Source organism: Scophthalmus maximus, chromosome 10, assembly GCF_022379125.1.
Source record: "Scophthalmus maximus strain ysfricsl-2021 chromosome 10, ASM2237912v1, whole genome shotgun sequence".
In the NCBI taxonomy this organism is placed as follows: Eukaryota; Metazoa; Chordata; class Actinopteri; order Pleuronectiformes; family Scophthalmidae; genus Scophthalmus; species Scophthalmus maximus.
Window position 1 is genome coordinate 18,929,713 of NC_061524.1, and position 109,648 is coordinate 19,039,360.

The following is a 109,648-nucleotide window of genomic DNA, read 5'->3' on the forward strand; positions in this document are numbered from 1 at the left end:
CTATATGTGCTATGGCAAGTTGCAATTTTTGTTAAAGGTGGTCTCTCACCCAGTGATATGTCTGCAGTGGGCTGATCTGTTCCTGGGGTCCGCTCCGCTGCCTGCTGCTGCTCTCAGTCAGAAGTCTGCCTTCTGGCCTCTTATTTGGGCAGTTGTCATGCCAGTGTCCTTTTTGGCCACATTTGTAACACACAGTAGGATCATACAGACCCCTCGCACTGCCAAAGCCCCCTCGTCCACGTCCTTTTCCATCTCTGCCCCGTTTTCCTCTATCACGGCCTGTCGCTACTGCCATTGCTGGGTACATGGTCAGCTGAGCATCGTCCAATTTCTTTTGACGGTCTTCTCTCGTCACTAGCACTTGTTCAAGGTGCAAATCTTCTGTGTGTTCTGCATGTTGCAGGATGGCCTGTTTTCCAGGTTATGCAAATTTTCTTCAGGTCTGTTAACACCCCAGGTCACAAACTCCCCATGAAGTGTTTCGTCAAATGCACCTCAAAGGATGTGAGGGGTTTCCACCCATGTCACGTGGTGTCGAAGGCCTGTACGAGTCTCACAAGAAACTGGCTGCATGTCTCCCCTTTTCCCTGAGTCAAAGTGGAGATTTTTGTCAAGTCTCTTATAGGTGGAAACCCGTGTTCGCATGCGGTAAGCAGACCTTCCAAACAGCTGGTACAGATGATTTCCTGCTTTATCCCAGTCCACAGGCACAAGGCGTTTTGTCATAACCTTGTGTGTGAAAAAGGCACTGACCTTGTGGAAATCGTGTTTTTATTACTTCTCATAAACAGTCTTTCTCACGTAAAAGAAACACAATTTAAATAGAATATATGTTAATACATGATTATATGAGAAAATGACACCACACACTGCAGTTCCACTGGAATCAACGTTAATGTCCCAGCTGGACAGGTACACTCCAAAGCTCCGTTGAGCTATTGCAAAGGAAGGAGCAGTTGGTCAGCGCATCAAAGATGACTGATGGAACTGATGCAGGTGAAGCAAAAGTGGTAAAATGTTTCTTGTACATATTAATACAATGAGTTCTGTTGTCTTGCCTCAATTGATCCTTCACTAAGCCCTGTCTCTTTGTTGTTAGCTGCCGCTACTACATCAAGTTGTGGGAGATAGCCCACACTGTCAATAACTGCACTCCTTGATGAATATTATCACATTTTTGGCAAAACAAAAAAGCAATGTCAGAGAGAAGTGGACAGAATGTTCTACAATATAGACATGTATACAAAGTGTTTGATATAAGCAGACCAGAGTACCACTAGTTTGTGTTAAAAGTCTGTCTGTTGACAAGGTCAAATTAAGTAATTATTCTAAATTCGTACTCTTAAACTGATTTTGATTTGTTTAGGTGTGCCTGTTTTTCGATGGTTAAGGCAGTGCATTGCTTTAAGTGGGAATGTGGGCATCCACATATATAGCCAACACTTTTCAGGGTTTGATTTTGGTTTTAGTATGGGGAAGATCTCCTTCAACCTCTGAAGGTAATGAGTATCAAAACTCTCAAACGGTTGCATGGCGGTCTACAAAGCACAGTGATAGGCTATAGTTTTCGCAGCTCCTACTCAGAGCTAACTGATGCTACTCCTATTGGCCATTCTGCGTTTTAGGGGCAGGACTTAGCGAATGATATTTCAATTAACATTCTTGTTTATAAATAGTTGGCAGTAATTTTCAGTGCTTAACTGATTGAAAAAGTTTTAAGGTTGAAAGGGTGAAAAAAAAAAGCCTCAATGAAAAGGTAATACAGACCCACAGCGATAATGGTATTCTAGTTTTGGAGTGATATAGCCAGCAAAATCTATTTTTTCATTTTCTCGCATTAGGACCCAAGTGCCTCTGTGTTAAAGAAAAGAAACATGACTCTGAGAGGCCTCATTGAGTATATGGGGGAGAGTCGAGAAGAGCTCATCTCAGACTATTGTGTAAGTATGAATGACGTCATGAGATCGATACCGATCTTCTCATCTAACTAGCATATTCTCCACCTTGTACTGTACTACAATCCCCAGCAATATCACACATTCTAAACAAACCAGATCTCCTGTTCAACATATCAAAAGGTTACAAAACAGAAGAACAAGCAGTGCTGTACAGAAAATTTAGCATGGTTACCAGTTAAAATAAAAGGTATTCTGACAAGTCGGCACTTGTTAGGAGTGCAAGCAGAAAAGAAATAGTGTAAACTCTCAAATCATGGCTAGGGCCTATATAAGGCTACGGGCCTCCATTGTAAACAGGATGTGGTGTACTCGAAAAATTAACAAGGTCTGAAATAAGGCTCGTTTTGAAGTTTTCAAGGTGGTCTCTACAGATTGTCATGTTGCATGATAATATGAATTGCAATTGCTAACAACTATTTATTTTCTTTCATCAACAAGTGAGAAGGCTTGTATTCATTATTGTGTTCTGTTCATGTCATGCAGGAAACAACAGAGAGCAGTGTGCATGAAGACCTGAAAATGTGTATGAAGATCTGCTTGCCATGATCCAGATGCAGTGGGCATCATCATTGAGGGAATCCCAGTGCTTACTGATCGTGACAATCTGGCCAGACTATCCATCGAAATTATCCAAAACATTTGAGGTCTTTCAAATACTTTTTATGGGACTCAATACACTGTGCCCAAAAACAACCTCCAGGTTCAATAGCCTTAAAAACAAACTCCTAACCTAGACAGTCAAACAACAGACTTGTCTGCCTTGCACGTATGACTGGCTGTTATGTTGATTGTGGTGTTCTACAAGCCTGCACTTTTAACCCGTGGTCAGACGGTCCATTTGTTTTTTAACTTTAAAAAATATATATACAGTATATTGAAATGTTTTAATATATACAATTAAATACACCACCTTGAAGGTGTTCTGCAAAACTGCACTTTTAATCTGTGGTCAGACGGTCCTTTTATTTAATTTTTTTTATTTTGAAATGTTTTATTTTATACAATTAAATACATTGTACCTTGAAGGAGTTCTGCAAAACTGTAATTTTAACGAAGACCTCTCTATTTTGTTTAATCAGTGTGAAGTTATAATTTGAAGCAGATTGCATTTTCAAATCAGAAAGGAAGCATTAGTAAAAGTTAATAAAATTGAGTACACTAATTCATTAAAACCAAATTCTGAAATTTTCTTTTAAAATGTATTCAATTTAATTAGGTTGTATGTGTTAATATGCAGACATCTTTGTTTCTCATAGACTATACTTAATTTTTAACATACCGTAAAAGGCATATTACTGAGTTTTCCCAAATTTAAAATAACAAGAAATTCCCTAAACTTCCAAAAAGTGGTTGGAAAATGTTGTCTAAATTTTTTAAAGTAACATCTAAGCAACAGTTTTTTACAGTGTTGCAGGTTGAACAGATCCACGTCAAAATTGCCCCAAAAAAGCTAAAGAACTTTGATGATGTGATGTACAAAAATCTGAGACCCTGTGTCTGACGCCCTCCCGTGGCAGCCAAGTTAAATATGCCGCCATGAAACATCAGACTGTCCTAACTCCACTCCACATGGTCATATATTTCCAAAATATTGCAGGAATGATAACAGTCCTGCCCCTCAATACATTTGCATATCAATGTAGAACACAGGTCATAGCGCCACCTACTGGCAACAGGAAGTAAGACTTATGTGAGAAACTTCATCCGATTTACATGGTTCACTCAACACATCATGTATGCAGACACAGGGTTTGAAATCCGCAACACATCCCGACTTGCATGTGAGCGAGGTCCCGCTTGAGTTTGAATAACTCCACACGACGACATGCTCTAATTTCAATTTAATTAAATTTTGAATGTGCCAAATCTCAACATGTATCGTTTCAATGCACTTTACATACAGTATACATACATGTATGTCTGTTATCAAGTAGTGTTTTTGTACAAGCCATGCAAAGATTTCTAGTGTCTGACACATCTGTCTCCACACGTCCATCATGCCCAGTCACATAAAGCTTCAGATAAATTGAAAATGTGACAATCTAGTGTCAGATTCGGGCATGTAGGAAGGACAGGGGTTAATCCTCACTTTGAATTACAAACTGCCATGGCCCTAATATACACTCAAGTTCTTAACCTTAAACTTGCACTGTGCAATTGTATATACTGTACTCTCCCTCTCTATCATCTCTCTGTGTATCCCAAACATGTCCACGGCCTTTGAGGTTATTTTATAGCTGACTTCTGTTCCCCTCGTTCTTTGCTACTAAATATAGGCTTCAGAGCCATCTGTGAGAATGATTTCGTTCACTTAATATCACCATCAGCACTTTCAGCTGGTCAACAGAGACTTCTCCCCCCTTTGACCCCCCACTCCCCAATTCCCTATTCATACTCCCAACCTCAACCACTGCCTCCTCCTCCCGTCTTGACATCAACACTGCTGCCACCCACAACCCACAGCCTCTGGAGGATCTGCCATCTGAGTGCACGGTGGGTTTTGCACTTCTCTGCACATGGATCCAGCCATACGTGGGGTCAGAGGCACTGGGGATTTATACATCTGTGATTGAGAGCAACAGAATTGAGGCCTGGGTCTCCTCTTGTCTGTTTGGTATTTATAGGTCTGTCTCCTCCAAGGATTACAACAAAATACTGGTGAGTGGATCTGCATCCATTCAATGTGCTTTGTTCTATTAAACAAACAAGAGCTTGGACTTTAAGAATGGCTACTAGAAAAATAGGATGAGGGAATAAAAATGTGCAACGTATTCCCCAGTCCTGATTTTGTGGGATTTACAGCTAAAAAAATGAGTTCAACAACTCAACAGATCAGATTATTTACTTAAATTGAGAAAGAAATGGCTATGTGAGTTATTCTGCTGCTTGTAGATTGTCTTACATCTTAAAATGACCAAAGGAGTGGGTGAATGTGCTGACCATCCTTCTCTATGGTTGTTGCAGAGATGTTACCAAACCGTAACAGGAGAGGAGTGAACCTAATACCTAAGATTATTATTTAAGGAAATAAAACAGTGTCCCAAACCCCCCTTGTTATCATCCACAACTACTAGATTGAAAGAGTTTCAAATGTGCAGTCAGAAAAGTTTTCTAGAGGTGTGTAGTATGCCCTTAAGGGTTGTGTTAAGTCTATTTGATAGTTGAATGACGCCATTTAAATGTCTTGGCAGGAAATGGATTTTAAAAATAGCTGAAGAGGGTTGAGTTTCAGCTAGTCGATGTGATGTGATGTTTTGTCACTTGACTGTGAATTAAAGAAACAGTTTTGAGATGACCGGCCTTATATAAAATTGTGTTATTAACCCTAACCGCACATGAAATAAAATGAGGACAGGATGAATATCCCAGACAATAGGTTTTAAGAGATTTGTGTGTTAATGCTAATATGCTTACACATTGATTAATATCTCGACAGATGACACAAAGGACGGCATTACTCCCATTTTATCCATCAACCTGTTCCCATGCAGGCTGCAGAGTGGGAAATATGATCAGATGATATAAATAGTGGAAAATGCAATTTTATGATCCTGAGACCTTCACATTTGCTGCAGTAAAAATAGCACCAGTGTGCATTGATCAACAATGATCTATCTAAACCCAGAGAGCCTCTGTTTATGTTCACTCTGTGTAAAGATTGTAACCCCAGACAAAACTGAAACATACATTAAGCTATATGTTTCCTTTCTGGGAATCTGATGGCTCTGACATCACCCTTGAACTTGAAAAATAGGCAGGGCCCGAACTGTCTGTCACAGATCAACAGACATACTGGGCCTCTTGCAAGAACATTTTCGTCTATTTTTATCCTGAATTTTTACATTTGTACTAACCGTGAGGTCGTATGAACAGACCACGTCAGATTCATCAAACGCTTCTCTCTTCAGAAAAGTGTGTAAATTACATAAACATAATGAATGCCACCTGTGCATATTTGAGCAACATGTACGAGGATAGAAAATTAACAAATCAACACCCCCAAAATACCATATAAGGCTTCCCTTCCTGGCCCATATCAGGAAGTGTTCCTTCATGGAAATGACATTAAAGAGCAAAAAGAAGAATTCCTGCTCTCAGACATCCAGAAATTATAGTCTATATTTTAGTAGCTGGAGTTAAAATTTCATGCTGTGTCACCTATGAGTTGCACTCTCATTAAAATGAAGTGCTTTGATATGAAAGAGGCTTTAAAAAAAACATTTGCATCAGCAAGACATTCTGAGGAGACATCTGTGATTTTTCTGTGTCGTAGCCTGTCCTATACCTGCCAAACACGTAGACCTCCAAGTGGAGATGGTGCAGAGAGTGAACTGGTCAAAAGTCTGGTTGTAAAATCAATGGTACAATGCTTGTCGCCACGAGTGTAATAAATGTTTTGCAAGTAAAGGCGGTAACACGAGCACTCTGTCAAAACATTTAGTGAAAGTGAAAGTACACTGTACTTTTGCTTGCCAAAGCACTGCCAAAGCAGTGAGGAGTCAGAAATGATAATAAAATTTAAACACTGCTTATAACATGATCCTCATGAAAAAGCACCTTTATTCCTGTTTTCAGTCATTTCAAAAATGTGTTTATAAGTTACAAATGTATGTGAGAAGTGTCAAGAAAAGGTGCCAAAAGGTGCGTTGAAAAATTTGGATGCACATAAATTATGTGCTGCTGCACTTAAATGAAAAGTTAGGCCCCCTTAGTGCAACCAAGGTAAAACGTTAGTCTGGAGCCCTGTGTGCGCTTTACCACAGCACAGTGTGCATATGATGCTTGTTATATGAACACTCCTGTCTTGTGCAGGAGACATGACATCTCATGAGATGTCTCATGACATCTCATGATGTCATGAGATAATTTTAGTGAATTTTAGGTAAATGATCTGTAAAAGGGTGCATGGCGACATTTAACAACTGACAGGTCAAGGCAGCAAATTGCATGCCAACTGCCAAAGATTTTGGCCATTGCATAACAATGGAGAATTATAATTCAAATTGCAGAATTAACCAGCATAATGCCAACATGATGAGATGAATTGTTTATATTTCTTTATAAATTGAACTTAATTTATATATGTATAACTGCTTCAAAGTTATGAGAAAATTATCTATAAGTTGAAAAAAACTTGATTTGATTAACAGCAGTCTAAGTTACGTGTCTCCTACAACAGGTCTGGACCCCTCGTAAATTATGTTCGTACTTGGCAAGTAGCACGACAGTATTCGACAGAAATACTAGAAAATTGGTGAATTTGGCAAAGTTCTCCTTAATCACTCGTGAGCTTGATTTAAGAACAAGTCTTGTTCATACAAACAGTTCTTGCATGAGGCCTAATGTTATGTGTATACAACACATGACATCATGCAAAACTACCTGAAGTTGCTGAATTTGAAATACCATTTGCTTTAGTCTTTTCTTTTTGTTTGCTTTTAAATTTCACTTGATTTTAGTGAAAGAGAAAACGTTAACTTTCAATATCTTTATGTTATGACTATGTTTAAATAGTAAATGTTCTGTTTTAAATTAGGTTTTCTCTGTTTGTTTGTTAACTTTTTTTGCTACTGTTAACACCTCATTTTTTTCTGGCTTTTCAGTCATGCCTTTGGGAACACCTGCCCCACTAAACAAGCGGAAAAAGCCCTCCAAGATCATAACTGACTTATCACATATTACTCAGGATGGTAAGGCCAATGGAAAATGACATGAATATGAAACAAGATTTTTCATATGGTTGGGAGACCTTGCTTAGTACAGCTCTTTGATAGTAAACATACATACATACATATTTGTTTGTGCATATGCACCAAACAGGAGTTCAGAGTATTCGGCCTTTTTGGAGACCCTGAATGGAGTCCTGCAAAGGACCCCAGTAGGGGACTCCGTTGTTCTGCTGGGAGACTTCAAAGCCCACGTGGGCAATGATGGAGACACCTGGAGAGGCGTGATTGGGAAGAACGGCCTCCCTGATCGGAACCCAAGTGGTTGTTTGTTATTAGACTTCTGTGCTAGCCATGGTTTGTCTATAATGAACACCATGTTCGAACATAAGGATGCTCATAAGTGTACATGGTACCACAGCACCCTAGGCCAAAGGTCAATGATCGATTTTGTGATCGTTTCATCTGATCTGAGGCCGCATGTTTTGGACACTCGGGTGAAGAGAGGGGCGGAGCTGTCAACTGATCACCATCTGGTGGTGAGTTGGATCCGGGGGTGGGGGAAGACTCTGGATAGACCTGGTAAGCCCAAACGTGTAGTCCCGGTGAACTGGGAACGTCTGGAGGAGGCCCCCATCCAGGAGATTTTCAACTCACACCTACGGCGGAGCTTTTCTGGCAGTCCTGTGGAGGTTGGGGGCATTGAACCCGAGTGGGAAATGTTCAAAGCTTCCATTGCTGAAGCTGCGGCGGTGAGCTGTGGTCTCAAGGTCTTAGGTGCCTCAAGGGGTGGTAACCCTCGAACTCTGTGGTGGACACCGGTGGTCAGGGAAGCTGTCCAACTGAAGAAGGAGTCCTTTAGGGATATGTTATCCCAGAGGACTCCGGAAGCAGTTGCAAGGTACCGAAGGGCTGCAGCCTCTGCCGTGTCAGAGGCAAAACAGCGGATGTGGGAGAAGTTCAGAGAAGTCATGGAGAAGGACTTTAGGTCGGCACCAAGATGCTTCTGGAAAACCATTCGACGTCTCAGGAGGGGGAAACGAGGAACCATCCACGCTGTGTACAGTAAGGATGGGACACTGTTGACCTCAACTGAGGAGATAATCGGGCGGTGGAAGGAGCATTTTGAGGAAATCCTGAATCCGACTAACACGCCCTCTATGGTAGAGGCAGAGCTGGAGGCTGATGGAGGATCATCGTCAATTTCCCTGGCGGAGGTCACTGTGGTAGTCAAACAGCTTCACAGTGGCAAAGCCCCAGGGGTTGATGAGATCCGCCCAGAAATGTTGAAAGCTTTGGGTGTGGAGGGGCTGTCTTGGTTGACACATCTCTGAAACATTGCGTGGAGGTCGGGTACAGTGCCAAACGAGTGGCAGACCGGGTTCGGTGGTTCCCCTGTTCAAAAAGGGGGACCAGAGAGTGTGTGCCAATTACAGGGGTATCACACTTCTCAGCCTCCCGGGTAAAGTCTACTCCAAGGTCCTGGCACCATTGGTCTGTGATCTTAGCACTCACTGGATCAGTTCGCAGCCGAGTGTGGAGCGGTTGGGATGAGAATCAGCACCTCAAAATCTGAGGCCATGGTTCTCAGCAGGAAACCGGTGGATTGTCTACTCCGGGTAGGGAATGAGCCCTTACCTCAAGTAAAGGAGTTTAAGTACCTCGGGGTCTTGTTTGCGAGTGAGGGGACAATGGAGCGTGAGATTGGCCGTAGAATTGGAGCAGCGGGGGCGGTATTGCACTTGCTTTGCCGCACCATTGTGACAAAAAGGGAGCTGAGCCGGAAGGCAAAGCTCTCAATCTACCGGTCAATCTTTGTTCCTACCCTCACCTATGGTCATGAAGGATGGGTCGTGACCGAAAAAACGAGATCGCGAGTACAAGCGGCCGAAATGGGTTTCCTTAGAAAGGTGGCTGGTGTCTCCCTTAGAGATAGGGTGAGGAGCTCAGTCATCCGTGAGGAACTCGGAGTAGAGCCGCTGCTCCTTTGCGTAGAAAGGAGCCAGTTGAGGTGGTTCGGGCATCTGGTAAGGATGCCCCCTGGGCGCCTCCCCTGGGAGGTTTTCCAGGCACGTCCAGCTGGGAAGAGACCTCGGGGTAGACCCAGGACTAGGTGGAGAGATTATATCTCCACACTCGCCTGGGAACGCCTCGGGATCCCCCAGTCAGACCTGGTTAATGTGGCCCAGGAAAGGGAAGTTTGGGGCCCTCTACTGAAGCTGCTGCCCCCGCGACCCGACCACGGATAAGCGGTTGAAGATGAGATGAGATGATGAGAAGGTCATGGTACTGGGTGATGGATGTCTGTCTGGGAAGACTAGATTCAACCTTGTATGGTATAGTCTAAATTTGTGAGTTCATGGTGTGGTATATAAAATCTCTTGTGTTGCTCTGTTCATTATCGAACCCCCTCGAAGCATGAAGAGAGGGTATCGATCCAGGCCTGCAATAAACAGTGTCTGAACTGTGAACCATCTGATCCAAGTGTCCAAATTCAATCTTCCTCCTTAAGACGAAACTCGTCTATCATCTCAAGAATCTACTCTGACCATCAATTGGCGTCAACGAACAGACCAGCATCGGCTGAAAAGGTAAGCAGATTTCCTTTCGTTTTAATTTGTAAAGTCATCTGCTTATCCTCCTGATTGCCCTTGCTGTTAAGAACTTACATTGGCCGAGTTGAGGGATAATCCTAATTGGGCATGATTTTCTGAAGTACGATTAGAAAATACTTCTATTGAGGTTTATGAAAATTTAACAAATATTTAAACTTGTCAGCAATACCAAAGCACCATAATTCGTCTTTTAATAATGATGATATTGACTGAAATAAGTCTGAAAATAAATTAATAAAGACAAAATACCATTGACTGAAAGATGTCTGAAAATAAATGAATGAAAAAATACCATTATATATATATGACAACTTCGGCCTACATGTTATCTCAGAAGCCTGACCGCATGGTCTTCCGAATAAAGGGACGCCAAGACCCCTGGAACCCCGCATGATCTGCGGCGACCCTGCATCTCCCACCTGAGGGCGTGGTTTGGACACAGCCCAACTCGCATTCCTCATTGGCAGAGACCCGCACGGCACCGCGAGGGGTCGCCCGACGTAACAGACTCTATAAAACAATGCGATGCTCATCGCTCTCCGGGAAAGAAACCCGCTTTGATCAGGTGGGTTCCTCTGACCTACAAAGGAGGCAACCACTTCTAACTTAGACTTCGTCCACTGCGACAATTACTCTTGAAACCAGAAGAAGTGACCGTGCACGCAGCTGAACCAGGCCCCGAGATTCCCGACTTCGCCGGACGAATCGGAATCCGACTGCTTTTCCTCTTCCTTGTGCGCGTTTGGAAACGCACACAGTGCCGGTACCGAGACAAGAGCCGCCGAGATGGAACACTCTGTCTATTGATCCCTGCAAAAGGAAAGATCTGAACCCACAGTCTCAACTGAGTCGACCCCCGGTTCGATCCGAACCCCGGAGGACCGCGCACCCTGCTGCCAGTCGCTAGGAAGCGCCGCAGCGTCCAGCCTCGCCGCATCCGAGGACGGACCACACATGCTTGTTCCCCCGCAAAGGAGTACAGTAAGAGGCTTTAGCTCTGGGCAGAACGTATGCTATTTATGTGTGTTTCAGTAAGTTAACTTACTGTGTATTGTTGTGAAGTTTGTACCGGACCGCCATGTCCCGTTTATTGCTGCTATAATAACAGTGTTATTATCAGTGTTGCTTGATTGTGATTTGTGTCCGACCACGTTGGACTATTGTGTGTTGCTCTGCCATTATGTCTGAACTCAGCACGCTGTTGTCTGTTTAAAGACCAGAGACGCGCCGGCTCACCAGCTGAGCCGCTGCGCCCCTGCGTCACAGACCAGGTGCTGAACCTCAGTCATGATCGCATGAGCCTTACTTCTGCTTTGATCGCTTTCCCTTTGCTTTCCTACTAACAAACATTTACACACATTCGTCGGTCCTGGAGAGATTCTGGTCCGAAGTTATCTTCGTCCCCAATCTCTCCTTTGTTAGAGTCACATGTTTAAAGGTAGCTGCCATTTAACTTGAGGTCTCACTCCCCACCTTTCTCAGGCGCCACGTGACTTCCCAGGTCACGTCCGCCATCTTGTTCCTCCTCCCCTTTTCACGGGCACACGCCTGTGCACACACTCGCTCACAAACACGCCTCTGCATTCACTCGCTCACACACACACACACACACACACACTTGCTTGTTGTTGTCTTTTCATATAATGATCATATGATATATGATTGGTAGCTTAGCTTATTTGACATTTGTTGATAAAAAGTAGTAGTAGTATTGATTGTAAATTGATATTGCTAAAGCTAATAAATGCTGTTATACTTTAAAGAGAAGTTGTTTTGTGTTATTTGCATGTACATTGTGATATTGGCTGGTTGACAGAGTCAGTGCTCGAATTCACACCTTCAGTTCACTCCATAAATGCTCATATCTATCAGATTTGAACATTTTGAGTGAACACCTTTAATTCTTGAGACTGAATTAACGATTTGGTTATTGGTTCCGGTTTCCGGGTGGTGCCCCGTTGCTATTAACATTGATTAATAAGCTCTATTGATTTTCATAATTCATAACTATCTTCAATAATTATAAATTATTGTTATTAACCAAATTAGCCCAAACCGATACACAACATAATGATCACCGCGTTAGGCCGGATGTCGTTTTGTTCTGACAAAAGGAACCACCGTCTGAGAACAGACATCATTTGCATGAACGACAACCAGTGCGAAGCTCTGAAAAGATCATCTTTATTGCCATATGTACATGTATAATAACCTGGTGTTAATAATTTAGAATTATTAATTTTCCCTCAATTTAAGAATTGATTTTTTTATAGGCTTCTCGTGCTACTTGCCAAGCAGGCGCGTAGTGTGTTTTTTAGGTTCACTTTCAGTGTGTAATTTGTAGTTAGTAGATTCATGGTGAATTGTTCAAGTTTGCAAACGCACATCACTAATTTGTTTGGAACTGGGGTTCATGACACTATAGTCGCAGGTTCGATCCCCTGCCGGCTCACCTAATAACCATTCCAACAGAATAGGTTTTTAGAGCAAATAACCAGCATAGGACAGCAGCTTGTAAGCCACAGGTTGAAGCCTTCACCTGTGCACTTGTGTCAGCACCACTGCTGTCACTGCTTACAACAAACCCACTGGGCAGGGTGAACTCATTAAGCAGTGAGATGATTCCCCAAACACCCCAGGTGGGCGAAGCTGAGGCTCCTCTGAGACCAAGCGACACAGACCTAGAGAATGTTGTCACCGTTCTCCTCCTCCTCTCACTAAGATGACCAGATAACCTCCACAGGTTTGAGGTTAGCACCTGCTTAAGCACGTTGCAGGAACCAGTTGGGCAGGCCAACAACCCGGTCGGGAAGCCAGAGAGCTCCGACCCGTACCCGGTGAGTGAAGCAGCTCACCCAGGTACAGCACAGCAACCAAGCTGTGCACAAACATCTCAACCTGCGACGAGAAGTCCAGCTAGAGACTTTGGTGCAAGAGCCACACAAACCACACAAATCTGCATGAGCAGATCCAGGCACCTCAGCCAAGAGCTGAGGGTGACCCTGAAGAAGGCCACACTAGCCAGGTAAGCATCGCTGCCTGCACGGCCATCCAGGAACCACACAGTGTTCCTGATCTTGAAGAGATCTCCTCTTTCGGCCTAACCAGCCGACACCTGCCCCATGATGCCCTCCAGCCGATGGAGCAGATGAACCCAAGTTATCAGGAGACACGCTAGTAGCCTAGCGACCCCTACCCGGGCAGTCTCCAATTTCGGGAGTTCAGACGACCACCAAGCATCTCCACCAGCCTGCTTGATGGACATTGGTTGCGACTCCTTAACATGTCCCCCCATGTTAAGGAGACCCCCCTTAATGTGTCCCCTTAACATGCAAAACATATTAAGGGGACGTCTCCTCCTAAGACGTCTGACGGAGACAGCAAAGTAGCTTGACATGTCCCGTCCTCCCCCAGGTCCGCCGGACCCCTTAACAACACTTGATGCTGGCCCCTCGCCAGCATAACCAGGCTGGGTACTTGCCCCTTCCAATGCCAAAGCTCACTTTGTTGGTTGGGGGTGAAACCAAGAGAACCCAGGACACTCCTTGAACTGTCACACACAAGACCCGTCCCTTCTCTTTCCTGTCCTTCTTGAGTGGCCAAGCCGCCAACTCCACTACACCCAAGAGGTGGTAGTGAGGTGTATCCACACCTCTATCTTCTTCCATAACCTGATCCTTGTTCTGACTTCTTGCCGCCTGTGAATCCACAGCCGCCGCAGCATGACAATTGTCATATTTTCTTGACCACAAGCCTTTCTCTCCTTCGCTGAGAAACACACTCGGCCCTCTACTGGCCCATGTGGTCGGAGGCATACACATAGCTGTGAAACAGCTTGCTTGAACGTGGTGCTAAAACCACCACAGTTGCAGGTTCAATCCCTGCCCGTTCACCTCACTAAATTTCTGGTAAGAGGGGATTTAGCAACTCTTCAGCACTACACTGCTGCCTTGTAAGCCACAGGTCTTAGCTACACCTGTGCACCTTTCACCCTTTCTTACAAACTACTACCAGAGGTCAGCGTAGCCCTAGGTAGCGCATTTACAGACAGGTAAAATAGGTCGCCAGACACCCCTAGTGGCCGGAGCTGTAGCTCCTTCAAGGTTTTCTCACACAGACCTGCAGGCTGTGATCTTTCTCTCTTTTCTCTCCTTTCCCAAGAGAATAACCGTTGTAACTAAGTTCTTTGCCTGCAATGAGGAATTGCAGTCAGTGGTGAACCAAAGTCAACCACCTGGTCAGGAAGCCAGGGCTCCCTCGCCCTGACGCAGCTACTAACGGATTTGAAATCCCTTGTATTTTTACAGCTGTGACCGGAAAGTCACCTTGCACTGCAAACCAAGAATCCTCAACAGGCAGGTAAGTAAGAGATGTGCAGCTGACATGCAAGAAACGCATGCAGCATGCTAGCAAGCATGTAGGTGGTGCTAGAAGCGACCAACACCTCACAAGCAGAGGGACCTACAGAACAAACGGGGTCAAGGCCATGCCTTCCCCTAGGAGCATTCTCTCCTCCACCAGGAAGAAGCAGCCTCCAGCCTTGAAAGGGAAGAACTCCCAGCACCTTCCCCTTTCACACAGGAGTCAAACTATGGTCCGTCACTGAAAGCCACAGAGACTCCTCCTCCAGCAAGAACAATTGCATGACCTGGATAAGACCGTCCAGAGTACCAGAGTCACTGTAAATGTTACTTCCTGTTTTCTGTATTTTGCATGATTAGACTTTGCCAGCAGCTTCCAGACAGCTTGAACTAGTGTTTAGTTAGTAATATAGGAACAATTATTACATAACTCCCACAGTTACATCTGGCATAGTATGGTACTACACCCTTATACATGTAAAATTAAGTAGGACAAGCTTGGCACGTTAGCAGACCTGCCACCAAAGCTCATGTCCTACAACCGCCATGATCCATCCACTAAACTAACCCTTGAAAACTAGACAGTGTTCTTAACGGCTCCCCAAGTAGACCCGTACATTTTGTCCTCCATCACCTCAACCTCGACTGTCAACACGGAGATTGAGAAAATGGACGCATTGAGAGGTCAAAACCTCAGCATGACGACACCCTTCAAAGACCGCTTCCAGCTGAAGGGACCAAATGTTAAACTCAGTCTCAAAGCGACTAGACTAACCATTAAGTTACTAGTAAGTCGTCATTTTTCCAAAACACCAAGTCAGTTTGTCTTTTTAGTGGTTGAATCATCACGGCATTTGCTGCACACATCACATGCAGACACGCAAAACACCACAGGCCAGACTGGACTCCTCGTTCAGACACAACTTCACACACCAGTCTGTGCCATTCCACTGGCTAACTCCACAGAGCTAGCGTATTAACCATTAACAACCTTTCCTGTTTCTTTTTCCTTTTCGCCATCACCGATGACCAAACAGCAGCAAGGGAATGGTTATGGTTATTATTTTGTTTGTGTGTTTTGACTTGTGTGATGTTTGAATGCAACTAGGCTTAGTTAGTAAACTCTGCCCAGACTTTGCCTCAGGTAACAGCACAGACTTTCTCCATTAACTGCCCAGACGCAAAGCCTTTCTGAACTGTATGAACTGCATAGACTGTTTGACTTTTTCCCATTCTCAGGAATACATGGACTGTGACCCTCAGGTTACCCCTTCTTTCCCACAGATGCTCAGCCCTTGAGTTGCTCTGAACACTGCAAACTGTATCCCACTCTTCAGAGCAAAAGGGGGATTGTGGTGCACGAGTAACATGGGTATATGACAACTTCGGCCTACATGTTATCTCAGAAGCCTGACCGCATGGTCTTCTGAAGAAAGGGACGCCAAGACCCCTGGAACCCCGCAGCGACCCCGCATCTCCCACCTGAGGGCGTGGTTTGGACACACCCCAACTCGCATCCCTCATTGGCAGAGACTCGCACGGCACCGCTAGGGGTCGGGCGACGTCACAGACTCTATAAAACAATGCGATGCCCACCGCTCATCGCTCTCCGGGAAGGAAACCCGCTTTGATCAGGTGGGTTCCTCTGACCTACAAAGGAGGCAACCACTTCTAACTAAGACTTCGTCCACTGCGACGATTACTCTCAAAACCAGGAGAAGTGACCGTGCACGCAGCAGACCCAGGCCCCAGGATTCCCGACATCGCCGGACGAATCGGAATCCGACTTTTTTTCCTCTTCCTTGTGTGCGTTTGGAAACGCACACAGTGCCAGTACCGAGACCAAAGCCGCCTAGAGGGAACACTCTGTCTTTTGATCCCTGCAAGAGGAAAGATCTGAACCCACAGTCTTTTAACCGATTCGACCGCGGTTCGATCCGAACCCCGGAGGACCACGCACCCCGCCGCCAGTCGCTAGGAAGCGACGCGGCGTCCTGCCTCGCCGCATCCCAGGACGGACCACACATGCTTGGTCCCCCGCAAAGGAGTACAGTAAGAGGCTTTAGCTCTGGGTAGAACATAGGCTATTTATGTGTTTTTCAGTAAGTTAACTTACTGTGTATTGTTGAAGTTTGTACCGGACCGCCGTGTCCCGTTTATCTGCTATAATAACCGCGTTATTATCAGTGTTGCTTGACTGTGATTTGTGTCCGACCACGTTGGACTATTGTGTGTTGCTCTGCCATCGTGTCTGAACTCAGCACGCTGTTGTCTGTTTAAAGACCAGAGACGCGCTGGCTCACCAGCTGAGCCGCTGCACCCCTGCGTCACAGACCAGGTGCTGAACCTCAGTCATGATCGCATGAGCCTTACTGCTGCTTTGATCGCTTTCCCTTTGCTTTCCTACTAACAAACATTTACACACATTTGTGGGTGCTGGAGAGATTCTGGTCCGAAGTTAACTTCATCCCCAATCTCTCCTTTGTTAGAGTCACATGTTTAAAGGTAGCCGCCGTTTAACTTGAGGTCTCACTCCCCACCTTTCTCAGGCACAACGGTACTTCCCAGGTCACGTCCGCCATCTTGTTCCTCCTCCCCCTTTCACGGGCACACGCCTGTGCACACACTCGCTCACACACACACCTGTGCACACACTCGCTCACACACACACACACACACACACACACACTTGACTGTTGTTGTCTTTTCATATGATGATCATATGATATATGATTGGTAGCTTATCTTATAATAGACATTTGTTAATAAAAAGTAGTATTGATTGTAAATTGTTATTGCTAAAGTTAATAAATGCTGTTATGCTTTAAAGAGAAGTTGTTTTGTGTTATTTGCATGTATATTGTCATATTGGCTGGTTGACAGAGGCAATGCTCAAATTCACACCTTCAGTTCACTGCATAAATGCTCAAAATGTGAACATTTTGAGTGAACATACGACTAGACAAGAGCAGATACCAACTAAATGTGAGTCTATGTAAGACGTAGATGAGAGCAGATACCAATTCATTGGGAGTCTATGCTGATAAGACATTACCTTGCACACCGCTGCTACAGGCCTGTAGCAGCGGTGTGCAAGGTAATGTAGACTAGCACTCAAATTGGAAGAAGACATGGAAATAGACCTCGTTTCAGGCACTGTCATATAGTGTGTAAGAATATATTTAAATTGACACCATAAGCGCACAAACTAGTAGACTTAAATCTCAAAAATGTAAACCAGTTACCATTAAGAATTAAAATCTTTAAAAGATTTACCAAAGACAGAACGCAAAGCTATGAAAGAACTGTTAAAGGCAAATCCTCATTTAAAGAATGTCCCAATTAAATCAACCAGTGAAATGACACATAAAGAATGGATCATGAGTAAAGTAGGTTTCTATCATCCAGAACCACTTGACTGACATGTGACTGGACTGACGACAGATATCCAAAAGAAGGAAGCTTCGATAAAGATAAACTTGCTTCGATCTTAAAGTTCAAATTACTCCCATAGATGAAAAAGGTATTGTTTCCAATATCTCCATCGTAGAAGTAAAAGACATATTTAAATGAATTAAACAAATTATTGACGAAGAAACTGGGAGAGAAAGTGAAACATTTAAAAGAGAACAGATAAGTACACCTTAGTCGTAATTGACGATAAGTAATAGATAGACCCCTAACATTAGCTGAAATTTCACGGATCGCGCAGGAAGCAACACGGCCATTGCCAAATCTGATTGGCTTTATCAACTGGTATGAAGCTGTTTTAACACATGGTGCATGGTTCGGCAAATACATAGTTATATTTTGACGACACTGATATCCGATGTACAACTAGAAATGTTGATCGGAAAATGCGATACCATAAATTATGACAATGATCGCCCTGTAATAGGTCAAACTGAACTGGAAAAAAAAAATTCCATGGCTGAGTAAGAGGCATAACGATACTGAAATTACTGACTTCTTAAAGCACAATTCAGCACAAGATAAAGACATCACGAAAATATTGACGTGAACAAATCTCAGAGTATGTGACAAGATTCCAAAAATGCTGGCAAGAACAAGTTAAATTACCAATTTCTGATGCAAATGATCGCTTTTTCATCTCAATGTTATACTTTAAAACTCTGTGCACCAGATGTTTATTATATGAGTTCAATAGACTAACAAAATAAAATCTGACAATTAGATGCCCTTAGATTATTAATAAACCTACAATTCAGGCTGTCCAAATGCCTCCTGAAATTGAAGGAGAATTTATGGCTTTCCAGGAATTTTCACAGAGAGGCGAAGGAAGACGTCTCCATATGTCCAACACAGGTTTCAGTCAGACGCCTAGAATAGCAAGGATGAGGTATGCAGCCAGGGGATGGAGAGCAAACGTGTGTTGTTACTGTCTACAGACAGGTCCCTGAGCCATAGACTGTCTAGAAGGCTTCACTTGCTAAGCTCCAGTTTTGTCAAGTGTCCGTGAACTAATTGGGATATGTACTGATAGACGACTGTGGATACTTATCCCCTGGGAGAGTCAAAGCTATCAAGGACATTAAAAGACCAAAAATGAAGACAGGCCTACAATTTTCTTGGGTCTAGCAAACTACTGCAGAGCATGGCTTGCTGAATATGCTGTGTATGACTCGACCTTGCACAAAGCTACGTTAAAGGATGCGACGGACAACATCTCGTGGACTGAGGAAATGAAACGTGCTTTTCGTCACATAAAATACCTCCTGTGCACTGCTCCTGCACTGGGCTTACCAGATTACAAGCTGACATTTCATTTTGACGTTGCAGAATATGGACTTGTTGCCTCAGCTGTATTGCCTCAGACACATGGTGACGGACTGAACCAGTTGCATATTACCCTTAATTACCCTTAATTGTTCAAAGTATTGGTCCCATGTCTAAGAGCTGTAGCTGCAGCTGCTATAATGGTTGAAAAAGCACAAACCATCCTTTTAGGACACTCAATGGTAATACATACATCCCATTCAGTTAATATAATCTTACTTAACATTACTACCCAACATATGACAAGCAAGCCAACATCGAAGTAATGATGAACATATTTGACAGGTACTCAAAATCTCACGATCTCAACAGTGACACATATCAACCCAGCTTTATAGCTTTAAAGCACTATTACATGGAAATTATGGTAGCGAAGTTACGCATGGTTGTAGGGAACTGATCAACTCCGCCTCAAGTGTTAGGCCAATCTGCAACAAACTCCGCTCAGACAAATTATCTCATCTTATTTTGTGATGGTTCATCTATGCACCCTGATGATAAAACAATTTTATCAGGATATGCAATTGTTGATGTTCAGGACCGTTGTATTAAAGCATATAGGTTACTGATACAACACACTGACTTAGTTAAAGACCCATTAGCAGCAATGATGTTACCATCTCAAATAGCCATAATACAATGTGCAGGACATTAAAGAGCAGAATCAGAAGTAGCGAGAGGAAATAATTTAGCAGACAAACATGCTAAAGATCGGCAATGAATGGTCATTTAACATCTTGGATAAATACTACTCTTAACTGTAATATCCACCCCTGATCCTCCTTTCACACTTGATGACTTAATTGCTTTCTAAACTTAAGCATCAGATACTGAACTCAGGTTATGGGAAAAGAAAGGTTGTTTTAAGGATGTTGATGGATTATGGTAATTTACAGATAATAGAATAAAATTACCCAAACTAGTTAATGCTCCACTTATTGCATATGTGCATGGTATAACGCATGTTAATTATAGAGGAATAACAGATTAGATTTCAAAATTGTTCTTCACAATAGGACTGGAAAAGTATGTACTCGATTTCGTACAACGTTGTCTTATATGTGCGGGATGTAGTCCAAACAGAAACCCTCCAAAGCTTGAACATTTGCCTAAACCTGATGGTCCATTCCAACAATTACAGATTGATTTTGATTTTACTAACCTTCTGACCCCCATCGCCAGGACCAAGCACAGCACAGTGGGGGACAGGGCCTTTGCCATTGCTGCCCCAACCCTCTGGAACTCCCTCCCTCCCTCCAAACATGCAGCACTCAGACTCGCTTACCTCTCCAAGAAACCAACTCAAAATCCACCTTTTCAAGAAAGCATACACTACATGACTGCCACTTCAAACTTTGTTTTTTTGTTCTGAGCCATGTATTTCATCTTTTTTTCCTGTATTTTAAAGCGTCTTTGAGTATCTAAAAAAGTGCTAAAAGTGTTTCCTGCAAGGAAAGAAAATGCACAAACCGAGGTCAAATGCTTATTGTAACTCCTAGATCTGGTATTGACTCAGACAATGGAAGTTCATATACTTCTTGAGTAGCTAAACATTTGGCGGTAGCTCTTGGAATTGAATGGACATTTCATATTCCATATCATCCTCAAAGTTCAGGACAAGTATAACGAACGAATAGAATAATCAAGGATAAACTATTAAAGGTACACCAGTCTAGACAAATGAATTGGCTCGAGACGTTACCATTGCCACTCTAATATGCCGAACAAGACTGTTGGTTTGTCACCTCATGAAGTTTTAATGGGTCGTCTTCTCCCTTTAGTCGCAGTGATGTCGCAGAAACCAATAGATTTAACACAATTACAGGAATTGCAACAGAATTATGTTCAACATTTGTTTACTTTCCTTTCTGAGTATTCTCAACAAGTTATCGATGCGCTACCTTCACCAGGACAGAATCCCTTACACAGTTTTCAACCAGGTTTCTACGTTCTGGTTAGAAGTCTGAAACCTAGCCAAAGTGAACCACGTTACGGACCGCCGAACCCAGTGTTGTTGGTGACCAGGACCGCTGTCAAGGTTAAAAGACAACCACAATGGATCCATGCAAGTCGGATCAAGGCAGCCCCAATGCAACTGCCTGCTCCAAAATGACGATTTTACCTTTCTAATTACACTTTTCCAAGTGTTCACAAAATACATGACAAGTCATGACAATGGAACACCAAGTAAACATTCTTTGGGAACATGGGATATCATAAGCTATCTGGGTGTGACATAATAATGCTCGTCCCAGGTAGTGAAGATGGACAACAGAAGACTTAGACTTTATATAATTATTTTTCTGGTTGTTATCATCGGTTTCAATCATTATGTTAATTAATCAACGATTTTAATGTACCGTGAGTCATTAGATTCTGTTAGGTTGTGTTACATGTAATGCATGATACGCTTAGGATCATGCATTATGATCCTAAGCGTGTCATAATGCTTGAAAACGTATGCCCTGAGGTTTTGCCTTTTTAATAGTATAGATTACTCAAATCATCTTTTACCTGTCTCTCACTTTATTCGAGATACGACGAATCGAGGACTGTACGCCTGGAACCTCTATCCATTCCTTTGTGTATGAATTCTTAAAATGTAGAAAAATCATAGTGGCCCAGATTGAGGCATGAAATGGCTGGAACTTCTCTTTTCACCCTCAAAACAAGAAAGGCAGAATTGTTAAAAAGATTTTGTATTTGACTATGTATAGCATGTTCCAAGTTTGGACATGTTAGGTGAACATGTGTCATGCATGGAATGCCTTCACTTCCTGGGAAGAAGATTCAAGTGTACAGGTCAAGGTTGTGGTACTGATATCGCCATGCTAGGAGAAAGTAATATCTTCTGGGTGATGGACATCTGTCTGTGCGAGTTCATGGTGTGGTATCGATCCAGGCCTGCAATAAACAGTGTCTGAACTCCTGAACTGTTCTTGCTAAACTATCTGATCCAAGTGTCTGATATTCCTCCTAAAGATGAAACTTGTCTATCATCACAAGAATCTACTCTGACCACCCTGGACTTGTTGCCAGCCTATCACAGGTCCACATACAGAGATGGACAACCATTCCCTCTCATACCTATGGTCAATTTAGAGTCTTCAATTTACCTAACCCCATTCTGCATGTCTTTGGACTGTGGGGGGAAGCCAGAGAACGCGGAGAGAACCCACGCATACACGGGGAGAACATGCAAACTCCACACAGAAAGGCCCTGGTTGGTTCGAACTGGGACTCAAACCCAGAACCTTCTTGCTGTGAGGTGACAGCGCTAACCACTACACCACCTTGCAGCCAGGGGAAACATATTTTTAGCAAGATATTTCTTGATGCAAATGCATAGAAAGAGTGGATGAAGAATTACTGTAACCAGAGTAAAATTTTGAGATATTACATCCATTTGTTTGAATGTCTCTTCCCTAGAGTATGAGTCGGAGCCAGAGGCATCAGAATTTGACCTTGGAACAAAGATCAGGACTCCCCAAGACATCATGCTGGAGGAGCTCTCCCTCTTAAAGAACCGAGGCTCCAAGATGTTTAAGATGAGACAGCAGAGAGTGGAAAAGTTCATCTATGAAAACAGCCCTGACATCTTCAGCAGTGAGTTGATGGTGAGAGCCAAGTTTATGGAGAAACAAAAGTCCACTCACTTTTCTGTAAATTTCAAGGGAAATATTACTCAAAAGTCAATGATAAAATGTTTATAATACCCTCGAAGATCAACAGAGAATTCTGAAACAATGGTGAAACTTGGACAAATGTGGTAATATTTGAAGAAACTTATTTATTTTGTCACCTTACAATCTGCACTGACAAGTGAAGTGTATAACATTGACTTTATCAAGGGCCTAACTGGTTCGATGAATGGCTCAGAGCATCACCAAAAAGACATGTCTTGTCTGTAGCTCCTGGTATACATTGGTCTGTACCTATCAACGTGGTCCAAGAAAATACAACCAGCAAACTGGAAACAGAGTCACGGGTGCCCAAGCCCCCTTAAGGTGGATAAGTAGCAGAGACTTGTGCATGTGGTCCAATCCCAAAGAGGAGCTACTATGGCACAATATCAGAACCCATACTGACTCAAACACTGTGTAAAGCACCAACGATGGCCCATGTAACAATAGAACAGGGTAGAGTGGTCATGTGGACAGTAGGGAGGGCATGAGTAGTAAATTCCAAGATCGTGGGATTGGATCAATTCCTCGAGGGTCAATCGAGTACTCGTTTTTCTAAATCTATTTTTAGAACGCAACGCATCTTTATGCAGGAATAATGATGCACAGCAATACAGCCTGCACAACACGTAATGCTTATTCTCAATCAAAACAGTCACAGTTACCATTTAAGGATACATTTTTCACAACCACAACTTACAAAAATGCAATTAAATTTGCGGGTCACACTTTACTTGACTAAACGTCAACAAAGACTCCAGGCCTGTAACGGTAAAAAAACCCCCACTGTTTTTTTTGCTCAGGACAACGAACATGTCTACGTGTTCGAGAGAAAGGCGAGAATGATCAGCGGGACTCACTTTCACAGTAACCCCGTCGTGTAGGACATACAACTTTTCTCGGATGGTTTGCGAAGTGCTGGTTCCAAAAATCTATGGTGTTTGTTAGGGGTGTGAATCTTCACACCCCTAACAAACACCACTGATTCAATTCAATTACGATTATCCTGTCAATGATTCAATTCGATTCAATATCACGATGCATCCTCCATTTTCGATATTACTGCACAACATGGCTACGTTTTCATCAATGAATCAAATCAGTCGGATATGAACTCCCTTTTTTATTTTAACTGCTCTAAAAAAGGACACTTAGCAAAAAGCAACGTAGTGTAAGCTATTTTATGTAGTGTATACATTACATTTGATGTGATTTTAAGTTTGGCTTTCGTCTTGGATCACGCTGGTTTCATACTATGGTCTCTTTGTTGTTTCATTTCGTATAAATGATACAGTATAGGCGTAACAATAAACGCTCGGTTACAGCATCAACGCTTGGCTGAGCTGGGTCCGCTATTTCCTTGGCAGGCATTTCTACTACCAGGAAGTAATTTTGAACTCTAAAACTTTATTATCCAGCCGCGGTCAGAAAATCAACAAGTAACAGCAGTAGGCTATAATAGATTATGGTCCGTCACTGCATCGATGCAGAATCTTCCACATCCACATTGAGTGCCATTGTTTACCAATCAAGTTAATTTCAAACAAGGACCCCTCGAGGAATCGATCACTCACGCACATCCCTAGTGGACAGCCAGGTACATGTGTGTCGTTTACCTGGGGGAAGAATGCAGTATGGGAAGAAGGCAAGCCGGAAGAAAAAGAACAATGTTCTGCTGGGAAACCTTGGGTCCTGGCATTCATGTCGATGTTACATTGACAAGTACCATCTACCTAAACATTGTTGCAGAATGTACACCCCATCATAGCAGATTGTTTTGTGAAGGCAGGGGGCTCTTTCAGCAGGATAGTGGCCCCTTTCTAACCTTGAAAAATTTTCAGGTATGGTCAAAATGACATAGAATTCATGGTGTTGACAAGGCCTCCAAATTCATCAGATATCATCCGATCAGGCAACTGTGCAATGTGCTGGAAAAATAAATCTGATCTATTGCGGCCCCACCTCGCAACTTACAGGACTTAAATGATCTAACATCTTAATATCTAAAACCACAGGACAACCCCAGAGGTCTTGTGGATGAATATATTTTTGTTGAGAATTGAGGGGAATATACATAATATTAGGCGGGATGTTTTAATTTTGTTGCCGATCAGCCGATTAGTATTGAATCTATTGAAAATAAATGGGGTCCTTTGCAAATGGACCACTTTTTCAATCTTTAAAATGTTACATGGCCTGTATAAATCATGGTTATATCCTTGACCTTAGATCATGACTGAAAAATCAGCCATGCAAGATTAGAGTTTAAAAATTTTCTGGAGGTAGAGGAGATATATAAATACTTCCCATATACAGAAATGGGCACTCAAGTCATACATTTCAGGTATACTATCTAGATTGTCAAACAAGGTTAATAAGCAGATACAAATGAATGTGTTGTGTGGCATATGGTTGGTTATTAATCATATTTCTTTCAGGACAACCTCCAGAAGTTTGTTCCATCTGTGGGTGGTCAGATTGGAGCTCAGATGATAAACATTGGTGGGCATTTTGTTAGCAAGCAGGCTGAACAACTGCACTTTGGAGGGATACATGCTGGTGGGGGAGCCCCTGTTCCTCCTCCAAAGCCTGGAAACAAAGGTGTAGGAGCTGGAGTAGTACTGGGTGGTGTTGACCATGGGAAAGGTGGAAAGGGAGAAGGCGCAAGTGAGTGGTCTCCACTGAAAGGTTTGTTCAATCAATGATGAATTAATAAATGCATTGGACTAGTCTGACATTTTTGAAAAAATGCTTATTCACTTTCTTGCCAAGAGATAAGACTGGAAGATTGATACAGTTCTTATGTTTGTAAAGTAAACATGAAACCACCAGCTGCCAAATAGGTTTGCTTAGCTAAAAATACTGGAAAGAGGGGAACCAGCTTCGCTGGCTCAGTCTGATTGTAACACATTTTTGTCTATTAGCATCTCCAAAAAATTGGAACGTGACATCTTGTTTGTTTAATTCATGCAAAACGTTGAAAACAACAACATGTTAAAAGCAATTTTGTTGTCACTACGCAACCAGTAGAGAGACCACAAACTCCATTAATCCAGTCCTGAAATTAACACAAACTCTACAACACTACAGAGTTCTATGTGAATGTGTCGGGTATAAGATATGTTAATTTGGAAATTTTAAAAAGGTACTGGTAGGCAGATGTTTTTTTTTGGACAGGGCCAAGCTAACTTTTCCCCATGTTTCTAGTATTTTTGCTAAGCTAAGACAACTTAAACTATCCAACAAACCCCCTCAAAATCAAGAATTTTTACTCAAATGATGAACCCTTAACTACACAGGTGTTAAACATTACATCAAATGCTCTAGCCTAGGATTTTTCGTCCACAGGAGGTGGAGGAGATGATGCAACCAAGAAGAGGATTCATGTGACGACGTATGTGTCGCCATGGGAGAAGGCCATGAAGGGTGATGAAACTCTGATAGCCACTCTGAAAACGGCAATGCTTGGTCCCACAGAGCGAAAGGATCTGACAAAGTATAAATGCTTCAACAGGTACTTCCATCCACACCTAACTTTGAAGCAGCTTTGTGAAAAAAGAAAGGCTTTTTATAATCCTCTCACCTTAATATGCTAGGTCTGCCATGCCCTTTGGCGGCTTCGAGAAGGCCAACCAGTTACTGAAATTCCAGCTGCCAGACACGGAGGTGAACAAACAGGAGCCTGAACCCGCTGTGGTGTACCAACATGACGGCTGTCGTCCTTCCTTCAACCGCACTCCTATTGGCTGGGTGGGCAGCAGGGAACCCAGCAGCATTCATATGGAGAATGATGCTGTGCCCTTTGATGGGGAGACTGATGAGCTGTAAAAAAGAAATTCATACTGTGTTTACACTCACTGTGTCTGTGCGCACACACAAATGAATGCATGCATACGTTAGCATGCACACATATGATAGATGAGAACATGTTGTTGATTTGTCAATGAGGAAAGAATGAATCATGTATGAAGGATGTATTTAGACTTGAGACTTTAGACTTTAGATGTTCTGTTACGTGTGTTGTCTTAATCTCAACTTGTTACGATATTTGCTTTTACCAAGATGCTTTTTTGTTCGTTCAGATTCTCATATATTTTGTCGAGCTATGAAAACGCTATAAACCTGTCAAATTCAGAATGCAATTTGTCAATGAGAGGTTCCTCATTTCTCCACAATAAACCATTTAAAATTAACCATGCAACGATTTAGAAATAAACAATGTAATAATTGTATTAATGAGATTTTAATTTCAATGGAAATCATTTTGTGTGTCTGAGAAAACCCCATCAATGAATTCCCCTATGTTTGTGTTGACTAGTTTAGTCGATCAATTCTACATATCTTATTTGGTGATCATAAGTTTTGTTTGATATATTTGCTCCTCAAAGCAACTAAAACTGTAAAAAAAAAAGTCATTAAAATATAGTTATAAAGAAGCACAAATTTTAAATTCGTGATTACAGACTATGAATAAATTGCTTATTACTCTCCACCTCTGGCTTAAACCGAGAGCAAATACAATAGATTTCCCTGACAGAAACCACTGAGCCACACTGTTGATGGTGATCTTTTGACTGCTTTGTACTGCTCGTGTTGGAGAGAGTTGTTCCTCTGCACATTACGCGACGTGGGGGATATTCCTGCACTTTTTGGTGCTTATTTAGGATATGTGTAAACACGTGGTGGTAAGTGTGGTTCTAGCCCACAGCTGTAGCGCAATGCGAAGCCGGGTCAGCGAGATCAGTGCAAGCTGAGCATGATTTGGTACAGCTGCAGTGAGTCGGCTAATCATGCTCTCCGGAGTAGCTGGTGTTGGTCTTTTCTTGCTAGGCATCCAGATCGTAGTCTGGAAATGCCGTTTTGCTCCGGCACAAAAAGGCATTTTCTTTAAACTTAAGGCACTGCAGCATTTATTCGATTGTGACTGTAACTGGCACTGCACAAGTGCACATTAGCTAGCCAAAATCACGGCACATTCGCTCCTCTCTCTGACACCAGGCAGCACAGCGCACTGGAATTAAATACATTATTTTTGAGTAAAGTGTGTAAGAGAATAAAGTGCTCATCCTGAGGTCATAGTAAATCGCAGATCTCTATGAGAATAGATATTTCAACTTGGGGGGGCATACCATCGGGACTGTATGGCCGGAATTATTAGTGGTTTGGGGACCTTAACTTTCTTTTTTTTAACTTTCTTTTTTATTGTTTTTTAACAGTAAACAGATCATACAAACATACCAAGGGACAACACACAGTGTCCATGGATTAACAGGAATGCTTAACATCATGTAAAACAGAAAAAGAAAAGAGAACATAAAACAAAGAAAAAATGCAGGTTACATGGTAGTAACCCTAACCCTCTGAGCTGATTACTGACCTAATCTCCGTCACCACTTCTACCCAATAAAAGGAAATAATAAGACACTCCCAGAAAATATGAAAGTGACCAGCAGACATATTTCCCCACATTCTTCAACACAAAAGGGGTTATTGGTTTGTGACTGTTTCATTTTGGGGGTTATAAATAACCTTAACCCTCCCGCTTGCCACGCGTGTAATTTTCAGAGGCCCTCTGGGTCTCTCGGACCCCCGGACACCCCCCGGAGCCTCCAGGCTTCTCTGACCCCAACCCCGGGGTCGGACAAACCGCCCCGGAGCCTCGGGGTCGGGGCTTCTCTGACCCCACGAGTCGGACAAACCTCCCCGGAGCCTCGGGGTCGGGGCTTCTCTGACCCCACGAGTCGGACAAACCGCCCTGGAGCCTCGGGGTCGGGTCGGGGCTTCTCTGACCCCAACTCCCCCCCCCCAAGAGAGAGAGAGAGAGAGAGAGACACACACACACACACACACAGAGAAAGAAAGAAAGACAGAAACAGCGGCGACCCCTGGACACGGGTGATAGAGGGTGCCCCAACTCCAAAAAAAATTCACAAAAGGGACACAGGCGGGCGCTCTCGCCTTTGTGTGTGTTGCGACTCCCCACAAGTGTCCCTTGACAGGTCCGCGGCCCTGGACGCAAGGCTTCTCGATGTGCCCGAGTCTACCTAAAGATGATCTGACCCCCCCCCCCCCCTGAGGTTGATCCTCGAGCGCTACACCGATCTGTACGTACGGTACATGGAGGTGTGGCGAGAGATGTGCACCAAGATAACCAGAGATATCTCGACGATGGAGTTTATGGAGCGCACGCGGGACAGGCCAGGCGTGAGCAACGGGGAGCCTTGGTCTGAAGCTAAGGCCTACGTGGCTCGTATGCTGGCCAAGGTGGATTCGCTCGTCCCGAGGTCCGTGGGAGAAGCCTGCGCCCGTGCGCTGAGGACCCTGAACGCAAACCTCTCGCATGTACCCGTGAATTTCGAGGACCGCAAGCGGCTGCTCTTCGGCTCCATCGAGGACGTGCGCGATCGTCTCGACGCCGCAAGCTCTCGTATGTGGAGCTGGGATTCTAGTATGAACGACCTGTACTACGATCTACACAGCGACCTCGCGGTCCTCGAAACTCTGATCGGCGTCAGGGAGATCTCGGTCAAGAGCCTGCTGTACGACAGATCCGTACTGGTATCGCAGCTGAGAAAGATCACGCGGAACGAGAGCACGCTGGAGCTGAGGTTGACGCAAACGCGCTCTAAGCTCGCGGAATCAAACGCTCTCAGGCGACGTGCGGACGCAAACTCGCTCGGAATGGTGAATTGACAGGTTCAAGGTCTTGGAATCAACCACCTTTTTATTCGGTCTTGTCACCTCCTGTGTGAAGCCGCTGTCATTTGTAGTATGAATGGAACTGCGTGCATATAAAGTATGTCTGAGCCTTAAGTCTGGTGTACAGAGGAGCAATAGAAAGCATTCTGACTGGAAACATTAAAAAAATTGGCATGGATTGTGCACAGCTCAGGACAGGGGGTTCTGCAGCTGGTGATTAAAACCACCAAGTACATCATTGGTACTCATCTACTGAGCATCAGTGATATCGGTGAGGTGAGGTGCCTGCGCAGAGTCCAAAGGATATTAAAAGACCAAACCCACCCAGCAACAGCCTGTTCACCCTACTGCCGTCTGGAAGGAGATACAGAAGCATCCGCTGTCGTACCACCACACTACAGAGCAGCTTCTTTCCACAGGCTGTGAGACTCCTGATCACATCCTCCACATTCCACCATAAAAATCTTTTTTTCCTTCTTATGTAGCATAATGGGCCTATAACTTGCAGTTGTGCAACCCTGTGTGAATGACAAATAAATGAACCTTGTACCCTGTACCTTTACATAGACTTGTTGACTCTGCTGCTATTAATCACACCACTATCATTTTAACTGCACCAATTTTACTTCACCTTGTAAATTTGTCTCCAAATGCTATTAATGAACAAATATCTGTATTTTGATCATCAGTAATCATTTTTTAAGCCCAAAATCTTTGGTTCCTGCTTCACATATGTGAATATTTATATTTTTATATTTGAATATTTCTCTTTAATATGTGAATATTGATTAGTTAATATTCACAGTAAACTGAAATTTCTGTCAGAATTCAGTTTGAATGACAGGTTTATTGACATTTATTTCATTTGATCTGTTGGTTTAACACTTTCATTCTGCATAAAGACTTTATGAGCACAAACTAATGATTTGATTAATGATTAATTATTCATTTACTAATCATTTATACATTAATTATATAAACTGTAAATAAATATTTAAACCCAAAGATATTCAGTTTACTGTGATATAAAACAGAGAACAGAAAATCTGACACACTGAAGAAATTGGAACTGAACTTTTGACATTTATTGACTGATATTATGATTATTATTGCCAATTGCCAATTGATTCTGTGTTGATCGACTGATAGTTTCAGCTCTAAAAGCATCAGAAAATGATTTGTTAACCGTTAATAAACTTGTAAACTGTTCGGAAAATGATATTATTCTATATATAATTGATGAATTATATTTACTGCATTAATCTTGTATAGTTTCTATTCTTATTTTAGCTTGATATATCTCTTATTATTTATTTATTTTACTTTCCATACTTATCTGTAGTTATTTCTGTCCTTAAATAAAAAACTTATCTTTATCTTATCATAAATAAACTGCTCCCTTGCCCATCTTGTCAGTTGCCACCTTTTACACTGAAAAAATCCTTTGCTCCTGAAAACCTTCCCAATGAGGACCAGGAAGTGGGCGGTCCGAACCATATTTGGAAGTTGTGTGTGTGTGAAGGAGTGGGTGCAATACCAGCTGGATACTAATGGGGTCCCTAGAGAGCACCCTTCACACACACACACTGACTGAACACCATGTCTTATGGGCCAAAGCAAAAAAACACACAGGCACCTTCAGAATGACTCCTGCAGTCATTGAAAGCATTATCCTTCTGGGGACCTCATTTTTGGTCCCGTCAGAGGTCCCCAGACAGTGAATGTGTAAACAGACCGATGTCCCCATAAAGTGATAATTACCAGAACACACACACACACACACTCTCTTAGACTTGTATATATATATTTCGTTTGTTGGATTAGGTATTGTTGTTTCAACTTATCTTTTAAATAAATGTTATTAAATAAGGAGTCTGGTCTATTTAATATTGCATAAGTGTGAGTATTGCCAACCTCTGACTGGTAAAACTCCAAATCCTTCAACCTCTGGTAACTACCAAGTTGGTGATTCTGGTGGTAATTATTAATTAATTAATTTCCCTTCCTTTGAAGGGTGGTGCCCGGAGGAACTTTGATATTAATTAAAGATATTATTAAATATTAATATTATTTTATTATTTTGATAACCATAACTGATCTAACTGAACTATATTGCTCAGACAAATGTTACCATTATCGCCAATGCACAACATCACACACATTCTTAATCCATATCCAAATGGGGCACCTATTACCCACAATGCAACTTGGCTGCCAAGAGTTCGGTCGTTAACGCTGGTGTGTTATTCTTAGTGGCAGCTAAGTTTGGCTCGAACCTCTCCTATGATAGAGAGTAAGAAGGTGTGTATGCATAAAAGATAAGTGTTTTCATAAGGGCGCTAACAAAGAAAAACTTATTTGCTGTCTTCTTTTTTGTACTATTCGCTTCTTCAATCTTTATTATTCCTTTCTCTTCCATTCAATGATGGCTTCTCTTTTCTTTTCTCCTTTATGTTTCAATGAGCTGTGGTCTGTGAAGTCTGACAGCACCCTCTGCTGGCTATTGTTTGTCAGCACTCAGCTGCTGGACAGACTGACTTACACAGGCAATATTGCTATTGCATACTAAGTCAACAATGGTCTTAAACTCTGTGTACACTCTCCTTTCTGTCTCAGTAGCAAAGCTAATCTGTGTGTGTGTGTGTGTGTGTGTGTGTGTGTGTGTGTGTGTGTGTGTGTGTGTGTGTGTGTGTGTGTGTGTGCGTGTGTGTGTGTCACGTCTTCAAACTGAGATTGGTGATGTAAGGTTATACTTTGTTACTGTAAAATCAATAAGATCTTGTTGTATACATAATAGTATATGGGTGTGTATAATCACAGAGATTAATTAAGCAAGAGCAAGGGCAGGCTAAATATGATGCACAGTAGGGACAAAGGAGATGAACAGGACATGCAAATGGATGGACAGTGTAAAAAGAGCCTGCCCATCTATTTATCCTGTGTCTGTATGGGAGAACAGAGAAATGTGAGCTTTCTGTTAGAGGGAGAAGGAAGGGAGATCTGGAGGGAGGGAGGGAGGGAGGGAGCAAGTTACGTGGATGAACACATGATACTGTGAGATGAGAGGAGAGGAGGAAAGTGAGACCGATGAGAAAGGAGAAAAGGAGGGCGGACAAGAAACATAGATAGATGATAGATAGATATATAGGATTCAGTAGGATTTGCTGTTACATGAAAGAGTTTTCATTCATGTAACAGCAGGAGAGGCTAGGTGGAGCAGCACGTTCCCTCGCCAACACACACACTCACTGCTCATAGCTATAGCCACGCCTCTTTTTATTTTACTCTCATCACACACCCAGAAAAACATGTGGACTAGCAACTGAGGAATTCGCCATGAAGGTGAGCTTATCTATGTATGTATGTACTGCATGTATGTATATAATAGTATTATTGGGCAGAGAATTTTGTTGTGCTTTTCAACCTGAGAACTGTAGATGAGAAAGATATCATTTTTGTCACTGGAAGTGTCAGGTCTTCCGACTCTTTTGGCTGTGTGCTGATTGCTTCACACTCTTGTCTTGGCTATAATGCAGGATTCAAAGAAAGCTGTGTTACTGGTATTCTTGGGTAAGACAATGAGTTGTAAGCATGTGCACATTTTGGTGTTCTGTTTTATTTATTCTTCTTGTTTGACAAGTAGCTCAGAAATATTTTAATAAATGGTGTGCACTGAGTCTGAATGTCTTTGTTGGTGAGTCCACCCCTTCAGCAGCATTACAGTGTATACGATTTGAGTAAGATGAGTGTTTTAGATTTCGGAGATCTATGGCTCTATATAATCTTCATACAAATGGTTGCCTATGTTATTGTTATCTTAAAGTAAAGCATTCATATCTACATAGGGAACAGTGAGAGTGCGGTATGCTTGGTTTCTGTATGCAGTTATGCTATATTGTTTTGGTGCATCTACACTGTGTATATATTCAAAGGATGTAGTGAAATGATTACAGAAAAAAGCAAGGGTGTTAAGCACACACTCTGGATATGAATTTGTTTATTTCAAAGGGTTACTTTTTGTAGAATCACAAAGTAAGGGTTGCCTTTTTCTTGGTATGCTGAATTGATGCTGGATGATGAGATTAGCCTAATGTATTTTAGCTGTACCACTGGGTGTTTATGGAGTATAAGTATCAAATCCAATCAAGAGCATAAGAACACATTCACTTTTAATTAAATAATTATAATACAAATAATAATAAATAATAAAAGCAATATAGGCTTGACTTATAACTGCATTTAGAAAAAAACTGATTTATGTCATTATAAATAGGACAAATGGCATAAATGGTATACAATAACACAATTCACCAAAAAGGGAATTATCCCTCTAACTGAATACAGGAGTGTGTATCATCAGAACATAAAACTGTCACATCACTGTGAACTGGCTCTTTTAGAGTGAATTGCCGATCAGTACAATCGTCTTCAGTCTTTCAGTCTGGGTTCACAGGTCACTGCTAGACAGGGTTGGTTATTAAAGGATTACATTTAATCTGGATTGCGTAATCAGATTACAAAAATAACTCACTATGATCAAACCAGATTACATTTGAGATGTGGAATCCAAGCAGCTGTCTGTATAATACTCATTTCCCTGTAGATAGTAATACCAGCATCTGTTTGTAAGGCTAATTTGATTTCTAAATTTTCTACTGTATGTTCTAGTATAAGGCTGCATTGTGGTGTAGTGGTTAGCAGCTTCGCCTCACAGCAAGAAGGTTCTGGGTTCGAATCCCGGTTCAACCAGGGCCTTTCTGTGTGGAGTTTGCATATTCTCCACGTGTATGCGTGGGTTCTCTCCGGGTTCTCCGGCTTCCTCCCACAGTCCAAGACTGTAAATTGACCGTAGGTGTGAATGTGAGAGTGAATGGTTGTCCGTCTCTGTATGTGGCCCTGTGACAGGCTGGCGACCTGTCCAGGGTGTACCCCGCCTCTCGCCCAATGTTAGCTGGGCGAGAGCCGACCCTTAAATGGATAAAGCGGTAGACGATGAATGAATGATGTTCTACTATAAGAACAATATATTACTCTATAGATTACTCAACAATATATTACTGTGTACATTGCTCCTCTGGTTGCCAGTTTTGTCAATGTTGTATTATTTTTTTTAGAATTTATAGAAAATGATAATGGAGTATTCTTTCCTTTTTATTTACATTTAAAATGGAGAAAGAACTTCCTCCTCTTTTAACAAGTCTCGTAACAAGGGTTACAAGAAAAAAAAAATGTTTGTTTTGTAAATACTGAAATGCATTTTATTTGAATTGAAAGTTTTTACATGTTTAAAGAGATTTAAAAAGAAAATTTGTGTAACTCAAAATTTTGTGGTTGCATCCATTTTTAAGTGTAAGGTGGTGTTGCTTTGGACAAAAGCATCAGCAAAATGAATGTACAGTAATGGAATATGATATTTTCAATGTTGATGAAAGTAATTTTTATTTTATATATTATATATATATTATTTTATATATATCTTTACCAAATTTCTCAGGCATGATAATAGTCTCACCCTCAACACATTTGTATGTCAATATTGAACCACAGTTATAGCAAAATTCGCAGCCACATCTCGGGGAGGGCGTTAGTCAAAACATCACAGATTACTCTAAATGACATCATCGAAATGTTGAAGCTTGGAAGGCAGAGGAGCGCCCCCTATCATCGAGCAACATCAAACTTTGCCGAGAGGCCACGCCCATGGAGTTTGACATAATAAAAATCTTTGATAACTTTTCATCACAAAGGTCTTTAGATGACAGCGACAGAATATGGAGTCGCTGTGATTAATTCTGTAGGAGGAGTTCGTTAAAGTATGATGTTAGGATATGCAGCAAAATTGCACTTTAAAATCTAAATGTCCGACTTCCGCAGTGTTAAAGGGGGCGCTGGCGAGGCATTTTTGCATAATTTGACTAAAGAGCCATCTCAGACATCAGGATTCCCCCTTCTTAACATGTCTGCAAAGTTTCATGAGATTCTAAGCAAATTTGAGGTGGATCTGGTGAACCTGCAAGGCAGAGAAGAGAAGTTCAAAACTTTTAACACACTGTTGCTGGTAGGTGGTGCTATAACCCTGGTTCAATATTGACATGTTTATGTGTTGAGGATGAGACTGTTATCATGCCTGAGAAAATTGGGTAAAGATATGACCACATATGGGCGAGTTTTCATGTCATAGGTCTTTAGATGACACACCAAATTTGAAGTTGCGCCTGCGAAATCTGTAGGAAGAGTTCATTAAAATATAACTTGTGAAATGGCAAAATCAGTGCCAAAATGTGACTTTCAAATCTTAATGGCCGCCTTCCTGTTGAGATCTGCCTCCAATAGACTTTTAAGTTTGGACATGAAAAATGTGCTTGCCAATTTTCATCCATGTAGGTGAAACTTGAACAAAGGGCTCAATGTAGCAGATTTGTAGGTGGCGCTATCGAGCCATTTTGCCACACACATGCACAAGATTAATTTTTAAATGAGTGGGACACATCCCAGCAAGTCCTCAAAATTTGGTGAGTTAGGGGCTCAATTGGGCCTGTAAGTAATAATAATAATCCTTACAAATACAAAAGGGCCTTCGCCAGCCTCCTGCTGGTCGGCGCTTGGGCCCTAAATAAGGGTGTCCACTAGGAGAAAAAACAAAAAGCATCAGAGGGAGAAACATGGAGCAAAAGACATTACACACACTGGAGCCAAAACAGACTAGACAGAACAGAAGCATGAATAACCGACTGGGTGTAGAGCATGTTAGTCACGCAGCAGCCAGTTTCTGTTGCTCCTCTGAATGCAAAACAAGCGGTCAACCCAATATGAAAGTAATGGTATTTGAATCATTCACTCATTCACACAAACATTGATACAGCGCTGATATTTACCAGTACCAGCCATCAGAGGCAATTTAAGTGTCTTGCCAGTGATTGCTATTTTATTTGAATGCACACCCAGATGTAAACTAATTTTGCTTTAAACATTTTCTGTTATTAAAATACTATAACAAAGGATAAGAGGATTTTGGAGATGTATGTGCTACAGCAGTGCCTTCTTTTATAGCTGGATTACTGCATTATATTGAAAATTGTTTTCAAAACATGGGGTGATGAAGCTTAAAAGTCTCAGCTGTGTCCAAGGTTTGATATTTTGTCAAGTAACATTTCAGCAGTGATGCAGAACAGCATGATTTAATTGTTATGTAAGCAGAGATGAGCTATTGACAAGCATTGCAAATAAATAATATATCAAACCTACTTAACTAAACTAACTAATCCTAGCGTCTCCCACCACCACCCACCTGCCATTACTGCCACTTGAACTGGACAATTGACATAATAGGGTGTGCAGTCAAGCAGCAAACATAACATACTGTATTAATTCATGAGGCTCATAGGTAATGTAATATTTAGTAAATCCACAAGAGTATCCTTGCACTTCCTGGCTGATGTTCAGTTTCACAATGAGTGGCAATTGCCCTCTTGGATCAAAGCACTACCCAGAATGGATAAATAAGAGACAGAATTCAGGCAAGTGTCCCTATATCTTATACAGAGGCTAGTGTATGTGTGTCTGTGTGTGTGTGTGTGTGTGTGTGTGTGTGTGTGTGTCTGTGTGTGTGTGTGTGTGTGTGTGCCTAAAAGACAAACCAGCCACCCCCCCAAACAAAAAGGTAGAGAGATAGAATCACAATCCTCAATGTGAATCACGATTTCGCACCATCTACCCAATACAAAAAAAAGTGAGCAAAAAAACAAAAGACAAGTGAGCTTTTTATGTCAGAAAAAGACAAATAACAATAAAATTTTAATGTTTAAAAAAACAAACAAATTCTGTCTTTGACTTGGACCAGCAGAAGTAGAGTAGTCGCTCATGTTACCGCCTTTACTTGCAAGCCATTTGTTATACTTATGGCAATGAGCGTTGTCTCCATCGATTTTGGTGAAGTACAACCAGATTTTCGACCAGTTCAGTCTCTACGGCATCACTACACGGAGCAAAGAGTTGGACATGCCCCCTGCAGGGGGCAGGCTCTGAGAAACACACACAGATCGCTCCTCAGGATTGAGAGTAGTGAAGAGTCATCATATACACATGCGGTCATTTCTTCGGTAGCAGCACCGAATATGAAAATATGTAATAAAAAACTAGTATCTGTTGGTTGTAATGATTGCACGTGCAGTTTTCTGTAAAAAGAGCATTGCACAAACTTTAGCGCAATCTATACGATTCCTCTGAAAACAAAATCGTATGTCAAATTAAGATCATCCACGGTATAAAATCATCAGATCGCACACCTCTATATATATATGGGCTGTAACGATACACATATTAGTATTGAACCGTTCGGTAAGGGGTATGAACTGAACGATTGTTTGTAATCCTAAATACAGCTTAAATTGTATGGATATAATAAGCCACTGCGCTCAACAAGCAGCCCACACTACGTAACACGCAGCGTCAGCGTACCGTCTGCTCCTCCCCTCCCCAAGTCAAAACATTGCTATCCAGTTCTCCAGACTAAGCTAGCTCGTTGCAAATATGGCTAGTATTGCTATTTAAACAACGGTATTTTGCATCCGTTGCATCTGTCTCAGTGGAACTACTCCGACATCACCCAGCGTGTCAATATGTGGAACTAGACGGTAACAAGGAGCAACACTGGAACAAGGAAAGGGCATATATTGTCTTAGGAAATGCAGTGGATAACACTAAAAAAGACTGCTTGTTAAGCCATAGGTTATTGTTGTGTTATCACGTTATATTTCTGCCTGTTAACACGTCATTAACTGGCACTTGCTCTGGTTATGGCCAATGAGGGACCTTGGATAAAGGATTCATACGTATTTATGTAGACGGCGGTCCAAAAATGGTGCATGAGTCACGAGATGAATAAATTACTGACATTGTGCAAACATTACTGGCACGTATAGTCAACACACTCATTACCTTATGACGCTGTTTATTAGCTAACATGTATTAGTAGTGATGTATATGAAACGTAAGCCAGGGGGCTGTCCTTTGGAAGTAACTATTTCACGTTTTCAGCGGGGGTGAAGGGATTCAGTCATTCTGTTCACTCCGAGGCACAAGTGGTAGAAACATTGAGAGGGCACTGCCATCCTTTACCACTACTTGCAGGTCTTGAAGTTTTTGACTCGTGCTTTCCAAAAGGCAAACTTCCATGCAATCCAATTAGGAAACGGGGCAGATGTAAAATAAAAAAATATGACGACTTATTCTCCATAATATGAACAGTTACAAAATGAAACAAACCGTTTCTGTCCTAATCAACTTGTTCACAAAATAAAACAACAAAAATGTCCCTTTGACTATGAAAAACTGTTGCTCCTCATCCTGCTCAGTTCAGTGCCTTCTCTTAGCGAATGCGCCCCTCAGTGTCCACATGGCAATACTACAATCAGATGCGCTTTACAACAGTAGGATTAATTTGTGGCAGTAGGACAAATAAATGGAGCAAAGATTACCATCTTGATCTGCTAGATCAATACAAATGACGTCTTATGACATCAATATAATTTGTAACTGAATTTTACAGATTAAAATTAAAGACTGAATCACTTAAAACTACTAAATTACTCATTAATTTCTCTCTGGCTCTGACAATGATTATCGTGACCAAAAATTTCACAGTTATCAGTATTATCACGGTGTTGTTAAAATATGATGAAAATCTTCAAAAAGTACTTATACATGAACTGAAATCATTTCACCAAATTTTGTACTTAAATAATGTATTTATTATATTATTTTATTATAATATATCCTTCATAAAGAAATAAGATGCTGCTGGAGTGTCTGTGTCACTGTAGATGAGCACGAGGAACCAGTAGGATTTCATGGTTGGCCTCCTGCATGCCCACTCTGTAAACAAGGGAAAAGCAAATGCTATTTTCTATTATTATCATTATTGTTATTGTTGCTAAATACCCACATCAAGAGAGCGATAGGCTACAGTAGGCTAAAGTTATTCTAGCAGCCTCTCACACCTCAGTCTACCAGAAAAGGTGAGGAGAGCATCCCCTAAGCAAACTGAACTGTGTTAATCCTCATGTCCTGTTGTATGCACATGTTAACGTTACCTTTATTAATTTGCTCCCATGTTGACTTCTCAATATCTAGGATGATTGCCATCTATAGCCTACTAATAATTAATCTGTTATGTACACATATTTCAGACAACATTTCACCATAAAAGCGTAAATGTTGAGTAGAATGCTTTGGTATGTCACAATTTAATTAATGTGAAACTGTTGGTTGAGAACCAGGAAACAGGGACCATACAATATTGGAAAACATTTTTCTTTTCCTATGTTACAATGAGACCATCAATGCATTTTATCCAATGTAAATGTGAGTAATTAGCATGACATGTCTACTCTTAACTTAATTTTCCAATTTTATAGTTAAAAAAAACATTGCCTTTTTAGCCACAATAATTGTGTAAGATAAAAAAAAAAATACTTTTGTCATGTATAGCCATGTCTTCAAAGTTTCCAAAGCAAACTGATGGAACAAACATGTGGACGTGCAAAGTGACACCTAGAGGACGGACTAGTAACAGCAACAGCCCAAAAAAACCTATTAAAAAACAATACAACAGTCCATTGGTTAATGCGTGTCAACGCGTCAAAAAATAACATCTTAACCCGTCCCTTTTTTTGATGCATTCTCTAAGACGATATTTGCGCAAACAACGTTCCATACAACACACACTTACTGTCCCTGTAGCATTTAGGAGCCGAACATCGTTAAACTGATTCAAACAGGGAAAAACATAACGGCGGCGATTGGTGCATTTATAGCCGCGGAGTCATGCTTTGTATAATAAAACAAAAGCCCAAAGAGAGAGCCAACTGTCCGAAGCACCGTGAAGCTGCATGTCAAGGGTTACACAAAGCTAATGGCACATTCCCCTACTGCACAGCGTTACTTGTTTCTGAACGTCTGTCCCTAGTGGATAGGTATCTTCCACTGTAAGTGACATCATCACATCAAGCAGATTTTTGCAGTTTACAGAAACTGTGGACATTCTTATCTTTCTTCTGAAACAAACTTGACACTTAAGAAAAAACACAGTTCAATGAATAAACATGTTTCTTTTGTACTTTTCTTTTGTTTGTATTTGTTCATAATGACTACAATACTACACATTCTTTTATTAAAAAAAAAATCTGCTTTTGTTTTTTATGCTGCTAGAAAGACATCCCAGAAGACGGGTCATTATTCTAAGTCAAAAAACATTTAACATTATTATGTTATTTGAAAATCAAGGACATTTCTCTGGTATTTCTACTTTTTTGCTGTATCGAAAATGTACCGAACCGTGACACCACTGTATGGTATCGAACCGAACCGTGAATTTTGTGAACTATTACTATCACGGGTGATCAGGAAGCAGGACCCATATGCAGAGGTGGCGAAAAAGGATATTTAATATTAAAACGAAAACCAAAATCAAACCAAGGGTGTCCACAACATGTAGCAAGAAGAGCACAGAAACAGAACGGGGAAATAGCAGGAACCGACGTCTCAGGAACAGACTTGGGAAAAACAACAGACGACCCGACAGAGGGAAGCACAGAGACTAAATACACACAAGGAGGGCAGGGCAAATAGAACACAGGTGAGACACATTAGGAACAGGTGCAGACAATCACTGGGGCAGGAGACACAGGAAAAACAAGATACCAGAAACTAGACACAGGACAGGAAGTGAAGCAACACAAGGAAAGGGACTTCAACATAAGACAGGAAACCAGGAAAAACAAACAAAACATGAACTACGAGCAGGAACTTGATGTGACACATTACACCCTTAATATATATATAGATATACAAACAGTCAGTCAGTGAGGGCTGAAGCAGATATGATGCACATAATTACCCTAACATGGCTTTTATTCAATTAAATTACATTTAATTTGTATTTGTATATTTGTCGCCAAATTACAACATACATTATCTCAAGGCTGTTTACATAGTGAGGTTGATGAGCAAGCACTTGGCGAAGGTGGAGAGAAAACATTTTAACAGGAAGGCATTTCTTGGAGAACCGCACTCAGTTGTTGCCGGCCATCTGCTTCAACCGGTTGGGGTGAGAGGAGCGAGGAGAGGTGGGTAGAATAAGGGGGAGAGAAGAGAGAGATAAGAGTTGTCATTTTTTATAAGCCTTAAGGTTGACAGGATGACACCACTGCACAGACACCGCAACATTAATCAATCAATCAATCAACATTCATTTATATAGCGCTTTAAAGGCAACCTTAAGGTATCCAAAGTGCTTTACATCAAGAAATAACATAAAATAGAATAAACAAACAAAAGCAGACAAAGGTACATAAAAAGCAGAAGGAAAGTGTAATAGCGCCAACAACAACAAGTTTTTTAAAAGCCAATCTAAATAAAAACATTTTAAGGTGGGTCAGAGATAGAACCGGGAGCCAGTGGAGAGAGAATAAAATGGGTGTAATGTGTTCATGTCTGGGGTGTTGGTTAAAAAGCGAGCAGCAGCATTTTGGACAAGTTGGCCAGTGAGTGAGGACTGATGAAGATCAACATAAAGTACAATACAGTAGTCTAACCTCGCCTGGCCAGAAGGCAAAGCTGGAAGAAGCTTATTCTAACGACACTGTTAATCTGCACATGAGCCATTCACAAGGGACCAATAAACACTCACATTTAGACCCGTTTTCACCTGGCAGTAATATCCGACCTGATTGAAGTGGACAGCTCTCAGTAGGTCTGTTTTCATCTGGCAGCAGAAGGTGTCTCCACATGCGTCTTCAGTGACCACTTGTGATCTAATTTCACTTACCCGCTCTGTATGTAAATCCACGTACATCATTTCCCTTTGCAAAAGACCCAATGCGTTGTTGTTTTAAACAAAATAATGTGGATCACCACCATCATCTGTGTATTTTACAGAAAAGCCACAATCCTCCTATACAAAGACTTAAATGATGTGGTTGGCTTCTCCAGTTCTTCCGCTCCTCTAGTAGCCATGACTAAGATCCGCTTCTACCGCTGTTAACATGCCTCGTTCACGTGAACTACATTCAATATCTCCCCATCATTCTATTTTCACTGCAGTTCTTTGCATCAACATTAAGGGAATTATTACGCTACTTTAAAAAGTAACAGCACTAGTAAATAAAAAAGTAAAACGGTATTTTATGCATTATGGTTAAAAAAAATGCAATTAATCTGCGGATCACATGCGTGATCTGTCAAATTCTGTTTACTAGGGCGTCAGTTGATAGTGCGGTCACTAATGTGGCCTAAGATCGATTTCACTGCTGTTAGAATGAGGTCACATATGGCTTAAACCACCTCCGAATGTGGTTTTTGAGATCCGATTTCCTGATCCTGAGAGTGTTTTTACCTGTATTTAGAGCTGTCCCCTTGTGATCGAATCACTCAGGACCTGTTCTAAACAGGTAAAAAAGTGTTGATAAGTCTGAAAAAGTTTAATGGTGAAAAGTTGTTATGCAGCTGTATTTTAGCTGCATTGCAGATATTGTTGCAAAGCCCTTTCTTGGAGAGTAGTTAATCTCTCTGTCCCCCAGAAATCTATTCAGTTATTTAAAGGGCCCGTTTTTATATCCTTAAGGAGATATATTTGTGGCTACCAAAAAACATCTCAATATTGTTTTAAAGCTCCTTTCTCAGGAGCTCTACAAAGAAACAGGGCGATTTTCACCTGTCTAATTCATATTCATGAACCTCTCTTCTGATTGGCCAACTGTTTTCTGGCAGTTTTCGGGGAGTTAGCTTCCGCCAATTGGCGACCGGAGGAGCACCCGGCTACGACTGCGGCGGCACGTCTCCCTCTCGGCCGCTTCCTGGGCATTGGCCACTGGTCTCTTACATTAATATCCTTAGGAACCCTGTGCCATGATTAAATGATAATAAATAATAATGTTGCTTCCTGACATCCAACAACTGCACAGTGTTTCCTGGACATTTTCTTGAAATAAAATTACGGTTGAGCCGTGCTGGAGGAACGGCTGAAGGTGGTAACTGTGTAGCTGTGACATCACATTCCTACAGAAGTCCTGACACCTCGTGAAAAAAGCAGCTGCTGAATGCAGGCTGTGTGTTTTTGTCGTTGTATTGACCGTTTTGACACTTAGAGTACTTACAGAGCCCCATACACTTTATGTTTTATTTTAAAAAGCCAGGAAATCGAATGAGGACTCTACTCTACACGCAGTAAAAAAAATGGAATTACTTGTGCTGGGTATTCTTTTTAAATTTCTGTTCGGAGAGTTCACACCGACATCTGCCTCATCAATTTCGACAATCAAAACAGCTTCTTATAATTCGGATACGAGACATATTTCCTTGATCATTGCCGTTTTTGAAGCTGCTGATAATATCCGGATTCCGACTCCAGATTATTCAAATTCAAAAAGGGGAGACAGAGCTGAGTGTTTATTGTCAGTCGATTCATGACAGATTTCTTCCCTCAAACTTTTGGTCTTTCTCTGTTCTCTGACATTGTGGTAATGTAGCCCAGGCCTTGTAGCTTGTCAAGGAATCAAGCCCAACAGCTCTACTGGCAGAGCTTTAGTGAAAAGCATTTGGCTCACATATAATGTGTGTGTGTGTGTGTGTGTGTGTGTGTGTGTGTGTGTGTTTATGCAGCAGCTTAGGCAGTGTAATTGAACATCTGCTGGTAGTTTCATGAACAGTGGCAATAGGATACAAATATAGATTTGCAGAAGAGAGCAGTGGCAGGAAACCTGATGGTCAGAAGTGTGGAGAAAAGTCTTCAGGTCTGCAAAAACATTACATTTTTTGTAAGACGAGAACACTGTGGTAGATATAGTACCGTAGTCAACAAAAAGGAGATGGGAGAGTTGACTGCAGCATGGTAATGATGATGATAATAATAATAATATAAAAAACAATAATACAAATGAATTGTATATTTAAAAAAACGTCCTTTCCATTTAAAGAAGGAAGTAAAAGACAATAAAAAGATTTAAAAATGGAATCAGAAGACACAGGGAAAATAAAACACTGTTAAACGTTAATGAAGAAATTAAATGATAAAAGTGGAGGGATTTCATAATAAATATTCATAAAATTGAGCATAGTGTTAGACCTAGGCAGGCCGCTAAGTCAAGCTCAGCCTCAATCGAGTACATCATTGCAGCAGATCTCTATGCCAGTCCTTATTGGCTGATGGCTTTTTACTCTCTAAATGTGATTACATTTACTATTGACATTTAAGAAAGCGGAACATGTTAGCCTTTTCCTTCTTGGCGTCCAGACAGATGTCGGGAAGCAGGGTAAATGAGCGTTTCACTTTTTACAAGGCCAAAGTGTTGTTTCGCTCCGTTTTACTTTCTCAGCAGCGTGGAAAAATAACACAAACTTTTCCTTTGTCTTGAGACACTGCAGGATTTTTTAACAGACAGACTGCAAATTCACTGCTGCAGTCAACGTTTCTCCGGACCTCGCCATGCTCACAGTCAAACGGCACCTCCTCTCTCTTTCCCTCTCTTGCTCTACAACACACACACTACACATACACCTTTTGCACTGCTCTATTCCCGGCAGGAGATACGCCACCTACTCGGTTAGAAGAGTCAGTTAGCCAAGACGCATGGCAGACAGGAAAAGAACTAGCTGCCCTGAGATGTTTTTTTTCCCGTTGGCGATGGCACTTTCATTATATCTGCTGCCTGTAGCATTCCTGGGCCACTGGACTTTAGAGAACGGGCCTGTAGCCAATGAGGATTAAAATGGGATAAATTAAACAAACAATTATAACAGTTATTAATAAGCCGCTGAGTCTTTCCATTTTTTACGATTAGTTTCTCAATGTCCTTGCCCAGTTGCTACTGTGGGTCCCCTACATAGCCGTCCTCGCTCACTGGCCTTGTCCTTGACCTGAGACAGGCTCACAGACATGAGAAGGGGAGTTAGGCTCTCTTAAGTGGCCACTGGCCTCTGTTGGTTGTAATAAGCTCCCTAAGGGAAAAAAATGACAGTTAGTTTTACTGCCCTGTCTTTTTGGCCCTATTCTTTCCTTTTTCCAAATTTTGTCAATTTAGTACATGCCTCTAAATTATTGTTGCTGTGGGCTTTTTCGAGTTATCATGCTTGTGACATTGCAGCACAACAGAACGGGGGAAGCAAAAGTTAGTTCCTAAGGGAGGAGGAGCTATCTCACCATTACCAGCTGATGGGGTTTCTTGCGGTTTTACTGCGGAGGACCTTCTCACATGCAGCAGATGGATCCATGGCCCAGACTTCCTTTTCAAGAATGAAAGTGAATGGCCCACTTGTCACATCCAGTTCCCCTCTCGTAGTTCATGTTTTGTTTGTTTTCCTGGTTTCCTGTTTTAAGTCCCTTTCCTTGTGTTGCTTCACTTCCTGTCCTGTGTCTAGTTTCTGGTGTCTTGTTTTTCCTGTGTCTCCTGCCCCTGTTATTGTCTGCACCTGTTCCTAATGTGTCTCACCTGTGTTCTATTTGCCCTACCCTCCTTGTGTGTATTTAGTCTCTGTGCTTCCCTTTGTCTGTGTTGGATCGTCTGCTGTTTTCCTTGTTGTCTTCCCCGCTGCCATGGCCAACTATCTCCCCCACTGTCAGGCTGCACTCTTCCACCGAGCACGGTAACACCGGAGACACTTTGAAACCGTGCTTACGGCTCAGCCTGTTGAACTCCATCACACACACACACACACACACACACACCAAACCCCCCTAGCTCCCGACAAAGACTCAGTAAACACAACTACAAACACACACTATTACACCATAGAACAATTAGTTTTAGTTATATTAGAAAAAAGTTTGTTATCACTTACAAAACCAACTTTTCCATTCGCTCTCAGCACACCACTCACTCCATGCTTCCACTCAGAGAGAGAGGGAGGGAGGGAGGGAGGGAGAAGGAGAGAGCGAGAGAGATGCTCATGATTTAAGTCCCCCCAGCAGTCTAGGCCTATAGCAGCTTAAAAATAAATGGTTTATTAAATACCTGAGCAGCTCTAACTATAAGCTTTATCAAAGAGGAAGGTTTTAAGTTTAACTTTGAATGTAGAGAGGGTATCTGCCTCCCTGACACGAACTGGGAGCTGGTTCCAGAGGAGAGGAGCCTGGTGGCTGTAGGCTCTGCCTCCCATTCTACTTTTACAGACTCTGGGAACCACAAGTAGTCCTGCGTTTACAGAGCAACGTGATCTATTGGGATAATATGAAACTATGAGCTCTGTAATATATGATGGAGCTTGAGGGCTTTGTAGGTTAGGAGCAGGATTTTGAATTCTATTCCGAATTTTACAGGAAGCCATTGATCTCATTTTGTAGTTCCTGTCAGAACTCGTGCTGCCGCATTTTGGATTAAGTGAAGTCTTTTCACAGACTTATTGGGGCATCTTAGCAGTAATGAATTACAGTAGTCCAGTCTAAAAGTGACAAATGCATGGACTAGTTTTTCGGAATCCTTTTGAGATGTTTCTAATGTTCTTGATATTGCGCAGGTGAAAGAAGGCTGTCCTAGAGACTTGTTTTATGTGCGAGTCAAAGGACATGTCCTGGTCAAATATAACTCCTAGGTTCCTAACAGTAGAGCTGGAGGCCAAGGTTATACCATCCAGGGTAACTATATGATCAGATAATGTTTCTCTGAGGTGTTTAGGGCCGAGTATAATGACCTCAGTTTTTTCTGAATTTAGAAGTAAAAATCTATAAGTCATCCAGGCCTTTATGTCTTTAAGACACTCCTGAAGTTTGTCTACCTGATTAGTTGCATCTGGCTTTATAGATAAATACAGCTGGGTATCATCAGCGTAGCAATGGAAATTGATGTTGTGTTTTCTTATAATATTGCCTAAAGGAAGCATATACAAAGTGAAAAGTATCGGTCCCAGCAAAGAACCTTGTGGTAATCCATGTCTCACTTTTTTATGAATGGAAGATTTGTTGTTAATGTTAACAAACTGAAATCTATCAGATAAGTAGGACTTAAACCATTCTAGTGCTGTTCACTAAGATCTAATAGGACGAGAATAGAAACATGTCCACTGTCTGAGGCCATGAGAAGGTCGTTGGTAACCTTCAGCAGTGCTGTTTCTGTACTATGATGTTTTCTAAACCCTGATTGAAAGTCTCCAAGCAGACTATTCCTGTGTAAATAGTCACATAACTAGTTAGCAACAGTTTTTTCAAGGATTTTAGAGATAAAGGGGAGGTTTGATATGGGTCTATAGTTAGCTAAGATATCTGGGTCTAGCATCGGTTTTTTGAGCAGAGGTTTAACTACTGCCATCTTAGAGGCCTTTGGTACATAGCCTGTTAATAGAGATAAATTGATCTTATCTAATATGGAACTACTGATTAAGGGTAATAAATCCTTAAATAGCCTTCATGGAATAGGATCTAAAAGACAGGTTGATGGCTTGCATGAAGTGACAAGTGAAGTCAGCTCAGCCAGATCTTTAGGGGAGAAGCATTCTAAATATAAATTAGGCGATACTGTTGGTTCAGAGGCCACTGTACTGGAAAGTGTGTCTGTGCTATTAGTGGGAAGAAGCTGATAATTTTTTTCTCTGATGGTAATAATCTTATTAATAAAGAAGCTCATGAAACCATTGCTACTTAGAGTTGGAGGAATAGACTGTTCAGTAGAGCTTTTACTCTCTGTCAGCATGGCTACAGTGCTGAAGAGGATCCTGGGGTTGTTTTATTTTTCTTTATAAGTGAAGAATAATAATTGGTTCTGGCATTTGAGGGCTTTCTTATATGTAATTAAACTATTTTTCCAGTCCAGGTGAGAATCATCTTGATTATTGGAACGCCACTTCCTTTCTAACCTACGTGACGTCTGTTTTAAAGCACGTGTTTGTGCATTAAACCATGGAGCTATCCTCCTCTGTTTGACTGTCTTCTTTTTCAGAGGGGCGAGAGTGTCGAGTGTGGAACGTAGTGAGGCTGCTGCACAATCAACAACATCATCAATTTGTGTGGGAATAAAGTTTTGATAACTATCCTGCACTGTATCAACACGTGGCAGTGGAGTAAATAACGATGGGACTTTTTCTTTGAATTTACTTAGAGTTTTCTGATAGACACCTGCTGTAACAGAACTTTTCTCCAAATTCAGTAAAGTTAATAATCAAGAATTCAAATGTAACTTAGTAGTGATAGGACAGAGGGTTTTGAGAAAAATACTATTAGATATTCAATTTCTATGCCATGTGTCAGAACGAGCTCAAGGGTGTGATTTAAACAGTGAGTGGGTTTGTTTACATGTTGAGTAAAACCAATTGAGTCTGAGTGAATTAAAGGCAGAACTAAGACTGTTGTTGGCAACATCCAAATGAATGTTGAAATCACCCACTATAACGACTTTATCTGTGCTAAGCACCAACTCAGATAAAAAGTCTGAACAATCAGATGAAAATTCAGAATAAGAGCCTGGTGGTCGATATACAACGACTAGAATAACTGTTTTTTGACATGTCCAGCTTGGGTGAAAAAGGCTAAGAGTTAGGCCTTCAAATGAGTTAAAACTATGTTTAGGTCAAGGGTTGAGCAATAAGTCTGATTGGAAGATTGCTGCTACTCCTCCTCCTCGGCCTGTGGTCCGAGGAATATGGGTATTATTATAAGAGGGAGGTGTTGATTCATTTAAACTAACATTCTTCTGGCTGTAGCCAGGTTTCAGTCATATAGAATAAATCAATGTGATGATCAGTTATCAGACATTCACTTACAAAGATTTAGATGGGAGTGACCTAATATTTAATAATCCACATTTTATTGTTCTATTTTTAGGTTCATTTATAGGGTTTGTGTTGATCTTTATAAGATTTGTGTGGATTACACCTCTCTTATTTACCTTTGGTTTAGATAGTTGAAGTGGTCGTGGGGCAGAAACAGTTTCTATGGGGTTTTGTGGGGGCGACTGCTGTAATAGAAGCGCAGAGAAGCGTGTAAGACTGCAACTCTGCTTCCTGGTCCCAACTCTGAAATGTCAGGGGGGTTTTTTACATATTTTTTAAAAAACATATTAATGTGGATGTAGCCTCACATTTTCGTCAGATGGGTATGTCACATTTTGATTGGTCAACTCAAACTAAATCAAAATGAAATAAGACCATTTCCTAAACAGAAATTAGTCAAAAATAACACAAATAAGTTTTATTAAATGGAAAATTTTGTTCTAATGTGACATTAAATATGCTCAGTTTTTCTTGTAACCTTTTAGTTAGTATTGAAAAACCATAACTGTTGCTTTTGTGATCAACATAAAATAAAGATTCACTGAATATGGGGTACCAATTGTCAAGTAGTGCATGCTGAAGTAAAGGCAACATTTCGCTGGATATCGTACCACACACTGTAGAAAAATAATTATTCCTTATTTGGCTAACGCAATCCTTATGAACGTAAATGTGTCCTCAGCAATTAAGAATCAATGGCGCAAAAAGTGCTGCCCAAAGGTTAACACTGTCCCATGACAGGAGGATAATGTTTTTTTTAAATAATACTGTTACAGTATTATAAAAATCCTTCGCCACAAAGCACACGCACACGTCTGGACTCAGAATGAGCACTTTATTCTTTGACAAACACTTCCCTCAAAAATAGTGTGCCCTGCGCTCCCGTGCCCAGCTACGGAAGCCGAGAACAGCCGTGACTGCAATAATTTTTTTAATGCCGCTTTCTCAAGATAACGAGTTATAATCTCGTTATTTTGAGAAAACCAAAGGTTGTTTCCTCCTATAACATAATATTTAGCCTATCAGAGAACAGGAGCCATGCATAGATGGTATCTTGACAGCAGTAGCTGAAAATGTCAGGAGTAAGCATCGATGAACACATCAGTGTGTTTTAATCAAGGCAATCGTCACCTCGTCATTACTACGGAGAGGCACAGTCTTCAGAGAAGCACTTGTTATGGCTGGAGTTGCGGCAGTGGGCGTGATGCACTCTCAGTTCCTGGCTAGTAGCGCACCTGTTTCTTATCCGCTCATTAGTGTCCGCATTAAAGCTTTGTCTGTCCCTGTTTACTCCAATACCGAAAGGAATCAGTTTATCACAACAGTTCAGCACATATAATTCGGCCCTGGGAAAATAAACTATGTTAAAACTGAGCAGGATGTGGACCCAAATATGCAGAACACCAGACTTAAGAGAAGTTTAACAAGTTTTAAAGGAAAGGGGATGTGGATTTATATATGCGTTGTCGGGCAGGCAGGCAGAGGTTCTGGAGCGAGGCAGGCAGAGATAGATAGACTCAATATTATGTTATAAGAGGAAACAACCATTTGTTTTCTTATGATAAAGAGTTATTATATCGTTTTCACAAGAAAACAAAAGCGTTGTTATCCCAAGATAACTCGTTATCTCGAAATAACGACATTCAAAAAATAATTGCAGGCACGGCCGTTTGGCTTCCGTACCCTGCTGCTCCAGTGCACAGTCCTTCATAACTTAAGTCTACCCACTCAATCCTTCCGCCTACATTCAGAAGGATTGCCAAATAGAAAATAATACATAACCTAGCAAAGATTACCTCCACTCGACTACAGGTAGCTAGTTTTATATACATGTAAACATTGCTACACGAGTTAGAAAAAAAAGCTTACAGAGTTCCCTGTTGGATGCTGTAGCTGCAGATGCATTGCTGAAACTCTGAATTGCTGCCAAAACGCCCCTTTCAATATTTTCAGCTAAATAACTGCACATGTTGGCAGACAACAGTAGACCAAGGTGAAGTGGTTGACATTGGAGTGCAGTCACACAGTAGTAACTACCTAAGGAGGAACCCGTGACATTTAGCATTCAGATTAAGATTCAACATTTAATATTTAGATACAACATTTAGCATTTATATTTAACATATAGCATGTAGATTTAACATTCGGTATTTAGATTTAACATTGAAATTATATTTTTACATGAAAAAAAATTCACAAATATTGCTGTAAATCTCGTCAAGTGACTTTCACATTACCTTTAAAAATGTTGTTTTTGCTAAATGTGGCGAAATCTTGCTGTTTATGTCAGTGTGCGCCACAATACAATTGGCAATCAAGCATTTACATATTTAGAACTTATGGTGCACACCGGATTTGACACAAATTTTTAGCAACAACTTCAGTACCTGAGTTTGGTCGCAGGAACACGTGTTTATTGACGTAATTTGCGCAAATATCACGACTATTTGCCCGTTCTTCCTTTCACTTTCTGCCAAAAACCTCCTCTGTACATACACTCAGACACATGCACACAGGCTTCTAGTAAGAGTTCCTGTTCCATATAGTCATTAACACAAAAGTGACGAGATCCATAAATGCACAAGACTGTCAAAAGACAGATTGATAGTGGCAAATCTTCAAAGACATGTAGCTACGAGCTTTCCGCCATTACAAACCAGGCACCAACAATCTGGTCTTCCATTATTTTCTTTTATTTGACCAGTGACGTCAAGCTGAAATGACCAGGGCTTTGTCAAATTAACCAGAGATGGAAAAAGGGCCTTCAGCCAACCAGCTTCTGCACTGTAGTTCAACATCAACTGGATTTGCTTTAAAGAAACACGTCATCCTCAGTTGTTCCTTACACTTAAGTGACAGGACTTGATTAGTAGTTTGGACAGAGTAGTTTGACTGCTCATCCAGCTGGTAGACCTGGGAACCCTTGGTTCAAGATCTCAACAGGGACTGAGATGAACTAAGAGTGCTGTTTTTCTAGAGAGGAGCCCTCAGTGTCACTTTCCATAAGGTAGGAGTAGTTAACGGCACGACAGTGACAACCTTTGACAACACGAATGTAGAAGCACACTTTTTATTGAGTATTTCTTAGTAGTTTTAACAGTTTTCAAATTTAAAGGGTAAACTAAAATGCACCGTTTAATGACAGTTTTGGTTAACAAAGGACTGTGATGAGATATCAGAGCACCCCACAAGAATGTAATATTCATGATACAAAACAAACAGATATGAACAGTCTTTAGTAACATGGAGCTGAATTTGGGCAGATGACAGAAGCTAGTCACCTTGCTCCCTGGAGAGAATACTGTATGCTGCAGTCACGAAGCAATGAGGTATCAAAGGAAAGCACAATGGAAGCAAGTGCTTGGGTTGGTCCAAATTAAACAACTTTTAACCAGGCTTAACTGACTCTTGTTTAACGTTATCATTTACAGTGTATAATGATGATCATAACTTTATAGACTATATTTCAACTCAATACAGAGAGAGGGAGCGACCTGACAGTTTATCAGAAATGACATACACACACACCAGAAGAAACCTGCCTCCTCAGCACTTGCACATGTTAGCACCCTGTCTAATATTGCTCTCTTACTTTCACTGATTCTGCAGCTCTAGCATTTAAAATCCACTGTACATAAATAATTTGCATGCAAGGACACACAAAGGTCAATATAAATAAAGTTTACTGTAAAATAACTGACTAGCTTTATGTGTGTGTAGACTAGGGTTGGGATTCTCTGGTGTGAGGCCGATACGATATGCATCTCGATACACTGTCAACAATTTGCAGCAACTACCGATGCGATCCGATCTTTCAAAAACTGTTGTTTCAAGTTTACAGAACACATACTACACACTTTTAATACACCTGGCTCACAGAATTAAGGATGCCCAAGATTAACAAGAATAATTAGGTAGATTATGACCTATGCTTAACACTCAGCAGCAGGTAGGATAACTCAGCAGTGAGTAGCACTAACCAATTTCTATATTATATTATTAAAACGTGTTAGTAGCCTTTGTTCTCTGTAACAATTTAGGACTTGATATCTTTACAAATAAAGAAGGCTGAAGCCTCTGTTATTGTCTTTCATCGAGTCGAGCTGTTAGCCAGCAGTACATGGAAAAAACTTGCAATACTCTGCTTACTGTCACAACTTTGGGGGTAGTAGCTGTAAATGAATCCCTCCCCGAGGTGGGGGATGCCAGTTGATGGAAAATTCTCCGACATAGCAGACTGAAGTTTTATCGGAACCAGGGAGATCGGATAATCAGAGCCATAATCATCGAGGAAAACTAACCAGGAAGTGAGGAAAAAGGGAGGAGTGAGACAGAGGCTTGCCTGTAAGGGTGTGTGCCCTGCCCTCCCCTCTATAATGTTGGCGAATGACAGTTCATTACGCAATAAACTCGATAAGTTACAAGCAAATAATGAGGCCAGTTTGATCTAAATCGGCCAACATCAGAGAAATATGCTGCACACCAGATATAAATATAATGTGTATCTTTTAGACCAGGGTTGGGGAACATCCGGCCTCCGGGACGTATACGGCCTGTGAGACTGTTTGATCCGGCTTGCAAGGCAATACATTAATACACCCCCAAAAATAAACGCAGGAAAAATAATTTTAAGAGAGCAATTATTTTCCCTGGGATATTACAGGCGTATGTCTGTCTTTCCGGGCCATGGTCCGAGTCATTGAATGTAACACGAGCGTAACTGCCATCGCGTGTCATCACGTCATGTCATCAGTAATCGTCAGGTTTTATAAAAAAAACACGGAACATGGCAACTAAGAAAAGACAGGTTGATGCGTAATGTCATTCTTTCCAAGATAAATGGACAAACGAAAACTTCTTTATGGATGTGAAAGGTAAGTCAGGTTGTGTGCGTGATTTGTGGGGACATGCCGACTGTAATGAAAAAGGCTAACCTTGAGCGTCATTACAACTGGATAAGCTGAAAGGACAAGCGCATTTGACCAGAGAAAGAGCCCGGAAACAGCCCACTTGTGTCGTAAACCAGAAAATGAAGTAAGCTGAATTCTACATTGGTAGTCCAAGTTATCAGTTAATCATTAAACGTGCTGAAAACTATTACAGAATTAGTTAGATACTGAAGACAATCTTACAACACAATGATTCTCAGGCAAGTTCTGGGTTCATAAAGGACGTATTTTTTTTCCTGTGATTTCTAAGTGCTATATACAAATTAAGTTTATATTATACTGATAAAAAAAAGACAAGCATATGTTTAGATAAAGTGACCACTTCGACGGAATTTGGCTGGCCAACAAGCAGTTTTATCCAAACCTTGAGCTGACCAGGACAACGTAGAAACAGACAATCCATATTCACCATTATTTATTCTGCAGATTGACTAAATCGTTACCCATATTCCAGCAGTACGTTAAATGTGCCACCAGGGGCAATAACACTCAGGATCCTAAAAAACCCAGTTACAAGGGAGAGGCTGTTAAAGGTGTTACTGAAGCTTTGCAGGACTGCTTTGAGTATACTGACTGGGATGTTCTTACTCAACCTGCTAGTCTGGAGGACGTCACAGATGTAGTGACAGAATACATCAAATCCTGTGAAGAAAACATTGTACCTTCAAAAGCAGTTAAAATATTTTCCAACAATAAACCTTGGATAACAAAAGAACTCAAAACAACAATAAATGAAAAGAAAATTGCTTTTAACTAAGGAAACCAAACAGAATCAAAACTGATCCATGCAAAACTCAACAAACAAATTAATGCGGCCAAAAGAGTGTATAAGGAAAAGGTGGAAGAACGGTAATGCCAGGGAAGCATGGACACTGGTCTGTCCCACAATAAAAACCCAACTGACTTTGATGAAGATCTCAGTTACTTCGACTGCAGATTTGAGCAGAGCGACCTTTCCACAGGGAGGAAGGCACTTATGAATGAGCTCTCAGACAAGTCACTATACGCAGCAGCAGCTGTAGTACAGAGGGAGATAATAGAGAAAGTTTTCAAAGGAGTAAATCCCAGCAAAGCACCTGGTCCTGACAGCATATCAGGTCAATGACCTTCTACAGGCAACTGTCAAGAGTTTTTTGGGAGATCGTCAATTGTTCACTAGCACAGCACTCTGTCCCTGCCCTCTGGAAGTCTTATATCATTTGTCCCGTACCCAAAAGCAACAACTCCACCTGCAATAATGACTTTCACCTAGTAGCCCTGACTTCAGTAGTGATGAAGAGCTTTGAAAGGCTCATTCTCACTAAACTGTAGGTGGAGGTGAGTGGCTCTACTGAACCACTTCAATTTGCCTACCAGAAGGATAGAGGCGTTTATGAAGCAGTTTTGACACTGCTGCACAATGTCCACATGCACGTGGAGAAACCAGCGAACTTCGCCAGGCTGGTGTTCATTGTCTTCTCAAGTGCATTTAATACTATGCAGCCTCACCTCTTGGGCCACAAGCTCCAGAAATTGGGTGTAAGCCCACACCTGATCGCGTGGGTCCTCTCCTCACAGACAGACGGCAGCTGGTGAGATTTAACAGCCACTGCTGTCACCACTGCAGCTCAGTCAGAACCATCTCCACAGTTTGTGGTCAAGGCTCTGTGATCTCCCCAGTCCTGTTCACCTGATATACTGATAATGACTGCAGAAGTGAGAATCCATACACGGTATACCTGAAATACTCTGATGTATACTCAATTATACAGGATCATAAAAATGAGTGGGAAGATCATTGGACAACCCCAGACCACTCTCACAACCATATTTGACAAACAGGCATTAGGAAAAGCAGCCTCATCATATCGGACCCCAGCCATAACACTTAACAAACAGTACCATCTGTTACCTTTCTGGCGTTAATATCAGTGCACAGGGCATGAATTATTTTACTGTGTTTTCCATTTCTTCTTGTGACTGTTCCGGTATTCCCATGAATATGAGATTGCGCATGCACTGAATGCCCAGGATAGTTTCTTAGTTTATTTTCTGCGGAAATAGTGTGGACCTGAGCGGAGAGCGTGTTTACTGTGAGTTTGAGTTCCTTGTTTTCTAAGTGTTTCGATTGTGATCGACTGTATTCAAGACTTGCCTTGACATCTTTTATGTCCACGTGAAGAAGTTTCAAGATTGATAGCTTATTGTTCATGGATTCGAGAGCACTGACCTCTTTGGTGGTGGACCAGTCTGTACTTCAGAAACAAGCCATGGTTCTCATTTGATGCCAAAATGAGACTTGTTGCTGCCACATTTATGCCAGTGCTGGACTATGGTGATGGGATTTATATGAATGCCTTAGAAATTTATATTTGTATAAATTTACAAATCCCTAAGCTCTTACTCACCATTGCTCCTTGAATGCACGGGTTGGATGGTTTGCCTCTTGTAGACTCAACCATTGGCACATTCTGATTTATAAAGCCATACTCAGTCTTATTCATTCTTATCTAAAGATGTACATTCGTCAAAAAGGTACTTGAGACTATAGCTTGTGCTCCCAGGATTTATTGCTACTAACTGTCCCTGTAACAGGGGGGATTGAACCCAAGAGCAGTATACCAGGCGGAAGAGCAGACACCCAGGAGCAGTCCAGACGACTTGGGTGTAACACAGCATAGAGTCTGTAAGATGAGGCAACCCACAGCATTGACTGCTGGAAACTCACATGGAAGAGCAGGTATGGGGAGAAGCCAGGCCACCGAGGAGACAGGCAGACAGTTCTCCAGAAACACACTGACAAAGCTCGTAGTCGGGGGCAGAAGGCAGAGGTGTTTACCGTGGCAGAGACGAGGCAGGGAAGTCGGGGTGAAGCAGGGTCGAAGCCGGGAAATCAGTCCAAACGCTGGAAAATCTGTCAGCGATGCAAAGAACAATCTGGCACTGAGTCTGTCAACTGGAGAGGCTTATATACTGGGTTTGATTGTGGATGAGATGAAGCTGAGAGACCAAGTGAGGGGAATGAACTAATGAGGTGGGTGTGGCTGGCTGGCAGATAGGAGCAGAGGTGGGGTGAGTGGAAATTTACTGGAGCCAGTATGAAGGTGAGCAGACTGTGACAGTTCCTGTATTCCGTATAAATCTGGTGAAAAAGGGCTTTTAAGTACGCTGCTCACTTGACTTGCACAAGGACCTTAAGTTCCAAGAACTTGTCTAATTGGACACTAACAGTAATGAATTACAGTAGTCCAGTTTAGAGGTGACAAATGCATGGACTAGTTTTTCAGCATTCTTTTGTGTCACGGCTGAACAGGAAGCAGGACCCAAATGCAAGGGTGATGAAAAGATATTTAGTAATAAAAGAAAACCAACTAAAGGTGTCCACAAAATGCAGCAAACAAAGGCAATCCAAACACTGGAGCCAGGGGGAAAAATGCAGAAACAGACCGGGGCAAATAGCAGGAACAGACAGGAACAGACCGGGCCAGACAACATGAAAAAACAGACGATCCAACAACAGACAAAGGGAAGCACAGAGACTAAATACACACAAGGAGGGCAGGGCAATTAGAACACAGGTGAGACACATTAGGAACAGGTGCAGACAATCACAGGGGCAGGAGACACAGGAAAAAATAAGACACCAGAAACTAGACAGAGGACAGGAAGTGAAACAACACAATGAAGTAATTCAAAATAAAACAGGAAATGAGAACACAAGATCATGACAGAACCCCCCTCTTAAGGACCGAATTCCAGACGGTCCAAAAAAAAATAATCTACACAGAGCAGGGTGGATGGAAGGGGGCCAGGACGGACTGAAAAAACTGTCACTGGGAACTGGACAGGGGTTTTGCTGGGGGGTTTCAGTAGGTGTAGGAGCTCTGGGGGACAGCCCGGAGGCCTGGCATGCAGGCGTAGCAGTTCTGGGGGAAGGTCCGGTGGCCTTGCAGGCAGGCGTAGCAGTTCTGGGGGAAGGCCCGGAGGCCTTGCAGGCAGGCACGACAGTTCTGGGGGAAGGCCCGGAGGCCTTGCAGGCAGGCACGACAGTTCTGGGAGATGGCCAAGAGGCCTTGCAGGCAGGCACGACAGTTCTGGGGGAACGCCAAGAGGCCTTGCAGGCAGGTACGACAGTTCCGGGGGACCACCGACGAGGGACGCGTCGATCGGCCCACCGATTGGCGAGAAGTAGCAGAGTTCGGCTAGACCACCGACAAGGGACATGGAGCAGGCGACGGTCGGACCACCGACGAGGGACGCGTCGATCGGCCCCCCATCCGGGGACGTGGAGCAGGTGACAATCGGCCCACCATCCGGGGACGTGGAGCAGGTGACGGTTGGACCACCGACGAGGGACATGGAGCAGGCGCCGGTCTGACCACCGCCGAGGGACGCGTCGATCGGCCCACCGACCGGGGACGTGGAGCAGGTAACGGTGGGACCACCGAGAGGGACGCGTCGATCGGCCCACCGACCGGGGACGTGGAGCAGGCCTTGGTCGTAACACCGACGAGGGACATGGAGCAGGTGCCGGTGGGACCACCGCCGAGGGAACATGTCGATCAGCCCGACGACTGGGGACGAGGAGCAGGCGTCGACCGGACCACCGACGACGGACGCGTCGATTGGCCCTCCGACGGGCGACGAGGAGGAGCAGATGTCGACTGGACCAACAACGAAGAACGTGTCGATCGGTCCATCGACTGGCGACGAGGAGGAGCAGGCGTTGGCCGGATCACCGACGGGGAACGTGCCAATCGGTCCTCCGACGGGCGACGAGGAGGAGCAGATGTCGACTGGACCACCGACGAAGAACGTGTCGATCGGTCCATCGACTGAAGATGTGGAGGAGCAGACGTCAGCCGGACCACCAACGAGGAACGCGTCGATCGGTCCATCGACTTGGGATGAGGAGCAGGCGTCGACTGGACCACCAACGAGGAACGCGTCGATCGGTCCATCGACTTGGGACGAGGAGCAGGCGCCGGCCGGACCACCAACGGAGAACGTGTCGATCGGTCCATCGACTGAAAACGAGGAACAGACGTCGGCTGGACCACCAACGGAGAACGTGTCGATCGGTCCATCGACTGAAGACGAGGAGTAGCAGACGTCGACCGGACCACCGACAAAGAACGTGTCGATCGGTCCATCGACTGGCGACGAGGAGGAGCAGACGTCGACCGGACCACCGACGAAGAACATGTCGATCAGTCCATCGACTGGCGGCATAGAGGGGCAGAGCTCGGCCGGACCACCGACGAGTCGATTGGCCCACCGACTGCAGACGAGGAGGGGCAGACGTCGACCGGACCACCGACGAGGAATGCGTCGATTGGTCCTTCGACTGGAGACGAGCAGGGGCAGACGTCGCTTGGTCCACTGACTGAAGACGAGGAGGGGCAGGCGTTGGCCAGACCACCGACGAGGAACGCGTCGATCAGTCCTCCGACGGACGATGAACAGGCGTCGGCCGGACCACCGACGACGGACGCGGCGATTGGCCCACCGACCAGGGTACGAGGGGGATTCGGCTGGACCACCGACGGGGAACGTGTCGATCGGTCCACTGACCGGGGACGAGGAGCAGACGTTGGTCGGACCACCGATGGGGAACATGTCGATCAGCCCACCGACTGGGGACGAGGAGGGTTCGGCTGGACCACCGACGACTGACGTGTTGATCGGCCCACCGACTGGAGACTTGGAGCAGACATCGGTCGGATCACCGACGGGGAACGTGTCGAACGACCCACCGACTGGAGATGTGGAGCATGGCTGGAGGCAAGCAAGCCGCAGGCCTGCCGACATTGTTGGCCTGTTCTTAGCTTGAGCCGAATCATCCAAAAATCCCTGGGGTTCTCGTATTATGTCATAAAGCTCCTCAACTGAAATGCCACTCTTTCCCCTACCAACTGAAGACGAGGAGTAGCAGACGTCGACCAGACCACCGACAAAGAACGTGTCGATCGGTCCATCGACTGGCGACGAGGAGGAGCAGACGTCGACCGGACCACCGACGAAGAACGTGTCGATCGGTCCATCGACTGGCGACGTAGAGGGGCAGAGCTCGGCCGGACCACCGACGAGTCGATCGGCCCACCGACTGCAGACGAGGAGGGGCAACTTGTCTGCTAGCTGTATTTCTGTTTCTGTAGCCTATGCTTCCTTTGTTTGCCTTGTAGGAGACTGGTCACACGCCCAAATGTGTGGTGTACGAGCAGTGTGCGCAAGCAGAAAGTAAACAGGTTAGCACAATGTACATGTGATGAAAGGCTGATAAAAACAACTTCATAGTTCATAGATAGTTCACAGTTCGTTTATACTTGCGCTTCAAAGTGTAGGAGTGATCTCAACACGGCCATGAATTATTCTCTGTCTTTACCATCTGTGAATATCCGCCAAATTGACTGATCATATGAGCAGAGTTTTGCCTCCAACTCGTCCATATCCATATGCACTGCGAGCGCAAAGTTACAAAAAGTGAGAAGTGCGCTACCTCGCGAAACGTCCTAGATGCGCAGTGCACGCCACGGTAAGTGACCTCAAAATGACATCAACGCTGCCGTGCGGACGGACCGATGCATCAAGCATAAATCGACCCTTAGGGGCGGGGGGGCAGGCGAGTGCAGTCCGTCCTCGAAAAGTCCTGGCGCTCTTTTCTTTGTTCAGCTTCTGCCATCTCAAAAGACCATGCGTTCACTTAGGCTTCTGAGATGACATGCAGGTCGCAGTTCATTTACACACTGCGCTCACGCAAAACATATTAATTTATTCATCCAGCTTCGTAGTACAGGTTATCCAGGATGGTCAGTGTTCGGTGTGCCGTTTACTTAGTTTTAAGACTTGCGCATATACAAACCACAGGCTTGCTCGTATAATACGAGAGAGCAGATCAACACCGCAAGTGTAAAACATACTCACAAGCATTTCTGCTGAACCCAACCAATTGCTCCCAGTCCTTTGTGTCAATTCATCTGTTCAGCTATGTTTCCTGCCCTGTTTTTACTCTGATTCCCTGTGGTGTTTCCTGGTCCTGCTTATTCCAGTTTTTTGGTGCTTAGTTTTTCTCCATGTGGATAACCCATTTTATTTATTTTTCCTTCATTGTCTGTGAGTTTTTGTTTTGTTTGTTTTCTTCCTTCATCTGCATGTGGGTCCTACTTTACAAAAACATCACAGGCTGTAGGTGCCGATTTCCTTGAATACGCTTCCTAAGCAACACTTGCTATAGGAATTCATGTGCATGAACAATAAGCTCACTGCAATATTTTGAGCGTCACTATCTTAAAGGGCTGGTAAGCGATTCCAAAGCAAAACACATTTTGTAAAAATCTGCGAATATTTCCTCACGGTCCACAAAATGTTGGTTCTGTTTGCGCGCCGACAGACATCATCATATTCTGTACATGTCCTCCCTATAACACAATTTGACTCTGAACACTTCATGTATCTGCAATTATGCTCATACTAGGGTTGTCACCAGAACCGATACTATGGTACCAAGTCGGTCCAAACATTCCGAAAACGTGACGGTACTTGTTTTACTGAAGTAACGTTGGTACCATAGGAACCGAGGCAGTAATTCTTCTGGAACTGATGGGAGCAGCATATTTGCCTACAAGTGTTGTAGTCTGTCCTCAAATGGTAAAGAAGAAGAACGCCCTACAGCACACTGGAAAAGTACGATGGAAGATGGCAACAAGTTCAGCTGTGTCCCGACTCGTTGATAAGAGTCGGATGGGTTTGAGGCGGATGAATATGACGTTGTAAAACACTATGATGACTGGAAAACACTTCTACTCCATTCATCATAATGACTTAGGCCTTTTTTTGGTTCAGTGTTACACTTACTACAGACGGTACATACATAAGTGTGTTGTAAAATATTTGAAAATATTGTTTCTATACTCAGAACACACAAATACACGGTAACAAATATATTTTATTTTTCCCACAAAAACAATGTACACAGTGTACATACCAACCAACACAAAGTTGCACATACAGTGGTCTACATACAAAACAACAGAAGAATTTACTGTATACAGTAACAGTAAAAAAAAACTATGACTAAAACTATGAAAACTATGCTGTATACTCTCTTCTGTTTCGGTCTGGCCACAGCACCTCATCCACATCACGAGCAATGTTTTCTCTGGCCAAGCAGCGGGGGAAATATCGCCTAGCATGGCGAATCCAGCCATGAAAAGCATCAACTGCTATATCTCCACATGCGTCTTCCATAGCTTGGAGAAGGGGTATACGTGTTTGTGAATTTCGCTCATACACTTTCCATCTCCAGGCAGAAAAAAATTCCTCAATAGGATTGAGGAATGGGGAATATGGAGGGAGATAAACAACTAAAAAGCGTGGGTGGGCAGTGAACCAGTTACGAACCAGAGCAGCCCGGTAGAAACTTATGTTGTCCCAAATGACAACGTACCTGAGCTGCTCGGGACGTCAACTGACCTGGTGGAATGAGTGTGTTGTGTCGGGTGTCCAGGAGTGTGATCAGATGGGCAGTGTTGTAGGGGCCAAGGGTAGCATGGTGATGGATGACGCCGTGGTGGGTAATCGCTGCACACATTGTGATGTTCCCTCCGCGCTGGCCACGGACTTCAACAATGGCACGCTGGACGATGATATTCCTTCCCCTCTTTCGTCTTTTTGTGAGGTTGAATCCAACCTCATCAATGAAGATGAACTGGTGCTCCACTGCAGCCACCTCTGGCTCAAGGACTCTGAAACACACATGACAATATCAGAAATAGACATGGAGTGGTCACTATTGTGAAGCACAATCATTATTATTACAATACTGAAATATGTATAATTTATACAGTGTTGAGAGTATGCATCAATTGTGGGATTGTATAGGACTCACTTGCACATAGTTATATCGCAATTCTTTGACTCTTTCTGAATTGCGTTCAAATGGCAGTGTTCCTTGTGAAAACAAGAGATTTTCTTCATGAATATTGTTCCAAATGCAGAGAATTGTGTGTAGGGTTTTAGAACTGCAGTTTGAGTGTAAAGCAGGAATTGTGCTTGTAGTTTAGCAGAATTGGTTCAGGGGGTTGGTGCATGAGTTACATGTTGTGGTCATTGTGTCTCAAGTACCAGTATTTGTGTGTAAACAATTGAGAAAAACCGTAATTTGCTTAAGCCAATATGTAAACGATGCCATTGTGCATTTTAAACCAAGGGAAGAAGCACCTGAAAGACAGGCATCCCGATCAGTTCTTGGAATTCATGCTGAGTGAGTGTCAATTTATAGTAACATCATATACAACCTTTTAAACATCTAATCCATATGCTGAAATCGGCCCTGCATGTTAACATGTTGTTTGAGGTAGCTGACACTGTTGCTGTGAAACCTCCTCACATTCTGCTCCATACAATGTTAGCAAAAACCCTTTGCTAACAACGCTAACACAATGTAAGGTTACAGGCTACTTCGTAGTGAGCTAACATTCAGCCATTCAGTCTGTGTGCCGTCACCAACATGTAGCTGATGTTCAGAGTATGTAAGGTGGGTCTGTGCCTGTGTGTGCGTTCGCGTGCCTTAGTACTGTACCTCTAGCCTCTACGGTTTTCTTAGTCATTGTCAGACAGTATGTTTGATAACTGAAATCTCTCTCTTTTTTTTGCAAGTATGAGCCACAGGAGGATACACCAGGAGAGGCAGGAGCAAAGTACAGCCAACCATGTCAGAAGCTCTTCAGAAAGTTGATAGCATAGTAATGCACATCTTTTTTGTAATGCTAAATTGTTTCTTTTATATTATTTGGCTACATGCCAATATTGTTTTTTGTAAAGTTAAAATATTTTTTAATAAAGGAGTTATTGTTAAAGTATTATTGTTCTTGTTCTTTTTCTTTTATTTTACACCATGGTATCGAATTTGGTATTGAGTGTTGTGTACTTTTGGTGGTATTGGTACCGACTACCAGATGTTTGGTATTGTGACATCCCTAGCTCATACACATCCAACCACATGGGAATGCAGCAGCTGGTAGTAAATCTCACACTGGAAGTATGAGAGGCATGCATTAATTGAATCTCATACACCTTCATCTATACTTTCGTTTGTGTAAGTACTTCTGGCATAAGGTGTAACAAATGAATTTGATTAAATGTACATTTACAGAGGGCTGGGGTTTCTTTAGCAGCAGAAGACATAGGAATCTTTCTTTTTTTCCCCCTCACCTACATTTTTCAAGTCTTTGATTGTGAGCCATTTGCCTCATGGTCAGCAGTTCATTTACTTAAACCTTCATACAGCATTTGCAGCAACATTGGACAAAGAGCACTGAAAGTGAACAAGAGCTGCACATAGGAAATTTAGTAATATTCCACCCACCAGCACTGCCAGGATATAGAAAACATTATTCCCATGTCAGACATCAGCTTGATGGTTGTGTGAGGATGAGAGTGTGAAGCTGTGTCCCTGTTAGTGTCTTGCTTGTCCACTGGGGACACATTAGATGACATTGACTGACTGGTAGATAAATTTCATTCCCACATGAGAACCCATGGGTATGGGCTATACCAGAAACACAAAATCATTAAAGCATTGTTTTTGTATGGCTCACAGAGGTCGATGGTGTGTGATACAAGATCATTTTCTTGGGATAACAAGTCTAGCGGACTGTGCTAATAATCAGCTGTGTTCAAGAATAATTCGTTTTTGGCTCATGTGGTGATTTTCAAAGGGACAAGGATACATTTTTTATTGTTCACAAATTGCTTGGGTGTTTCCTACTGACTGGGTCAAATCTATTTGACATCAGCAGCTCACTATATTGAAAAACCATGAGTCAGTAGAGAGTGTAGTAGATACACTTTCTGTATTATATTCTTGACTTTCAGTCCTACATTTGATTTAAACACTCAAATGTAGGCAAGTTTGTATAGCACATTTCAACAACAAGGGAATTCAAAGTGCTTTACAAATAACATTAAAAGCATTGGGAGGAAACACATAAAATCAAATTAAAATACAATACAATTGTATTAAAATACATAAATAGAGAGAGAAAATAAAAACAGGTGATAAAAGTTACAGTGCAGTAAAAGAAATAGATAGTTTATTTAATGAAAGGCAGCAGCAAACAGAAAAGTATTCAGTCTTGATTTAAAAGAACAGAGTTTCAGCTGTCCTGTAGTTTTCTGGGAGTTTGTTCCAGATCTGTGGATCATAGAAACTGAACGCTGCCTCTCCATGTTTACTTCCTACTCTGGGGACAGAGAGCAGACCTGTCCCAGACGATCTGAGACGTCTGGATAGTTAGTAGCAAAGCAGAAGATCAGAAATGTATTTTGGACCTAAACCATTCAGTGCTTTGTAAACCAGCAGTAGTTTTTTGAAGTCAATTCTTTCACCATCAGGAAGCTAGTGTAAAGATCTGAGGACTGGAGTAATATGATCTACTTTTTTGTTCTTAGTGAGAACTCGAGCAGCAGAGTTCAGAATTAACTGCAGCTGTCTGATTGACTTTTTAGGAACAGTAGTCGAGTCTGCTGAAGATGAATACATGGACAAGTTTTTCCAAATCCTGCTGAGACATAAGTCCTTTAATCCTTGATATATTCTTGAGGTGATAGTAGGCTGACTTTGTAATTAATTATTATTAGAATTATAATGTAAAGAATTAAAAATAATTTGCTCTTGTAAATCAAATTTTAACAGAATCTTTGATTTAGCACCACTTTATATCATGCAATTTCTGGGGCTCAAATATTTTTTAGAAGGGGTAAATTCTAAACATGCAAAAAAAAAGGAAAAACAATTTGATTCATCTGATGTATCCTTTTTCATATCTTTGAGTGTCCTGATCATATGTTTGTTTTAATGGAGAAAAATCTACAAATCCCAGAGGTAATAGTCTTATGTAACAGGAACACTGCCTCCTGTCAACAGTGTTTTCTATAATATCGCTAGGCCAGGGCGATATGGAAAAAAATCTTATCTCGGTAATTTTTTTCATATTGATCTATATCAGTGATTTGACATCACAATATCAAAGTCAAATCACTATTTCTGTCAAGCTTAGACATGGACAGATATAGATATAATATTTAAACCAAAGTTAATTTTGGTTTAACTATTTTTTTTTTCTGTGAGAATTTGAACATGACATGTACTGTAGAACATTATACAACTTCTGCTGTATAATGCACTTGTATAAATACAACTGCTGCAACTGCTATAAAAGCACACACTACAACTCTGCTCCTTGTCGGACTTTAAATATTCCTCGGACACTTTTAAACAATGTCCTCATCTTTTGAGCCTTGTGTCCATCGGGACGTCTTCTTCGGTAACGCTGTCGCTCGAGTTAACATTTCCTGTCGTCATTTTCTCTTTTTTCTTGCTCTCACTCCTGACAGAACTACGGACACGCTGCAGAAGCCCAAACATAAACAGAGCTGCTGGCGGCTACTTCTCTTACGCTCTGTGCTGTGCGTCAACCTTACTTGATGTGGCTGTAACTCTATTCCAGCCACATGATTGGTTCGGCATGGCGCTATTCATTATCATTGGCTGTTCGTGTTGTCTGTCAAAACATGGACGGAGTTATATCGACTTGTCTTAAATTTCTATCGAGGAAAAGTTATTTTGCGATCATTATCGTTATCATTTTATCGCCCAGCCCAACATATCGCCAATACAGGAGGCACACGCCAAAATCAAATTTTGGCATGGGGATCTGTGAAGAGGAAAGGTTAACATCAAAATAAACCAAAAAATGCTGACACAAACTTTGAGTTCATTTTGAGGTAATTGAAGTTGGGCTAACCCCCTTACCCTTATAAAGCAACAACCAACAAAAATTAATTACAAAAATCTCCACCTGCTTTGCTGTAATCTGATAAATATCTGATATAATATAAGTAATTCTCACACAGATGGGATTTTTAGTATACTGATACACATATTAGACAACAATAACTCTAAATAAAAGCTTACAGGTTAATATTCAACCACAATTGTTAACACAAAAACAATTATATTTTTAATAGATTTTTAAATTATTTTCAAAAAAAAATAAAATTCTGTCCATGTTCTATATGCAGCACTTTTTCTATCACAAACTATTCATACGCTACCGATAGAGCTGTCAGGGGCAATTTGAACTGTTGTGGTCATATGTAGACCATCTATACTGTATGTTTGTATTTAATCCCCATCTGTATCACGTTATGACCTGCTGAGATATGCATTAAATCAGGAGACAGGCCAACTAGAGCAGCCAGCTAATGGCCTTGTTGTTACAGTAGTGTTGAGGAGTAGAAAATACACCTTGGAAATCAATGTTGCTTTCCTTCTCTTACTTGCAGTCTCAGCAGAAGTGCATTATGATCTTTGCTTTGGTGTGCTGCTTCGCCGTACTGGTGGCATTGATTTTCTCAGCTGTGGACATTTGGGGCGAAGATGAAGACGGGATCACAGAGGAGAACTGTAGCAGGAACTGCAGGTGAGAAATGCACAAACACGAACACACCCTCATCAGAAGTTAAGGCCTTTGTGTGGAGAAATTAACATTTCAGCTGAAATGCTTCTTAACAGAATGTTTGTTTTAGATGTTTGAAGACAATGAAAGTAAAAAAAAATAATTGTGTAACCCCTCCTTATCCCTTTGGCTGAAACCACTCATGTCAGATTAGATGTTGTTGTTGTTATCAGGTATTATTATAAAGCAGCTGTGGCTTCTTGCCACTTGATGAAACATCTGCCTTATTTTACTCCATCCCATGGACTCAATTCTATTTTGTGACATTTCCTATGAAATAAATAATTTGTGGGTGGTTTGGTTTGTATTGATAGGAATTTCCAGTTACAAGTACCTGTAGCCTACTGGCACTCACAGGCACAAGATATAAACTGCAGTTTAGAGGCAGCAGACCTCTTTGCAATACTTATTGGTGATTGTTTTGCCGGTTATGGACTAAAGCATGAAAATGACCTGCTGGCAGATTTGTGAATGCAGCCATGGATTGAGCCACAAGTTGTTTGCTGATGTGGTCTTTGAGACTGAGTGACACCCAGCTGCTGGTCAAACATTTTCTTCATTCACTTGTCTCCCTTGGAATGTAGCTCCAGCGTAAGTTCAATCAGAAATTTGGAGAGCTCTTCTATTCAGTGCAAGACAGTAAAAAAGTGCAAAACTGTTTTTCAAAAAAGAGTAAAAGACATCTCATATTCAGGTTATGAAATTAAATTAATAAATAAGAATTGTACATTAAGGTGGGGGGGGGGGGTGATAAGATGAGGTAGCAAAGTGGATTTCACATTTAAAAGATATTTGATGTTTGTGGGGTTTGGTTATTTACAGGAATTTAAGTTCATGACTAAAGCATGAAAATGACCTGCTGGCAGATTTGTGAATGCTGCCATGGATTGAGCCACGCATTCCTTTGCTGATGTGGTCTTTGAGACTGAGTGACACTCTCTGCTGTGAGTGACATGCCCTGCTGTGAGTGACACAGTTCATTCACTTGTCTCTCCTGATTGAAATGTAGATCCAGCGTAAGTTCAGTCAGGAAGACTCTCATGCTTTTGTTACCCGTGTGTATTCTTTCTGCATTGTGTTCTGGTTCCGAAGGATTGTCAGGAGTCAGAACTTGGTTTCTGACATTTTTATTCAGCAACTGAGAAACTCCGTTTTTTTTTTTTTTTTTTTCATGGTACGCTTTGTCTTACTTGGTTTAAGAGCATGACTTGAAATTGTGTATAGTTATAGTGATTCCATTAATGCAAAATCTGTTAAAACTCTCAAGTGATTTACTGATATTTATTTACATGCCAAAAATACACACACGTGAGTCGTGTGTCTGGGATGTGTGGCTCTCCAGTCATGCAAGAGCAGGCTTTTTAAACTTTTACAATAAGTTCAATGTTACCAATGTTACATAAATAACAAAAAAATAACATGTACTGGTCCTTTAAACCACATTGGTACATTTTAGTATAAAAGCATTTAAAGAAAATTTCATTCATTAATTAAATTAAACAATTGGGTAAAACATAAATTGTCAAATAGTCCAAGAAACCCGTATTTGCTTTTGAGTATATAAGAAAATAGAAACTGTTACATCAATAATGAAGACATACAATTAAACATCGCCATACCTGTGGTACATGACAAAAATGCACACCCGTGAGTCGTGTGTCTGGGGTGCGTGGCTCTCCTAATAAAAGGTAAAGTGGTGCCATTAGCGAAGGACCAAGAGACTTCATCAGGGAAGCTAAGTCAGCATGCTAGTGTTAGGGTGAAAGATTTTCAACACTAAATTTATGAAAAAACCCAGCAGACTCAACAGAAGGTTGAAATAAAAATGTCCTCATATCTGCTTCTTCATTATTACATGTCTGTAGTTTGCCAACTTCAAATTTCTCTTGCATATTAGTTTCTCCCATAGACATCAGCTACATATTCCTGATGGGTGACATGGATACAGTGTTAGAGGGTGGGTTTTTATTGCATTTGCATCCCTTATAGCCCATAGATGGATACTACTTCAATGGATGTGCCCTAACCAGGCATCTCCCTCCTCCTGGCTAGAGAACTTGCCTGGTTATGGACTAAAGCATGAAAATGACCTGCTGGCAGATTTGTGAATGCAGCCATGGATTGAGCCACAAGTTGTTTGCTGATGTGGTCTTTGAAACTGAGTGACACCCTCTGCTGTGAGTGACACATTATCTTTTCTGAAATTAGAAAAGGTGAAATATACCTTGAGAGGTTCAGCTGTGAATTTCCACATTAGGTGGAATCCGTTTATTGCTTTCGCCAAGACATTTGACTCAATCTAGTGGTTTGTGATTATAGTTTGCCACCATGTTTATTTATTTAATTACTATTATTTTTTTTGGAGTGAGATACAATGGGCGTAAGTTGGAAATTTTCCATGTGCATGTGTGTACTTATGTTTCTGTAAATTTTGCGTGTGTCTTGTGAGAGGCCTGGCTTAGCTCGAGGTGATTTCAACCAGCAATTGGAATAAAGATCACGTCAGTCACATTTAAAAAAAAAAAAAGTTTTTTATTTCATATTTCAACAGGCGCGGCATTATAAATTAAATTCATCCTGGAACGGGGTAGTGGTCCACTTCTACTGTGCCTGGAGAGAGAGAGCAGAGGAGAGAGGGCTTAGGCTGGGTCTGTGAGTATTTGGGCTCCGAACAGTATGCTCTTCTCCGCGTGAGACTGAGCGTGTCCATCCTTGGTTTTCCTCGGGTCCAACCACAATCCTCTTGAACTTGATCACACAAACAGTCTTTTACTCACGCCCTTATGGTAAGCGGAAGCTCCTGCTGAAACGTCCTCGCTCTCCCTCCTTCCTCCTCTCAGTTTGTCTACCTCTTAAAGCAGATCTGTGGTGCAGTCTTAATCAGGGGGAGATTAGCCACACCTGGGTGGCTTCCCTCAGCTCCAATCAACCTGGGTGCTGCTCACCTGTTGCTGCTCTCCCAAACAGGGAGCAGGTAGTGGGGGAGATATTTCCCTCTGATGACCTTCCCCAGTGGCCTGCGATGTGGGAAGGGCCCCTGACCATGGTGAGGAGGGTGTTGCCCTTCTAACAGAGGCACTGGGGTGCCACATACCGCTCTCCCCAGCTCCAAGCAGCTGGAGGGAGCGCCGGTCCATAAGCAGTCCTCCGTCCTGGACAAGGCATCTGCATTTCCGTGCTGCTTCCCGGCCCGATGTTCCCCTAACGCCACACAGCACTTGGTCGCTTTGGCCTTCCGTCCAGCATCTCTTAGGGCTCCCAGTACAGTTTACAATCGAATTAGATGGTCCTTCCAGGTGCGGCTGTGGATCACCACATCTTCCAGGTAAGCTGCGGTATAGGCCCGATGAGGCTGCAGGATCTTATCCATTAAGTGCTGAAAGTTGGCTGGGGCTCCATGGACCCCGAACGGCATGACCGTGTACTGGAACAGACCCTCCGGGGTAGAGAAGGCCGTTTTCTCCTTAGCCTGAGGGGTCAAAGGCACCTGCCAATATCTCTTGGCGAGATCTAGGGTAGTAATGAATCCTGCTGGCCCCAACCTCTCTAGAAACGCATCAACTCTGGGCATTGGGTAAGCATCAAACAGTGAAACTTAATTTAACTTGCGGAAATCGTTGCAGAATTGTGTGGAGGTGTCCGGTTTGGGAAAAAGAACAATAGGACTAGACCAAGAGCTGTTTGACTCCTCAATAACCCCCAACTCCAACATTTTCCTCACCTCTTTCTTGACAGCTTCCCGCTGGGCCTCAGGAATGCGGTATGGTCGTAGTTGGATTTTCTTGCATTTCTCCGTCATGATGTCGTGAGCTATAACTGACGTCCGTCCAGGGGTGTCTGAAAACACGTCACAGTTTCTGTGCACGAACTCTCTCACTTCCTGGCTCTGGTGGGGGGACAGCTGACTTCCCATATTTACTTCTGGCTCAGCAAGGGACTTAACTTGGGCAGAGAGGAAGTGAACTGGAAGGTGATAGGGTTCAAACCATTGTTTCAACAGGTTGACATGATACCTTTGTTCACTCTTTCGTCCTTCCCCAGTGGCCTGCAATGTGGGAAGGGCCTCTGACCATGGTGAGGAGCGTGTTTCCCTTCTAACAGAGGGACTAGGGTGCCACAGTCTATATACAGTATAGATATGGCCACCCTCCACGTAGGTATAGGTGTTTCTGTGTGTACGCACTTGTACACCTACATGCATGTTGTTGTTGTTGTTGTTTTTATTTATTACTATTATTATTATCATATTTTTTCTATATATTTTTTATTTATTATTATTATTTAAAAAAAACATTTTACTTTTATCATACTTATTTATTATTATTTTTACTTTATTTATTTACTTTAAACATGTTTCTCCTCTCGGTCTGAGTGTAAGGGGTGGGTGGGGATTAATACAAATATATTAAAAATAAAAAGCTTATCTTCTTTCACTGTCTCTTTCTCTGTCCTTATAAATGAGACCCCTGGCCCTTACTTAGCATTTTTATCTGAATTTTAGACTTTGGTATGGAGAGTTAGTACGGAAGTGCATTACATTCAATTCAATTCAATTCAATTTTATTTGTATAGCGCCGAATCACAACATACATTGTCTCAAGGCACTATACATAGTAGGTCAACATTACAATTTAATCGCTTTAATCACTACCAGACTGATAGTTAAAATTATGAAAAATTACAATTATGTTGTTGTTATTAGTAATAATAATAATAAAAATAAAAATAATGACGGGTTTGGGTCCTGCAGCTTTTGGGTCAGAGATACACTATGAGAGAGAAATGCACAAACAGGGTTAGTGACATGTAATGTAAACATATCGGGGGAGAGAGGAGTATAACAGTTGCTTTAATCTCTACCAGACACTTATAATTATGGAAAAACTGACACTTATATATGCAATGATGAGTTTACAGAGTGAAGTGATCTATTGGGATAATATGGAACTATGAGCTCTGTAAGATATAATGGAGCTTGATTATTAAGGGCTTTGTAGGTTAGGAGCAAGATTTTGAATTCTATTCTGAATTTTAAAGGAAGCCAATGCAGAGATGCTAACACTGGAGAAATATGATCTCTTTTTCTAGTTCCTGTCAGAACTGGTCCTGCAGCATTTTGGATTAACTGGAGCCCTTTACAGATTTATTAGGGCATTCTCACATTAATGAATTACAGTTGTCCAGTCTAGAGGTGACAAATGCATGGACTTCTTTTTGAGCATCCTTTTTGAAATAGGATTTTTTTAATGTTCTTGATATTGCGCAGTGTTCACTATTAGTGAAAGATAATATTTGGGTCTGGCATTTCGGAGGGCTTTCTTATATGTAATTAAACTATTTTTCCAGTCCAGGTGAGAATCATCTAGATTATTGGAACGCCACTTCCTTTCTAACCTACGTGACGTCTGTTTTAAAGCATGTGTTTGTGCATTAAACCATGGAGTTATCATCCTCTGTTTGACTGTCTTCTTTTTCAGAGGGGTGACAGTGTTGAGTGTGGAATGTCATCAATTTGTGTGGGAATAAGGTTTTCGTAACTATTCTGCACTGTGGCAGTGGTGTAAATAATGATGGAACTTTTTCCTTGAATTAAAGAAAATTTGAGTTTTCTGATAGACACCTGCTGTAATAGAAATATTCTTCAAATTCAGTAACGATAATAATAGAGAATTCAAATCTAACTAAGTAGTGATCCAACAGAGGGTTTTGAGCAAATACTATTAGATTTTCAATTTCTATGCCATATGTCAGAACGAGGTCGAGGGTGTGATTAAAATAGTGAGTGGGTTTGTTTAATAGAAATAAGACTGTCGTTCGCAACATCCACATGAATGTTGAAATCACCCACTATAATGACTATATCTGTGGTATGCACCAACTCAGATAAAAAGTCTGAAATTCTGATAAAAATTCAGAATAAGGGCCTGGTGGACGATTTACAATGACTAGAATAACAGTTTTTTTTACATTTCCAGCTTTGGTGTAAGAGGCTAAGGGTAAGGCTTTCAAATGAGCTAAAACTATGTTTAGGTCGAGGGTTGAGCAATAAGTCTGATTGGAAAATTGACGCAACCCCTCCTCCTCTGCCTGTGGTCTGAGGAATATGAGTATTACTATAAGAGTTGATTCATTTAAACTAACAAATTCTTCTGGCTGTAGCCAGGTTTCAGTCATATAGAATAAATCAATGTGAAGATCAGTTATCAGATCATTCACTAACAACGGTTTAGATGGGAGTGACCTAATATTTAATAATCCACATTTTATTGTTCTATTTTTAGGTTCATTTATAGGCTTTGTGTTGATCTTTATAAGATAACCTCTCTTATTTACTTTTGGTTTGGATAGTTGAAGTGGAAACAGTTTCTATGGGGTATTGTGGCGGCGACTGTTGTAATAGAAGCACATAGAAGCGTGTAAAATTCTGCTTCCTGGTCCCAACTCTGGAATGTCACGGGTTTGACCGTCTAGGTAACTGAGTCAGGTTTCTACAAATGAGAGCTGCACCATCCAAAGTAGGATGAATGCCATCACTTCGCTATACATGTCATCACTGTTCAAGTTCGGCAGGGGTGCAGAGAAATCTACAGAGTTCGACATTGCTTTTGCATAAGTACATACCGAATCAATATTCATCTTCATGACCTCCGATTGGCATAATTGGTGTCGCTACTGACGTGAATAATAATTTTACCATATCTACGTTTATCCTTAGCCAGCAGTTTTAGATAGGATTCAACATTGCCATTGTTTCCTCAGAGGGTATGTCGAGAGGGGAGACTTTATTAGAAACGTGAAGTGGTTGGTGGTGAACTGTTGGCTTCAGTTTAGGACTATGCTTCTTATTGCAGACAGTAACCCAGCCGCCCTATCCTCCCGGCTGCTTGGGAGCTGCTGGGGGACCTGAAGAATCTACACTGGAGCGGCTCGCACAGACCAGCGGGGACTGGCTAACAGTATCAGCTAATGACTTACTCTCCATGGTGCAGAGCTATGCTTCTAAAAGACTGAGCCTCGCCTCCATCATAGCAAACAAACTACACTAATTACAAGTATCATTATTGCTAAATGATGCAGAGGAGTAACTAAACATGGAGCACACAGAGCAAGAGACAGCAGGAGAGGAAGAAGCCATTGTTAGCTGCTAAAGCTAACTAGCTAAGCTACGATGCGGAGCGCAGATAAGAGCAGGTAAACCACTGTGATAGCGAGTGAGTCACTAAAAGAGGGAGAGAGTTGTGAGTGTTTAGACTAAACAAGGGTGAGTGGAGCGGATAGTTATCCCAATAGTTAGAGGAAACCGCAGTGTTAAAGAGAGACGAGGAGGAGCAGTGGATAAACACAGTTCACAGAAGCGACAACAACCGGAAATGACACAATACGTTATCTCGTAATTGTTGCTAAACACAAGAACGTTAGCAATCGTGGTGCTATCGCAATAGATCTGCTTTTACTTCCTTTTCATTTTGAGACACTGGGAAATATTGATGTCTCTTAAAAATGAGGAAGGCATAAATATTAGCACGTCAACATTGTGTAGACATCTCAAGACGCTGGGGTTATTCAGGCGGAAAGCCCAGTTTGACATGCTGGAAGTCACTCTCTTCCTGCAGGAGCATTAAGGCCAACATGGGATTCTTTATGGATATAAATTTATGCATTTTAAATGCATCCAAGCCAGTTTTGCGGTGACTCAAAGAACTGTCCTGCACCTCCTCAAAATCCTAGATCCCCGAGGAGTAGAGCTGAGGCAACGGAACCGTCTAAGACGACGCCTGTACACAAATCCAGATCAGTATCGAGAAAAGATCTCATAATTATGAGAGAAGTAAGAATCTGAATCAGAATCAGCTTTATTGGCCAAGCATGTGTAAACATACAAGGAATTAGACTCCAGTTTCCTGAGCTCTCAGAGTACTTACACAGAAAAAGACTAACACAAACAAAACAAGGACAACAAAGCTAGACAACAAGAACATAATAATAACATTTAGTTATTATATACAGTTATAAACATAATTTAGAAAAAAAATATATATATATGTAAAGAATATGTATATACACATATATACACAAAATGTTAAATATAGATAATGACAGATTACTATATATACATGAGGTAGAATACCGGAATAAATATTGAATAATTAACAAAAAACACTGGTGGAAGGACATGGCAGAATGTGAATGGAGGTGTGGTGGATGTTTAGTGTTATAGTTTATTGTACAGACACAGTTTGACTGATTTAACTGTTCATCAGAGTGACGGCCTGTGGTAAGAAGCTGTTCTTGTATCTGGCAGTTTTGGCGTACAGTGATCTGTAACGCCTGCCAGAGGGGAGGAGTTGAAACAGGTTGTATCCGAGGTGTGATGGGTCTGCACGGATGTTGCCTACACGTTTCCTGGTTCTAGACACGTAAAGGTCTTGAAAGGAGGGCAGATTGGCAACGATGATTCTCTCTGCAGTCCTGACAGTCCGTTGTTGTCTCCTCCTGTCCTGTTTGGTTGCCGAAGCAAACCAGACAGTGATGGAAGAGCAGAGAACAGACTGTATGACTGCAGAGTACAACTGGATCAGCAGCTCCTGAGGCAGGTTGAACTTCCTGAGCTGGTGCAGGAAGTATGTCCTCTGCTGGGCCTTTTTATGATGGTGTCTGTGTTGGATGTCCACTTTAGGTCCTGGGAGATTGTGGTTCCCAGAAACCTGTAGGTTTCCACAGCAAATACGGTGCTGTTGAGTATGGTGAGGAGGGGAAGTGTTGGGGGGCTCCTCCTGAAGTCCACTGTCATCTCCACAGTTTTGAGCGGGTTCAGCTCCAGGTTGTTCTGACCGCACCAGAGGGCCAGCTTTTCAACCTCTCGTCTGTATGCAGACTCGTCACCGTCCTGGATGAGGCCGATGACCCATGAGTCGTCTGCGAACTTCATGAGTTTGACAGACAGGTCTCCTGAGGTGCAGTCGTTAGTGTTGAGGGAGAAGACCAGTTGGGAGAGCACACACCCCTGGGGGGCGCCAGTGCTGATTGTCCTGGTACTGGATGTGATGTTTCCCAACCTCACCAGCTGCGTCCTGTCTGTCACAAAGGTTGTTATCCACTGACACGTGGGGGCAGGTACAGTGAGCTGGGAGAGTTTGGAGTAGAGGATGTCTGGGAAGATGGTGCTGAATGCCGAGCTGAAATCGACAAACAGGACCCGTGTGTAGTCCCTGGGGAGTCAAGGTGTTGCAGGATGAAGTGCAGTCCCGTGTTGACTGCATCATCCACTGACCTGTTGGCCCAGTAGGCAAACTGCAGGGGGTCCAGCAGGGGGCCTGTGATGTCCTTCAGGTGGGCCAACACCAGTCGCTCAAACGATTTCATGACCACAGATATCAGGGCGACAGGCCTGTAGTCATTTAATCCTGAGATGGAGGGTTTCTTGGGGACTGGGTTATTACAAGATCCTGATCTCATAATTATTAGATAAGCTGTCAATTTTTTTTAATTCAGTGAATGCAATGTGTGTTAAGTTAGTACTTAGCACAAATAATGTCATTATAGTGGGTGATTTCAACATTCATGTAGATTTTGCCAACGACTGTCTAAGTTCTGCTTTTAATTCACCAAAAAAACCCTTCCAAATATTCGTGCTTGGTGACATTCTAATTGGAGACTAATGGAACCAGGATCATTAGGTAAATTAGCCGCAATGTCATCTATTGTTTCACGAAATACAAGTGCTGACAGTGGGTGGTTCATTTTTGGATTTTTGGTTCTATCACACCATGGACTGTTCATGTTACAGCGCTTTACTTAGTTTAGGCAGCTTCTTCGTACTGGCCAAGTCAAGACAGAAGTAATAGATTCGATGATCACTCTTTAGACTGAGTTAAGCCTGCCTACCTAGTTAGGGCCTGAGCGCCGACCAGCAGTAGGCTGGCGAAGGCCCTCTTGTATTTGTAAGGATTATTAGAGCCCAAGTGCCGACCAGCAGGAGGCTGGCGAAGACCCTCTTGTTATTATTATTAAGGCCTGAGGGCCGACCAGCAGGAGGCTGGCGAAGGCACTCTTGTTATTTGTTTATATTTACACAATTGCCAGGTTGGGTGATAATTGGGTAATTTGCGTACAATTCTTTTTCAGCATGTGAAAAGTCACACCTGCTGTAATGGCATGTGATTTGTTGTGAAATTAATCTTGTGCACAGGCATAGCAAAATGTCCCTGCCCTCAACACATCTTCATGTCAATATGACCGAACGTCATAGCGCCACCTGCTGGGAACAAGAAGTGACATATTTTATACTTTAACATCCTCTGCAAATGCTGTTACCATGGCGACCTATGGTTCGCCATCAAATACGAATGTGTTTGATTTACATGCATGTCGGGGTGTGTCGCACGTCGGAACCTACAGCTTTCCTTTCCCCTTGTCATCAATTCAAAATTGCCAACTTCCCGTTAGGTTTAGGTCATGGCACCAAGAGACCTTTTTTTAAGGCAAATTGCAGTGAACCTTCAAGGCAGAGGAGGTTAAAGTACAAAACTTGTAACTTCCTGTTGCCAGTAGGTTATGCTACAACCGTGGTTCAATATGGACATGTACATGTGTAGAGGGTGGGACTGTTATTATGCCTGCGAAATTTGGTGAAGATATGACCACATATGGCCATGTTATGACATTCTGATGTTACATGGTGGCACATCGCAGTTCGCCACCACGCCACGTGGAGGGTGTCTGACGAAAAGTCACAGATTTCTGTACATCACATCATCAAAGTGTTTTAGCTTTTCTGAGCAATTTTGAGGTGGATCTGGTGAACCTGCAAGGCAGAGGACCTAAAAGTATAAAACGTGTCACTTCCTGTTCCCAGCAGGTGCCGCTATTTTGTTAGGTCATTATTGACATGTAGATGTGTTGAAGGCTGGGCCGTTATCATGCCTGAGAAGTTTGGGTCAGATCGGCACATGTACCTTTGATCACGACCAACTTCGTGTTTAGTGGAGAATGATCAAAATTCGCCACGTTGTCACGGCAAGGGCCTCTTACAAAGTCAAGCTTCTACAACTTTTGATCCCATAGGTGTTTATATGACACAAACCAAATTAAAAGTTGCCCACGTGAAATCTGTAGGAGGAGTCCATTAAAGTATGAAATGTGAAAAATGACAAACCTCCAGGCTGCCGGCGCTCAGGCCCTAATAATAATAATAATCCTTATGGAAACAATAGGGCCTTGCACCTCCGGTATGTGCACTGGGGGGCCGCGCACCTCCAGTGCCCGGGCCCTAATAAATGTAGAAATACATTTATTTTTTTATTCATTTATTCGTGCATTTAATCATTTATTTCTGCATTTATTTATTTATTTCTGCATTTAATCATTTACTTAATACTTATGTCATTTTTTGTCTTTCATAGTTCCGACATACGGCATAGAAATTGAAAATTTAATAATATTTCTTCAAAACCTCTGTCAGACCGTCTTTTACTCACATTTGAATTCTCAATTATTAACTACACTGAATTCGGAAAAGAAGTTCTATTACAGCAGAAAACTCTGAAAGTAAATTTAAGGAAAAAATGTGATCGTTATTTACTCCACTGTCATGTGTCAGTACAGTGCAGTATAGTTATCAAAACTTTACTCCCATGGAAATTGATGATCTTGTTGATAGTACAGCAGCCTCATTAGGTACCACACTTGACACAGTTGCCCCTCTAAAAAAGACGATAGATAAACAGAGGAGGATAGCTCTAATGTACAATGCATAAACTCGTGCTTTAACACAGACCTCATGTAGGTTAAAAAGGAAGTGGCGTTTCACTAATCTAGATGATTCTCACATAACCTGGAAAAATATTTTAATTACATATAAGAAAGCCCTCCGAAATGCCAGAACCACATATTATTCTTCACTAATAAAGGAAAATAATAACAACCACCAGGGGCCTGTACTACGAAGCAAGTTCAACATACCCAGGATATGTTTTCTTTATCCAGATTGACTCAACCAAACTTTGACCATCCTGGATAACCTGTTCAATGAAGCTGGATATCAACTGTCTCCATTTACCCTTGGTTTTCCTGTCCTGTAACGATCGCGTTCATGTGAAAGAGGCAGAGTCGTACATTACAAGATAACGTATTCAATTTATAGGATTTCGGTTTTGACTTTTTCACAGGTGTAAGTGTTTATGACAAGACATATCTGACAGAAATTTGGTGATTATTGATATCTGCTTAAGCACATTAAGTGACGTTAAGCCTTTTCACATTAAACGTTGAAGTGATGTCAGACTGTTTCTGCTGCTGAAGCAGAGGAGAGAAGTTAATGTGTGATCAAGTAAATCAGACCCAACTGTTTATTCATGATCATGAGGGATATTGGTTAGTGTGTGGATCATTGTTCTAATAAAAGAGATAGTATTTCATTTTTTTCACTATTTATCACCACAGAATTCAAATGATGCACTAATATTAATGCGTCTATGTTTTTATTTAGTGTGATAAACTCTCCCTCTTTTTGTTAGAACTTCTGTTTTAAAACCAGAGTGGACACATGAAAAGTCTGGAACAATAACATGATTCCACTCAAACTCGCGCGAGCAACTCTAGTGTGAACGCAGCACAACACAGGCTTTGGCTCACTGGGTTGTGTGTGTGCTTTGAGCACTGGTGATGGTTTGGGTGTCATGGACTGTTCCATTTCTTTGTGAGGTGTCTTACAGACTCCGCGCACAAATGGAATATGTAGCTCAGTGGGGAGGTAGTCTCAATTCGATAAACAACTGTAGGTTACGTTGTAATTGTTGTTCTGAGCGAAGAGACTGTTGTGCATCGGTAGGAGCAGATTTGGAAATTAACAAATTATTAATGATTATCGAAGACAACCATGAGGTGGATTTCATCCTTGTAGCTGGAAAGATGAGTGAGAGTTGTGAGGTATTTGAGAGGTCTGCGGTAACTCTGACCTTTGTTGTAAGTTAAGTGGTGAATCACCTTCAACATACTGGTTACCATCTTCTTCCAAAGCATTCAGAGAACATTGAGAGGTGAGCCCACAGGGGTGTATTGATTGTTGCAGGTTAACGACTGACTCAGATTTCTGGCTCAGATGTGTAGCTTGGTTCCTGACATAATCACAAACGTGTTCGTGTGTGCCCTGTACTGTTGCTGGGTGACTTTTTCTGCTGTGAAGCTCATCACCCTCATGCTCTGCTGCTGCCTCCAATTTTCTGCCTGGGCGATAGCAGCTGCAGCCTCCCTTTCAAGGTGCAGGGCTTCCAAATTAGCCTCTTGTCTTGCTTTGTCAACTTTAATGGCAATCTCCCTCTGCAAATGTAACACGTGCTCGTGCTGCTCCAGCGCTGACTGATTATTGAGATGATCGTGTTGAACAAGAACGTTGGGAACTATTTACTGATGCCCCATCTTGTGAGCTTTGTGTTTCCTTTGGTGTAGTTTCAAATACTTTTTATCCATGATTGGTTGGTTAGTCACTGGGATCTACTGCTGTAGAGTTTTTTAGCCAGCTGCATATCCATCTCTTTTCACTGTGCTGCTCTCCTTGTGTGTGTGCATGGAAACAATTCAGCAGTAAGCCAAACTCCATTCAAAGCTCCTGGTGTTTTATTTGGCATCACCGTTACATACAATATGAAACTGTAGAACACAAAATAAAATATAAAATAAGCACAATGCATATTCAAAGTATACACCATTCCCTATAATATAAACTCCACATAACTACTATGCCTCTGTTATAGTGATTCAAGTGTACAGTATACATGACATGCGGTTAAGCTAACAACTTGCTAACATACATATGGTTAAGCTTACAATTTACTAAAATACAGAAATTTGGCTTTATAAAATATTAATCACAAAAATATTGTACAGATATTGTTCTATGGTCTGTGCTAAACAAATACTTACAGAAGATGCTTTCGAAGGCATAAACAAACGAAGGGGTTGCAGCAGATGGAATTTGAGTCTATTCAGCAAAAAATTTGGCTGATTACTGAAAAACTAAAAGGGCCAACTTCCTGTTAAGGGTCAAAGTGCATGTCAAAATAAAAGAAATTTAAAGGGCCGGTAGCGGCATTAATTCACTAAACCTGAAGGCAGAACAATTTTCTCAAATAAACGTATCATATTCCTACAAGGATAACGTTAAATGTTTTTTAGGTGAGTTTATTTCATCTAGGCTATATACAACAAACTGTCATATAACACTCACCAGTAAGTCCCATAAAGGCTTGGGCCACCTCTGCCTTGGCGCCTCTTACACTCCAGCATATGGAACATCAAGGTACAGGTCTGGGATCAGTCAAAGCAAATTTTGGCCAGTAGCCATGTCCCCAAACACCCATAGCAGTAGACATGACAGTTAAGGAACATTGTAATAAACTAAGTGGCCGCAGACTAGCTTTATTTGCATGAGAAAGTGGTTCATGTTTCGGATAATGGATACATTTAATGGTAAAAACACTTGCGTTCTAAGTGTGTTTACCATTGTCAGTTTGTACCCTAATGAAACTCTAGACCTAACATTTACCTTTAAAATAAACAGCATGCAGGAACCAGAATAGCAGCTGCTCATGTGATACCAATATTAATGATCTCATTGCTGTGCACCCGGAGCTCAGGGCAGCTTATGAGAGGGTGGATAATTATGAGATGGCAGGAGCTGACTCTGCCACACTAATTTTCAACATGATCCCATGCTGATACTCAAAGACCTACAGCTGACAAACAATATGACAAGCATTTGCATAACATAAATTACTTTGACAAGCTTCAGTGATTTGTGTATAATATTTATTGTATATTTAACATGTTAACATCTGGGGCTGAAACACACCCTTGAGTTCCCTGGTGGGTTACATGGTCGGAATTAGCAGTAGACAACACTGACTGCATAAATCAATGAATGCTCTGCAGACAGAAATAACCACTGCATCCCAGCTTTCTCAAAGCTTGCGTGGCTGCTTGAACTACTCTGAATCCCCATTCATCAAGTCATTAGAGTGGACTGGGAGGATTTCTTTCAAAATATGATTTCCACCCCTTCTCTTCAATCTGTTTTCCGTCCATCCTTCTTCATTCTGAGTTATTTACTGTCTAGCTGTTCTAGTTTTTGCTGTGTTTTAAGAACATAGGATACTCGCTGTGTATATGTTTATCTTCTTTCAAATTTTATCTCAGCCCTTGTGTTCAGTCTTCAAGCTATGTGGCTGGCAAATGGAACATTATCCACTGGAATGAAACCCTGAGTAAAACATGAACCATTTTTATTTTGCCTTGACTGGTGCGAGTGCTTAGAACTATATTGATATAACAACGCCCTGGCCAGGAAGTCCACCAGGGGAACTGAATCTTGTTTTTCACTGGGTTATCAGCACTCTTAGGAAGATAATACAACTGAGAGATGTTGTGGGCTACTGAATATGTGATGCAATTATTCTATCTATCTTGACCAACAAAATCAACCTTCAGTGAGTTCTTCATTTATGAACCTCACCTGCAATTTGATAATTTACCAAAAAGAGCAACAATAAATAAACAATCACAATTAAAACACTCTACACTTCTGCAGGAGGTAATTTTAAACCTGCACGAATCAATATTGTTCATTAAATGACTGTGTTAAAGGAATCATTCAAAGTGAATGAAGAATTCTATTCTCATTCTATTAGATCTTAGTCCTGCATTTGATACCATTGATCACAAAATTCTGTTACAGAGACTATAACACATTGGGATTAAAGGAACAGCACTAGAATGGTTTAAGTCCTACTTATCTGATAGATTTCAGTTTGTTAACGTTAACAACAAATCTTCCATTCATACAAAAGTGAGACATGGAGTACCACAAGGTTCTGTACTGGGATCGATACTTTTCACTTTATATATACTTCCTTTACGCAATATTATAAGAAAACACCACATAAATTTCCATTGCTATGCTGATGATACCCAGCTGTATTTATCTATAAAGCCAGATGAAACTAATCAGGTAGACAAACTTCAGGACTGTCTTAAAGACATAAAGGCCTGGATGACTTATAATTTTTTACTTCTAAATTCAGAAAAAACTGAGGTCATTTTACTTGGCCCTAAACACCTCAGAGAAACATTATCTGATCATATAGTTACCCTGGATGGTATAACCTTGGCCTCCAGCTCTACTGTTGGGAACCTTGGAGTTATATTTGACCAGGACATGTCCTTTGACTCGCACATAAAACAAGTCTCTAGGACAGCCTTCTTTCACCTGCGCAATATCAAGATCATTAGAAACATCTCAAAAGGATGCTGAAAAACTAGTCCATGCATTTGTCACTTTTAGACTGGACTACTGTAATTCATTACTGCTAGGATGCCCCAATAAGTCTGTGAAAAGCCTCCAGTTAATCCAAAATGCCGCAGCAGGAGTTCTGACAGGAACTAGAAAAAGATCATATTTCTCCAGTGTTAGAATCTCTGCATTGGCTTCCTGTAAAATTCAGAATAGAATTCAAAATCCTGCTCCTAACCTACAAAGCCCTTAATAATCAAGCTCCATCATATCTTACAGAGCTCATAGTTTCATACTATCCCAATAGATCACTTCGCTCTGTAAACGCAGGACTACTTGTGGTTCCCAGAGTCTGTAAAAATAGAATGGGAGCCAGAGCCTTCAGCCACCAGGGTACTCTCCTCTGGAACCAGCTCCCAGTTTGTGTCAGGGAGGCAGATACCCTCTCTACATTTAAAGTTAAACTTAAAACCTTCCTCTTTGATAAAGCTTATAGTTAGAGCTGCTCAGGTGTTTAATAAACCATTTCTTTATTATGCTGCTATAGGCCTAGACTGCTGGGGGAACTTATATCATGAGCATCTCTCTCCCTCTCCCGCTCTCTCCTTCTCCCTCTCTCTCTCTCTCTCTCTCTCTCTCTCTCTCTGCCCCCATGTATTTACATTACATGTCACTAACTCTGTATTCTCTCTCTCCTATTAGATCTCTGACCCCAGAGCTGCAGGATCCAAACCCGTCATTACTATTATTATTATTATTATTATTATTATTATTATTATTATTATTATTATTATTATTATTATTATTAATAATAATAATAACATCATTGCATTTATAACTGTCAGTTTTCCCTAATTATAAGTATCAGTCTGGTAGAGATTAAAGCAACTGTTATACAACCCCTCTATCCCCCGATATGTTTACATTACATGTCACTAACCCTGTTTTTGTTTTCTATCTCCCCTAGTGTATCTCTGACCCCAGAGCTGCAGGACCCAAACCCATCATTATTTTTGTTGTTGTTATTATTATTAGTAGTAGTAGTATTATCATCACTAATAATAACAACAACATAATTGTATTTTTTAATTTTAAGTATCAGTCTGGTAGAGATTTAAGCGACGGTTGTACAACTGTCCTCTCTCTCTCTCTTCTCTCCTACTGTCTCTCCTCCCACCCTCTTTCTGCCCACCTCTCCTCTCTTCCCCATTTCTCTCCTCACCCCAACCGGTCGAGACAGATGACTGCCTGCAACTGAGTCTGTTTCTGTCAGAGATTTCTTCCCGTTAAAAGGGAGTTTTTTCTCTCCACCGTCGCCAAGTGCTTTGCTCATTGTGGGATTTGTTGGGTTTTCCCTGTAATATTGTAATATTGACCTCACTATTTAAAGTGCCTTGAGACAATTTATGTTGTGATATGGCGCTATACAAATAAAATTGAATTGAATTGAATTGAATGAATTGATGGACTCAAAGAAAATGATCACACAATTCAGATCCTTGTCAGTGCGCGTGCCTGTTAGTGTTAAGCTTGTTGTTTTACAGCTTTCAACTTAACTGTTTTGGTGGTTCTCATGCTCTAATCAGCGTTGTACCAAGGAGCAAACAGCAAATGTTTTTTTAGCAAAATCTCAGATAATCCCCTGTACACTACCTGACAACACCAAGTGGCACACGGAACTGAAATGTGAGTGATTTTCAGTCTTATATCAGTTGGTTTTCCAGAACCTGATTTTAAGTTAATGGCTCTATTAATATTTATACTTTTTATATTTCTCCAACCTTACTTTAATTTGAAACTGATTCTATACTTTCACTTCCTCTCAACTCTTGCCAGAGTTAACCTGTACAGGATTTAGTGTAGCCACGGGCATGGTTGTCTAGAAATCTTGATGCCATTCATCAAGATAATGATCCAGAGAAATAGTAAGAAGGTTGCTTTTAGCTAATTTGTCATGGAGATGTTTTTACTGAGGACAGAATTAATTAATTTGTACTCATAATAATTCTGCCACTAATGCAAACAGATATGACAGAACATGAACATCACTACAATTTCCTCTGCATTTTTCCAACAGGTCTCTTTGGTCTTGTCTAATGATTGCTTTTTGAACCCTTTTTATAACACAACCTGCATGATGTCGTAGAATTTTCCCCTCTACTGTGTGAGAAAACTGTTCTTGGTGCACTGTGCGAGGCCATCTTATCTTTGGCTCTGAACGTCGCTGGCTCTGAGCATCAGTTTTAGATTATGGTTAAGACATCTTGACACTGTATCATTCTGTGTCATAGTCTTAGATTACAGTTTAGACATCCTGATTCTAAGGAGCCATCCTATCTGTTTAATGACGACATGATTCTGAGAGTTAAATACAACACGCTGACCAGGAACGGCAGGGTTTTTGGGAATCATGCACTGACACTTTTTTGCTCTTTATACGAACCAGAAATCCCCTAAATATTTAGCTCCTGTATTAAATACTTCTGCTTAAGACATCTAAGGTCTATGTCTTCCTGATTCAACTGCATCAATTTTTCCATCACAACTGGTGACACAGGAACAGGATTATACACAGCAAAGACTGGTAAGTGCAAATTTAAAGTTTTATTTATTAATTGCCTTGCCTAGTCAATGTTTGACGGATTCATAAAAAACCTGAAAAGAAAATTTGGCTAAAATTGAAGCAAGTTTGAATTGGCCTGTGAAACTAAGATGAATAAAGTAAATTTGATATGGAATGGGTTGAATGTGTCTTTGTGTAGATGGTGTTGTCTTGCAGTGGTATAGAGTTGACTGCAATGTGTAAGTCCTCTCTGTGAGAGATTGCGTCTGGTTCGGCCTTTTGCTGAGTCCGGTGCAGGTGCTCATCCGGGGAGACGTCCTGAGGTATTTGAAAAAGGACACCTAGGCACAGCTTAAAGCATTGGTGAGCCTGCGTCCATCGGGAAGCCACCCGACTTTTGATTTATTTTGTTCTTTTTTCGTTAAGATCCTGAACAGAGGTCCAGGCCCTGGTGTGTTTCAGAAACCTCAGGTGTGCCCGCAGCGCTTATACACACTGCCCACTGGTGTAAAACCTAGGTTTCCAAGTTTTTTTGTTGAGAGACACCACAGAATTTGTATAAGAGCTCATTTATCCATTTAGTGTTAAAATTCGAGACCCCTGATGCAGCAGCACTATATATTACTGAGAACTTTATGTTATTTGTGATGTAGGGCTATGTTGTTTGTCATGAACGTGCATGCAGTGAATGTGAAAATATGGGAACTCATCAGTCCACAGCCGAGGTTAACTGTAAACTGCAAAGAAACACACACATAGATAAGAAAGCTCAACATAGAATTCCCTCTTCAAAAATCCAAACCAGAAGCTTCATGTCCTGAGAATGATTCAAATGCAATGTAAGTGAGTCAAAAAGAGTCACAGTTTTTCCCAGGATGCCAGTCGGCATTGTTGGTAGAGGATGACAGTGTTAATGCCTTATAATACATTAATGTCTTAAAGGTATGCGTGAGACTGAGAAACGTGTGACTGCAGCTTCAAATGTGCTAAAGTATTAATGTTAAAAAGATTAAAATTAGAAGCAATGGTCTTTACAAATGGAACAAATAGACTAAGAGAAATTGAATGTGTATGAATGTGTCTTCTCCTGAAGAATATTAACAGCTGATTGACAATTTCATAACATGCTCTCTGAGACAGAGCTTAGCAGTAAAGTCCAGTCTGGGATTTCAGATAAGTAAAAGAATGATAAAAGTTTTATGAAAAAACTGCAAAGTAAAGAACTGAAGAAAAAATGTACCAATGCGTTGAAGAAAATACCTGTGACCAATATATTACTTCAATGCATATGACTATTGATGCAAGCAACAGATTACCTATATAGATGTTGGAGATTAAGCTATTTTCTCCATAGACAATAATGTGTATGTTTATATAATCCATTTTGTGAAATGTTTATCCCAAAATTAACTAGCAATAAAGGCTGGAAAAAAGTGTTTAAATATGAAGCAGCTCTTCTTAACCAGGCCTTATAAAAAAGGTTTAAAGTAAATAACCACAGCTGTTCAAAATGTTCTGCATGTGTAAAAACCACATAGTGGCAACCTGCAAAATAGATTTGAGAAAATAAAATAGTCAGAATCAGTCTGAAAAATAAAATAAATAACAGAAGACTTGAAGGAAATGTATTTGTTTGAGCTTAAATTGACAGACACTCTGCTATGAAAAGGAATTAAATAAGTAAAAGTAAAATGATATACTTTATAAAACAGTAATATTTATACAGTAAGAGTAACAGCTCTCTACATTCTAAGTGGAAACCCCAATAGTCCTGAACAGAGAAAGTAACATAAACATTAACATTATTTTATATTGTTTCATGTTGTTTGTTTAATATTTGTTTTAACATTATATAATGTTTTGTGAATACTTGATGCACTCTAATGAAGAAAAGTGTTAATACAGGAAGATAAGTTTTATTACTGCTGAATATCATTATCAACCCTGAAAAACGCAGTTGCTTTACGACCTTGTGAATTTTTATACCAAGATACTGAGCTGACACACACACACACACACACACAGTCAGCAGTGGGGGAGACATGGAATTTAGGATTTAGATGAACATTCTAAATTATAAGCAGTTTCAATTTGACATTCAAATGATCATTATGAAGTTCCACAATTACTGTTGTAGTTAATTAGATTATATTTAACCACTCCTGAAGACAGAGATGTGCAAGCAGTTAAATGTTTTCAATCTGTCTGACTGTATTACAGGACGTTGCCCGGCATGGACATGGCTTTCATCTTTGTGATCATCCATCCATTCAGCATACAGCCAATATTTCACCTTCATGAGCACCTGAGGTGTCTTCATTGATGCAGTTTTTTTAAATATATATATTGATAATTCCAGTACTGCACGGTTGTTAACCTGAGTTCATTCTTATCTATCCCATTGAGAGACAGTCAGCATCTCTTTGTTTTTACATACAGTAAAGGCAGACAAGTGACGTAGGCCAGAATAGTCCAAAGACATTATGAGGCCTTTTTGAGTTTTGGGTGGCAGCGGTGAGAATTGATGTCAACATCCAGAGAGGCATGCAGTGCCCTTTCAGAGGCCAAAGGTCAACAACAGAGAGTTGAAAGAACAACAGACACTGGCTGCCTATCGTGTTGGAAAGAAGAACAAGAGACACTGGAATATGTGTCTAAAAGACTGTTTTTAAGCCACCTTTCATGCTGAGAAATTAGAAGAGACACTGACTGTATGTTCAAATAACATTGTATCTGCCCTCCCCTACACAAGGCCTTTTGTGATCTAAACAAGCCCTCACCTCAGCACTGGCTCTGGCCCTCTCAGACTATCATTGCCCTTCAACTGCAGAGCACAAAGAAGGATGGAATGCAGCTGGCATCCTGGTCACAGAAGCGTGTATCACATTATCACCCTGTTGCATATTGCTCGTACTGGTTTCCGCCTGTGATCTTTGGCATGGTGGGCTGTCTCTGAATGGTAACCGCTTTTTCTACCATAATTGCTAAATTTCAACCCATTGTACTTGGTCATGACTGTGTTGTTTTTATTTGTTTATGCAGGGCTGCAAATCTTGAACACATCTGCCACTGAAAACCTGATGCAGCAAGGAGATCTGGCCATGATGCTATCATAATGTCAAACCCTCCTTCATGTTTTGGCCCATGTTTTCACACAGTCGGAAACATGTAGGAAAAGGGGGAATGAATTATGTAATTAGGTTACAATGATTTGCAGCAGTCATCACACAAGTGTCACACACGACATTAAATACACGAAGAAGAAAATAAATAAAATTCAGTGAAAACATGACCACTACAGCCTCCATCAGATTAAAGTATTAACTTACTACTATCAACAAACAGTAATTTATTATTATTATCAGGAGTAAAACAGTCACTTATATTATTACCATTCAAAAAGTCAGTTGTTATTATCGTTGATAAAAATATTTGTATTAATATACGTTTATAAATATGAAAATAGATTTTAAGCATATGCCAAGCCGTCAAGGCTATGAATGAAAGTGAGAATGAGAGAATGAACTTGACCATTGTTCTATATTTCATGCACAGTATAGAGAATCTCTCCATACAGAGAATGCAACAACTGAACTAAGACCTCACGAAATTCTAGGTACTACCCTCTTCTCTGGATTGATGAGTATATATGATTATATATGATTGTATGCTATTGTATATATACTGATTGTTAACAAAACTAAAAAACTAACAAACAACAAATTAACAGTAATGCTAAAAAGATTTCATTAGCAGTTCCTCCACAGACTCCTGGAAACATTGTGAGGAATGTTTCATTTGAATGTGTCTTATTCAAATCTCTCCAATCTCTGGAGAACATGTCCCTGTCTCACAGGTAGAGAGAACCGTCTCAGGTGTTAACTGACGACGAGAACCACGTCATAGGTCAAAGGTCGAGCAGACAATGATGTGCTTAGAGGCCTGAAAAGGCACAAGACTGATATAACTGTCATAACTGTGTTGGAGTGATTTTCTTGTGATAATGATCCACAGAGGAGCAATCAAAGACAATGATGAGAAATGCAAAGGTCCGATTCCAACTGAGGAGGCAGAGAGGGAGATGAGTATAGATCACATACACACTCTGAAAGACCCAACAACCAATATAGTAATTCATAGGAACATTTTACAATGCAATTATTGTATGTATTGTATTTGTATTTCATACATATCTTTTTACTTTTTTTATCTGCTATCCATTTTACTGTCCTAACAACCAAGAATCCCCGAACAGGATTTTTTTTCTTATTTTGAGAATAGCCTTAATCGATATTTTAATTGTTAATTACAAATTGTGTGATTAATTAATGAATGAATGAATAAGAATGAGGACGATGTACATATCACGAATGAAGACATCTTCAGGACAAAAGCCGCCTAATGGGGTTTAAAAACCCACAGGTCAGCTCCAACGTGCCCCTGAGCACCATCAAGAAAGTGCTCAATGCATCTTGATTGATTTTGCTAAGAATTTCAAATATCATGCTTTGATGTTTTTTTTCTGAATAAAAATCACTTTGATTTGTATTTAATTTCACATTTGGTTAAATTGACAACATTGATAATTCATTTGATTTTGTATACCACCTGTTTTCTGTTGATATTTCATTGTAACCTTATATCTGATGTTTAATTTTTTATACAAAAAAGAAAAAACTTTAATTTAAGTTTAATTAGCCGTCACATGTCTTTTACTCTGCAACCGTGCAGAGAGGTTTGGCAGTGATTGCCCTCTTGGGTTAATGTTATTTAACTGTCTTTTCTTTCTTGTGTTTGGTGCTCCAAAACTGACTCCCGGTCCTTATCTTTATTATTGTTTGTGTGTTGATCAAATCAACAAAAGGGAGGAACTGTCGTAGAATTTTCCCCTATCCTGTGTGAGAAACTGTTCTTGGTGCACCGTGCAAGGCCATCTTATCTATGGTTCTGGACGTCGCTGTCTCTGAGCGTCAGTCTTAGATTATAGTTAAGCCATTTTGACACTGTACCATTCTGTGTCATAGTCTTAGATTATAGTTTAGACGTCCTGATTCTAAGGAGCCATCCTATCTGTTTAATGACGACATGATTCTGAGAGTTAAATACACCACGCTGACCAGGAACGGGAGGGTTTTTGGGAATCATGCACTTACACTCTTTTGATCTTTGTACGAACCAGAAATCCCCTCAATATTAAGCTCCTGTAATAAATAATTCTGCTTAAGACATCTAAGGTCTCTGTCTTCCTGATGCACTGCATCAATTTTCCATAAATTTATGGTACCAAATATATTTTTTCTGTTTTCTCTCATTATTTTCCACAGAGTAGTGCTTGTTGAGAACATTCCAGAAGACATCTCCTTTGACAATGGTACAGCACACCTCCCTCTCTCAGCGGGACTGTCCCACTTACTGGACCAAGCTATCAGGGTCGTAGAGATAGTTTCCCCGCTGTGGCTCCTCAATTCCTCCGATCATGAATCCAGCTTCCAACCTGCTGCCAGAAAGGTAAAACCAGAGGAAGCCAACAGAGATTTCACCAAAGCTGTGCCATTTATTTAAATTTTGTTCCCATTTTTACTTTTTGTCTGTCTCCTTTTCTGCATCTTATAAAATGACAGTTGGAAGCTCATTCACATCTTTTTTTTTACATTTTCACCAATTTCACAGGAAATGATGCTGGGAATTTGATGAAAGAAATCAGTCATATTTAGGGGACTGATATCTATGAGTGTGTGCAATTTGGAGATGCTTGATACATTTAAGGGGAGTGTTGGACTATGGCAGAGGTGTGCGCTGTACTGAGTGACGTTCTAGTAATTATAAATATGTTTGAGAGTTTGTTCTGTAGTGTTCCCTCTTTTCCTACAGCTTGTTTGTGGCAAATATGGTTGGACTGGTTGTGTTGAGGTTTGTTGATGTACCTTAGATATGAGCGCAGAGGTTTTGTTTGTTGTTGTACTGACGTTCTTCTCTGGGAAGCTGTTGAAAATTTACAATGTCCCCCTTTGTAGTTGAGTGAACTATAAATTAGAATGAAAGGGAAATATTCAAGAAAAGAACCTCAACTACCTCTCAACTGAAATTGAGTATAGCACTTATTAATTGTACATAGTCACTTTTCAGCAACGATAATGTGACAGAAAAGTAAATTTGTTCATAATTGTGATTATATGATACGATACGCAACGTAATCCTAAGGAGCTATATTGGGGCCAAATGTTTTGTACATTGAAATTAAATATTTGAAACTGAAAGTTCACGTTTTGATCTTGAACTTTGAAAAAAAAAAGTGTGTAAAAAAAAGTGTTGGAAACATTTTTTTTAAATCATTGATTTGATTTCAATTTTGGAATTCTTTTCAATGACTTGTTTATTTTTATTTTTCCCATTCATTAATTTGAGGTCTTATTTTTTTCAGTTGCAGACTTAATGATTTCAGATTCATATCTTATTTTTTTAGTGACTAATAAAATATTCACATTTCAGGTTTTTTTCACTTTCAGATCGATTTATTTTTATGTTTATTTATTTTTCATTTCCATCTTTCTTAATTGATTTTTTTTGTGTTTAATACATATCAGTTCAGATCTGTAACTGAATTATAAAAAAATATATACATATGACGGGAACTAGGTGGAAGTCACTGGTTTCTGGTCTAGAGAAGTGGAGGTCACTTGTTTCCAGTCTAAAAGGGGGAACTCCACAGCTTCAGCGGTCTGCAGCCAGATCCTCTTGCAACAGACTACAGTTTGTGAGAGGAGATGCCTGTGATGATTCCACAATGTCTGTGAATGAGTTTTGTGGTTTTTGTGGGAGAAATTTGAAAATATCGAGTATTTCAGGTCATTTGGAGGAAAATTATGCTATAGCTCATTGTGTACCTTATTCTGATTGAGAGGGGGCTGCACTTGTTAAGTTATCAATCCGTAAAGTCTGAATCTGTCAATATCTTTCTAACTTTACCACAGTGCATAAAGTAAATGCTATTTCTGTGTTTAGTTTCCACCTTCAGCAAATCACAAACCTAAACACGTTTTTATACCCATCATTTCAATCTTTACAGCATTTTCCAAGAGTGTATTGAAAAATAGCGAACGTTTCTTACCTGAGGGCTGGCACCAGCAGGTTTTCTTGGTGTAATGGACGCCATTACTGCATTACATGCTATCATCCATGATTCCACGCTCCTGTGCCAGATAAGTGCCAAAAGTCTGAACTGAAAAAAATCGATCTGAAAGTGAAAAAAACCCAATCAGAATTGTTCACATTTCAATCATTTTAATCTTTACAACAATTTCCAAGAGTATAACAGCAAACATTTCTTACCTGAGGGATGGCACCAGTGGGCACTGCTACCGTATACTGCGCTGTGTTCACAGCCATGCGGCGAAGTAAGCAACGCCATAATTGAATGTATGGCTGTTGAACTGCACAATATGGCTTAGTTTGTACCTCTCATACTGCTGATTAGTGCCAAGCCTGGTCTACAACAGCTTGTTCAAAAATGCAACATTGTCACTGTTTCATTATTTTTTTAATGATAATGACTTCCACACCCCTCTCGGTTGACACCATGCCCCAATGCCAGTGAGTGCCAAAAGACTGAAATGCAAAAAAAACGATTTGAAAGTGAAAAATAGACCTGAAAGCAGGAAAAAGGTGTGAAATGTGAAAATGTGAAAACATAAAATCTGCATCTGAAAAAAAATAAGACCTCAATAATAATTAGTTGCTGTGCAGTAAAAAACAGGATGACAGGCAGGTCAAACACAAACAGCCTACCTCATTGGAAACACACTGGCCCCAGCAGAAGCCCCAAGGCGGAGTAATTCACTCCCTCAGGCCGTAGCCACGGCAGTCGCACTACAATGGAGCTAAATATTAAATGAGCCATGCTGCTGGGTGGAGGAAAAAGAATGGCAAGGCTGCATGCCTTTGATTGGAGGAGACTTTGCAGGGAGGCATGACATCATGGCCATGCCAAACAAATTACAGCCATGCTAGACTGTGGCACAACCAAACCGGATACCAACTCTGAGGAAGCAGAGGGGTGAGTGGTTGCAACCTGCAGTATCTGTATTTGTAAGGCGCAAAGCCCAGAAATCAGTGCTGGAAAATCTGTCACAGTGCCATGCATTATTTGAAACCCAACCGGCTATACCAGTAAAATATTTGACTGGACCATTTTCATGCTGATTGAAGCAAGCTATTCATGTGTTATTGGAAGTTGCCTCGAGGGTGTGGCTGGGCTCTGTTCTCTCTCTCTTTCACACACACACACACACACACACACGGGGACACACACACACACACACACACACACAAACACACACACTGGAATAAGTCAGGACTAACGAAAGCCTGATGCTTTTGATTGGAAAGTAATAATTCCTCCTGAGGCCTCAAAGCAAAGAAGAACTAATGATCTTTCAGCCTTCAGCAAGCTCCACAAATAATTGCCCCCCAAAAAAACGTGCATTTCTGATTATTGTCTCATAATCTGGATTTTTTTTTTTTGTGAATGCATGTCGAGAAAAATCATGATTTGTTCTGTGAAAATATTATGTGACATTTCAGTTCTGTTACACTGTAAATAACTTTTATCCTCACATATGAAGGTGTCATTAGCTACATCGCCTCAAATCATAAATGAAAAGCATGACAAACTATGCATATACCCTGCATTGTATATTGGCTACTATAAATGCACACTATATACATTATATTTGCTCCACCACAGTATTATTTTTATTATTTTTTTAACACGTATAAGACCTCCAACTTAATGTTTTGTGCCGTTGCTCATTGTAGAGCAGTGTGCTTCCCTCTTTGCACAATCTCTCTCTCTCATATACACACACTAACACATTGATGTCTGTCCCAGTGAGCAGAAGAAGGACTGCACAACATAGAAAGAAAAGTGTCACCCACAAACATGAATACTGCATCAAATCAACAAAATAAAGAAAATATTACAAAACTAGCACATGGTTATTGATGGTGCCACAATATTAGAAAATCTGAAAACTACATACTTTTTCATGAGACAGAAGTGATTTGTTGGTGTGCTTCCATCAGGGCAGGGCTCTGCTGTCCAGGCTGCAGGGGCTGAAAGCAAAAGGAATCCAGCTGAAGATCTCCAGCGGGTTGATTGACTCAACCGAGCTCAGGACACTTGCCAGACACAGTCAGTGGTTTGTGTTCAAACATGCTGCAGCCAACCTCTGTCTGTCTGTTTAGTCTATTAAATGTATTCTCTTCCTCAGCCCTTTCAGTCTCGCTTTGTTTATTTCAGCCTTTCCATCTTTTTTCACCCCTGCTTTTTCATGACATCTCTGTTTCTCTCTCATTTCTAGATGCTGAGGTCCAATATATGAACATGACAGCACTGACTACAGGTCACCTTCTCTCCTCCTTCTGGGTGGTCGACAGGAGCCATTTCTACATCGGCAGTGCAAGCATGGACTGGAGATCCCTGGCCACAGTATCAAAACAAAAAAACAAAAAAATCATTAACAAAACACAACACATCACAGAATACATTTATGCGTAAACATATTGTGATGCACAAAAACAGGCTGTTGCAGAGACATTTGTTGATATAACACATTAGAATCTCTGTTCTCTGATTGTTTAAATGTACTTAAATTCAAATTTTTGAAATTGTTACAGGTTACACCATGTGTTTTGTGAATTGAATTTTGTATCCGCTTTACATCTGAAATAAGTTAAAAGAGTATCATGATCACAGGTTTATTTGGCAAGACAGATTATTTAAAATATGTGCTCTTATTTGAATTTTTACTCAATATTGATGGTTACAGCTGCCCTAAGGGTCACATATTTGGATTTTCTTTAGATATATTAGAAAAATTCAGTTGATATACATATCCTGGCAAGTGATTAACCCTACCAAAGACACATTTGTGGCTCAGGAGATATAAAGAGTCATCCACTATCCAGAAAGTTGATGGTTTAATCCCTGGCTCCTCCAGTCCACCTGCCGAAGTGTCTTTGGGCAAGACACTTAAACCTAAATTGCCACTGATGGGTGTGTCAGCACCATAATTGTGTGTGAATGGGTAAATGTGACTGTAAAGTGTTTTGAGTGGTTGATAAGACTACAGAAGCGCTATATAGATACAGTCCATTTACCATTTGCATTTGTCCAGACAGTAAGCTTATATTTACATATGAGTTGCATGTCAGTCTCTCCTCTACAAAAAGTTGTAGACAGTGATTGCATTAGAGTATTAAGTAGGGGGATGCAAGGAGGTCGCATCCAGAAATAGAAAGTGGCAATTCTTTCATCTCCTTCTTTGAAGCCGGGTTGTCTTTTCTTCATTATAATGCAGGGCCAATTGTTAGGCGTTTTAATAGATGAATTGCAAGGAGCTAAATCTGGTCTTTACTGTACAACCGAAGCCATTCTTTAATTTATTGTTGGAATGGGTTTTTTTCATGGCATTTTCAAATTTGATTAAACTAACATAGGTGTTTTAGACCAATGGACAAGCAGAACATCCATGTTTGTGGTCAGAATTAGAGCAATGTAGGGTCTTCTCTTTGCATTTGCTGTGACAATGGGTGAAGGCCTCTAATTAGATGAGTCTCCTTGGACAGCATGACCTTACCAGGAGAAGGTGTATGCTGTGTATATGTAGGTGGATGGGTGTCTAGTTCAGTGTAAGAAAAAAAAAGACAGCAGAAAGGAAATCTGATTAAAATCTTGTGGGATATGATGGATAGCATTTTTGTTGATGATGGTGAAACTAATGATGGTAAATGGACTGTATTTATATTGCGCTTTTCTTGTCTTATTGACCACCCCACTTTTACAGCACAAGTCACATTCACCCATTCACACACACATTCATACAGTGCAGTTTACAGTGCTATTACTGTCACATTCATACACTGCCCCCAGAGGCAATTTAGTGTCATGCCCAAGGACGCTTCGGCATGGTGACTGGGGGAAAAGGGGATCGAACCAACGACCCTACAGTTTGTGGACCTCTCTATCTACTGAGCCACGGGATAATAGTCTAGATAATTACAAAGATTTAGATGTAAATGTTGGCTTTCCCTATGCTAATGATGATCTAACTGAAATGTTGTTCCCTTCTCTCCAGAGAAAGGAGCTGGGTGTGTTGGTGTACAACTGCAGCTGTCTGGCTTTGGACCTCCACAGATTGTTCAGTCTCTACTGGGGACTTGAATATAAAGACTTCATCCCCTCCTTCTGGTCAAAGCGTCTCTTTGCTCTCTTCAACAAGAACACACCTCTTGAACTCACTCTCAACAGCACCAAGGCTCAGGCCTTCATCTCTGTATGTCACATTCCTAACATTAGATTGTATTGTACATTAATCCAGGGGATCTGCTGAAGACTACTGTGGGTATGCAGGGCTTATAAATGCCGCATTAGCGTTGTTATCAGCATGTTATCAGTTCCACCTGTGATTTTCCTGTTATGAAAGACAAAATGTCTTCTGTGAGATAATTAAAATACAAAAATTAGACACAGGTATTAAGGCATTAAAACAAGGGGCTATATATGGTGGCCCTGAAGTGCAAACCACAACAGCAACTCACACAACACGACAGCAATTCACCACAACGCAACAGCAACTCACACAACACAACAGCTAATCACACAACACGACAGCAATTCACCAAGACACAACAGCAACTGACATGACAGCAATTCACCACAACACAACAGCAATTCACCACAACACAACAGAAAATCAAACAACACGACAGCAATTCACCACAACAAAACAGGAACTCACACAACAGGACAGCAATTCACCACAACACAACAGCAAATCACCACTACACAACAGCAAATCACCACAAAACGACAGCAATTCCCCACAACTCAACAGCAACTCACACAACACGACAGTAAATCAACACAACAGCAAATCACACAACACAACAGCATTGGTGAGACTGAAACAGAAAGGGTAAGTATGTATCGAACACTGATCCTCTTCCTGATTGGTTGGACTCTCTTTCATTTACAATGCGCAAGTTAATGTTTGCAGTTTCTCCGGGGGTAGTAAAGGCAAAAGGTACTGTGTAAAGAGAAACATATAAAGATCGGAGCTGCAATATGTATTGCCCTCACTGCGTTATCCCTCCGTTATGTTCTTGATTGTCATGCCACAACACCGGCCCAGGATGTCTAGCAAGCTAGCGGTTACCAACTTCGGTGAAGTTGGCTTCAAGCTGGATATAAAACTAACTTCACGGCGGTGACGTTAGTAGCCTCTGCCGAATATTGCACATCCACACTGTAACTTTATTTCTGGAGACTTATGGTTTTACCAGCTCATATTTTGGGTCATTTTGGCTCGATAGAAGCAGAACTCGCCATAACACCGACCCCTTACATCACCGTGGTGAAGTTAGTTTTGTATCCTACTTGAAACTAACTTCACCGCAGTCGGGAACCATTAGCTTGCTAGACGTCACCAATGCTGTTGTGTAGTGTGAGTTGCTGTTGTGTTGTGGTGAATTGCTGTCCTGTTGTATGAGTTGCTGTTGTGTTGTGTGATTTGCTGTTGTGTTGTGTGAGTTGCTGTTGCGTTGTGGTAAATTGCTGTTGGTTGTGATTTGCTGTTGTGGTTTGCACTTTAGGGCCACCGTAGCTGTAAAGTAAATTTGTACAACAAAGTCAAGTGCAGCAGCCATCTCTAGTGGAGGTGACAGCTAGGTGGGAGCAGGGTGGGAGAGTATATTTTTAACACACAGCGGCTCTGCAGAACACTGTAAGCGTCAACTGCTTCTGGCAGATGAGTGATGGTGATGTCATCCGAACTGCAGCAGACTGCAGTTCATTTCGATGTTCTGTCCATTGATACAAGATTAATATCTCTTTAAGTGTTACAGCTTATCAGAAAAAAATAATATTAAGGGATATCGATATCAAATACTAACTTTAATTAATATCAAAGTTACCGCCGGCACCTCCTTTCAAAGGAAGGGAAATGATAGCCATGGACGTCAGGTCAGAGTGGGCTTACCTAGTAGTAGTAGTAGCAGTAGTAGTAGATACTTTATTTATCCCGAGGGAAATTCAGGCATCCAGCAGCATTTACGAACATACATACATTAAACATACATCAATCCTACATAAAAATAAAAATACAAAATTAAATATGAAACTATAAAAACTAGCTTATGACAGTGCAAAACGGGAACAGTGCAAATGGATGTGCAAATGGAGGTAGAAATAAATTGTCCTATTCTATTGTCCTTCCTGCCTTGACTAGGAGCTGTTGTACAGTCAGATGGCCAGGGGGATGAAAGAGTTTTTCAGTCTGTTGTTGGAGCTGATGGGGAATGCACCAAAGAGAGTGAAGAGAAGGGAGCTGAGGTTTTATTGGCATGGTACTGTTGTGCATCGGTTTGGGTTAATTTGGTTATCAGCAATAATTTATAATTATCCAAGATAATTATGAATTATGAAAATCAATAGAGCTTATTAATCAATGTTAATAGCATGGGGGCACCACCCGGAAACCGGGACCAACAACCAAATAGTCAATTCAGTCTCAAGAATTAAAGGTGTTCACATATCTGGTAGATATGAGTGAACTGAAGGTGTGAAGCCAAGCACTGACTTTGTCAACCAGCCTTTATCACAATGTACAGGGAAATAACACAAAACAACTTCGCTTTAAAATATGACAGCGTTTATTAACTTTAGCAACATCAATGTACAATTAATACTACTTTTATCAATAAATGTCTACTATATGCTAAGCTACCAATCATATATCATATGATCATCATATGAAAACAACAAACCAAAGTGTGTTAGTCTGTGTGTGTGTGTGCGTGCGTGCAGAGGCGTGTGCCCGTGAAAAGGGGAGGAGGAACAAGATGGCGGACGTGACCTGGGACGTCACGTGGCGCCAAAGAAAGGTTGGGCGTGAGACTTCAAGTTAAACGGCGGTTACCTTTAAACATGTGACTCTAACAAAGGAGAGAAGGGATGAAGTTAACTTCGGACCAAAATCTCTCAAGCACCCACGAGTGTGTGTAAATGTTCGCAAGTAAAAAAGCGAAGGGAAAGCGATCAAAGCAGCAGTAAGGCTCATTCGATAATGACTGAGGTCCAGCACCTGGTCTGTGTAATGAAGGGGCGCAGCGGCTCAGCTGGTCTAAGTTAGAAGTGGTTGCCTTCTTTGTAGGACAGAGGAACCCACCTGATCAAAGTGGGTCTTGTACCTGGAGTGCGATGAGTGTTTGGCATTGCATTCTATTATAGAGTCTGTGGTGTCACGACGAGACCCCTCGCGGTGCCGTGCGGGTTTCTGCCAATGAGGGATGCGAGTTGGGCTGTGTCCAAATCACGCCCCCAGGTGGGAGATGCGGGGTTGCCGCAAGTCGCTGCGGGGGTCCAGGGGTCTTGGCGTGCCTTTCTTTGGTCTGTTTCTTTTTCTTCAGAAGACCATGCGGTCAGTCAGGCTTCTGAGATAACATGCAGGCCGGAGTTCTCATATACCCACGGTGCTCATGCACAACAGTACCGTCATGGGTCCTGGGACACAGTGACAAATGCTAGCCGGTATTTAGGTCCAGAAGAAGACTTCACACAGAGGTTTGAAAATATGAAGGACCGTGGAAGACTGAGGCCACATCCACATTACTGTTTTCATTTTAAAACAAATCACTATTGCTATGTTAACGCCTGCTACCCACACCCCTGCCATCCAGTTTCCAATTACCTAAAACTGAAAATTTTGGAAAAGCTGGTGGCCATGTTTTAGTTTGAAAATTTCTGGCTGCATTGTAGTCTCTGCTAGGATTGAATACAAGGTCTCCTTCCTTACTTACCGGTCCATCTAAAGCAGTAGATTATGCTCATATTTTTATGATGCTAGATTTTTAGCTGTTAGCTATTTGTCTGTCTTTTTATACTGATGCTTTTACCTTGTAGCACTTTAAGATTGTTTCTAATGTAAAGTGGGTTACAAATGAAATGTATTGTTATTATTATTAGTAGTAGTAGTAGTAATAGTAGTAGTAGTAGTAGTAGTAGAAGTTTGGACAGGCAAAAATGGAGATTTTTGGAAATGTAGTCATCTGCTTTCGCTTCCTGATTAGTTCAGTCACAACTCCACTACCAGCAGTGAAGGCAAAATGTTCAATTCAATAAAATTGTATTTGTATAGCACCAAATTACAACTACCATTATCTTAAGGTCAAGACCTCACAATATGACAGAGAAACCCAACAGTACCCACAATGGGCAAGGACTTGGCAAATGTGGAGAAGAAAAAACTCCCTTTTAACTTGAAGAAATTTCTAGTAGAACCGGTCTCAGTTGTGGGCCATGACCGGTAGCAGAAAAGAAGGGGAGAGAAGAGAGAGAGAGAGAGTGAGAGAACGGTTGTATAACCGTTGCTTTAACCTCTTTCAGATAATTTTTTATGAAATAATACTGATATACTTGATGAAATGACATTGTTCATAATTAAAATAATAATAACTAGAGCATGTTGTTGTGCAGTTTTTTAAACTGCGAGCAGTGTCAAGCGGGCCCTCGCTTACGTGTAGCAAGTCAGGATATGTTGCAGATTTCAAATCCTGTGTCCGTGTACATAATGCGTTGAGTGCACCATGTAAAGGCGGCCGTCAGACGAAATATCACAGATTTCCCTAAATGACAATCAAAGTGTTGAAGCTTTTCTGGTCAAGTATGAAGTGGATGAATTTGGCAAACAATTGGTTGTCATGGCAACAGCGTTTAATACATGGTCAAAAGTTTCACCATGTATAACATTGTCAATGTCTCACAACTTAGCAGACCAAAACTGAGGTGAATCTGTTGAACCTGCATGGAAGAGGGTGTAGAAGTACAAAACGTTTAACTTCCGTTGCCAGTAGGTGGCGTTATAACCTTGGTTCAATATTAACATCCAAATGTGTTGAGGGCGGGACTGTTATGCCTGAGAAATTTGGTGAAGATATGACCACATATGGCAGAGTTATGACAGTCTGATGTTTCATTGCGGCAACACGATGTTCGCCGCCCACGCCACAGGGAGGGTGTGGGAGGAAAGGTCAAAGATGTGACATCATCTAAGTGTTTAGATTTTCTCAGCAATTTTAAGGTGGATCTGGTCAACCCTGCAACACAGAGGACGTAAAAGCATAAAACATGTCACTTACTGTTCCCAGCAGGTGGCGCTATAACAATCGGTCAATATTGAGTTGTAGATGTGTTAAGGGAGGGACCGTTATCATGCCTGGGAAGTTTGGGTGAGAGTGGACTATGTACCAACTTCTTGTTTCATGGCGAATGATCAAAATTCGCCACAATGTCACGGCAAGGGCCTCTGACGAAAAGTCAGGATTTTGATAACTTTTCATGTCATATGTGTTAACATGACACACCAAATTTGAAGCTGATGATTGATGATGGTTCGGTAAACACCTGAGCAGCTCTAACTATAAACTTTATCAGTTGTAAACATGTATAGTCCTTAACAGGTCCACCTTGTCATCGGCCCAAGATTATTCAATTTCTGTGAATATGCAATTCTGCAGTAAATTACTGTAGAGTAGACAATGTGCGTTCAATACATGAATGGTCAGATGACATACATTTTCAGGCGTGTTAGTATAGACAGGGATTAAAACTGATACAGAATTAAAACGCTCGTCTGGACAGAGATCAATTTTGTTTTAAAACGGTTTGTAGTAGTATAGATGTAGACTGAGTTCAGTGGCTCTCCTTTGTCTTTGAGACAATCCTCGACTTTGTGAGGGCTGAAGCCCATCACAGTTATATTCAACAAGAAGTTAAAAGACTTTCAAGACTTTTCTACACGCGCACACACATCAAATCCTAATGGTCCTTTGTGAATAATAATGATGGTAAGTGTAAAAAACATGATTTTCTGCATATTATTAAGATTCCTTTTTTAATTAAACATCACTGTGGTAATATACATCTCTTTACACAACACTCGAAAGATGTTTCATGTGCATCTCTTCTGAGAGGAGAACACAAACACTGGTTCTTACCAGCCAACACCAACACTCCCTAATTCTTTTTGCTGTCTCTTCTCTTCTATTGACAGAGCTCCCCAGATGCTTTCATCCCCAAAGATCGTAGCAGTGATCTGGAAGCCATTTCCATGGTCATCCAAGAAGCCCGTCATTTCATATATATATCCATCATCGATTACCTGCCTCTCCTTAGCAGCAACGCTCACAAGTTAGAATCACTCTAACCTGCCATTGCAGCTTTGGAATGATCTCATAGACGTTTATCATCAAAAGCTTGAAACCTTGCTTTGTTTCAAGTTAATAAAGACTATGTATGCCTGTGCGTCCATCTGGCTATGTGCCTACAGTTGTGTGTGTGTGTGTGTGTGTGTGTGTCTGTGTCAAGGTATTGGTCTCGTATCGATGGCCTTATCCGGGAGGCTCTGATCCTGAGGAAGGTGCGGGTACGTCTGCTGACAAGTTGCTGGGAAAAGACTCATCCACTTACTTTCAACTTTATCTGGTCCCTGAGGAGTCTATGTATGGAGCAGGCAAACTGCTCTCTGGAAGCTGTAAGTACAAGGCCACTACTACAATATACAATTCTTACACACTTTATCAGTGCTCACTGCACCATCGTGTGTATATGTGTAGAAGTTCTTCAACCCCAGAGTGCAGAGGGATGGCAGTCTCCAGGGAATAAACCATAATAGGTTTATGGTGACAGACAGAGCAATTTATCTTGGTGAGCTCATGAACTAGACCTTATAACCTTGTCCTTTTTCCCTTGACCACTTGGTACAGATGTCATTTTCAGTTGGCTTAAAGGAATAGTCCTGAAACAATTCAGCATTTTGAGAGATACTGTTATTTGTTTTCTCTCTAAGAATTGAATGAGAGCATTGATACCACATTGATTTGTTTGCATTAGCTATAGAGATAGAATTTGGATAAGATAAGCTTAGCATAGAATTACTGGAAGCATGTGGAAACAGCTAGTGGCTCTCACCGTAGGTAAAACATAACTACCAGCACCTCAAAAGTGTTCATTTTCGGTAATAAATATAATGGATTGTATTGTTTAATCTGCCCAAATTTATATTTTTGAACTTTGAAAAGAGCCAGTTTTCCCCTTTTTGTTAAGCTAATCACCGCCTGGTCCAATCTCAGTGTTTAAAGGGATAGTTCAGTGATTTTGAAGTGGGGTTGTATGAGGTACTTATGCATCGTTTATATGTTATCTTATGGAGATGGTGATCAGTGTCATTTTATGGAGTTTGGAGGAGAAGTGGAAGTAGCGAAAGTCATAGTCCCATTGATGCAGAGGGGACCAAAAAAAAACCCAAAAAATCTGTTCAATTGTACACTAAATAATGTATTTTTTCTCTGCTATAATTTGCCGCCAGACAGCCAATAAATTTTTGGACTTTTTTTCAAGCGTACTTCAGTCATGTATTACTACACCAACTAGCGCCGGTGCAGAGAATCAGCGTATCAATCCGCAAATCAGCTGTTAGACTTACTACAGCTACTACAGCTGATCCAAGAGACACAAGAAAATAAAAATGAGTGATTATGCAAGAGATGAAGACATGCCATTCACTGTGGACGTAAGAGGATACCTTTATGAACCAGAGTGTACAGAAGAAGAACTGCAGAGTAATAGGCTGCTGCTTTGCACCAGTGTGAGTTGGTGTAGTAATACATGGTCAAAGTACACTTGAAAAAAAGTTCAAAAATAAACAGCTGTCTTGCGGAAAACTAAAGCAGTGAAGAAATACTTTATTTAGCGTACAATTGAATTTCAAATGTGGCAAAAAAGACATTTTTCGGTGGTCCCCTCTGCAACAGTGGGACTTACACTACTTCCACTTCTCTTCCAAACTTTGTAAAATGACAGTGTTGATCACCATCTCCATAAGGTAACATATTAACTATGCATTAGTACCTCACACAACCCCACTTCAAAACCACTGAACTATCCCTTTAACACACAGACCATCATTATGGTATCAATCTTTTCATCTAACTTTGAAAACATTTTGCAAAATGGTCAGTGATTCAATTTTATTAATACTGCATGGCATTGTTAATTCATGCATGATGTTTTTGTCTAATTATTTTGCTATGAGATATTTTTGACAAACGGTGGTCACTAATTTGTTTCTTTATCTGTGTCCGGACAGGTAACCTTGACTGGGTGGGAAATGAGTTTAACTTTAATGCAGGAGCAGGCCTGGTAATCAGCCATCCAGAAGGTATCGAGAAGAGGAAATCCACAGTGGTGGAGCAGCTGCGGGCTGCATTTGACAGGGACTGGTTTTCACGTTACGCCCTGCAAGCCAATAAGATCACTGTTTGCAACAAGCACCATACCAGGCAGATGCCAATAAAAGCCAGCCACATAGACAAAGGACCAATGCCTATGAGAACAGGCCATGATAGCAGACATGCACGAATGAGAAACAGTCACAACATTGGGCTTAACAAAATGAGTCACCAAAGCTTTGCCGATGAACTGGTGCCAATTCTAAACCGTTACGAAGAGAGGGGACAAGCCAAAATGAGTCACTTTGATAACAGACAGGTACAAAACAAAGGTAATTACTATGACAATCCAACTGATCTGCCCAGTCAGTCAGTTGAGAGCAGTGGCAGCAGAGAGATCTCAAATGGATCAATGTGATTGCACAAAATGATGGATTTCTTTTCACTGAATGTGATGTTTGAAGAACTGCTCTTTTCCAGTGACAATGGATTTATCACTGAATATTTGTAGCATTTCATTATTTTAATTTTATAGGAAACAACACATTTGAAGATTAAAAATAATATCTTGACTTGATAAAGTACATGGAGGAAATCAAGAAGGAGAGCAGATGCTCCTTCTGCAGTCTCGCACTTGATTCTTAAAGAAAGAAACCAAAACATTTGGTTAAGAAATTATTCTAATGTTATCTGACTGAATTAAACCAATGTTGACAAACAACCTCATGTAGCCCTGCTAACTGGACACAAAAAGACAAACATAATTCTCTGTTAAGACATACTGAACTGTTTAGCATTTACACTTATTTACTGATATCTAGGATTTCCACTGAAATGCAGATATTAGTAATTTCACTCTCACTGCTAAAATTCATAAACATTGCCATTTATAATGGAAACAATGTCATTAATTTTGACAATTACCCACATTTGAGAAAATGGAGCTCTAAAGGGATTGATCAATTTATGTCCACCATGTTTTAAAGGTTTGGTGTGTGGAAATTAGAGGTCCACAGTGGGGGGGTAGCAGATTACTACCAAATGAATAACTCTTACCTGACCCTCCCCTACCAAGCATGTTGGACAGCCACTGGTGGCCTTCAGTTAACATAAAAAGAGGCCCCTTCTAGTGCCAGTGTTTTACTGTGTAAGGAAGGACTCTGTGGGAAAGAAGACCTGTTCCTAAATATAAAGGTCTCATTCTAAACTGACATCGAAACAAGAATGTTCATTACAAGAAGGTGAAAATTATAATGTTTTATTTCCTAGAGGTCATGATTGAATTAGATGATAAAACTGTGTTTAATACATGACACCACATGTCCAATGTCCATTGAAAAACTACAGCCTTCATAACAATATTTTTTCCCTGGAGGAAGTGGGTCTATTTATCTGAAAATGTCCATAGAGATAATCATGACTGGTTCTATGTACAAATCCAAGGATAAACTAAATGGATATGTACAGTATAATATCCTCACAAATGCAATGTTGTGACTTATTAAGCAAATACTAAATACTTCCTCAAACGGCTCCCGTTTAAGGAAGGGGACAGAGGGTCTCTGCTTTTAGCCAAATCATTATAATGAATTTTTGACAGAGCTTGACAGTTGCTGCAGTTTAACCTCAAGGACACAGTGGCCTGAAATGCCATCCCTGTGGCTGAGTATATAATACCTTTAACATGTGGGGTCAGAGCTTTTAGTGTATCAGTAGTTAAGAACAAGTCGTTTACGCTTTATTGAAAACTTGTAGCAACTTTCATTTGCATTTTTGAATGACTGCATGTCAGTTTTAAGACGTTTACACACTCTTTCCTACGAGTGCAAATTTTTTCAAAGTATTTCTAATTTCCAATGCCATTGATCAAGGGAACAGGGCATTGAGTGTACATATTGAGTGTTTATCCTAAAATTAACAATTGATGTGTCAATGACTATTGAATTATAAATTAACAATATATTAACATATATTCTGTTTTTATTCTGGTTGTGATGGGTTAATTGTTTTTAATCTAAAAATCACAGGTTCCAGCCTTTCAAATATTTGGTCCTTTATAATATTAGTTAAGCTGCATATCTTTGAGTTTTTGGACTCATGGTCAGACCCTAAAAACGTTAACAAATTTCAACAAACATCTAGGCTTTGAGAAATTATGATGGGATTTCTTTTACCTACAAAATGATTCTTCAAGAAATAATTTAATGCAGACCTAACATGATATAATACCAGACTTTCAATGGAAACAATTGTTTGTTCTTGCTCCGTTTGTGCTACATAATGTTGCCTATACAGTCAAACATTATCAAATATTTGTAATAAATTTGTTATAAACACCTCTTGACAACTGTAATCTGGTCATGATGGATGGAACTTCTGCCATCTAGAGGATGTCAAGAGAAAGAACAATTTCTTCTCACATGGTATGAACCAATACTTTTTAAAAATCAGCCTCGATCAAGTATACGTATGGGAGTCACAACCAATAATCCATCCATAAACTAAAGCATAAGTCTGACACTAAAGCTAATATAAAGCACACACAATCACCTGCCATTATCTTTGTTACAACATCCACATGTTTTCTTGTCAAGCTCTACGTCCCAATGCTGTTTTGCTTTTTATTTGACAGCTTGTTTGTAGTTAAATTCACTACTTTATGCTGCCTTTATATATTATTATCATATAGGGACATGAATGCTGCTGATATGCCCTATACCCAGGTCTGTGTGGACTTTACTCATTGAATTGTTTAAAAACTATTTTGATCTTGATAAACAGTAACCATTTCTAGTTAGCATGGATCGGGACTAAGCCTTTACTGATATATTGTTAACTTGGCTTTGATGTATCTCCAGAAACAGAAAATGAAAATATCAAGGTTTGAAATCAGCAATGTTTTACAATCTGATATATCAATAAAAAAAAAGTGCTATCCATGCAAACCAATATGAATATTTCTGTATGACCTGTTGTCTGTTGACGTCTGTACATCACTCCAGTGACACTAAAGAAAGATGGATTTGTCAGAGTGGAAAGTTGATGGGTTTAAGATGCATATTTAAACTCAATGATGCTCACTATAAAAGCTTTTTGATGACGCCTGCCTTTATTCAGTTGAATTACTTTCGCATGACTGTCGCTTGCATGCCCTGCCATTATGGACAGTGCACAGCAACAAAGAACCTTTCTAGAAATTATGATATCATTAAATCCTATATACCTTTAAAAATAAAGAAGGAATGTATATTTATGGAATATGCTTATCAATGCACTCTACTGAATAGTCTGATCTTTACATTTTTACTCTTTAAAGCATCACTACATGGTGGCTGTCAGTCAGATCTTATATCAAGGCTGAATGGACATGCCTTTGAAGGGTCAAGCTGGGGACCTAGCTTCTGATGCCACTGCCTCTGCTAAGGACTGTCTCGATTTCTGTCTTAAGTCTTCAAAAGCATATATAGGCTAAAGTATCTAGGGACATATTGGCGGATTTTATGCAGAAAAATTAAAAAAACAGTAATATTTACTTGA

The 109,648-nt window shown here is 41.1% G+C and overlaps 2 protein-coding genes across 4 annotated transcripts; both read left to right on the plus strand.

Moving 5' to 3' along the window:
• Positions 1-4,323: 4,323 nt before the first annotated feature.
• On the plus strand, positions 4,324-27,312 carry myoz1a (myozenin 1a). Of its 2 annotated transcripts, XM_035606653.2 has the most exons (7): positions 4,324-4,451; positions 4,583-4,616; positions 7,562-7,648; positions 22,827-23,014; positions 25,519-25,768; positions 26,429-26,594; positions 26,677-27,312. In XM_035606653.2, the coding sequence occupies exons 3-7, from the start codon at positions 7,564-7,566 to the stop codon at positions 26,906-26,908; spliced, it is 921 nt and encodes a 306-aa protein (XP_035462546.1). In that variant the 5' UTR covers positions 4,324-4,451; positions 4,583-4,616; positions 7,562-7,563; the 3' UTR covers positions 26,909-27,312. The 2 variants fall into 2 exon arrangements, with proteins under 2 accessions (XP_035462546.1, XP_035462547.1); XM_035606654.2 differs by having other exon boundaries at positions 4,361-4,616; positions 25,519-25,747.
• A 5,541-nt stretch (positions 27,313-32,853) lies between these two features.
• LOC118283684 (inactive phospholipase D5-like) lies at positions 32,854-109,288 on the plus strand. 2 transcript variants are annotated; one of them, XM_035605982.2, is made up of 10 exons: positions 32,854-33,121; positions 67,807-67,943; positions 92,152-92,335; positions 95,909-96,017; positions 96,187-96,314; positions 97,963-98,160; positions 103,936-104,072; positions 104,250-104,415; positions 104,498-104,588; positions 106,030-109,288. In XM_035605982.2, exons 1-10 carry the CDS (start codon positions 33,116-33,118, stop codon positions 106,527-106,529), a joined length of 1,656 nt encoding a protein of 551 aa, XP_035461875.2. In that variant the 5' UTR covers positions 32,854-33,115; the 3' UTR covers positions 106,530-109,288. The 2 variants fall into 2 exon arrangements, with proteins under 2 accessions (XP_035461875.2, XP_035461877.2); XM_035605984.2 differs by having other exon boundaries at positions 92,157-92,335.
• The last annotated feature ends 360 nt before the right edge of the window (positions 109,289-109,648 follow it).

What these genes read in the sequence shown, in the direction of transcription:
- myoz1a (XM_035606653.2), top strand. Translation starts at nt 7,564, where the DNA reads ATGCCTTTGGGAACACCTGCCCCACTAAACAAGCGGAAAAAGCCCTCC. An exon ending in ATCACATATTACTCAGGATG is followed by an intron (nt 7,649 to 22,826) that starts GTAAGGCCAATG and finishes TCTCTTCCCTAG; the next exon opens with AGTATGAGTCGGAGCCAGAG. An exon ending in TGAGTGGTCTCCACTGAAAG is followed by an intron (nt 25,769 to 26,428) that starts GTTTGTTCAATC and finishes TTTCGTCCACAG; the next exon opens with GAGGTGGAGGAGATGATGCA.
- LOC118283684 (XM_035605982.2), top strand. An exon ending in CAGGACACTTGCCAGACACA is followed by an intron (nt 96,018 to 96,186) that starts GTCAGTGGTTTG and finishes TCTCATTTCTAG; the next exon opens with ATGCTGAGGTCCAATATATG. An exon ending in ACTGGAGATCCCTGGCCACA is followed by an intron (nt 96,315 to 97,962) that starts GTATCAAAACAA and finishes CCTTCTCTCCAG; the next exon opens with AGAAAGGAGCTGGGTGTGTT.